Source organism: Camellia sinensis, chromosome 15 (assembly GCF_055761805.1).
Source record: "Camellia sinensis isolate YWXY chromosome 15, ASM5576180v1, whole genome shotgun sequence".
NCBI lineage: Eukaryota > Viridiplantae > Streptophyta > Magnoliopsida > Ericales > Theaceae > Camellia > Camellia sinensis.
The window spans coordinates 133,599,856-133,712,108 of NC_138975.1; the positions used below are offsets into that span (position 1 = coordinate 133,599,856).

General features: G+C 36.9%; 6 protein-coding genes, 1 long non-coding RNA gene and 1 other non-coding gene across 17 annotated transcripts; 2 read left to right on the forward strand and 6 right to left on the reverse strand.

Annotated features, from left to right (window-relative positions):
- Nucleotides 1-3,069: 3,069 nt before the first annotated feature.
- LOC145813499 (uncharacterized) lies at nucleotides 3,070-4,405 on the reverse strand. Its single transcript, XR_014356615.1, has 2 exons — nucleotides 4,356-4,405; nucleotides 3,070-3,659 (listed from the first exon to the last, which is right to left on the reverse strand). It is a non-coding gene; the product is annotated as an uncharacterized LOC145813499 (long non-coding RNA).
- A 68-nt stretch (nucleotides 4,406-4,473) lies between these two features.
- Nucleotides 4,474-15,965, reverse strand: LOC114305418 (protein DNA-DAMAGE INDUCIBLE 1). The gene is made up of 8 exons (XM_082908592.1): nucleotides 15,872-15,965; nucleotides 11,214-11,386; nucleotides 7,341-7,403; nucleotides 7,212-7,256; nucleotides 6,790-6,875; nucleotides 5,462-5,555; nucleotides 4,724-4,816; nucleotides 4,474-4,628 (listed from the first exon to the last, which is right to left on the reverse strand). Exons 1-8 carry the CDS (start codon nucleotides 15,963-15,965, stop codon nucleotides 4,485-4,487), a joined length of 792 nt encoding a protein of 263 aa, XP_082764718.1. The 3' UTR covers nucleotides 4,474-4,484.
- Nucleotides 15,966-19,756: 3,791 nt separating this feature from the next.
- LOC114272907 (uncharacterized) lies at nucleotides 19,757-20,831 on the reverse strand. Its single transcript, XM_028214626.2, has one exon. It carries the CDS (start codon nucleotides 20,722-20,724, stop codon nucleotides 20,005-20,007), a length of 720 nt encoding a protein of 239 aa, XP_028070427.1. The 5' UTR covers nucleotides 20,725-20,831; the 3' UTR covers nucleotides 19,757-20,004.
- Nucleotides 20,832-40,354: 19,523 nt separating this feature from the next.
- Nucleotides 40,355-49,136, reverse strand: LOC114273028 (uncharacterized). Of its 7 annotated transcripts, none has more exons than XM_082909687.1 (11): nucleotides 48,729-49,094; nucleotides 48,563-48,640; nucleotides 48,220-48,458; nucleotides 47,767-48,001; nucleotides 47,353-47,522; nucleotides 46,196-46,338; nucleotides 45,812-45,989; nucleotides 45,060-45,636; nucleotides 43,322-43,434; nucleotides 41,920-42,160; nucleotides 40,355-40,715 (listed from the first exon to the last, which is right to left on the reverse strand). In XM_082909687.1, the coding sequence occupies exons 3-11, from the start codon at nucleotides 48,408-48,410 to the stop codon at nucleotides 40,488-40,490; spliced, it is 2,076 nt and encodes a 691-aa protein (XP_082765813.1). In that variant the 5' UTR covers nucleotides 48,411-48,458; nucleotides 48,563-48,640; nucleotides 48,729-49,094; the 3' UTR covers nucleotides 40,355-40,487. The 7 variants fall into 7 exon arrangements, with proteins under 7 accessions (XP_082765813.1, XP_082765814.1, XP_028070589.1 ...); XM_082909688.1 differs by having other exon boundaries at nucleotides 48,563-48,634; nucleotides 48,729-49,066; XM_028214788.2 differs by lacking the exon at nucleotides 48,563-48,640 and having other exon boundaries at nucleotides 48,729-49,136.
- Nucleotides 49,137-63,134: 13,998 nt separating this feature from the next.
- On the reverse strand, nucleotides 63,135-64,344 carry LOC114305687 (glutamine synthetase nodule isozyme). The gene has a single exon (XM_028250814.2). It carries the CDS (start codon nucleotides 64,242-64,244, stop codon nucleotides 63,681-63,683), a length of 564 nt encoding a protein of 187 aa, XP_028106615.1. The 5' UTR covers nucleotides 64,245-64,344; the 3' UTR covers nucleotides 63,135-63,680.
- Nucleotides 64,345-71,663: 7,319 nt separating this feature from the next.
- On the reverse strand, nucleotides 71,664-74,057 carry LOC114272930 (transcription factor BEE 1-like). 2 transcript variants are annotated; one of them, XM_082908740.1, is made up of 6 exons: nucleotides 73,552-74,057; nucleotides 73,350-73,466; nucleotides 73,152-73,217; nucleotides 72,953-73,021; nucleotides 72,767-72,844; nucleotides 71,664-71,978 (listed from the first exon to the last, which is right to left on the reverse strand). In XM_082908740.1, the coding sequence occupies exons 1-6, from the start codon at nucleotides 73,933-73,935 to the stop codon at nucleotides 71,838-71,840; spliced, it is 855 nt and encodes a 284-aa protein (XP_082764866.1). In that variant the 5' UTR covers nucleotides 73,936-74,057; the 3' UTR covers nucleotides 71,664-71,837. The 2 variants fall into 2 exon arrangements, with proteins under 2 accessions (XP_082764866.1, XP_082764867.1); XM_082908741.1 differs by having other exon boundaries at nucleotides 72,767-72,829; nucleotides 73,552-74,037.
- A 4,693-nt stretch (nucleotides 74,058-78,750) lies between these two features.
- On the forward strand, nucleotides 78,751-78,824 carry TRNAN-GUU (transfer RNA asparagine (anticodon GUU)). The gene has a single exon. It is a non-coding gene; the product is annotated as a tRNA-Asn (tRNA).
- Nucleotides 78,825-81,184: 2,360 nt separating this feature from the next.
- Nucleotides 81,185-86,548, forward strand: LOC114273054 (tetratricopeptide repeat (TPR)-containing protein). 3 transcript variants are annotated; one of them, XR_014356104.1, is made up of 4 exons: nucleotides 81,198-81,493; nucleotides 82,067-84,960; nucleotides 85,569-85,638; nucleotides 86,237-86,548. XR_014356104.1 is itself a non-coding variant. In XM_082907615.1 (3 exons), the coding sequence occupies exon 2, from the start codon at nucleotides 82,169-82,171 to the stop codon at nucleotides 84,929-84,931; it is 2,763 nt and encodes a 920-aa protein (XP_082763741.1). In that variant the 5' UTR covers nucleotides 81,185-81,493; nucleotides 82,067-82,168; the 3' UTR covers nucleotides 84,932-84,960; nucleotides 85,569-86,024. The 3 variants fall into 3 exon arrangements, 1 of the variants encoding a protein (XP_082763741.1); XR_014356103.1 differs by having other exon boundaries at nucleotides 86,261-86,548; XM_082907615.1 differs by lacking the exon at nucleotides 86,237-86,548 and having other exon boundaries at nucleotides 81,185-81,493; nucleotides 85,569-86,024.
- The last annotated feature ends 25,705 nt before the right edge of the window (nucleotides 86,549-112,253 follow it).

Below are 112,253 nucleotides of genomic sequence, written 5' to 3' on the forward strand. Positions count from 1 at the left end.
CATTCAGTTTGTAAATTTACTCTCAAACCGCCCGAACCGCACCACGCACACCCCTAGTACCTAGTAATGGGGTCGGGGGACCTTAGGGCATCCACAATGAATGTGTTAAAATTGTGTGTTAAAGTATGCTATATGATAAAAAGTGTTAAAAGTGGAATTCAAAAATATGTGTTAAGAGTTTGTTAATTTAGTGAGTGAATAGTAAATGAATGGTGGTACAATAGATGTGTTAAGGTGTGTGTTAAATATATATATATATATATATATATGTGTGTGTGTGTGTGTATATATAATAAATAAAATAAATAAATAATTTAGTTTAATCAAAAATTTCAAGCCCAAAATTAAATTTCAAGTCCAAAAAAAAAAATCCCAACAAGTAAAAAAATAAAAAATAAAAAAAAATTGTCGTTGACTGGTCAACCGGCCGGACATCCGGCCGGTCAAACGGTAAGACCAAAAAAAGGTTCTCCTTCGCATGCTAAAACGCTCGCTGCAGATAACAAACAAGTTAACACAAGTTAACAACTGATAAGTTTAACACATCTACTAGCAGTTCCATTGTGAGAACAAAAACAAAAAATGACTAGCTAAAAAATAACAACTGATATTAACACATGTTCTAACAGTTCCACTGTGAATGCTCTTATGTGTATTTTTCCTAATAACCTTAATGTGTCCCAAAAGTCATTTACTGAAATGAAACTTTTTTGGATTTTTTTTTATTTTTTTATTTTTTGAGTAACACTTTCTAAAATTCAAACCCTTGTTAAAAAGTGAATCTCTTATGATAATCATTCTAGTTTTGAACTATATCTTTAATGCCTCAAAGTTGATTAAGATGGTCCTTAACTAAGAATTATATAGTTCTCAATTTTTATGAAGTACAAGATGCTTATTAATTAATAAAAAATTAATCTTCTCTTTGAAAATTCTAAAATTTCATACATTTAAGTATTGTACATTTCTAAGAAGTTATTGTTGGACAGATCTTATTGAAGTCTTAATAATTGACACTAAGATGGAGATTTGCGCCGAACGATTGGCCGAGCTATACCAATACTAAACATGGTGTTGGGCCTCAAAGGGAGAGCTTAGGGCGCTGAGACCAAATTGGATCCATGCTGAGTATGGCGAAACATCAAGTTAGGATTATCTGTGATATACTTGGCCGAGCTGAGACAGAACACGTTGTCAAACCGAGCTTGGCCCATGTGGATTTGGTATTAAGCCGAGCTTGGACGAGCAGGCCCACAGACCGGACTGCGGTTGTATTTGACCAAGTTATAGGTGGCTCGGACCGCGAATGTAAAGATAGGCGATGTGAGGCTGAGATGCCGGACGACGCGGTGTGATGCCGAGATGTCGAACGGCACATCTTGCTGCTTGTCGGCTTTGATAGATCGGTTTGATTTTGCTTGGCTGTAGCTGTCCATCATAATGTCTGTCTTTCCGAGTAATAGCCCGGTTGTGTACGCCACTTGGACCAATGGTAAAAAGAGGGAAATCCACTCCTAGTATGCATCAATACTATTTGGCGATTTGACAAACACTGTTTTGAGATTTTGGTCTCTACATGTGTAAGAAAGGTAGGGAGAAGCACAGCCATCTGCCCAGAGAAGGATAGCAAAGGTAGTGCGTTCACAATCTCTGAGACTGCATGGCCAGCCTTGAAAAGGAGAAGCATGCAAACGTTAGATGCAAGCAACCTGAAAGAATTTCCAATTCTCTCTCTTTCTACGGTGCTCCCTTCATTCTTCTTCTTCTCAAAGTGTACTAACGTGATCATCGGAGGGTTTATCCGGCAACACACCACCGTGCAGCTCACCGTCTTTCTATTCTCAGGTTAAGCAAGGCTAAGTGAAACTTAGATTGAAGGAGTACGAAGAACGGAAAATATTTTCTTCTCACACAGACACATATCTTTTTTTCTTTTCTTTTTTTTACATTTTTTATTTTGATTTTAACGAGATTGACTAACCAAGTATAACTCTGCAAGTCCACTTCATGCTTATATGGCCTTTTGTCTTTTACTCATTAATATTATTAGTTGTCCAAGTTGTGTATGTTGCTGAACAGATAGCCTTAGATCATCTAGAATGATTGTTGCTAAAATAGAAATGTTAATGCTAATTAAGTTTTGAACAACTATTGTTTTAAAATGCATAATTTAATAGTGTAAATATCATTTTTAAATTATAAAATGTCATGTGTAGGCTTTATTACAAAGTAGACATAAATAAGAATTCTTATTAAATTTTGATATTGTTGTAATTTGGCATGGAATGAAGCAATTCATTGTCATAATTTGAAATCAAGAATAACACACTATCAGAGATGCTCTCTCGATGCATGTCATCTTCCTGTACTTTTAATTTCTTGCTGTTAATGAAATTTTTCTTTGCTGATAAAAAAAAAGAGATGCTCTTGATTAGTGTAAATCCAAATTTTATCAAAATGTCACTGCAGGAAATTCGTTCTTTAGCGGCGTTTTAAAAACGCTGCGAAAAGCCTGAAAAACGCCGTAATATCTTACAGTGGCGTGTAAAACTTTCGCCGCTGATAGGGCCGCCGCAATAGCTACCCAACGTTTAAAAAACGTCGCTAAAAATATTAGACGGCGCCGTAAAATCTTTGACGACCGTCTTATCCTCCGTCCCAAATTAACGTGTGACGTCACAATGACGTCATTTAGTGGCGTTTTTTATTTTTTTAATTTGTGCTACTCCCAACAATGACGTCATTTTGTGGCGTTTTTTCACTTTTTTCCTTTTTCTTTTTTTGTTTTTTTGGGTGGGGGGTTCCTGCTGCTGATGCAAGAATATAAAATAAAATACCATTTTGGATGGTAAAATAAATCCATTCAAAATATATATAAAAAAGAGTAAATATAACGTGATGGTCATTGTGATTCAATCATTGATCATAAATTTTGTTGAAAATTGATATTACAGAGTTATGTGATTACTAAGACCAAGCAATCTGCGGGTATTGTTATTATTCCCTCTTTTTCTTTTGTTTGGTTCTTCATTTAAGAAAAATAAATATACAAAAATAGAAGTCACAAAGTGAAAATAAATCCACCAATTTCCAATCAAAACATAGCTGTCACTTTTGGTACTTCAAAGAACATCAAAACATCTTGCTCTTCTCAAGCCATTCTTTAGCGGGAGCCTCGTTCATTGAACCTACTTTAGCAGCAGTCTCTCCCACAGACAATAAGAACTCTACAAAAAAATATTTGAAGAGACCCAACTTACTGAGAATACTAAGAGATAGTTCTGTCACCATATCTTCAACCAGCAGGCAAAATTCCCCAAAACCTATTCAAAAGTTCAATGATACAAACATAGAAGATGCTCCGGCTTTTTCTCTGTTCTACACTCTGCATCTTCTCACCAAAGAGCTCCTCAAAAGATCAAACCACCTTCATTAACACATCATTATTCATTCTTCGTCACTGTCACCTCTGTTTTCAGCCACATTCACCCTCTCCATAGCATTGATATCTGGTTCATCTCCTAAATAGCAAATAGATGTATCTGAGGATGATCCAACAAATCCCATTTCATGCGGTGTCAGACCATGGGATGATGGGTGAGGAATTGATTGTAAGAAGTTGAAGTAAGCATATTTTACATCGAACTGCATATCATACCCTACAAGATAACATGTGCGTTAGATTCTTATACTCCTTTTTTTAAGTCAAAGCAAGAAAAAGGAAGAAGCGTCAAATTCGTAATTCCAATAGTTCACTGCGATGGTGCATGTCCTCTGCACCAACAACCATGAAAAAAGGGGAGCAACATGTCACAGTTGTCTAAATCCACCAAGCAAATGGTTGATATAACCGCAAAAAATGGGAAATGCCAATCACTTGTAACATCCTTCAATCTCCTGCACATATCTATGGAATGAATTGTACTATTCATGCCCATGTAATTCATTATAAGTTATCTTAATAATCTAAATCATTTTTTTTTTTTAGTCTACGATAGTATAATCAACGAACAAAATTTTGATACAGAGTTCCAATACAAAATGGGATCACGACAGTTAAATGGAAACAAAGATAATAACTAAGATTAAAGGCACACTACTTTTAGAATAGTAGTTTCTGACTGACAAAGATAATGAAAAAAAAATGTTAACATCATCAATAAAAACTTTAAGAGAAGTTTCTAACTGAATGCTATATACCCCTTAAAAATGAACTTCTCAACAAATTTTCCTTTGTTGTTTTCCCTGCCTGTTTTCCACATCATTTTTATGTATCTTCTCAACAAACCATCACACAGTGCAATTATCAGAGTATAATCCGTTTAGTGAAAGCACATGGTCAGGAATATCCCTACCTGTGCTCCAGAGCTTGAGGCTTGCTTTGCAACTTCATCCAGAAAATTAGTTGGAATGAAATTGTTTTGAAATAAATCCAAAATTTAAGCTTTTCAAAAAATCCAGAAATCACAGACAAACAAATCAATTCAATGGAAATTAACCACTAGTGAAAAATTAAATAACGCAAGTAGTGCAGATAGTGTGGGAAACACAAAACAACCTTGCAAAAAGGGTACTGAAACCTCTCCTCCACCAACTCTCAAGACATTCTCCTTCAAATCAATTACGCACTGCAACCAGTAGCTATTTAGAACTAACTATTTAACCACTCTAGATTTTGGAGAAAGTCATAAATTTAAACAGCTTGAAAGAATAACCATGTTACCTGGTGCTTACGAAGCATATCCAGCCCAAAAAGGAAATCCATATTAGGAGAATCCAAAACCACGAAGGAACAAGGGTAAAACACATTCCCAACCTAAAAATGTTTTTTTTTTAAAAAAAAAAAAAAAGAAGAAAGAAGAAAGAAACAAAGATAAAATGTTAGCATACAAGTTTACAATAATACAAAAAAGAGATACTAAACTTTCATCTCGCATAGTAAAGAATTTTTTTTAAAGAGAAATCAGATACATGTCATATATTCATCAACATATTTCAGACTAATAATAACCTGTAAGGCTAAGAGTGCACAAATGAGAGATGTGCTTCCCTGTAATTACAAGCTAAAGGTAAGCACAATATTTTTCCACACCTTGCTTACACACACACAACATACAAAGCATGGAGTAAGGAAAAAGAGGAGAACCTCCAACTACTGAAGATGACACATGAATTGCAGACAACAACAAAATATAGATTGTCACTAAACCAAGTACTCAAATATTTCCCAATCAGTAAATTATGAAACATTTGAATAACAAGAAGTCAATAGGTGTCAAACATGCTCTCCATTTTCACATTTAAATGTGCTTTGAGAGAAGTATAACAATAGAAAAGCAAAACACATCAGATTATCCATACACACAAGTAGGCGTGCATGCACATGCAGACATAGAGGCCTACTGATCAGAAAATCAAAGGCGACAAAGCAACTTCCCTAGAAAACTGGTATGGGCATTACCTTGGTTGGAGCAACATGAATCCGACCTAATATCTCCGATTGACCAACCCCATAAGCAATGCCTTTATAACGTTGATCCATAAGCCTCAACAATCTGCAAGAGGATGTATCAATGACAATAAGCCTTTCTTCACTTAGATCTTAAACATACTATAGTGTAGACAAAGTAGAAAACAATGATCATGACAAAATGAATAACATGTATCACTAACAATCTATGCCCACAGAAGTGCATAGGACAAAAGTTTCTATCAGTCATCAAGATCAAGAAAATTTAGAAGATTGTCTCTATTGGAGCTCTTGGATTCTTTAGCTTGTTTGCAGTTTTTAGGTAGAAAAGATGTGTGTTGAACCAGGGCTTGGCCCTTTTCCCCATTTACAAGGCTTGTTTGCACTGTACTGAATTCTTCAGCTAAAACATTATGTAATTTCCTACATGCTGTTTCATAATCTTGAAGCAAACAAAGTCTCAAGGTCTCTTATATAGTCAACTGTTTGTTAAGTATTCAAGTCGTTACTTTCCAAATTCCCACTCTCGAGTTGCAAGAATACCTTTCACCACATTATTGTATAAATAAATAAGGCCTTGGATTAAGTGAACACATGAAGATCCAAAACTCAAATACCAGGATGACAATCTTTACGAATGGAGGAAACAAAAAAATACAAGTAGTAGCTAGCTTAAGCCGGTTACCCAACTATAATGTATTAAAACACGAATGGCATTATTCAACTCCATCTTACCTAGTTACCAACTGAAAAATGTGTGCAATAGCCATAGAAAGATCTCTTCCAAACAAGTTACAACAATGAAAACTTCACTTCACATTTCCTCTGGGTCAACCATCTTTCGAATTATATCAATAAGACAACGGCACAGACTCACAGAAATCACATAAATTTGCACACCAGACACTACCTTAACTTGAGCAATCACATAAATAAGCTATAAGTTATAACCACTAATTTCAGAGAGGTTCATCTATGTAATGGACATGGGTAATGTCAATGATTCATATCCCTGCCACATTGTCATTCTACTCCATGATTCATATTCACACCACATTGCCATTTGGCCTACCCTAAAATAACGCAAAACAAACTAAGAACACATGGAAGAGATGCCAATTCGATAGGAATGAAATGGATTGGTTGCTCATTTAGAATTGTTCTACACAAGTACAAAAGTCAAATATTAATCAGGTGTTTGCATGCATCTACAGGTAGTTCAAGCACGCGCAGGTTTTTGTATGTTAATGTGCATTACTAATCTTTCTAAGGAAGCAAGGTATAATTGTTTAGAACTAAGTGCAATAAATAGAACTTACCCACAGTGCTCAGCGCAGCTTTTAGATATGATTGTTGACTGAGCACCACTATCAACGAACGCTTGAAAGGAAGTGAAGCAAAAAGTCTACAATCAATCAAAGCAACAAGGAAGAGGATTTTAAAATACAAAGTAACAAGCTACAATACTCAACATCACCGACTCAAACTTCTAAACTTGAACTGTAAGCTATCTGCAACAATTAATCATTGGATTGTGCAAGAAAAACAACATAGAGCACAGTACTTAACAACTGCATTAAAGACCAAGTAAGCATGTTCCAAGAGAGGGGGAAAAAAAAAATGTTTAGCAGGCAATACAAGAAACACAGGGCTGTTACTGCATGTAGAATTAAAAACAAGTGTAACGATAAAAAATATAGAAAAGCATGGAAGCAAACCATGCTATTTCCCTTGTTACTACCTTCAAAGGGACACCATTGACTTCCATGTCAACATATAACATGACCTGAAAAGTTCAAAAATAATTTAAAACTCATTTACCAAGAAAAAATAAGTACAGTTTTTACATGTGGCAGTCAATTACACATACCACCCTTGCAAAAGCTTCAGGATTGTGTTCAAGAGCAGCTGCCCAGTTCTCATCAATACCTTTCTGCAAACCATTTAAAAACAATGCAAAGAACCAAAGGGAAAGTAGTTATTTGAGAGAACAAATAGAAGGAAGGGGGAAAAAAACTAACAAGATAAGTAACACAATCAGTGGTAATTTCTTGTAAAATGTTTATATTACTGTCTGGGTTTCAGATACATATTTAAGGAAAGTACTCCTAGTCTGCCAAATACAATTTCTAGCACAAAAATGACAAGCTTATTTTTGAAATATAAAAAATAATAAATAAATAAGCACATATGTTGGCTCAGGGTATTCAATCCTGAGTAGCTTGATATTCGATTGAGCCAATATTTTGGGAAATATAAAATGAATGATGCTATAGTAAATGAGTTTCTCGCTACATTTTATTTATTTATTAATTTTTACCACTACACAAAGATAATAAGATCCAAATTACTGAATACGCGTGAAACTCAAACCTTTATGTCTACTAATAAGAAATTTAGTATGAGTTTTAAAATAAATTTTTACACCCCTGGTTACAATTTCATACTAAGTCGCAAACTCATACCTTGAGCTCTAACTCAAACTAAATTTAGTTATAAACTTGTATCTTCATCTGCTTTAAACCTCTGTTTACAATTTCATATTTCGGTTACGTTTGAACTTTGGGTTTATAAAATAAAATAAAGAAAAATGAAGTACAAGTTTTTTTTTTCACAAATTCAAAATTCGAGGTCCAAATAGGGCCTTAAAAATTTTCCTAAGCCATAAACCATGCCTTCTGCTGCCATTTAAGGTGGGGAGAGAGAGAGAGATAGAGAGAGACTTAGATGATTAAGCGCAATATTTCTTCTTTCATTCGGTAGAGCTTAAACTTCTGAATTTCAATGTATAACATATGTACTGGCTGACCTTCACACACCTTGTCCAGTCTAAATTCTAAGTTCCAAATTCAATCCTGAGTAGCTTGATAAAATGTATACATAGTTCAATGGATTTTATTAACTTTCATAGTAAAATTGTGATAAACATTAGAAATTCAAAATCATAATGTTACACATGCTTGGCATCAATCAATAATGTTGACTACTGTTATGTCACCCTATTTGATATTATAAATTATATCAAATTAGTGGTTCTTTAAACTTAAAACTATGTATGTATCACTATTAAAAGGAGTATTGATTTAATGATGAAATAATTAACATAGCTATTTAGAGTACACCGGCTAGTAAGATCAAACATAAACAAAATTGCTACTGCATCTTTGCAAGCAATAGGAATTTGATCAAGTGACCTATTGTCTCCTACATCCAAATTAAAATTACAAACAAACAAACATTTTAAGTAAATAGAATCCACTACAACTTCGGCAATTACAAACATTTTAAGTAAATAAAATCCAAATTTTTTAAACTAAAGAACGAAAAAATTACAGAGAAAGTATAATAGATCAGCAGATTTGACAATGAGAAAGTAGAGAATGAAAAATGTACCTGATATAAGAGCAAGAGAGATATGCTAGAACAGATCGATTTTGGCTTTTGGATCTGCGATTTGATGAAGAACATATCGATTTGATGAAGAACAGAATGGATCGATTTGATGAAGAACAGATCGAGTTCGAGTTCGATGAAGAACAGCTAGAGCAAAGCCCTCGAGCGATAGAGATCGATGAAGAATAGCTAGAGAGTTCGATTGCGAGCGACAGAGATCGATGAAGCGCAAACCATCGAGGGTTTTGGATCTGCAATCGAGCAAATCGAGGGTTGAGAATGAGAAATTGAGCGAGCGAGCGAGCGCGAGAGTGTGTTTGAAACTGAGCGAGAGAGAGTGAGAGCTTCAAATCGAGGGTTTTGAAAGAGAGGGAAACTGAGTTGTGGTAGAGACTGAGAAAGAGAGACTGAGTTCAAACAGACGGAGGTTTTTGACGGTCAATACATTGACCCAATACGGCGCCGTTTCACTGAGATCAGACACAACGTTTTTTCAAAACGTTGTGTTTCGTTAATTTATAGTGGCGTTTCCCTAAACGCCACAAAAAAAAACGTTGCTGTAGACCATTTTTCCTGTAGTGTGTCATTCTTTAGTGATCATGTTTCAATAGTGTAAATTTTTTTTTTTCACTCAACAACCATATGATCCAATTTCACCTAAGTATTTAATAATTTGACATTTAAAAAGTAGAAAAATTTGTAAATTTTAGACAAAAAAATCAATCAGCCAAAAAGGCATCCAGTATAGAAAAATATCACATTTTGGCAGACTGATTGAGTGCCTTTTTTGTACTACAATGCCATTTGTACTCTTCGATGGTAACTTATTTTTTTCAAAAATGAGGGTTATTTAATGTTAAATACCCTTAAAATGTCATTCTTATACAAAAGAAATTAATTTTTTTTTTAAATGATATTTAAAATATTTTAAGTATCTTCTTTGACGAATAACTATCAGATTTTGGGAAGAGACATAAAGTTGAGGGAGGCGTAAAGATATGTTCATTATTTTTCAAATCTTTTACTAGTTTCAAAGAAAGATCACAGCCCCAAAGGAAATTCCTAGTTAGGCATGCAAGTAACAAGTAATGGCAGCATAAAGTGGGGCAAGAAAGTTGAACCTCTCATAGATATTTTCAAGAAAGATTTGGATTTTATCAGGTTTAAATATAAATGTAAGAAAATTGTTTAGCTTCATGGGATTCATTATAGGTCTCGTTTTGAGAATTTAAATTATTTATTTTATATTATTTATTAAAAAAATTAGATTAATCCGATAATTGTAATTTTTTTTATTTTATTACATTTGTTTTTAAAAAAATGGATGATGAGTGTGTTTTTGAAAATAGATTCTCCATTTTTTTATAGGGAAATTACTTACAGGTCGTATTTGAAATATGTTGATACTATTTAATCCAACAACTTTTTGAGTAGACCCAAAAGTCTTACTTTCCCCTCTCTCTCTGCTTTTTGCCTCACTCTTACGCTTTCCTCTCTCTCTTTTTTTTCTACATTTTTCTCTCATCTTCTTTATCATGGACGACGACTGGTGATCACGTCTTTCTCCATTGATCGAGGTTCACCGGTAACCACCAACCATCGAAATCAACTCGTGACTTCACCCTCAACTCGTGACTTCACCCTCACCGTCTTTCTACATTTTTCTCTCATCTTCTTTAAATATGAGTAGATTTACTTAGATCTGATGTAGATCTATATCAGATTTGGCTAGATCTAAACAAAAAATAGTTATCGAAGTACAATCCTCTCTCTATATCCGTCTCTCTCCTTCGATCTCTTATTTTTTTCTACATTTTCTCTGTTTTACACTTCTTTTTTTCTGTTCTAATAGAGAAAATTTTCAAGTTCTGAATAATTAGTTTTCGAGTTTTAGTTACAGGCGGTGAAAACTGTAAAATTTTACAGTTTCAAATTTTTTTGGTGCTAGAATGAATCATAGTATAAAACTGTAAAATTTTACAGTTTCATAATATTCTTTAGAACTGTAAAATTTTACAATTTCATAACATATTTTTCAGTTTGATTAATAAGGATAAATGCTTAATAGATTTTTTCTTTGAAACTGTAACATTTTACAGTTTCAAAACTTACTTTTCAGTCTGATCAATATTGGAGATTATTTGCTTAAACGTTACAAAAATTAAAAAATAGCATATATTTTTTCCATTGTTGTTGTTTTTTGTCGTTTCATTTTTTTTTTCTTTTAGTTTATCAATATTTAACACATTTTGCTATGTTTTTTTTCTCTAATTTCTTCATTTATTTTTTTTTCGGCAATATTCTAGACATTTTGGTGAGTCTCCAGTGATGTTCTTAACGTCCAGTGAACGTTCTGAATATTCCGGCGACTTCCATTAACGTTCTTAACACTCCGGTGAACTTCCGGCGATACTCTGGCGACTTTCCGGCAATACTCCGACGACTTCCAGTGATGTTGAACATTCCGACGAGTCTCCGTTGACCGTTTGACGAAAGTCCAATGGTAATAAGATATAACAGTATCTGTAAATTTAAAAAAAAAAATAGGATTTTTTGGTAACAATTAAAAATGTGTAGGACTAATTGGTACAAGCGTTTTGTTTGAGAATTAGATGGCCCTTAAACTTTGTATATGTGACTTGTTGGTAAGTTTTCCTTTTTTTTTTTTATAACACAAGTGCAATAAAATGAAAAAGATTACGATTATCGGATCGACTAGATATATACAGAAGATACAATAAAATAAACTATTTAAATTATCGAAACAAAACCCGTAATGAATCACACATACTTAAACAATTCTTTCAAATTCAAACTTAACAGAAACGCTATTTGAATGTTTTGAACCTCCCCCCCAAAAAAAAAAAAAAAAATCTAGAAGAATAACAAAATTTCTTGTTTCCAAAACACATCAATATATTATCCTATGCTTAAAGTAACAGCAGCAAAACCGCATGCTGTATGCGCTACTTGGTACATTCTTCTTTTAAAAAAGTGATTTGCAATCCCTATAATAAATCTACAAACTATATCAATAGTTCGGGCTTTTGATTGACATTATTAGGTGGTCCTATATATATACACATCAATATATTATGCTATGCTTAAAGTAAGAGCAGCATAAACGCATGCTATATATGCTACTTGGTACATTCTTCTTTTATAAAAGTGATTTGCAATCCCTATAATAAATCTACAAACTATACCAATTGTTTTGGCTTTTGATTGACAGTATTAGGTGGTACTATATATATATTTTCGAGTATGTGTGGAATACCTTACACTTTTATGCTGTGTTTGGTTAAGGGATTTGAGTAGGAATTTGAAAAGGGAAAAAAAAAAGTGTGTGAAACTAGGTGAATTGCTGGTATATTTTATTTACATTTTACCTAATTTTTCACTTTCTCTTTCTAAATTCCTCTTTAAATCCTCCAAATAAACACAACGTTAAAAATTAAAAAAAATTAAAAAAAAGTACATATTCTATGTCCCCATCACAGGGCAGGACCATGTAGCCAATGAGTCACTGCCTCAATATGTGTCATCAACTAGATAATTGATCATTTTCCCTTTCTTTTTTATTTTTATTTTTATTTTTTTATATATAAACAAAAAAATTATACTGAATAATATGGTTCAATGTCAATGCTTTATTTAAAATAAAAACTCATGAAAATTGTCATATCATTTTTGTGATAATTTTTGTATAAATACAGTTTTCAAAATTTTTTCTTGCATTTCTTGCTAAACGGCTTTTTTGTCATTGACTTATAAATGAATTTATTTATAATAAGTTTAAAGAATTATTCTGTAATTTGTCACACATTAATTTTTTTTTAAAAATCTAAAATAAACCAAAAGACAAAATAGTTTATTTGGCCAAAAGCTGGCTTCCTTTGAGTCTAGCTCATAAGTTACTTTCTTTCTTTTTTCAACGTATTTTCATTTTTAGTGGACGTTTTTTAAATTATTCAAAAATTTTAGGATTGTTTAAGTTAGATGGTCATAAAAATAACAAAATAAAAATAAAAATAAAAAAACTCAAAAATTTAAAATTTTACTGAAATAAAAAATATGTATTTCAAAAAAAAAAAAAGAATCCCAAATTGGAGAGATAGCTAAATCCATAGTTATTCTAATCGTATCAAGCCATCTCTCGTGATGAAGTTTAGTCTCCGTTGTGGCTAAGGCCCAACAGGAATTGCTTTGCCTTGAGGTGCGACTTACTGAAGATTATTTTTATTATTCAAATAGTTGATTTTGTTTGACACGTCGACTAAATTATTTATAAAAAAAAAAAATTAATTAAATATCTATAATTACATAATTAAATATAAATTACAAATTTTGCATTGCCAGTGATTACCATTTACCACAATATTTTGAGAGAAAGCTTGCAGTGAGAGAAAGGCAAGAGAGACAAAATGAAAAGTTGATCAAATTCTTTTGGAATGGAGTAGTTAAAAAGACTATAAAAAAAAATAGATAAAAATAGGAAGGATGTAACACTTCATTTGTCTATAATATAAAAAATCTAATTCATACAATTTACTTTTTATGTCAATTGAACCTCTATAATTTGGACTATATCAATTTTATCCCTTAATTTTTTATATTATGTCAACTCAATGAAATTGGTAACATTGATTAAAAAATCAAAGGTATAATGATCCATTCAAAAGGAAATTGATGATTTGAAATTGGATGTGAACTTTTCAATCATTTTAAGAAAAATAAATGGACTATTTTAAGCCTCTGTTTGGCAAGAGCTAAACGGGGCTTTTTTGGCTATTTTAGCCACAAAAAACAAAATAGGCTATTTTAGCCACAAAAAACAAAATATCACATCCAACCCATAATCATTACATTCTTCTCTCACAAAAAAAGCCAAAAAAGCCAAAAAGCCAAAAAGCCCTTCCCAAACCAAACTTTTTAGCCCAGGCTAAAATAGCCAAAAAAGTCAAAAAGCCAAAAAGCCAACCCACTTCCCAAACGGAGTTTAATTTTTAATGAGGTGTTATCAATTGAATTGAATTAACACAATTTAAAAAATTCAAGAATAAAATTGACATAATTAAAAGGGCGAACCAACATTTTTTTTGTAGTTTGGGACACGTGTCACTTTTGTCTCTGATTTTTCAATTGTAACACATGACTCTAAATTTTAAATCTTGTTTCAAATAAGGACAATTAAAAATACTATTGCTCAATTTTAAGGACAAAGTCATTAGTTTGATAAACTATAAACTAATTTAACAAAAATAAATATTAAAAAAATATTTTTGAATTTTAAAAAATAATTTATACCCACCAAAGATAATATGTAAAATTAAAAAATCTTTTAGACATTTATTTATTTTATCAAATTAATTTTTATTATGTGTTTGGATGATGATCAAATAATGGATGATTGTTAAGATTTTAATATGTAATCGATATATTTAATATATAAAATGTTTTTAGTTTTAGACTTTTTGATTTAATGGATTGGTTTAATAATGATATCAAAGTTTTTGCCGTGTTTGACTTTTGAAAAAATAGAAACTAATTTAATGAAAATAAAAATAACCACCCATTACATGATTATCATCCAAACATATAATAAAAATTAATTTGATCAAATAAATAAATAAATAAATACCTAAAAAAATTATTAATTTCATATAATTTTATCTTTAGTGGGTAGAAATAATTTTTAAAAATTTAAAAATATTTTTTTGACATTTATTTTTGTCAAATTAGTTTATATTTTATCAAATTGACAACTTTACCCTTAAAATTGAGCAATAGTATCTCAATTGTTCTTATTTAAAATAAAATTTAAAATTTAAAATCAAATATATCACAATTAGAAAGTTAAGAATTAAAATGACACAAAATTTAAATTGTAGGGATGTTAGTGTGATTCACCCTAATTAAAACTACACAACTATAATTACAAGTGTCAAACTGATACAAGGGACAAACTACAGGATTATGGCCTCGTTTGTTTTCCTCTTTCATAGTCCAGAGTGGACTATGAATGATGAACAGTATATATACCTTCTGTTTGTTTTGGCAATGTACATCGGAGTCATAGTCCGAACGGACAATGAATCCCCTCAAACCAACGAATTAACAATTCCTCCTGAGACTTGGTATTGAAAAAAGAAGCCCTTGAGATTACAATGTAAATGATCATACTATTCACCATATCATCAAACAGAGAAAACAGATCCCTCCTCCAAATCTTTATCCACACTCAAAAAATTCAAAAAAGATCATGAAACAGAAATAAATTTTTTTGAAAAATTTCCAAAACAGATCATCAAACAAAAAAAAATTCAACTGCTTTAAATTTTTTTGAACAAATTTCCAAATTTACAAATATAAAAAAATAATAACAAAAAAGTTCAACAAATTCACAAAATCATCAAACAAGTTCTCAAAATCAACAAAATAATTGTTAATGTAAAATGTAAATTGTAAAATGTAAACTACCATCCACCTACTACCTCCACTACCACCCACTCCACCTACCACCTCCACTACCACCTACACCTACCACTACCACCTACTACCTTCTCTTCTATATATACAGTTGTAATATACACTACATAAATCAATCAATAATATCAATCATCAATACATATTTCATTCTCTCTATTTTTCCATACATCGAGTTTAACATGGTATCAGAGCAAGGTTGAGAAGCTAATAATTCTGCTTCACCGGCGGGCGGCAGCCTCGCCTTGGCCGCCCGCCGGACCTCTACCCATACCTTCACTCCGCTGCTCTCTCTCTCGGCAACTCTCTTTTCTAGGGCAAAACCCAGCTTGTTTTTTTTCTCCAACAAAGCTCCGCCACTGTACACTGTCCCTCATTTCACTCCTCGCGTCCGTCTTCTTTCTCGATTTCTAGAGAGAGAAGATCGATAGATATATCACCATAATCTCATCTACATGTTCGGCCAGGACCACAAGGATCTCCGACGCCGAATCGCCCCCAATTTCAACCCTGGCCGCTGACTGTCCTCATCACGTCGCTCCTCCAGCGATGCTGCCTTCCCTCCTGTACCACCAACCATCACCGTCGTGATTCGCCGTCGCTGGTGCATCGCCATCACCGGCGCCAACCTTTTCATCTCACCATCATCTTCTTCTCCATTTCACTCAAAGACAGCTCTACTGGTTGCGTTTATCCTGCTAGCGCTAGTTCCACTAGCACTAGTACATCTCCGGTGAGCCACACACCCTCATCCTGCCACCCCAGGCTCTTCGTCGCCGACCTCGCCCTTGGGGCTTCCCTCTGCCTTCAGGGACTCTGGGTGCTTCAGACCGGCCTCTCTCTCTCCGTCGCTGCCTTCATACCTGAAGGATGCCACAAGCTTCTCGACGTTGTCTGCGGCGTCGACGGTTCCACCAAGTGCGATTTGGACGACTCCAAGCTCAGGGCCGTCGCAATCCTCGATCTGATGTTTGTCCTCCACAATGGACAACAACCCCCATGCCTTCTCTCTGGCTAAACATATCATATCACCCACTCAAACATTTTTAATATTTTTACTCCACCCACTCTCTCTCTCTCTCTCATTCTTTTTTTGAAACACACTTTATTCCTCTCTCATCCATTCACGCTTTACACACCACACCACCCCCACTTTCTTTCTTTTTTATTTTATTTTAGCACACATAAAATAAAAAACCACCTAGGCCAATGGGGATAAAAATCGAGGTGACTTTGTAACTCGTGAAGGTAGCAGACCATGTGTATTGTGCTTTAGCTTAAAAGGTGTAATCACCGTGCGTGAGTGGTCACTTGGCATTATATTCATTTGTTAAAAAAAAAAAAAAAAGAAGAAGAAGAAGGCGGACTGCACACCAAACTCATTTTATTCATCTCGGGGCTCACCCCGATCACCATTTTACACACACAAAAAAAAAAAAAAAAAAAACAAACAAACAAACAAACCAAACAAAAACCACCACACCCACAGTGGGCTTTTTCTTTTCCCTTCTCTACTCTACTGCAGGTCTCTTCTTCTTACTTTTATCTTGGGTGTCCCGTGCCAGTCCGGTCTCAGTACTTCCTTGTCCACCAAGCCCGTTGCCTCCTCCCTGCTCCTCCACTACAGCATATGGTGGACCTCCAAATCGGAACATCACGGTGGCCTTCCGCTTCAGCTCCTTGTTTTCTGCCCTTAGCACGCTTATCTCTGCTCGCGCATCCTTATACATGCGTTGGAGCAGAGCCAGTTGGGCGTTTAATTGCTGCACCTCATTTGTCCTACTCTGCAGCCGGTGCGACAAGTTTGTGACCGCCGTCATGGACTCCACACATGCCTTCAAAGTATACTGATTAGCCTCCACATCCGTTTGCACTACCATTTTTTGCTCCACCGACTGCATCGGAAAGTTCAACGGAGCAAACCCAGTGGTGTTTGGTTGAGGTTCACGGGACACCGCACCAGTTATCTCTCTTGTGGACTCGTTGAGGTCGGGAAAGAGAGTAAGCAGAGGGCGGGACGAAGAGGCCATTTTCTGGGCAACAGAGTGTTACAGAATATTACAGAGTTTCTCTCTCAGAACACGAATCTCTCAGAACACGAAGAGTTTTTCAGATGTTTCTCTCAGTTTTTTTTTTTGTCTCAGTCTCTGCCTCTGCCTCAGCCTCTGCCTTCGTCTTGGTTATATAGCCAAGGCAGACACGCGCATCCTGCGCCGCTCGGCGCTCGCCGACAACCTGGCACGCCTTTTCATGGCACGCCTTTTGATGCATTTGGGCACGCCTTTTGATGGCACGCCTTTTGAGGGTGCGGGCACACCTTTTGAGGGCACGACTTTTGAGGGCTCGATATTTATATCCCTGTATATCTTTTGGGCAGCCTATATACACACTCATACAGTGTCTTCTACACCGGTCAGCTTTATCAATCCCTTTGTTTCAACCTCAAATAGGTTTCTATCTTCACACCTATTTGAGTTTGAGGGGGGGTTATACACAGTATCATGTATAAGTCGCCCATGGCGTACTCCCTAAGTCGCCCCCTTGGTGCACCACCACAACCTGCTACATCGATCCGGCATGACCCCATAAACTGTCCCGACATTGATTCCGGTCAGCTTCTACATCGGTCCGACATGACCCCGTAAACTGTCTTCTACAACGGTCCGACATAACCCCGTAAACTGTCTTCTACATCGGTCTGACACGACCACACAGTGTCTGCTACAACGGTCCGACATGACCCCGTAAACTGTCTTCTACATCGGTTTGACACGACCACACAGTGTCTGCTACATCGGTCCGGCATGACCTCGTAAACTGTCCTGCTACATCGGTCCGGCATGACCTCGTAAATTGTCCTTCTACACCGGTCCGGCATGACCCCGTAAACTGTCTTCTACATCGGTCTGACACGACCACACAGTGTCTGCTACATCGGTCCGGCATGACCTCGTAAACTGTCCTGCTACAACAGTCCGACATGACCCCGTAAACTGTGACCCCATAAACTGTCTTCTACATCGGTCTGACACGACCATACAGTGTCTTCACCAACGGTTCGACACGACCATACAGTGTCTCCTATCCCATTTTTAATTGTCAGCTTATTTTTCTGTTTTGTTACTCTCTCCAAACTCAAGTTGGCTAGTACCTATCCTCCTTGAGTTTGAGGGGGGCTGTTAATGTAAAATGTAAATTGTAAAATGTAAACTACCATCCACCTACCACCTCCACTACCACCCACTCCACCTACCACCTCCACTACCACCTACACCTACCACTACCACTTACTACCTTCTCTTCTATATATACAATTGTAATATACACTACATAAATCAATCAATAATATCAATCATCAATACATATTTCATTCTCTCTATTTTTCCATACATCGAGTTTAACAATAATAATCAGAAATCAACAAAATCACCAAGAGAGAAGAGAGAGAGAGACACGTGAGGTAGACAGAGACAAAGAAACCATTGGTGAACTCATGGCAAAGCTTGACGTTGTGATCATCAATCACCAACAGATTATCAATCAGCTTGAAGTTGTGATCATCAATGGCAAAGCTTGAGCAAGAGAGAGACACGTGAGGTAGAGAGAGAGAGGCAGAGAGCAGGATTTTTGCACAAGAAGGCCAAGTCCACAATGAGATTTTCCTGGGTGAACTCACAGAGGCAACACGTTTTGATAAATTGATAATGCTTTGAATAGTCAAAACCATGGGCTGGTTTTTCGAGAAACCATTGGTTGGTTTCTTTAATAATAATAATAATAATATTAAAAAATAGAAATAGATTAATTATATGATTTTAATTATAATAATAAAAATGGTTTCTTTAATAATGATAATAATAATAATAATAATAATAATAATAATAATAATAATAATAAATAGATTAATAGTTGAATTTTTTTTTATTTTTAATTATATGATTTTAATTATAATTTTTGAATAGTTTAATTAGGTAATGCATTTATTAGTTGGTATAAGTTTAAATTTAATAGTAATACAACAAGGGTATTTTTATAATTTTACATGATTAATCACATTTCTATCTCTCAAAACAAACATGAACTATTATTAGGCCACTGGTTATCAAACAAACACATTTTTTCTTAATCCCTTCACTAACAGTCCCCTTACTATTAATTCCCTCACTATGAATCCCCCCATTCTATCTTTGAAAACAAAGAGGGCCTATGGGTGTAATTGATCATCGTCACTTGGAAAACTTATTCAAACTAGGAAAAGGAGAAAAAATAAGGAAATAAAAGACATTTAACTCTCGTTTTGGCATGAGACTTTTTTTGAGGTTGAGAGCTAATGAACTTTTTAATCTCAGACTGAAATAACCAAAAAATCAAAAAGTTATAAACCCAACTCCCTTCCCAAACAAAGCATTAGTTTCATGAATAGCAATGTTATGTATTCAACTGTATCAATAAATCACATTTATTTGCAAGGTGACCCACGTCACAGCAACTTAAATCTATACCATATGCTTAACTTTTGTACCTAGCATTTTTCTTTCATGAAAACAAGTCAAAATTCTAGGATCAATTTTTTTTGAGAAAGATCAATCAAAACTGAACTTATCTTATTGGAAATTCAAAAAAAAAAAAAATTAAAAAAATCCATGATTGAATTATCAAAACTCACGAAACTCGTTCATGGCATCCAAGGTAGAAGTTGGTGAGATAGCGCTTCTCATATTAGGGATCAAAATCAAAGAGTCTGCATAATTGTTGTAAAATTGCTGAGATGGGCACAAGAAATCACTAGAATTCGGCGTAAACAATGGGATGTTGTTGAAACAAGGATTTGGCGGTTCAAAATTCGTCCTCCTTGTCGCTGTTGTCGTCGATTGAATCCCAAAACATGAATTTATTTGCAAATTACTAGTGCAATTATCGTCAGTAATTGCTGACGACGACTCGTTGTCGTCGTTGGCTGTCACCGATATCTTGTGATGATTTTCCCTTTTCAAAGAAGCGGCGGCCCCACTACCCGGGTCTTGTTTAGGACGAGGTGGTGGGTCATCATCGGAGCGAGAGAGACCGGTGAGTTTTTGAACCAATGCCATGAAGTCACGAGGGTTGGTGTGGATGATTTTGGGAGAATGGGTGTAGATGATCACCGGGTGGCGGTGTTGAGGTTTTGTGGTGGCAGCAAGGACGGCGGTGGCGAGAGATGAGGCGGATGAGGAGAAGGAGGAAGGTGGTGATGGGGATTTTTTGATGAAACGGGAGTCTTTGTTGATTTTGAGAGGAGATGGAGACATGGGATTGTTGATGTTTATTGTTGTTTCTCTCTTTGCATGGTGGTTGTGGATGTGGTGATGGTGATCATGGAATTGTGTAGGACTCATGGTGATCTTGAGTCTCTCTCTCTTCCTCTTTCTCTAGTTGCACCAACCCTAACAAGTTTATGTATGTTGGAGATATATATCAATCTGTGTTGTATGGGAATACAAGGGTGAATGTGAAAGAAGAGATAGGTGGGTGGTGAAAGATAAGGGGCTAGATATATATAGGGAGGGGGGCAATCATGTGCAAGTAGTCACAAAATATAAAATGATATGTTGATGTTTCGTGATTTATTATTTTATATTAAAAAGTTTATTTAAATAATTTATAAAAATGTCATTATCATATTATTTTTATGTATGAATAATATATATTTTTTTATATTGGAATTAGACTTTCTTTTAACTTAGGTCTCGTTTGGCAACCTTGTGTTTTAGTCAAAAAGTTACTATAAGTTGTCACATCAATCTTCTTATTTTTCTACACATCTTTTTATAAAAATTTAAAAAACTACTAAAATAGCGTGTTTCCCAACGAGTCCTCATTATTATTATTTTCACATCACTCTTCTTATTTTTCTACACATTTTTTTGTAAAAATTTAAAAAATTACTAAAATAGCCTATTTCCCAACGAGTCCTCATTATTATTTTCACATCACTTTTCTTATTTTTCTACACTTTTTTTGTAAAAATTTAAAAAATTACTAAAATAGCCTATTTCCCAACGAGTCCTCATTATTATTATTTTCAGTTTGTTGTTGTCTATAGTAAATATTTAAAAAAATTGTGTTAATTTTTTTTTTTTGTTTTTGTTTTTTTTGTTTGTTTTTTATATTTCAAGTTTACCTAAGACTAGATGACCATGAAAACATAAATTAAAAAAACCATTAAAAATAAAAATTTGTTAAATTTTACTATGAAAACTAGTCAAAGTTGGCTTCTTTTTTTATTTTTTTTTGGTTATTCTCAACTTTTAACAATATTTTTTAATCGTTAAAAAAAAAAAATAAGATGGTTCAAATGGTATAAAAAAAAAGTAACATATATCTTAACTAAAAATTAAAAAAGTTAAACTTAAAACAAAAATAGTCTAAAAATAACACAACTTATAGAGCAAGGATCCTCTAGAGTGATTTTTTCCTAAAATTTCTTAGAGTGCTACATTGTGTGGTTGAGATTTATTGGCAAGTCACATCAATTTTTCTGATGTGACTTGCCAGTAAATCTCAACCACACAATATAGTACTCTAGGAAATTTTAGAGAAATTTCACTCTAAAGGATCCATGGTGCAACTTATAAGTTGTATTGTAGTACAAATCAAAAGAGCCTCGTGTAGGTACGAATCTCATGTTGACGCGCAAGGCAAGAGGAAGGCAGTTTGGTCATTATTTAAAAAAATTTATTTCATAATTCAAATTTATTATACACATAAATCCCATATTATATAAATTAACTTTCTCCATATAATTATTCACCTAAAGATTTTTTTGAGTAAATTAATCGGGGTCAATAGCTCTTCTCTATGAATTTTCCAATGTGATAGGGTTACTGTCAGAGGAGAAGACGAGTCGAGTGACCAATGGGGGATGAGACGAGGGTATACGTGTTTGAATCTGAATGGTTATAGGAAAACTGTTTGGAGGTTGGGATCGGGTGTGTCCACCGCAGCATATTTCTAGGCTAATTTGGTGGGAAAACGAGGTTTCGGAGTTTCTGAGAAGAAAGAAGTGCTGTTTATGGTCACGCGAACTCCACGTGCCAGGCCTTAACGGTCACAACCAATTTTTGTTTGACATATGGGTTGGCATTTTTTCACGTTATGAGCAAATAATCACGGTTATTATTATTATTATTATTATTATTATTATTATTACAGAAAATATTACCCAAAAAAAAAATCTTATAATTATAATTTTGTCAATGTAAATTCTAATTTTTCTTTTAATTTTATTTTCAATCTAAACAATTTATTTACTTTTATTAGGTAAAATTGACAAAAAAAATATATATATATTTTTGCTAATTAACTTAATGAAAAATAATATTTTAGACATATTCTGCACACCTACATTAAATATAATGACTAAAATTTTATTTTTTTAGTTAGTTTTACTTAACGAAAATAAGTTAATAATGTAGATTGAAAACAAATTAAAATATTAGAATTTGAATTGATAAAATTAAAATTTTGTTTTATTATAAAGATTAAATTCTGATTTTTTTTTTTTTTGTAATTGTCTTTTATTTTTCTCATGCAGTTGAATGGTGTGTGGTATAGGTTTTTAATTATTTTTTATTTTTAAGATTATAGGATATTAATTTGTTAGTAAAGTTTGTGGGGGGTTCAAGGTTAAGAAAGTGATTAGAGAGGCAAAACTATGTTAAAGATTCAACAATGGTGAAATGACTGGAGATAAGCAGCAGCAACTATCTGGGAGGTTGGAGAGTGAGTAACTAGGTGAGGGTGAAACAAGTAACTTAAGAAGAAATGTATGATAATGCCAAAATGGGCAGCATCTTCTCTAAATCCCCTAAAAATCATCATCTCTTGGGCTGGGAAATGGGTCTTATTTATAGGCTTTTTCTTAGTACCAAAAGGATACCAAGTGGCCAAATAGAGAGAAAACATGTGTCCTAGAGGTTCACATGGAATATTCTGCCTTGAGCCACCAGGCTGAATGTGCCACATGTCCCTCTACATGTACTGTGTACTATCTGTTTGCCTCTGCAACTATCTTTTTGAGCCTCAGCAAGTGTAGTTGTGACGGGAGTGTTTGGCGCCGCAACTCCCTTTTGAGCCTCAACAAGTGCACTTGCGGCAGCAGTGTTTGCCACTGCGCTTGCTTTCTCAGCTTGAATCTCAGCAAGTGCACTTGCAGCGGTAAACCTTGCTGTTGCACTTGCTTTCTCAATTCAAACCTTAGCAAGTACACTTGCAGCAGCAAGCCTTACGGCTGCACTTGCCTTCTCAGTTCCATTTAGCCAGTACATGCATTCTCAGGACTTCATAGCCTACTATCAGCCATGTTTTTGTGTTCATGTCAGCAAAGCCTCCACCCTTAGCTACCTAACCACAAACTCTCCAGCTTCCCAAGGCGAAGGCCACAGCCAAGCCTGCAATCAGCCATGGTGTGCCTTAATACCAAACCCAAGGGAGCTTCCTTGGTCCTGCCTGTGCAACCAAGGCAGGTCCATGACCTAGGTAAATAAAAAGGGAGTCTCTTGCATTTGAGTTGCCTTGTTCCCATCTTCGTGGGGTTGCTGCAGTATACTGGTATCTTTGGGCCTGCTATCAGCTTCAACCAGTAAGCGTTAAGGTCTGCTATCAGCTCCAACCAGTAAGCGTTGAGGTCTGCTATCAGCACCAAGCTAGTGAGCTTCGAGGGCTATTATCAGCGTCGAAAAATGACTTTAGGGACCTACCATCAGCCTTAGGCTAGTAATGCCTTGGGGCCTACTATCAATGCCAAGTATTAGCCTCTACTTGTGGAGGGGAAGCTTTTCCCAAAAGCTGCTATCACCTTGGTGGGGTGTTCCCTCCGCAAGTTAGTTGTTACGGCTGTAGTTGCTATAATAGTCATTTCCCGCGGCAAGTTCAAATGGCAGAACCGACAATATTGGAGATGGGGGCACTGAGGCATAGTGCCTCCGTAACTTGGCCTCTGCAACTTGGTCATCGCAAGTGTCGCCTCTACAACTTAGTTGCGTCGGCTTCCTTTTTCCCTTAGCAACTTCAGATGGCGGCAGAACCGACAATGCTTGGAATGGTGACACTAGTGGCGCAGAGACAAAGTGCATTTGCAACTTGGCCGTCGCAAGTGTTACCTCTGCAACTTAATTGCGTCGGCTTTTTCTTTCCCTCAGTAACTTCAGATGGTAGCGGAACCGACAATACTTAGAATGGCGGTGCTGAGACAAAGTGTCTCTGCAACTTGGTCGTCGTAAGTGTTGCCTCTGCAACTTAGTTGCATCGGCTTTCTCTTTCCCTCAGCAACTTTAGATGGCGGCAGAACTGACAATATCGCAAATGGCGGCGCTGAGGCAAAGTGCCTCTACAACTTGGCTGTCGCAAGTGTTGCCTTTGTAACTTGACCGTTACAAGTGTTGCCTCTGTGACTTCACTTAGGCATTTTCCTTCGTGGAGTCTATTTGGACCCTTGGCGGGTTGGACCTGCTTTGGCCCACTATTGGCTCACTTTCCTTGGGCTTTAGCCAATGCTTTTTTAATCATTCCTAGTCACCTAACAGAGGCGACCTCCGCACTTAGGTCCATACTTAATTTGAACTTTAATTTCTGACCCTCTACATTTGCCCCTTGCGCTATTAGAAAATATGTGTTTTTCTGCGCGTGCATAATGTTAGGCTTTAAGTGAACCTTACCAGTAATGTTTCTTCACTTAGTATTCCTTTAACTTTGGTTACATAAATGTGTCTTTCTTTGTCTAGGGTTTGTTCATCTCAGAGAGGGACAATGTCTCTACTATTACTCCCATAGGCTCAGGTAGCTTATCTAGTATTGAGGGGCTTTCTTCAGACTTCAATGATGGTGATGATATACCTCTTGGCTTGCTACTTCATCGGTCCAAAACTCAAAGCATAATGATTTTTAGCACTGAAAGGGATAATAATACTGGTCATAAGGATCTTTCCTAATGAAGATGTAGAGGTAGTCAAAGGTGGTGGTGGAGACTTTGTTCTTAGGACCCATAGAGCTGATCATAGGCTGAACAAATCTCTTGGGTTGGAATCGCTCAATGTAGAGGTTGTTTATGGGTTCTTCTCTTGCCTAGTCTCCACTAGTTCCACATTCTGAGGTTGTTGGTACCTAAATTGCTGCAAAAGTTAAAAACATTGCTATTGAGATTAGTATTGCCAATCTAGGCTTGGCTCGCCTGGCAGAGTTGGCTATGAACTTAGAGGCTACCGCTACTACCGTTGAAACTTTTGATCCTATTACCTCTGCAACTTCTGTGTCGTATACTGGTGTCTCTGGGCCTATTATCAGCTCCAACCAGTGAACTTTAGGACCTGATATCAGTGCCAAACTAGTGAGCTTCGGGGCCTGCTATCAGTGTCGAACTAAATATGACTTTAGGGGTCTGCTATTAGCGCCAAGCATTAGCCTCTACTTGTGATGGGAAAACTTCTCCAAAGGCTGTCATCGCCTTGGTAGGGTGTTCCCTCCGCAAGTTAGTTGCAACGGCTGCAGTTGCTGTGACAGTCATTTCCCTTTTGTAACTTCTAAACAAGTTGTTGACTTGTACATTACTTACTTCCCTGAGTTATCCTCTTAACTTGTGTGTCAAAACTTTTTTGTTGGTCTGAATGTGGATGATCTTGTCTTGCACTACGAGGAGCTTGGTGATAGGCTTCTTTATTTCAGAAGGGGGCAATGTCTCTGCCATTCCTTCTTAAAGCTCAAGTGGTTCATCAATAATTGTTGGGCTTTTTCAAATTGTGAGGATTATAAGGACCTTATTGCCTCATTGATCCCTCGGCCAAAGACTTATAGGTTTATGCTTTTAGGCATTGAAGACGAACTAGTTGGCTAGGTCCAAGTCATGAAAGAAGACCGTGGCAACTTGCCCACTGAGGGTAATGGTAATGAGCAGCGCCAAGTTATAGTTGATGCCCAATTTGTAGGTGATGAGATAGCTGTTGAGGGTGTTCCAAACCCAGAAGTTCCGAACCTTATTAGTTTTTCCCTTATTCTAGATCTTTCTGTACACTCTAGCCGCTCCTCTATTGACGATAATGACTTTGTTCTTGAGACTCCTAAGGATAGCCATGGGGTGAATGTATCACTTGGCCTTGAGAACCTCCCTCTCAAATGAAGGTTGTCTCTGGGGGTTTATCTCATTCTGCTGAATCTCCGTTGGTCACGCAAACTGGAGTTGTTGAGGGTTGAAGACATGATAGTTGGCCTCAGATAGTTAGGCATTTTGCAAGTCTGCCCCATGTGACTCAGACTGGTGGTACTGTGGCAGAATCTTCTATGCCTTCTGGGAGGGTCCTCTTCTTGAACTAGTGGGTATTTTCTGAAGTTGCCTCCATACTTGTTCGCATTCAAACGCTACACCCAAAGACTTTTACTGTTTTTAATGTTCCAATCTCAATGATGCAAATGGCGTTGCTAGAGTCTTTCGCTGGTTTTGTCTGTGATCTTATCACCAAGAGAGTTCTAATGACTTTAGGCAAGTTTATTGAAGGTGATGAGGCAAACCTTAGCGGGTTTGAGGGAAATGGCCTAAACTTGTCCTGGATGAAGGCAAGGCTCCGGGTGGTTAATGGGTTCCTTGAGCACGCTAGCCATAAATGCTTCTTTGGAGGAGACCATCAGAGATTAAGAGAGCACTTTGGAACAACATCGCCAAAACCTCGCTCGATTCAGGGAGAAAGATTTTACTCTTATTGCTTAGCTGCCTCAGGATGTTGGTTTGACAGACTCCTTGATGAAGGGCCTGATATAATGTAGTTCTCTTTTCGCTTTTTCTTTTCTCTATCACAACTTCTTTTCAAACATCGTAATCATGTTTTGGAAGTTTGACTTTTATGAAAAGTATGGATGTTTGGTAGTTCTTTTGAGTTTCATTTCATCGCCTTCTTTACATTGCTTTTACATAGCTTCTAAAAATAAGTAATACTCTTGCGATGAACAAAACTTCATCATGACTAAGTCTTTACATGGATAAAATTTCACTAAGTATGGAAAACTTTCTTCACACTAAGTGTTGGGAAATATTAACAAAGATTTGAAACTATTAGTTATCAAAACTAAGGAAAATATTCCTTTACATACTTGGCATTTACAGAACCAGTTTTGAATCCATTATCTACCCTCGGCAACTTGTAATACCCCATGTTACTTGTCTCAACAACTTTGTAAGGGCCTTCCCATCTTGGTAAAAACTTGGGGATTGGTTGCCCCCGCATAATCGCATCCACAGTCTTCTACACTAAGTCCCCCTCTTTAAACACCATGTGCTGGACAGACTGATTGTAGGTGCGGGTTATGGACTGATGGTACTAAGGTTTCTAGATGCTTCAATCAAGGTTGAAAAGGTGGGTATATTATAGTTCACCAAGAAAAGTTTGTAGTCGCGTGTGGCACTCTCCACACATATACTGATTAAATGAGCCTCATCTACTGGTTCGTGGTAGTCAATGGCTTTATCCTGGAACCGTTTGACATAAGCCAGTATATCTTCACCTTCTTTCTAGACATCTCGCCCAAATGTGAGGATAGTGACTTTTTCTTAGACTTGGAAGAACTTCGTATGAAACTTGTTCACCATTTCCTCTCAACTCTTGATTGAGTTGGGGCCCAAATTCACATACCAATTGTAAGCCATTTTGGTGAGCGATTTGGAAAACTCCAGAAGACGTAGAGGGTGGTCACTACCATAGACACCAAGGGTTTCAATGAACCTCACCATATGTTCTTTGGCGTTACCTTGCTTCCTATCAAACTTCACGAACTTGGGTATCGTATACCCACTTGGATATGGCATGGCCAGTATTTCTTGGGAGTATGGAGGCTTCACATTTAGATATGGGAGAGATGGCAACTGCTTTTTGTTATGCTCTTGCTTGAGCATAGCTTGTACATCGGCTAGAGTAACAAAGTGAGTGGGCTGGAATAGGCCAGTTTGCTCCTGGGTAGCTAAACCAACAACCACACCATTTGCCTGAGGTATCGTTAGAGGCACCTGGAGCCTGGTTCTCAGGAAACGGATTATGCATTAGATTTGGGACTGCTACAGGCAGAGGCACTTGTGCTGGGGCTGGCCTGGACGCCATAGCCATGATAACTTCGGTGAGAGTTTGTAAAGCTATTAAGATCTCCATCTGCGTGTCCTGAAATGACTGGACTGCTTCAACTACAACACTATGGTCATGGTCCTCAGTATGTGCTATTCCAACATTAGAAGGACCTTGTTGCTGTGGTTGCTACTGAACTTCATCTTTCGCCATTTTTTTCGGTAAAGTGGGAAAGCCTCTGTGAGTATGAACCATCAACAAAGCAGCCTCCCAGTGGAGTCACCAGAAATATAGGACGGTTCAACATTAAGAAGGTAATTAAAGAGGCAAACCTATGTCAATGATCCAACAATGGTGGAATGACTGGAGAATGAGCAGTAGCAACTGTCTGAGAGGTTGGAGAGTGAGTAGCTACATGAGGGTGAAGCAAGTGACTCAAAAAGAAATGTATGACAGTGCCAAAATGGGCAGCGTCTCCTACAAATTCCCCCAAAATCATCATCTTTTGGGCTGGAAAATGGGTCATATTTATAGGATTTTCCTTGGTACCAAAAGGACACCAAGTAGCCAAACAGAGAGAAGACATATGTCCAAGAGGATTACATGAAATATTCTGTCCTGAGCCACCAGGCTGAATGTGCCACGTGTCCCTTTACATGTACTGTGTACTATCTGTTTGCCCCCACAACTATCTTTTTGAGCTTCAACAAGTGTAGTTGCGAATTGAGTGTTTGGTGTTGCAACTGTAACAACCCCGACCTGTGATTAACTAAGTAACCATGATTAATTATGCCTAATGACAAATTAAGAGGAAATTCTGAATTAATTGCATGTGCATGTGCATTATTTGTGTTTATATCTGTTGGCGGTTGGAATACCTGTTTCTGTTTTTTGATTTGTTCTGCGAATTGAAGGCATTACTGGCATCCGATCACAAAATTGAATTGGTATATGTGTTAGTTAGAATTTTTAGAACATTGTGGTAGGTTTAATTGAAATTCGATTCGGAGCGAAATAATTAGAATAATTAATGTTCAATTAAGCCTGATTAATGAATTCCTTAATCCAAGCCTATATAAGGCCAAAATAACCTCTAGAAGTCATTTTTGATCATCTTTGTACTCACCAAACTTGGGAGAAAGAGAGAAGAGGAGTTTGAGCTCAAATTAAGAAGATTGCTAGAGAACTTAGAGATTTTGGCTTGGAACTTCCAACAATTGATCATCAAGAGCATCATTGACAAGCCTAGGTAAGAATTTTACACTTAGATTGTACAATTATGGTGTGTAGGACATGAACTCTAGAGAATTAAGTTAGATAATACAAGAATTGAGTTAGAAATGAAGAGAATTGAACCATATCATGCATGCATGCTCATTCCACTACACGTTGAGGTTGTTTTCAAAGAATTTCCCTCTTGCATGTCTTTATTTTGATCTTCTTCGAAGAATTCATTATGTCCTTGAGTTGAACACCTCATTTGATCATGTTTTGAAGGCTTTGAAGTCAAGAATTACTTGCATGTTAAGTTCATGTGATGTTTTAACATTTCAAGTTTGATTTCATCCAATTGACATGCCTTTAGGCCTTAATTTTTGCGAAATGATTTCGAATTCATGATGTTTTCCAAGTTTACATATGTTTTCTTAAGTTTTGGGCCCAAAAGAATGTGAATTGTAGCTTTGAAGTTAAGTTTTGGGCTTGGGAGTGCAATTTGAAAATTTCATAATTATGTACCTTCGCTTGAGTGACAGATCCTCCGACAGATCCTGCGCTCGAGCGACCACCTTTGGTTTTGCACCTCTGCTCGAGCGACAAAAAGTTAGCGCGGGCGTGAAATATATGCTCCTAGAAGTTTACATGTTTTACAGATCGCTCGAGCGACAATAGTTGCGCTCGAGCGAGAACCTGAGTCTCACGCTCGAGCGACCATCGAGCGAAAAAATACACAACCAGTACTTTTGTAGAGTTTACAGACCGCTCGAGCGATTGAAGTTGCACTCAAGCGACCACTTACATTTTTGAACCTCTGCTCGAACGAGGACCCTATTTTCAGTAAATTTGCCTAAGTGTTGAACAACATAATTTGGCATCCTCATTACACCTTAAGCATTCCAAGACCATAATTAAAACATAATAATGAGGGTAAAACGTAGAAACATACTAAGAACAGAACATAATGAGTTAAGTATATTCCGAGCGTGTATTTCAAATGTGTATTTGTTATGTGTTGATGTAAGTTACGCGTCATAAACCTTTTGATTAGTCTGCTCTGTCTGTCTCCCCCCGGAGCCATCTGGGAATAATAACTTAGCAAATCTATATTCAACTTCATTTAATTTCTGTATGATAAAATAAGATCTGTTTTCTGAAATGCTATGTTCTGTACAATGAATGGTTGTCCAATTTCTAGCAATGTATTTGTGGCATCCTTAGCATCATGTGACATCTGTTAGCTGTTATTCGGTATCGGAGGTTCCATTATAGAACTCATAATGTTTGCACTCTGTTACCCGTATCGGAGGCTCCATCATGGTGCTCAGCATATCTGTCATCTGTTACTTGGATCCAGAGGTTCCTTTATGGAACTGGTTATTAATAACCACCAAATGTTCTACATCTGTTCTGTATTTGTTCTGTTAGCGCTAATGGATGTACCACGTACGATTAAGCATGAACTCTGATTTCTGTATATGATTTGAACAAGAATATGAATATGTATATGAATCTGTTTATGAATTTGAATTCTGATTTCTGAACTAGTATGGACATCATTCATTAAACCTTTTACTCTGTTATTATTCACTGGGCTCCCGTTCAGTATTTATATTATGTATATAGGTGAGCAAGCGCATGACCAGGCCTAAGCCGCTGCTTGGAAAGTTTTGGGATTAGCCATCCACCGTGCCTCTCGGGGAGGTTCCTGTGTCTAGAAGTCGAATTTTGTGGACCATGTCAAGAGTTATTTTGTGTATCATGTTAAGAACATTTATGTTTTGTCTTGTTTTGTTTATCTGTATACTGGGCTAAGTCCCTTTCGATGACGCTTGCACGGTGTTTCCAGACTTATATGGACATGACATCTTATGTGTATATTTTAAAAGGTTTCAAATTTCTATCCCATATATATCTGCACAGCTCTATGAACTATGTGTATTTTGTATATTTGCTTCTGCAGCCCCTAATTATATGGTATTCTGTTAAGAGGCCTTTGGTAATCCAAGGATTACTGGCCGGTTATGACGTTAAACCTATAGGGGTGGGTTTGGGTCGTGACAGAGTGGTATCAGAGCACATGTTATACCGCACACACGAGTCCATAAGAGCTATCAGATGTCCTAGAAAAGAATTAGGGATATTTCATCTGTATGTGTGAGTGTGTGATAATTTTTATAAATGTAAAAGCTGAATTTGAACCTGAACAATGAAATTGAAAAAAATGAACAAGATTATTCCTATCTTTATTATTACCTTGTCTCTTTATAGCATCATGGAAAATGCAAGAAGTCATGATACAAGTGAATCCTCAGAGGCTCGCATAAGTCGTATGGAACAAATACTTGCAGCCTTGACAGAAGCAATAATGCAACAACAGAGGCAACAACATTTGCCCCTACCGCCTCCACCAGCACAAAATGAGCCAGACTATAATGATATAATCAACTTGACTCAGAAATTCATGAAAATGAAATCGCCAATTTTCTTGGGAGGTATTAAACCATTAAAGGCTGAAACACAGTTGCTGGAAAATAGAGAAATTATTTGAAGTGTTTCCCTATTCTAAGATGTAGAAAGTTCTTTTGGCCACCTACACTCTGAAAGATGAAGTCCGGAGATGGTGGTTATTGATCCGAAATAGTAATGGGAATATGACATGGGCTTAATTTAATGCGATCTTCTATGACAAGTACTCCCCAGTGCTTTCAGGACTGGAAAGTTTCTGAATTCCAAGAACTCAAACAAGGCAAGATGTCAGTGGCTGAATATAAAGCCAAGTTTACTAAACTAGCTCGGTTTACTCCTCATATGGTAGATACGGACTATAAGAAAGCTCGAAAATTTGAGGTTGGATTGGATTTAGATATATTTGATCGGGTAGGTGTCCTAAAACTACCTACATATGTAGATGTGCTTGATAGGGCATTGATGGTAGAAGCCAATCTGGCAGCAAAGAAACAAGTTAAAGCGCCAATAACAGAATGAAAGGGTAAAAGGTCTGGGTACGGTTTCAAGAAGGGCCATTCTTTTGTAAGCAAGAAACAGAACACAAGGTCTACAAGTAGCTCAAGTCAAAGTAATGGGTCCATACCAGTTTGTCCTGATTGTGGAAGGAAACATCGGGGTGCATGTTACCGTGTGTAGAGGGTCAAAAATTAAGCCCCAAACTAAGCATGGGCCTAAGTACTGAGGTCGCTCCAAAGAGGCGACCAGGAATGAAAAATGAGCATGGGCCAAAACCCAAGGGAAGTGGGTCAACAATGGACCGAAGTAGGTTCGACCCGCCAAAGGTCTAAGGGGACTCCACGAAGGAAAATGCCTAAGTCGAGTTGCGGAGGCAACACCTGCAACGGTGAAGTTGCAAAAAGAACATGTGTAGCGGGAAAGTTGTTGAGGCACTTTGCCTCAGTGCCGCCATTCCTATTATCTTCAGTTCTACCGCCATCTGAAATTGTTGAGGGAAAGAGAAAGCCGATGCAACTAAGTTGTAGAGGCAATATTCGCGACGGCTAAGTTGTGAAGGCACTTTGTCTCAGCGCCGCCATTTCAAGTATTTTCGGTAGCGTCGCCATTCCAAGTATTTTCGGTTCCGCTGTCATTTGAAGTTGCTGAGGAAAAAATAAAACTGAAGCAACTAATTTGCAGAGGCAACACTTGCAGCGACGTTAAGGAGGCATTTTGTCGGCGCCGTCATCTCCAATATTGTTGGTTCTACCATTTGAACTTGCTGCGCGAAACGACTACCGCAGCAACTAAGTTGCAGAGGGAATATCCTGCCAAGGTGATAGCAGCCTTTGAGAGAGGCTTCCCTTTGCAAGTAGAGGCTAATGCTTGGCGCTGATAGTAGGCGCCATGGCATTACTAGCCCAGGGCTAATAGCAAGCCCTAAAGTCCATTTAACTTGGCACCAATAACAGGCCCCAAGGCTTACTGGTTGGAATTGATAGTAGGCCCAGAGATACTAGTATACTGCGGTGACCCTGCGAAGATGGGAGCAAGGTAGCCCGAGTGTGAGGGACTCCCTTTCCATTACCCAGGTCATGAACATGCCTTAGTTGCATAGGCAGGACTAAGGAAGCCCCCTTGGACTTAGTGCTAAGGCACAGCATGGCTGATAACAGGCTTAGCTGTGGCCTTTGTCCTAGAAAGTCGGGGAGTTTGTGGTTAGGTGGCTAAGGGTGAAGGTATCGCTGAAGTGAACACAAACATAGCCGATAGCAAGCTAATGGAGTCTTGAGAATGCATGCATTGGCCAAATAGAACTGAGAAGGCAAGTGCAGCGGCAAGGTTCACTGCTGCAAATGCACTTACTGAGGTTCAAGCTGAGAAGGCAAGTGCAGAAGGAAACACTCCCGCTGTAACTGCACTTGCTGAAGCTCAAAAAGGTAGTTGTCGAGGCAAACAGATAGTATACAGTACATGCAGAGGGACACGTGGCACCTTCAACCTAGTGGCTCAAGGCAGAATATTCCATGTGATCCTCTAGGACACATGTCTTCTCTCTATTTGGCCATTTGGTTTCTCCTTGGCACTAAGGAAAAGCCTATAAATAGGATCCATTTCCCAAGGTTCAAAGAGAAAAATTTTGGAAATTTGGGAGAGATGCTGCCCATTTTGGTACTGCCATACATTTCTTCTTGAGCCACTTGCTTTACCATCACCCAGCTACACACTCTCTAACTCCCAAATAGTTGCTGCTACTCATTCTCCAGCCACTTCCACCATTATTGGACCATTAACATAGTTTTGCGCCTCTAATCACCTTCCTAACCTCGAACCTCCCTACACCGTGCAACTGGTGCTTGTTTCCAATGTGGTAAGATGGGTCATGTAGTGAGAGATTGCCCACTTAGATCTGATAATGTCGACCGTTTTGCAGCAAGTTCAGCCGGATCCGCCTCTGCAGTCAGAACAAATACGAGAGCTAACACTGGGAGAGAAACCTTGAGACAAGGCTGAGTTTTTGCACTAGTGCTTGGTGACGTACAAACACCAAAGCTGTGGTGTCAGGTATACTCCCTATTTGTTCTCAAAATGCATGTGTACTGATAGATTCTGGTTCCACGCATTCTTTCGTATCGCATGCTTTCTCTCGAAAATTAACTAGACCACTAGAACCTATGAATTATTTGTTATCTATATCTATACCATTTGGAAGTCCTATGGTATGCACATATGTGTTTATCCGGCATGTGACATTGTGATTGGTGGCATGACATTATATGTTGACTGCATATTGGGTATGGACTGGTTAATGAAGTACTGTGCATCTATTGACCATGTGAATAAATCTGTTATATTTCGTCCACCCGGGTTACCAGAGTTTGTGTTTGTTAGGAATAGGGCAGTTCCTCCCTTATACTTGATTTCTGCCATGAAAGCTGTTAAATTGCTTAGGAAGGGAAGTAAGGGCTATGTGTGTTGTGTTTTGACTGAGACTTCTGTTAGTCCTAATGTGGAAACCATTCCTATTGTTTGTGAATTTTCTGATGTGCTTCCGAATGAATTGCCAGGGGACTTAATTGATAGAGAGATTGAACCATTGATGTAATACCCGGAACACAACCAATTTCTAAAACCCCATACCGAATGTCAACTTCTGAATTGAAAGAATTAAAAGCTCAGCTCCAAGAACTCTTAGACAAGAAATCCATCCGCCTGAGCACTTCACCATGGGGTGCCCCAGTTTTATTTGTCAAAAAAAAAAAGATGGATTTTTAAGGCTGTGCATAGACTACTGGGAATTGAACAAAGTGACTGTCAAGAACAAATACCCACTGCTCTGAATAAATGACCTATTTGACCAACTCTAAGGAGCCTAAGTGTTTTCTAAATTTGACCTTAGATCCAGGTATCACCAGTTAAAGGTCAAGGCAAAAGACATAGAGAAAACTGCATTCAGAACTAGATATGGACACTATGAATTTTTGGTAATGCCATTTGGGGTAACTAATGCACCTGCAGCGTTTATGGATTTAATAAATAGGGTGTTCAAACAATTTTTGGATAAATTTATTATTATTTTTATTGATGATATACTGATTTACTCCAAAAGCAGAGAAGAACATGAAAATCATTTGAGGATTGCCTAACAAACCCTGAGAGAAAAGAAATTGTATGCAAAACTTTCTAAATGTGAATTTTGGCTTAATAGTGTGGCATTTTTGGGGCATGTAATCAACAAAGACGGCATATCGGTGGATCCATAGAAAATTGAGGCCATTGTAGACTGGCCAAGACCAACTAATGTGTCAGAAATCCAAAGCTTTCTAGGACTTGCAGGTTATTATCGCAGATTCGTGAAAGACTTTTCAAAACTTGCTATGCCATTAACACAACTAACATGGAAAAATGTACCATTTGATTGGACCGATCAGCAGGAATCAACCTTTCAGGAACTGAAGACTAGACTAGTAACTACACCAATTTTGACATTGCCCAACGGAACCGATGGGTTCCAGATTTATAGTGATGCTTCCAGGAAAGACTTGGGGTGTGTGTTAATACAGAATGGGAAGGTAATTGCATATACTTCTCGGCAACTCCGATCGCATGAAAAGAACTATCCAACTCATGACCTTGAATAAGCCGCTGTGGTGTTTGCTCTAAAAATTGGGTGACAGTATCTGTATAGTGCGACTTGCGAGGCGTATACCGACCATAAAAGTTTGAAATATTTTTTTACGCAAAAAGAATTGAAAATGAGACAAAGACGACAACTTGAATTAATAAAAGACTATGATTTGTAGATTTAATATCATTCGGGAAAAGCTAATACAATTGCAAATGCTTTGAGCCGGAAATCCATTGCCAATCTGTCATGCTTTCTCACCGGTTAGAGAGAGTTATTATGTGTCTTGGAGAAGGATGAGATTGAAATTGTGTTATGTGAATAGGGCAAGATCTTGACCGCCATTTCTGCTCAGCCTGCAATCATTGAAGAGATTAGAGAGAAACAACTGGAAGATGCATTTTTTAAAAAGATTGTGAAAGAATTTGACTCAAAACCGAGGCTAGGATTTGTGTTTGAGAATAATGTGTTGAAGTTTCAGAATAGACTTTGTGTACCAAATTCTTCTGATTTGAGAAAGCGTGTTATGACTAAAGCTCACAATTCTAAGTTTCTCATGTATCTAGGGAATACGAAGATGTACCATGACTTAAAATAGAATTTTTGGTGGCCGAGAATGAAGAAAAGTATTGTTGACTTTGTGGCTAGATGCTTACATTGCCAACAAGTTAAAGCTGAACATCAACGACCTGCTGGATTACTTCAGCAGCTTCCAATACCGAAATAGAAGTGGGTTACTATGGATTTCATTGTCGAACTACCTCGTTCTTCTCGAGGTATGGATTCTATTTGGGTCATTGTTGATTGTTTAACTATATCTGCTCACTTTTTACCTGTCAAATCTTTGTATAATGCGGATAAGTTGGTAATTTGTATGTCAATGAGATTGTAAAATTACATGGAGTTCTAGTGTTCATAGTGTCTGACAGAGATCCCAAGTTTACTTCGAGATTCTAGCAGAGTTTATAACAAGCTTTGGGAACTGAACTGAGATTAAGCAGTGCTTATCACCCACAGACAGATGGCCAATCTGAACGGACCATTCAAACATTGGAGGACATGTTACGAATGTGTGTCTTAGACTTTCAAGGTAATTGGGAGACCTACTTACCATTGGTTGGCCGTCGCAAGTGTCACATCTACAACTTAGTTGCGTTGGCTTCCTCTTTCCCTCAGCAACTTCAGATGGCAGAGGAACCAATAATCCTTGGAATGACGGTGATGGCGGCATTGAGACAAAGTGCCTCCGTAACTTGGTCGTCGCAAGTGTTGCCTTTGCAACTTAGTTGCGCTAGCTTTCTCTTTCCTTCAGCAACTTTAGATGGCGGCGCTGAGACAAAGTGTCTCTGCAACTTGGTTGTCGGAAGTGTTGCCTTTGCAACTTAGTTGCATCAGCTTTCTCTTTCCCTCAGCAACTTCAGATGGCGGCGCAACCGACAATTTTGTGAATAGCGGCGCTGAGGCAAAATGCCTTTGCAACTTGGCCGTCGCAAGTGTTGCCTCTGCAACTTCACTTAGACATTTTCCTTCGTGGAGTCTATTTGGACCCTTGGCTTGTTGGACCTACTTTGGCCCACTATTGACCCACTTCCCTTGGACTTTAGCCCATGCTTTTTTAATCATTCCTAGTCACCTAACAAAGGCGACCTCCGCACTTAGGTCCATACTTAATTTGGACTTTAATTTCTGACCCTTTACAAAGTTATATTACAACTAAAGGAATCACCGCTGCTCCATCGGTTTGAACACCTGTCATTCTTCTTACCACACCTAAGATGTGACTATGTGGGTACTTGGAAAGTTGCTATTTCAATAGACTATTTTAGTTTTTGACTATTTTAGTAGGCTAAAATTTTTGTTTTTGGGAAGATGATTAGATTTTTTTATAGTTAGATGTGATCTTTATGAGAGAAAAAGTAAAATAATTATGGGTTTGATGTGACATTTTATCTTATTAATTATTTTAGCCTATTTTATCTTTTTATAAATTTTAGTCTAAATTAGGCTAAAATCTCACTTCCTAAATAGTAAAACCACTGGGCTAAACTGAAAATCTAGGTTCGGTGGTGAATTTTGTTACCAAATAAAGATCTTTTAGTGATTTGAAGTGATGCTCTATTTTAATGTAATTAATATGATTACCTATTTTTCTATGAAAATTGAGATTTTAATTAAAATTCTAACTATTTTTTCTATGTACTTGGAATTATTTATATAACAAAGGATATTTCTAGATAGTGTTGTTACTAAATCTCCTATAAGATTAGGATGATTAAATAGGTTGATTGGAGTTTGTGATCTATTGAATTGGCATGGCTACTGTAAAGTGAGTCAAGTAAATTCAAGCTTCATGGCTTATTTTGGTAAAAATAAAAATAAAAGCACATAAATCAACATATGATCACAATTTTTTTAGTCTAGGAATAAAGAAATAGATTAATTGGTGAAAAGTTCACATTGATGAAGTTATATATTATTTGGTCCAAAGTTTAATCCTTTTTTGGTGAAAAGAATACGCATTGAAAAATTGTCAATGCAATAAAAATCGCCAGTGAATGACGGTCGGCACAATAGCTGGTGCCAATATGATAAACAAATAAGTGACATTTGACAGATAGATGAATAAATAGGTAACAAGTGTACAAATAAATAATATTTGAACAGATAAATAAATAAACAAATTTTGAACAAGTAAATATTCTTTTGAATAGATTAATATCCTTTTAACCCAATAACATTTAAACTTGGAGCCATTTGAGCAAATAGCCTAACCCTAAAGGAATCTTGTATGTGACAAGTTCTTGATTCTTGCGACCAAATATTTTAGACTGAAATTAGTGGAAAATATTGTTTAATTTTGAAGAATTCCTCAATCAACCATTCATTTTGGATAGATCAAGTTTTTATAGAATTTCTTAGCATACAAATTTTTGAGTAATTGCTTGGTATATAATTTTGAAAAAATTAGTGAAACATTCCTCTTTAATTTTATATAGTAAGAGAGATCCAATATTTTTTTTTTATTAGTTAAGGCCCCTTAATGAAATTTTTCTATAAAAATTGAAATTTGTCTATGTCAAGACCAAAATTTATCTTAGTCGGATACAAATTTCTCTTAGTTAAATTTTCTCAGTGAAAATATTGAGAAACCCCAACTACTATAAAAATATTATATATTATTTATCTTATAAAATCTTAATATCAAGAATTTTAAAAAAATTCCCCTAAAATTTTTCATCTTCTCATAGCTTAAAATAAAATATTATTTGGTTCATTTAATTAAAATTAAATGGTTAGCACTTCCAAAAATTGAACCTCCCCACTCTATGTTAATTCCAATTCCTAGTTTGGGATGAATCTATAAAAATTGTAACACTTCCAAAACTTGTCGCAAAGATTTAAATTGTTATAGTGAAATTAGGGTTTCTCTAATGGTCCTTTTTTTTTTTTTTTAAATGTTATATTAAATTGAAAATCACTAGCCTTTGTCAAAAACCCAGACAAAATTCAAATTCAAACCATCATGAACTGGCTCAGGTGCACTCTACTTGAGCACCCTTCAAGAACCTCGAGAACACTTTCGTATGCAGAGCTAAACCGTTGCCAACGTGTTACTAAATCGATTCAAGTATAGTCAAGAGGAACTTCTGGTGATGTAGCGATTATTCTAGTCACACAAATCTCTCCTCAAACTCAAGATCTTAAACAATTTTGCAAATCTTCAATGACCTTGAGGATGAAAATGATATAGTTTCCAGAGCGAGATTTGTAAGGAAATTGTCAAAGCTAAAACATAAGGAAGTTATTCACCCAAAAAAAAAAACGTAAGGCAGTGGACACCATGGCTTTGAGTTGCATATGAAAATGATGCGGGTTTTGTTTTGTTTGTTGTTTCCAAACATAGCCTAGAATTATATTGATGGTTTTGTTGTCTCCTAGGTTCCATATATCTTGTTTTTAGGCCAGTCTCTCAAGCACATTACATGTTAGTGCAACTCAAAATTCAGAACCCAGATATGCAAGCATTCTAAAACCTACAAAAAACATCTGTACAAAATGAATACCCAAATTTTCTTCTCAATTTAACACGCTTACTAACAGAAAAGAGCGAGCAACAAAAAAATAATCGCATTGCAGGTATATGAAAGCCATTTCTTTTTTTGGGACTTTGTTGCTTTTCACCATATCGATTTGCACTTGTGAAAATGTCTAGAGGGTATATAGAACACAACTTTACATCGACTGTATGAATGTTAAAAAAAAAATATTTACATCACCTTGTCTTCTTGTCCTCTTTCGCTCTTTCAAGGAGAACAGGAGCTGCCGGTATGCTGAACCACCATTCTCTCATTCTCCTCGTCAAACGCTCTGTGCTTGGTTTCCTCAGAGGCGAGTACCTCGTAAATGCCTCCAAAAAACTGAGAAGGATTATGTATTTACTAGGTACAAAGGCAACAAACAAAGACACAGCCAAAAGAGCAACTGCGAATTTCTCACTTGCCTGAACATGAAAAGATGCCACAAGTACTGAATCAGACACATTAAGATATGCAAATTACAAGTAAATGACAAGCATACAGTGAATGCTTAACATTTGAGCCCAAGCACATTTGGAGCACTATTAACTGAAACTTCTTATTTAAAAAGGTGCATTTGCAAAGAACAGGTCTATGAAGCACACACAAACCTCCAACGATGCCATGTCCATGTGCAACACATCAGACGTGCACTGACAATACTTGAACGTGGAACAAAAGGTCCTGATATATCATTTTTATATATTTTATAAAACCGGACACATGTTGCCTAAACACATGAGACAACTGGGGTGGGGTCTTACTCATGGAATAGATAAAATGGGGGAGAATATACCCAATTTTTTTTTACAGATTTGAAAAATAAACAACAATCCAATAAAATGGTGCACCTCTTCCCCCTAAATCATGTTTGAAACAGCGGGAACAAATATGCAAGCAGTCAAGCCTGATGAGGAGACAACTCCAGCGGCCAGCTGAGTTGAGATAGACAACTCTATCCAATTTCTCTATTAAAAAAAAAAAAATTAAGATTTTTTATTTATACATATAGGCATATTTATTTGTTGCTCTTTCATTGCCAAGAACATGTAATGATTCTTTGAAAATTGCAATTGCCACACATCCTTATAGTATCTGCACCTTCTAGAAAAGTGCCATTTTCCATGCATCACATTACAATGTTTGGTTCCTCTTCAATGAAAGCCTATCAGAGTCATTTGGTGATTAATGAAAAGAAATCACCGTCTATATTTTCTGTAATTCCATCTTTTCCATTGTTTCAAAACAGAATTAAAAATAATAATAATGTGGTTACAAAAGGTAAAACATATCTACCCATAATGTGGTGCATCATGCATGGCACCTGACGATTTAAGGAGCTGCAACTCCTTATTAGACATCCAATTTAGATAAAGATAAGCCCTCCAAAACTAAATCAATGGCACTGTTTGTTGAGACTTGTAAAGTCAATTTGTATTTTCAATAGAGTAAAAAAAGCTTCTTCAAGAAAAAGTTTTTTTCCTTTAAAAAGCAGGATCTCTCAAAGATGCAAGAAAATGCGGAAGAGACGAAATATGCAAGCTAGAAAGGGAAAAAGTCCAACAAAACAACCCTGCTTCTCACACAGAAAACAACAACAATAATAATAATAAAAGAAGTAAATAAAACCTGAGGGAAAATGGACAACAGTAAGGCACGGAACTTCAGAAGAACAATGTTTCCATCCTGGATGAACTCTTCAGCTTGAGATATTGCATTCTGAACAGCCAAAAGTTGCTCCACTTTGTTCATTGCAGGAGGTGCTTCTACCTTTAGCTCATCAACACTTCCTTCGCTACAATACCGTGTAAGTACCATAAAGACCGCCATAAATATCAACATCAATGCAAAAGCATAGCACAGCCAGCCCCTGAAAAATCATATTTTTGAGTTTTTTAACAGCATAAATTTGCAAGTATATATAAAAAGGAAAAAAAAAGGTATCAATGTCCTTACAAAAAGCACAATATTCTAAGGGTTGACAATTTTTTTCATGTAAAGTCAATCCTCAACCAAGCTCACAAGAGAATGGCTTCAAATGATAGTATAAAACTGCACCTAAAGGACCTCAAGAGAGTTAGGCAATGTTATGTTTGAGTTCTAGCGGCACTTGCATTTAAGAGCAAGAATCAAAGAGAACAAGAGATATACATCCTACAAAGCAAAGTAAGGACTTCCAATAAGATAACTAAACAACGTATTATCTATATTTAACATTACTACATAACAGAGAGAGAGAGAGTGGGCATATCTGAAAAAAAATCTATCAACACTAAACTCTCCACTTGAGGGAGAATATAGACTCCTCCCATGACTCTCATCCTTTTAGACAGGGCTCCTATATTGCCAAAAATCGAACTACCACTTCTTTCTGCAAATAGAAAGGTCCTACAAAATTAATGAAAGGGCGACCTTTTCAATTAGTTTGGAATGTTGTTCAAGTTCTTCAATGACAGTCTTCTCGTACAGGACTGGAAAACTCCATCACAATATCCCTCTCAAATGGAACAATATCTTATCATCCAAAATCACGGACATTGGCTCCAAGTTCCAGTTTGGAGGTCAGCTCTCCTGGGAAAAAGCTTGCCATGTACCAAACTCTCCCTCCTAGTGTATTAAGACTCCCTGCCCAAAATTTCAACTTCCTCCGGACTGAGGAATGCTGAAATAAAAAGCAACATCCAGATAGAGTTCAAAAATCCTATGAAGACCCTTAAAATGCTTAAGAACAAGAATATGAGAATCTGAGGCAACATCTTCCCGCATGTTTCAAGTCAATCATGTGAAACATAGAAAGTTATTTTAACACCTTAATCTCAACCTTTTCTGTACAGCTACTTCACCTAAACACTGGAATTCTTTTGTATAGAAAATGTGAAGCACTTGAAACCTGGCTCAACTTTAGAACCAGTAAAAGTTGCACTAGGTCATTGTCAACTAGATAGAAAGAAAAATGACTACAAAGTGTGCATCACATGATGTGCAAAAAATTAGAGGTCAGAAAATAGCTGAACTAAAATAACCATCTCACCTGAAAATGACGTAAGTGAAAACCAAACAGAACACAAAAGACTTAAGAGAGTCTTCCCAATATGCCATAGAAAGAAGCCACTTCCCTACTTCTGTAACAGGATAGAATAACTCCTGCAAGTACATGTGATATCTAAAAGTCAACACCAAAGTAAAAGATCATGCAAATTTCAGCTGCATTTCAATAAAATGAAAGAATAGAATGAGAGAATTCATGTTTCCAACCCCAAATGCAACCATTTTCTCACTCACTGGCACACAAGCCTGTGGATAAAGGAGAGAACAATAGGGCAGAAACAAGTAAATTTCCAAAAACAGTAGATTTACGTCAAGGGTTAGCACTAACTCATTAGCTTTTGCACTAATTATGGATGAATTTCCTAGAAACATTCAAAAGGATATCCCCCTATGCTATAAAGCATGGACACTCCAAAATCGGTGCCGTGGCAGTGTCCAACACGCAGACAAGCCGGGGACACGAGGACTCATACGGGACATGCCAGATAGCGTGTCCCTTTAATTTAATTTAAATTTTTTTTTTTTTACCTCTTATTTAGTGCTTTTGTGAAGAATATTGTTGGATGTTGAATATTTTTCCCTTCTCGTCTTAGTTCTTATTATCGTTTATTATGATTTTTTTGTAAATGGATGATCTATTAATTAGTTTAAATGTAGTGGTTATATTTATTGAATTAATGTTACTTGTTAATTTTGATTTAAGATGAATGTAATATAAATCTACATAACACATAAAAATATATAAAATAAAATTCGCCGTGTCCGCCACCGTTTCTATGTCCCCATTTTTTGGAAATTGCCGTGTCCCGTGTCTGTGTCCGTGCTTCATAGCCCCTGTGTATGTTATTTGCAGGCGTTACAGTTTTGGACGATGAACAAGAGTAAATTTTAAGTTACAATTGTGGAGAATTACCTCAGAATCTAAAAGGTTTAAAACTTTTAAGTTAAGTGAAACTAAAGATAGAATATATGGACTATAACTTCAGAAAACTAGAAACAGGGATGAATATAAAGTTAAACTTGATGTGCATGAGATATCTAATAGTGAATATTTCCATATCTTGGAAGAATTATTCATAAATATTGTGAGATTAAGGAGAATGTGGCCCATATAATTAGGTTTGGACAGGATGGATGAAATGGATGAGTGCATTAGGAGTGTTGTGTGACCATAGGATTCCTACTAAGTTGAACAGAAAAATTTACAAGACTACCATAACACCTGCTATGATATATGGTAATAAATGTGGAGCTGTTAAGGAAAAAAACAAGTTCAAAAAATGAGTGTAACCAAAATAAGAATGTCGAGATGGATGAGCGGTGTTACAAGAAAAGATGAAAATAAGAAATAAAACCATGAGAAGTTAAAAGTAGAACCAATTGAAAATAAGATAAGAGAAAGCCGTTTGAGATGGTATGGTTGTTGGCCAATGAACAAGTTTTTAAGGGGTGATTTGATCCACAAGGAGGGTGGTGAGGAAGGCCTAGGAGAACATGAGTTGAGATGATTAAAAAGGATATGATTATCTTAAACTTTACTGAGGATATGACTACAAAAAACCCAATTGGAGGAAATGCATCCATTTAGCTGCCCTAAGTAATTGGGACAAACCTTGATTTGTTGAGTAAAATTATGCTCCCCTATTCTAATCAATCAAAATCTTCACCCAAATTGAAAGTAAAAACAAACAAATCAATGATAAGAGTAATATTAGCAAGACCTTCATCACTGCCAAATTGGTGTCAATGCCATCTACTTTAACCCCATCAACTGATGCTTGTGCAAGCACCACTTTTTTATAGTTGGTTCTAGATTCCTTAACTGCTCTTTCCAATGGAGTCATCTCTCCAACAGTGATCTCACCGACACAAAGTCCAGCCTCGTTGGCATTAGAACTTGTTCCAAACACAGACCCTAAGTTAGTAGCCATGGCCAGAGCTGATATTGAATACATTCCTCCTCCAACATTGGAATTGTTAGTCCGGTCTAATTCCCTCGAGGATGACATGTTTGCAAGTGCTTCTAGTACTAAATCCCCACCTGGACGTTGATCACATAGATTGAACATAAGAAGAGACTCGTAGCAAAGAGGGCTTGCAGAACTTATTTCTCTAAGGGCTTGTACTCGCAGAATTCCAAGTGTAGCCTTTAGAAGCGCTTCATCGTGTTCAACTCCTGTAATTTGGAACTTATGCATAAATCTATGGACATATAATATTTCTCGGATAATGGCTAGCCAAAAGTCACGGCGAGTATGCCCTTTGAGCTCCGGAAACTCCATTACGATTGGTTCTGATCTACACAAGAAACACCAAAACATTTAATAGCATTCTTAGGCATATGCAAAGTAGTTTAAGATAATAGCATGTTTCAAAAAAGGTAGGATTGTAAAACATAAACAAATTCAAATATTAATAAGTTTCAATACAATAATTATGACCAATTAAGATACATCTATGCGTCATGCCTTACAAGGAAACTGATTTGTAGAAGACTGCCTTGTCAAATAGTCTAGTTCCCCACGGTCCTGTCAACTCAGGTTTGACAACCTGCTTTAAATCTTCAGACAAGTCATATCTTTTGGCCTTATCATAAGACACGACCCGAAGAGCTTCAAAGTAAAGTGCATAATCTGTAAGAATTAATCGACCTGCAATTCACAAATATACGCTTGAACATGAACAAGAAAATTTAGTAAACACTGCAGAGTAGCCTATTCCAGTTAAAATATACCATAGGCACTTCAGTTAAAATAATTTTTTTCTGATAGCAAATTCTATCCACAGTTATGAGTGGTTTATATTTTAGTAGGATGTACAGTTAACATTAGACATTTTTAAATGTCCAAGAACCCACCAGGCCATGTAGAAATTCCCATGTGTTCAAGAACTGGCTGGCTAGTGACTGTCCCGTCCACTTCCAAGATCTTTTCTCCTTTTGCCGACCGAAAAGTGGAAAGGAGAGATGACTCGGACTGGGTCTTCAATTTCCTTATAGCCCTAGAGAAAAATAATTTTGCAGGTTAAAAACTTGATTTATCCCCCCAAAATTTAAAATTCAATATGAAATACAAACTTGAATCTTAAACCATGTTACCTGTAATGGATCATTCCGGTAAGTGGAACGAGAACGGAAACGTAGTATGCCATATACTCTATGATATAGTACGATAAGGGTCGACTTGTATATATTATACTTATAAGAAATTAAGATACTTTTAAAGTAATTTTCTAATAACTATTAGGCATCCAATAAAATGTGTATTTTTCCCCCAAAATAATCATGTAGCAAAACATTTTTATGAGCATTATGACCAATTTTTTATGTTTTGACCTGTCAAAACTTAAATCATATTAGGAACTATTATGACCCATTAGGATTCTCTGATAGTTTTTTACTGTGAAATTTTATTTGGAAACCCAATTCACCTTGGTACATTATAGTTAATCATCAGGTAGAGTTGAATATTTTTGAACCAATTTTTGGACTTTGTGGTCTTTTGAGTAAAGTTCAATGAATAGATGATATAGGTCTTTTGTTTCTCTCTCCCATAGTGTATATGGGTGGCACCTCCTTGGTGCCTTTTTTTATAGTACTTATCAATAAATAAATAAATGGATGGGTGGGTTTGAACACCTTTTCCATGTTACAATTACACACACAAACAAACAAAATTCTTATCAATGCCTACAATGATTGTGTTAATAACACACAATACGAAGGTTATGCAGGGCATAACCACAATTCCAGAAGCAAAGTCTACCCACCCATAATCTGATGAATATCTCTGTAGTTAAGCTAGTATAAAAAAGATCAAGATGTCAAACAACAAACTAGCAGGTCAATTTTCAAACTTTTTCACAACCTGTTCAAGAGATTCAAGAAAGCAATACACAATATGATTGCCTCAAAGACAGAAACCTATTAGAAAAGTAAATGCAGTCAAGTCACCACACAGCAAGAATAAAAAGGAATAGATAAATAAAAAAGTTAACAGAGTAACAAGTAGTGACCTTTCTAATCCACTGAGGTACTTCTCATAGACATAAAACTGAAGACGACCACCAGTTGATGATGCAAGCACCTCAAAAAGATTATCACTTATAATCACATTGGCAATTATGGGAACGGCTGGTGCAATTCGAGAAAAGGCCTCTATCCCAACTGTTACATCCTCATCCACCTGCAACATAGACAAGGGCCACAAGAACCCGGACCAATGCCAAAAAGCACAACAAAGTAAAAGCACCATCTTGAACTCTTGACTTCCTAGTGATGCAGGGGTTCACACATAATAAATAGAGAAAGAGAGAGGTAGATCTTATTCACAGTGACAAGAATGGATGGTCTTCAGCAGTTCGACTATTATGAAGGTATGGATCCCACCATAAAATTAAGATGTGCAATTGAACAATAAAAAAACATACATTGACAAATGGCTGGCTAGAAGCAGCTGGAAACTCCCATGCAATCATCATGTCAAATGTTAGACGTCGGAATGTTTTGTCTTCCAGATAACCTATCACTTGCGTAGACAGAGCAAGAGCCCTGAAACAACAGTATTCCAAAATATTTCTTGCAAACCGTGATGTATGCTTTATAGAATCAGAAGCCTCTGCAACAAAGTTTTCACGAAGTTCACTTGAAGAAATGCCAAGGATTCTGCATCATTTGTGGTATGTTCCACAAGTAGATCTATGAGAATGATTATAGAGAATAATCGACACACATAAATTAAGTAGTAAACTCGTTCCATTGTTGTGATTCAACATACAGATCAGCGTGCCTAGGATTTTATATTAAGAACCCAGTAACACATGAAGCTCAAATCACACAAAATGAACAAGCAGTAAAGTAGAATATGCATTGCAGCAACTTACTTTGAACATCTACGAACTACAATATTCGCCACCGGAGAAAGTTCTGGAATCCAATTCGTTCCAGCTGACGGAGAACTCCCCATCTCCTCAAACTCTTCAGCGAAAGAAGTCCGGTTTTTAATCAACCATTTGAATGATCCTTCTCTTACCAGACCCTCTAGCATATTTCTGGTTTTGCTCACCATAGCCATCTCCACTTTACCCTTCTTCAAAGAACAAATCTAAAAGAAACAACCTATCTACTCATCCATAAAAACCTTGATCAAATTTCCATGAAAACCCTTACACAATACTCAACAAACCCCTCTAATTCCCCCTCTAATTCAAAACCACAAATACCTACCAATTCAAATCCAACAATTAGTTTTGCAAATAAACACCAAGTACCATGTTTAGCTACTGATGCTCATAAACTCTGCAACTTTTCATGAAACCCATTACAGAGTATTAATCACCAACTTCTTGAAAGATAACCCAACTACTAAAATTTCAAAAGATTCACAATTTACCTGGAAACGTACGATTAGAATCTCTGAAATCAATTTTGCACACGAAATTCTCCGAATATCAGCAACACCTCGCGAAACCCACCTCAGATTACACGCAACGGACCATTCTAAACGAACCCAGTTCGCAAATCTTTGAAATTTGAAACTTTCAAGCGCCGAAGAGGTGAATAGACATGGAAATATGGGTCTCTGTAACAGATTGTGGAAAACGACAGTCAATTATTGTCGCGATTGGGGTTTTGGGGATAAAGATGGTGGCGGTGGTGTTAGATAAGAATATTGGGAGGTGTGAGCCGTGTGACGCAGTGAAAATGAGGCGCGATCAAGCCCTCAAGCAAGGAACTTTGGTTTCGTCATTTACCTCTTGCTGTTTGTTTCGCTTGGGGCAGTAGTAGTAGGTATGAAAATAATAATAATAATAATTATTATTATTATTATAAATTTGAAAAAAAAAAAAAATTAAACATGTTGGTGGAGATAGAAAAATTATTTAGAGCAGCATTTATTAATTATAATTTTGAATTTTTTTTCATAATAAATAATAATTTTTAAATTAATATTAAGCACAAAAATCAAAACGAGACGAGTCAAGTCTGAGAAGTAAGTTGTTCAAATTAACTTGAAAATCACTCTGTTTGATTTTGATTTTTTAAAAATATTTTTTTTTAATTTTTATTTCGTATATTTTTATATTTTAAGTGATTTTTTTTAAATATTGTAATTATTTTTATTTTTTTTAGATCTACTTAATCTTAATTTACTTAAAAGTTAAAGATTTGAACGAAAATCTTTAAAAATTAAATACAATAAAATACGAAAATATATTGAATTTTTATAATTTTTTATATTTGGTGAATTTTTTTAAGTTCTTTTCATTTTTTGGTGTATTTAAAAAAAAAATTAGTGTAAAATATTTTTAAAAAATTATTAAAAATACTAAAAAATCATTTTTCTGAAAAGTTGATTCAATTTTCTAGAACCAAATATGTTCAAACTTGTTTTTGTTTATATAAAAAATAAAAAATCCAAACAAGTTTTTAACGAACCGGATACAATTGGAGTTCGAGTAACTTATTTTTTATGGTGTATTTAAATTTATGGAGCGGATATGATCTATAGAATTATGGCGGAGTGGCTTAAGTGGAGGAGTATGCTTGAGGTACTGTGCGATAAATAAGTATTCATTAGACTAAAAAAGAAGTTCTATAGAACAGCTATTAGACTAGCGATATTATATGAGTCGGAATATTGGGCAACTAAGAAACAACACGTAAATAAGGTGAGTGTTGTTGAAATGCAGATGTTAAAGTAGATGTGTAGTAAGTTTAGAAAAAATAGAGTTAGGATTGAATATATTCAAGAATGGGCAAGAGTAGTATTGATGAAATATAACTTTAGAATGAATCAAAAAAAAAATGATAACTTCAGAGAAAATAGATTAAGATGATTTGATTATATACAACGGAGTCTAACAGAGGTAGTAGTGAAGAAATGCGATGCAGTGATGGTAGATGAAAATGTTAAGGAAAGAGACGGACTTAGATTGATGTAAGTTAGTGTAGTAAATAAATATATGAGCGTTCTTAATTTTACTAACGAAATAACCTTGAATAGCGTCAAGTGAATAAGAAGGATTCATGTAGCCGATTCTGTACGGGGAGCAAATATTCCGGCAAGCCCGTACTCCTTTCTTCCAAGCTCCGTTTCTGTCCGATCACCTGCGAGCACAATAGCGGTGAGCTACCCGGCGGTGTGTGGCCGGAAAACCCCTCCGACGATCAAGTTAGAACACACACAGGGGATAGATAGAGAGAAGGGAGAGTGTTTAGTGTTTAGTGTATGTCTCACCAAATGTTCATCTGTCTGCGTATGGGGGGCGCAGACGTGTTTATATACCTTCTGCGCCCCAAATCTACTCTCAGTGTCCTCTCAACACGTGGCACTACTATCCCATCTGTCAGCATAAACCTTGCTGAGCACCACCTAACCCAACTGCCTGCCCATTCTCCTAAGAGCTCGGCAGCCGGGCAGTACCATCTCGGCCATCGTCTGCCATGCTGCGCTTCAAGCCCAAGTACTCCAACAGCTAAGCTCAGATGAGGACCGGACTCGGCGGTATCTCGGCAAAGCCGAGCTCGGGACAACTCACGCTTGTCTGCGGTCGACCTTCCTGTCGAGCAAAAAGGTACCTCGGTCCAACCTTGCCTTTCCTAAAGCTGGACCTTTCACCTGACCGGCTTCGTAACCGCGGATCCTTGCAGCTCGGTCAATCCACGCGCTGCCTTAACCGAGCAGCTTCCTTCAAGGCTGGGCCACACAACTTGGCCCAACACCTGTTCGGCCCAAATCTGTCTGGCACAACTCTGTCCGGCCCAAATCTGTCCGGCCCAATTCCACGGCCCAATCCGGATCATAAATCTCTCTCTCAATTGCCCCTTAATTCCGTCCGCTCAAGCGTGACTGGGATTACCTATTTGACCGGGGTAACTCTTCCTCGGTTCTTAGTCTGCAAGACGGTGACCGCACTAAGAAGGCGAGCAACATCAGCTCGGCAAGGAACTCCAAGGAAGGCGAGCAAGGTCCATTCCGTGACTTCCTTCTTGGCGAGCAACATCAGCTCGGCAAGGAACTCCAAGGAAGGTGAGCAAGGTCCGCTCCGCGACTTCCTTCTCGGCGAGCTATATCTGCTCGGCAAGGAACTCCAAGGAAGGCGAGCAAGGTCCGCTCCGCGACTTCCTTCTCGGCGAGCAACATCAGCTCGGCAAGGAACTCTAAAGAAGGCGAGCAAGGTCCGCTCCGCGACCTCCTTCTCGGCCAGCAACATCAGCTCGGCAAGGAACTCCAAGGAAGGCGAGCAAGGTCCGCTCCATCACTTCTTTTTTGGCAGACAAGAACAGCTCGGCCAAGGAACTCCAAAGAAGGCGAGCAAGGTCCGCTCCGCGACTTCCTTCTTGGCAGACAAGAACAGCTCGGCCAAGGAACTCCAAAGAAGGCGAGCAAGGTCCGCTCCGCCACTTCTTTCTTGGCAGACAAGAGCAGCTCGGCCAAGGAACTCCAAAGAAGGCGAACAACATCCGCTCCGCGACTTCCTTCTTGGCGAACAACATTAGCTCGGCTGAAACTTCGGAGTTAAACAAATCATCAACTCTTCAGCCGGAGTAAGACATCTCGGCTGGAACCTCGCAGTTGAGCAAATCATCAACTCTTCAGCCGGAGCAAAAACATCAACTCTTCAGCCGGAGTAAAACATCTCGGCTGGAACCTCACAGTTGAGCAAATCATCAACTCTTCAGCCGGAGTAAAACATCTCGGCTGGAACCTCGCAGTTGAGCAAATCATCAACTCTTCAGCCGGAGTAAGACATCTCGGCTGGAACCTCGCAGTTGAGCAAATCATCAACTCTTCAGCCGGAGTAAGACATCTCGGCTGGAACCTCGCAGTTGAGCAAATCATCAACTCTTCAGCCGAAGTAAAACATCTCGACTGGAACCTCGCAGTTGAGCAAATCATCAACTCTTCAGCCGGAGTAAAACATCTCGGCTGGAACCTCCCAGTTGAGCAAATCATCAACTCTTCAGCCGGAGTAAAACATCTCGGCTGGAACCTCGCAGTTGAGCAAATCATCAACTCTTCAGCCGGAGTAAGACATCTCGGCTGGAACCTCGCAGTTGAGCAAATCATAAACTCTTCAGCCGGAGTAAGACATCTCGGCTGGAACCTCGCAGTTGAGCAAATCATCAACTCTTCAGCCGGAGTAAGACATCTCGGCTGGAACCTCGCAGTTGAGCAAATCATCAACTCTTCAGCCGGAGTAAAAGATCTCGGATGGGAATCCGAAGTTTGACAAAACGCCAACTCTTCCAACCGGAGTAAATCATCTCGGTTGGGAATCCGAAGATGGACAAAACACCAACTCTTCCAACCGGAGTAAACCATCTCGGTTGGGAATCCGAAGTTGGACAAAACACCAACTCTTCCAACCGGAGTAAACCATCTCGGTTGGGAATCCGAAGTTGGACAAAACACCAACTCTTCCAACCGGAGTAAACCATCTCGGTTGGGAATCCGAAGTTGGACAAAACACCAACTCTTCCAACCGGAGTAAACCATCTCGGTTGGGAATTCGAAGTTGGACAAAACACCAACTCTTCCAACCGGAGTAAACCATCTCGGTTGGGAATCCGAAGTTGGACAAAACGCCAACTCTTCCAACTGGAGTAAATCATCTCGGATGGGAATGCGAAGTTGGACAAAACGCCAACTCTTCCAACCGGAGTAAACCATCTCGGTTGGGAATGCGAAGTTGGACAAAACACCAACTCTTCCAACCGGAGTAAACCATCTCGGTTGGGAATGCGAAGTTGGACAAAACGCCAACTCTTCCAACCGGAGTAAACCATCTCGGTTGGGAATGCGAAGTTGGACAAAACGCCAACTCTTCCAACCGGAGTAAACCATCTCGGTTGGGAATTTGAAGTTGGACAAAACACCAACTCTTCCAACCGGAGTAAACCATCTCGGTTGGGAATCCGAAGTTGGACAAAACGCCAACTCTTCCAACCGGAGTAAACCATCTCGGTTGGGAATCCGAAGTTGGACAAAACACCAACTCTTCCAACCGGAGTAAAGCATCTCGGTTGGGAATCCGAAGTTGGACAAAACGCCAACTCTTCCAACCGGAGTAAAGCATCTCGGTTGGGAATCCGAAGTTGGACAAAACGCCAACTCTTCCAACCGGAGCAAACCATCTCGGCTGGAACAGAAGAGTAGGCCCCTCATCCACTATTATTTCGGACACAACAAAGCTCTTCAGCAAAAGTAATTCACTTCTATTACATTGACAAAAAGAGTATTTGCATTCAGAAGTGTAGGGGAAACAAGTCCCTCAAAAAATTACATAAGGCCGCATTCCATGGCCGGGGTACGCCTTTGCCATCCAAATCCTCTAAGTGGTATGCCCCTTGCCCGGTTATCTTGTAAGGCTTTTCCTAGTTTGCCCCTAGCTTGCCTTCACCCGGCACTAGTGCGTTGCCCATGACCTTCCTTAAAACCCAGTCGCCCACTTGCCCGTTGCCATCGAGGTTGTCTCCGCGGTGGACGTCGCTGCATCATCCTCTACTCGAATGTGCTCATTGATGCGCTGCATTAGGTGCCACACGGATGTCTGCTGGCTCATTGTAAGCGAATCCCTCAGCCTATGTCCGAGCGGGAGACCGCGCTTATATTGGGTGATTGCCAGGTTGACTGGGCAATCTAGGATCTCATTGTAGGTATCCCAGTACCTGGAGTTGTACGCCTTGAGAGTGTCGCTCGGTTCCATCCTGACACTGAGAAGGTGGTCAACTTCCTTTGGCGTTTTGGTGTTGGTTTTGAAACGCGTCACAAAGGCTTCGGCCAACTGATTCCACTGTTGTATACTCCCTTCTGGCAATCTCTCGAACCACTTCAAGCCCAGCTCGCCTAAACTCGACGGGAAGATCAGGCACATAAGAGCGTCATTTCGCCTACGTCCGGCCATGACCTGTCGGAAGTGGCTTACATGCATATACGGATCGGTCTTTCCGTCATAAAGCGTGAACTTTGGCTGGTGGAAGCCCGCGGGAAGCGGTGTTGTTTCTATCACCAGGGAGAAAGGGGTGGCGCTCAGCCTCGTCAAGTTTGTATCTACAAGGAGTGGCTCCGCTAGGCGGGGTGGGGGCATTCCGGCCTCCTCGCTGGCATGAACCCTGTAGGATAGCCGCTGGAACGCCGGCACCCTTTGAGCCTCCCGCCGGCGAGCCCGTTCCTTCAAGACTGCCCGCAAGTCCTCTGAACGAGCGGAATAGGAATATCTCGACGTCGTCACCGGACGTGAGGGCTGGTAAGTGCTATCTTACGCGCTGGACTTCTCTGAACGGCGGGATGGGATGCACTCTCTGTGGTCTACCACTCCATCCACACCCTTCCCCTTGACATGCCGCTTCAACTCCTCCATCTCTGCTGCCATTCGCCGGATGACAGCGTCTTGGTCCCTCAACTTGTGTTCCAGACGTCGGGCATGTGATTCTCTCCGCCGCCGATGTCCGTCTGGACTTCGTGAATGACCATAACTTCTTCCGCGCGTCTCCTGACTGTCCTCCAGTGAACGTATCCAAGTTCGCCATTGGAAGGATGACAGGATGTCCTTCTCTCCGTCGGGTGAACTCCGGGGTAGCTCCATCGATGGCGGACAACGGAATCTCGTCTTTGTTCACCATGGACGGCGATCAGATGAGCCTGGAAGACAAGGTTTTATCTGTCAAGCTTCCCACAGACGGCGCCAATTGTACGGGGAGCAAATATTCCGGCAAGCCCGTACTCCTTTCTTCCAAGCTCCGTTTCTGTCCGATCACCTACGAGCACAATAGCGGTGAGCTACCCGGCGGTGTGTGGCCGGAAAACCCCTCCGACGATCAAGTTAGAACACACACAGGGGATAGATAGAGAGAAGGGAGAGTGTTTAGTGTTTAGTGTATGTCTCACCAAATGTTCATCTGTTTGCGTATGGGGGGCGCAGACGTATTTATATACCTTCTGCGCCCCAAATCTACTCCCAGTGTCCTCTCAACACGTGGCACTACTATCCCATCTGTCAGCATAAACCTTGCTGAGCACCACTTAACCCAACTGCCTGCCCATTCTCCTAAGAGCTCGGCAGCCGGGCAGTACCATCTCGGCCATCGTCTGCCATGCTGCGCTTCAAGCCCAAGTACTCCAACAGCTAAGCTCAGATGAGGACCGGACTCGGCGGCATCTCGGCAAAGCCGAGCTCGGGACAACTCACGCTTGTCTGCGGTCGACCTTCCTGCCGAGCAAAAAGGTACCTCGGTCCAACCTTGCCTTTCCTAAAGCTGGACCTTTCACCTGACCGGCTTCGTAACCGCGGATCCTTGCAGCTCGGTCAATCCACGCGCTGCCTTAACCGAGCAGCTTCCTTCAAGGCTGGGCCACACAACTTGGCCCAACACCTGTTCGGCCCAAATCTGTCTGGCACAACTCTGTCCGGCCCAAATCTGTCCGGCCCAATTCCACGGCCCAATCCGGATCATAAATCTCCCTCTCAGATTCCATTTGATAAAATTTAAGACTTGATTTAGTTTCATTTATTAAACTTATAGAGTCAAGTACTAAGTTATTCAAGCTTGACTTTAAAATTTAACAAATTTTAATTTAACAAATTTTAAATTATGTTCACGAGTCAATCTTGAACAATTTTTTAACTAGCCATATACGAATCGAATTCAAGTAATTTAATTCGTTTAACAGTTGTAAACATGACCAGTCCCAATCTAATAAAATGTATTTGGGTTTCTCTACAAGGTTGGATTGAATTTGGAAGTCAAATTTTTAAAATTTTTTTTTTTTTATTGGTATTGACAATTGCCTATTTCAAGTCAAATCTTAACTTTTAACCCACTTCTTCTTCTTCTTCTTCTTCTCTCTCTCTCTCTCTCTCAAAAAAAAAAAAAAAAAAAAAGTCAAAAAGCCAAAAAAAAGTATATAAAAAAAAGAGTTTTAATTTAACCATCTTTCCAAAACATTGACTTAGCTAGATCTGATTATATCTATTATTAAAATAAATAAATAAATAAAAATATCATTTTTAAATACATTTTTCATTAGGTAAAAAAATAACAAGATTTATAAATAAATAAGTTTAATCAATATTATGAATCCAATTTTATGGCTTGATAAACAGTTTATAGTGTATTTAAGGCCTCGTTTGGCAACTACGGCCTATTTTGAGAAGGTAGTTAAAAGTTATTATTATTATTTTTTTTAATATGTTAAAATGTGAAATATAATGTGACCCAAGACGAGTTAAAAATTGACTTTTGGCTTTTAACTGGCTTCTTAAAAGAGGCCTCTATGTTTTAACTAAAAAATGAAAAAGTTACTATAAGTTGTTATATCACTTTTTTTTATTTTTTTTATATATCTTTTTATAAAAAATTTAAAAATTACTAAAATAATTTATTTTGAAAGGAGGCCTAACCTTCAGCCTCCATTGTACCACAAAAAAGGAAAAAATAAAACCGGTCCATAAATTATTCATTTTTATCATTTTTAAATCCAAGCCCAAATTCGGGCCCAACCCGACCTAATGTCCAACAAGTTCAGTAGAAGAATGGAAAGAATTCACACAATCCCATGGAGTGCTTGATTATAGCGACTTGTTGGGTAGGCCAGTTTGCAATTTGGGCCTCTTGGAATTAAAGCCAGGCTATTGTTGGGTAGACCAGTTCCCAATGTGGGCCTTCAGCGCAGTTTGGAGCTTGGAATCAAAACTAGGCTCTTGTTGGGTAGACCAGTTTCCAATGTGGGCCTTTAGCCCAGTTTGAAGATTGGAATCAAAACCAGGCTCTTGTAAATGAGCAGCAAGAACTCTGGCACACAAAAGAGCAAACTCGTTATGAGATTGTGCAGCTTATATGAAATGTTTACAACTTGTTTTTTTTGAAAATCTGTGTTAGCCTGTTTGTTATAATTTTTATTTATAGTTTATTAAATATAAATAGTTGAAATAAGTTGAAAAAAAATTAAATATCTAAAAATTGAGAGATAGATGCTTTTAACTTTTGCTTTTCTAATTATTTGCTTTTTAGCCTATAATAAGTTGTACCAATTAGACAGCTTCAACCAGGATTAGATTGCCTAGACAGCAGGCCCTATCGTGCTTTGAGGATGGAGCCTACTTACGTTGTGTTTAGTTGGGAGATTTATGGAAAGATTTGACAAGAGAAAAGGAAAATGTGCGTGAAATTAGATAAAATATAGGTATATTTTATTCACATTTCACCTACCTTTTTCATTTTTCTTTTTAAATCCCTCCTCAAATCTTCCAACCAAACACAATATTAGGGTTCATTGAGAAGATTAAACCATTCATTTTGTAGTGTTTGTCGTGCAAGTCATTCACGCAAAAAGTTAAATTGATTGAATATCTGATCATATTACATTTGTGTTAAAAAAATTAAAAGATTTATTTTTAAAATCACATTTGTTGTCTAATTGTTTTAAGACAAATGTAATTTAATCATGCAATTATCGATATCCGATTAATTTAATTTTTTTTATTAATAACCTATTCAACATATTCTGTAAAATAAATTATTTAAATAGACTCAAATACCCTTACCTACAGCAAGCACCTCAAATCCTCTCCAACATAGAACTAGATTGTGAACAACTATCGACTGGTGAAAAGACAAGTTGCCTATACATGAAAAAATGCTAGCAGAGAGCGGTAATATGCTATAGTATATATGTAAAAAAATATATTAAAATATATATATATATAAAGAAAGTTAATAAAAGTATATAAAAATTTATGAAAGTATGACAGGTGTATTGAAATTTTAATTTTCGTTGACAGTAACAAATATTGAATACGTCATTGTTAGTAAGGCCTGACATATTCAACAAAACAAAAAAAAAAAAATCCAATACACAATTTTTTATACACCTTTTTAGGAAAATTGCACTCACTAAACCTGAGAATTTTAACAAATACAGAAACCTCTCTTATAATTTAAATAATTACACAAACCTCCCCTGCTTTACCTGATATTGTTAAGATCTCCCCTTATGTGAACCTCCGTTACCCAGGTAACAGAACATGTTGATGTCATCACCAATAAAGCCAAAACTACCAATAATGCCCTCAAGGCAGTTGATCTCAGGTATATATACTAAGCACAATACAAAGCTCTATTGTGCAAAACTCAAAAATTCCAAGTCAAGAGAAAAACCAAAAAGGCAGCCGGAAGTGAAAGGAAAGAAGCAGTCAGAGCTCCAGAACCAAGCACAACATAGCTATTTAACTATTATGTAAACACCAGGAGCATCATGTCTGTCCAATTACAGCATTCCACTACACAAAATATAAATATAAACACCAAGTGAATATACTTCATATCCACTACAAAAAACAAAAGTGGATACATCATTGAGACTATTTGTTGTTATGCTTAGTATGTCATGTCCACTACAAAAATTCAAAAAGTGGAACATGATCTGAGACTAACTGTGCACTACATCAAAAATTCAAAAAGTGGAACATGATCTGAGACTAACTGTGCACTACATCAATAAGTGTTATATACCTTAAACTTGTGATAAGAACTTGTACCAAAACCATCATCATCTCAGCTTAGTCAACTGCAAGAAAAAATGAAAAAAAAAAAAAAAATCCCCATTTTTTCAGGATTCAGGCAATGAAAAAAAAGAAAAGGAGAAAAAAACTATAACTTCACAGAGCACAAGTAAGAAAAACTTACATGTGCATGCTTGGCCTTACTCTTGCCCTTGCCCGTGCCCTTGTCCTTGCCCCTGTCTCTTCTAGTTGAACTTCCTTTCCCACTTGACTGTTCTCTCCCAGTTGAATGTCCCCCCCAGTTGAAGTGCCCTTCCCAACTGAAGTGCCTTTTCAATTGAAGCGCCTCTCATCAAGGCCGGCCCTGAAATTTAGGGGGCTTAACGCGAATTTCAAAAATGGGGGCCCTCTTAAATTTTTTTTTTAAAAAAAAGTTCACAGATAAAACATAAGTTATAACAACTTTTTTATTTGTTTATAGTCACAAATAAAATTTACTTGTACATATAATCATTAAAATTATAAACAAAACAATTTAATGAAACAAAATTATGTCAAAAAAATTAGAAAAAAATTATTTAATTAAAACTGATAAAGACCCAAGTAAAAAAATTAGGACAAAATTATTTATTCCACTAAAATCTAATGGATAAATAAAGTAAAAAAAGATTTAGGCAAATTTATTATTCCACTAATTGATAAAGAAAGAATGTAGAAACAAATTAGGGCAACTTAATTTAATAAAATTTGATAGTGAGAGAGAGGGCATACTATGAGAGACGGAGAGAGTGTGTGTGAGAGAGAGTGAGGCGTCGAAGGAGTGTGTGAGAGAGAGAGAGAGTGAGTCACTCGCTCAGTGCTGTGCTGCATCTGCCTGCCCTGCTTTATGCTCATGCTCATGCTTCCTTCTTCCTTCGTCACTTCGTGAGAGAGAGTAAGAGAAAGAGATTGAATTGAAAGCACTGAGCAACACTTAGCCCATATATTGTATGTATTGTTTTTCTTGGGTCCAAACACTTTTATATATATATATATATATTTTCATTTTAATAAATATGGGCCAAACTACACTTCTAAATAAATTTGGGTTAAACCATACATGGATCCAATAAAATATTTTGAGCCCTTTAAATTGATCCTTAAAAAAAAAAAAAAAAGACATTGGGCCTATAACATTTTACTAAATTTGGGGGCCCTATTTTTGGGCCAAAATTTTGGGGCCTAAGGCACAGGCCTCACTGGCCTTAGGCCAGGGCTGGCCCTGCCTCTCATAAAATCTCTGCCCCTATCCATAGTTGTGCCACTGCCCCTACCACCACCTGTGCCACTGCCTCTACTAGCACTTGTGCCACTGCCACTAGCTCCACCCCTTACTGAACCTCTTTGGCAAGTTCTCTTATTGTGTCTAAATTACATGCACAATTTACATCTCAATGTACTAGACATCAAAATAAGGGAATACAACCATACTGTGATCACAATGAGTAACAATTACTCACCCAAATGTAACAAAATTCATAAGAAGAACTTAGGGGTGGTCGCAGTTCGTTTTTGATGGTTTACGGATCGGTTTGGACCTGCCTGCATGTATGCGGTTTGGAAAAAATTCAACCCACAACCGCCTGCGGTGCAAGTTGCAATTTGTGTGGATAGGGTTCGCGGGCAGTTGTGAGTGGTTTGCGGATTGGACTTTTTTCTTTAAAAATTTATTTTGGATCCTTTTTTTTCCCATTTTGTAAATATTTATTTTGGGCCCTTTTCCCCCTCATTTTAGAAAATGAGGAAACATTAATAATTAATGGATTAAAACTTATAAAATTAAAAACATAACAAAATCAATTCCTAACACAAACAAATCATTCAAAATTCTAAACGTTTAAATCAAATTATAAACTAACACAAGCACATCTTTCAAAATTCTAAACTAGATCATCAATCTCATTCACTATATACTACCCAACAATACAATTAAAGTAAAATCATTCAAAATCCTAAGCTCACCTAAAAGTAATTCTTCATTAACTTTTATATTCATCCAAAATGCAATAATAAAATAACAACGGTCTAGGGTTTTTTTTTTTATTAAAAAAAAAAGAGTCTAAGTGTGGGCGGGTTTTTGCAGGTGCGGGTTAAATCTACAACCCGCAATCATACCATATTCCAAGCTGCTTCTGCCCGCATTGTATCTACGAAACTGCCTATTTGTATGAGAATCGGTTCGGGTTGGGTGGATTGTGCAGTTTAGATAACCCTATGTCCAGCCCTAAGTAGAAGACATAAAAAAAAAATAATAAAAGCTCATATAATCATAATTGCATAACAAAAAGAATAAAAAAAAAAAAATCTTTAAATCATTACTCTAAGAAAATTAAGAAGAAAACTGTTTTTTTACAGTAAATTAACAAAACCAAATCCTCACTTTCATAACAAACATAAATAAAAGTTCATATAATACAATCATAATTGCATAAAATCAAAAATCATAACAAAAAGAAGATTAAAAAAAAAATGCCGAACATATTAAAAATAAAAATAAAAAAGGCTTGGCCGGTTGACTAGCCGGACATCCAACAGGACATCTCCACGGATGGCCGATCACCCTATATCTTCCTGTCCCAATTAAACTGCTCATTCATTCGTAAAGGCATATAAATCCGAAAGGGATTACGAATCCGAAGGGATTACAAATCCAGAGTTCCAAAATCAAAACAAACATGAGCTACATGGATTGCTGCTTTAGAAAACAAACAAGGATGAAGTATGAAAGAACTAGATTGCTACTCTAGAAAACAAACGAAGATGAAGTATAAAAGGTTTGAAATCTTACCTGGAAATCCTAAAACCTACTTCTCATCGATCAATCTCTTTCACATTTTGTACTAGCAACGATGATCGAACCAAAATCCCAAGCTTCTTCGTTGTTTGTTCACACCGATTGGTCTTCTCCAAAAATTTCCTCTCTCTCTCTCTCTCTCTCTCTCTCTCTCTTATTTCTCCCACAAATTCGATCGAAATCAAAATAGATAATGAATTAGGGATTTAAGGTACAAAGGTTATTATCGTCTTTTTGTGCTCCAACGCAAGGGTAATAAGGTCATTTAATATATGTAAGTAACATCGTTTGTGCCAATTTGACGGAATGAGAGAATCTTGACAATGGCAGGTAAAGTAGTGGAGGTTTGTGTAATTATTCAAACCACATGGGAGGTCTCTGTATTTGTTAGAAACCTTAAGGGAGGTGAGTGTAATTTATCCTATCTTTCTTTTTCTTCTTCTTTTTTTTTTTAATTCTTTTTTTTTTAAAAAAATTAAAATAAAAAGAAAGAAGCATAATTGACACAAACAGAGATGAAGCATAATTGCTCAAGTAATAAAGACAATGAAGGCCTTGGATTCGAATCCTATTCATTATACTATATAATTTTGTATTTTAAATAGGCTGGAAGAGTTTTTTCGAAAACGAAATCGTTTTATGTTAATACCATCCCAAGTCTACTAGAAACATTGGTTATATTTGAATTAGTTAGAAGCTTCAAGAGCGTCCAGGGGAAGAGAAAAGAGATCCAAAAATAGAAAGAATCAAATTTCAATAAACTAATACAACATCATGAATGGCTCTGTTTGGTATCATTTTTCATTTGAGGTATTTTCATATATTATTCTTATTGTTTTCTGTTTTTGAAAACAAAGTATTGGAAACTTTGAAAACACCCATCATCTTTTATACAATCTTTGAGAATTCAGAAAACAACTTAAAAGTAATTCCCAAGAAATAGAGTGCTTTCTTATAAATAATTTACAAAGACAAATTTTCAAATAATTTTTTTTCCCCTGTTTTTTAGAACAGAATACAAATGGAGTTCACAATATCAAATGGGCACTTAAAGATTTGACTTTGCTATTTTTAGTTGAATTCACATTATCATCATCTTGCCTGCCAAATACATGCATGTTCCCTCTCTGTTAACTGCTCATGAGTGGCACACATCATCTTATCATATAGCATCACAATTACTTTCCTACTTAGTCTTTGATGTGACTTCTTGATTGATTTAATGTTGCTGAACACTAACAGCCAAATTGTGAACATGTTTCTTTTTTATTCTCAACTATTTGAATTCTAAATATATTTTTCAAGATTAATTCGAATGATAAGTGTTAAACCCACTAAACCTAACCCACTACTACCTACCACACACACTCACCTCCTCACCTAACCTACCACTACCATCTCCACTTCATCCCCTACCACTTCACCTACTACCTTCTTCTCTTCTATAAATATTTGATCATTGTAAACATAACAGAATATCAATATATCAATCAATCAATACATAATTCATTCTCTCTATTTCTCTATACATCAATTTATCTAACATGGTATCAGAGCTAGGTTAAGAACCTAGTAATTTCGTTTCACCGGCGGGCGGCAATCTCGCCTTGGCCGCCCGCCGGGCAAACCCAAATTTCCTTAATTTTCTTCAATAGCATTGACATCTTCTCCATGCCCTCCCCTGGATCTCCACCACTGGCAGAAACCATCTCATGCAGAGCTATTGATTCTTGGGTGAGCTGGACCTTCAGACGCATCATTGTTGTAAAGGGACAAGAGATTCTCATGCAGCTCAACACCTTTTTTCCTCAAAATTGCCTCCAGAACACAGGTAGCCTTCACACGGACCTGCCACAAAGAAGAGAGGAGTTTTGATTCAAGGGCATGACTTAAAGCCAATGCATCCAACTTTGAGGCCTCCACAAGGAAAACCTGCAGTACATCTCTTGTAGATCGAAGAAGCTCGCAAATTTCCTCCATTTTGTAAACAGGCGTAACTTTATCTTCATCCGATGTCGCTCCATCGATCCTCTTCGATCGCCAGTCCACCAACAGAAGGTCCAACTTGAAACTCCCACTGGCCAGGCATCACTTCACCATTTATTCCACTTATGTTTACACCAGCATAGAGGCCAGCCTTGTAATGCGAATCCACGATATCGCGTCCATAAGCTTTGTCAACACCAATACCACAATAGTATGGTCCCTGAGGTTCTGGAAAACCTCCAAGCGGCCAGCCAAGCGACCACTTAACTTGTTTTTGGAGCAAGGTGTACTCTTGCTCAATACCATACCAAGGTTCTTCAGCTACAACATCAGGGTGGCTGAAAATCTTTGCAGCGTTGAACCTCTTGTTTGTTGGAATTGGCTCACCACCAGGAGCTTGTCCTGTGCTAGATCCGTCATAATTCCACTTTGGAAGCTTCTTGGGGTCACTCACAGGTCCAGAAAGAGTCCTTGCTTTGCTTCTGAGATCCATGCCAGAACCACCAACCCATATGTACTCAGCAATCACCTTCTCCGTAGTGTCCGAAAGGTTGAGGTTGATGAGATCTGATAGCAAAGACATGGCTCTCTCTGTCTCTCTCGCTCTACTTCTCTCTCTCTGTAACCTCCAATCTACTCACTCTGTTTCACAGGTCCACCACAATGGGCAAAGGGGGAGCACCTCCCCAGGAACAATGATCATTGCCCCACTTGCTCTTTCTTTTTTTTTTCTTTTCTTTCTTTTTTATTGCCCGCCGAACCTCACTTATCCATCAACTTTCATCATTCCATTCACGCTTTCCCCACCACACCACCCACCCACCTTTCTTTTTATTTTATTTTATATTTTGCTTCCTTTTCCTTTTCCCAGGACTCGCCCAAACTCACCATTTCCTTTTTTTATTTTTTATTACTTTAACATTCACATCCTTCTCTACAAAATTATTTTCTTTTATACTTTCTTTTCTCCCACTACCTCTCTGTTTATGTCAGTGCGCTACATAGCCTTCTCTTCGGCGAAACATGGGTATTCGTACAAAAAAAAAAAAAAAAAAAAAAAAACAAAAAAAAAAAAAAAAAAAAGAAGAAACAGAAGAACTGCGCACCAAACTCATTTTATTCCTATCGGGACTTCGCCCTGATCACAATTTTACACCACAAAAAAAAAAAAAAAAAAAAAAAACAAACAAACAAACAAACAAACACAAAAAAAAAAAAAAAAAAAAAAAAACACAAACAAACAAACAAACAATCAAATCCACAACCACCACCCACAGGCGGAACTTTTTTTTTTTCTCCCTTCTCTACTCTGCCGCCGGTCTCTTCTTCTTGCCTCCGTCCTGGGCGGCCCTTGACGGTGCTGCCTCCGTGTTTCCCACTCCACTGGGCACGATCACTACTCCCTGCTCCTCCCCTGCAGCATATGGCAGCCCTCCAAATCGGAACATCACGGTGGCCTTCCGCTTCAGCTCCTTGTTTTCTGCCCTTAGAACGCTTATCTCTGCTCGCGCATCCTTATACATGCGTTGGAGCAGAGCTAGTTGGGCGTTTAATTGCTGCACCTCATTTGTCCTACTCTGCAGCCGGTGCGACAAGTTTGTGACCGCCGTCATGGACTCCACACATGCCTTCAACGTATACTGATTGGCCTCCACATCCGACTGCACCGCCATTTTTTGCTCCACAGACCGCATCGGAAAGTTCAACGGAGCAAACACAGAGGTGTTTGGTTGAGGTTCACTGGTCTCCGCACCAGTTCTCTCTCTTGTTGACTCGTTCAGTTCGGGAAAGAGCGTCAGCAGACCACGGGAAGAAGAGGAAGAAGAGGCCATTGTCTGGGCAACTGAGTGTTACAGACTCTCTCTCTCAGCACAACGAAGAGTTTTTCAGACTCTCTCTCTCAGCACAACGAAGTTTTTTTTTTTTTCAGAGGTTTTTCGCAGCTTTTCTCTGCCTCAGCCTCCGCCTTCGTCTTATAGCCGAGGCAGCCACGCGCATCGCGCGCCTCTTCTCGCCGACAAACTGGCACGCCTTTTCATGGCACGCCTTTTGATGCATTCGGGCACGCCTTTTGATGACACGCCTTTTGAGGGTTCGGGCACACCTTTTGAGGGCACGACTTTTGAGGGCTCGATATCTATATCCATGTATATCTTTTGGGCAGCCTATATACACACTCATACAGTATCTTCTACACCGGTCAGCTTTATCAATCCCTTTGTTTCAACCTCAAATAGGTTTCTATCTTCACACCTATTTGAGTTTGAGGGGGGGTTATACACAGTATCATGTATAAGTCGCTCATGGCGCACTCCCTAAGTCGCCCCCTTGGTGCACCACCACAACTCATGCTACAACGGTCTGACACGACCACACAGTGTCTGCTACATCGGTCCGACATGACCCCGTAAACTGTCTTCTACAACGGTCCGACATGACCCCGTAAACTGTCCTACTACATCGGTCCGACATGACCCCGTAAACTGTCTTCTACAACGGTCCGACATGACCCCGTAAACTGTCTTTTACAACGGTCCGACATGACCCCGTAAACTGTCTGCTCCAACGGTCCGACATGACCCCATAAACTGTCTTCTACATCGGTCTGACACGACCACACAGTGTCTTCTACAACGGTCCGACATGACCCCATAAACTGTCCCGACATTGATTCCGGTCAGCTGCTACATCGGTCCGACATGACCCCGTAAACTGTCTTCTACAACGGTCCGACATGACCCCGTAAACTGTCCTGCTACAACGGTCCGACATGACCCCGTAAACTGTCCTGCTACAACGGTCCGACATGACCCCATAAACTGTCCTGCTACAACGGTCCGACATGACCCCGTAAACTGTCTTCTACATCTGACACGACCACACAGTGTCTGCTTCAACGGTCCGACATGACCCCGTAAACTGTCTGCTACAACGGTCTGACACGACCATACCGTGTCTCCTATCCTGTTTTATTTTATTTATCAGTTTATTTTTTTCTGTTTTGAAACTCTCTCCAAACTCAAGTTGGTTTGTGTCTAACCTCCTTGAGTTTGAGGGGGGCTGTTAAACCCACTAAACCTAACCCACTACTACCTACCACACACACTCACCTCCTCACCTAACCTACCACTACCATCTCCACTTCATCCCCTACCACTTCACCTACTACCTTCTTCTCTTCTATAAATATTTGATCATTGTAAACATAACAGAATATCAATATATCAATCAATCAATACATAATTCATTCTCTCTATTTCTCTATACATCAATTTATCTAACAATAAGTTATTTAGGTTTCATCTCGAAAGTTTTTTACTTTAAATTCTGATATCTTATTTTTGTTTAGATATGTGAAATTATAGAATGATTACATACATCCTAAGTTTACATTCAATTTTTTTTTTCCTAAAATCAATTCTTGATTTTTAAAAAAAGAAAGTAAAAATCTAAACTTCAAACATTCTTGATAAACAGAATTTGAAAGACAAATCACCAAATAGCAATATCTTAGCATCTATCCACCCAATCCCAAGAATGTTTTAAGCTCTAGATTTATACTCTATTAGTGATAAAAATGTTAGTTTGTTCGTGCAGATATTTTTTTTTTTGCTTTCGCGGTTTTAAGTCGGACAACTAGTATTGAATTATTTCATTATATTCGTACATCAACTGTCGAATTATTTCATTATATTCGGACATCAACTGTCGAAAGTTTTTTTTAAAATTTTTTTTTTTGAACAAATTTGTCAAACTAATCACTTTTATTCGGAAGTTAAGTTTCAAATTAAATGTGTAATTTCGGAAAACCAGTTCTGAAATCTCCAAACTGAAAAACATAAAATAAAATTTTAAAAAAAAGTGTGGAAAGGATGGTTGAGTAGTGTATGTACAATGATTATGAATGAAGGGTATAATTGTAATTTTTAATGTGTGGATTGAGAAAATTAATTAATAAATGTGCATACTGAGAGAAGATGTATACTGAGATAATTAAGTATGTGGAAATAAAATTTCCCAAATAACTGGGTATATTTTACAAACTGAAAAAAAGGAAATTACATTATTAATTACTTCTCTCAAATAAGGTCTTTTTAAAACAACATGTGTCTTAATTATCTCTAAATAAAAAACAATAAATTACAAATGTCACTAAACTACACCCAGTATCACATTCCTAACTTTTAAATAATGAGTATTTTCAATTTACTTTAATTATCTTTGATTCATAAATTGTAAATAAAAATTATACCAAACTAAATTAAAAATCAAAAAAATAAAATAAAAAGATCATTAGCCACTACAATAAACTACATTAACTTAGGAGTAGAACTTGGTGTTCAAGGTTTAAAATCAACAATTTTGTGAAGATGCAAGATGATATCCCCACTTTGTGGGAACAAGAAAAGAATGGTGTACTAAGACAGACTTATGACTAGCTAACAACTCCTACCACCACCACCAAAGCTTGATGATGAGCACTAGACTTGGGTCCTTGAACTTGCCCATAATTAGTTACTTGTTAGCTATCCAACTTCAACCAATATATGTGACCCTCAATCTACATTGGGCATATGAGTCTATCCATTTAGTTACTGTGGTGGGCCCAATCCACCCTCTTCCCTCTCCTCCTTGTTCATGCATGCTCCAAGAGACAAACAACACCAACAATTGGGTCAAAAGGGAGTCAAAGAGAAAGGTTTAGTGTGAAAGAGATACAAAAGTAGCTTTAAAGGTTCATAAGCTCTTATCATTTTGGAAAGATGGGTGATAGAACCCACATTGCCCCATCCTCTCTTGGTCATACCATGGCCCCCATTCAAGCTGTCATCTCTCTCTCTCTTTCACTCACTATCTTACTCTCTCTCATGGATGCATAATGCATTGAATCTTGCCTTCTTCTTCTTTCCTTACTATTTAAAAAATTGAAAAGAAACAAGAACCTAAAAGCTTTCATAATATTGTATATGCATATAACTTTCCCATGTTAATCATTCACTACATGAATTGGCAGCATCCTTTAGATTTTATGTATCCATCTATTTTGTGGGTTCCATGAGCTTTAGTCCACATGGATTCTACAAGTGCCTCCTTGCTTTACAATATTTTTTCCTTCTTAGAAAATTGATTCTTTTGGCATCTCCAAGGGCTTGCCAAATGAGGAGTCGTTTTCAAAATTTAGCAAGATTCCAAGAAAAAAAGCTCTCCGATGTATCAATGGAGCAGTTGTAATTTATTAATGTCAAACTTTATCTTATATTTAGCACAAAATTTAACAGAGCTATAAGAAAAAAGCTATCCAACAACATGTCAAAGGGGCAGTGATATAATTTATTGATGTCCATTTTTATGTTATATTTTATGTGACACAAAATTTAACAATTGCCAAATCGGCCAATTCACAGTTTCTTTTACTCTCACAATGGGACCTAAAGATTGCATCGGACATTATTGTGAGAGTAAAATAGAATAAAAGTCACTTACACTATTTGAGCAAAATTGACAAATCATAGCATTTTGAGTATGGTGACAGATAACATTGCAAGAAATGACAAAACGATACTCTTATAGATTCATGGGTTAACTAAAATAAAATGAAATGATGATTTCCTAATTTCTTTATATAATGATCTTATTTACAATAATAAAAATAAATTTATTATTATTTTTAATGATTTAAACATAAAAATTAATATTTTAATACAGACCATTTTTCCGTTACACTTTTATTCCTATTATTCCAATGAGGCAGTCCCTCATCAATCTATACATGGATGGTGCCAAAAGGAATTGCAGTCTCCTAGTTGTGCCGACAAATGGAATTTTTACTATTTTTTAAAAATTTTTAAAATAAAGTTTCACAGTAATTTGGTTGTTTATTGGCCCTACATAGTCAAGGATGAATTGGCCGACTAGTCTATTCCTCCTCACTGTTTTGTTGTACAAGTAAGTGATTGGTAAATATTGATATTTTCAAGCAACAAAAGGTTGTGTTTGATAATATATATATATATATATATTTTTTTTTTTTGGCAATAGAACATAAGAAACATTTTTTTTTTAAATTAAAAAAAGGAAAAATATTTGGTAAACATAATTTTTTTAAACAACTAGAAACAAAAAAATATTAGCCAAAGGCATAAGTTGAGCCCGAAATCACCCAACTTTTTTTCCCTTGTTAATTGTTTCTTCTAGTATTTTGCAACAGATTTATAAAGATGATTTTTTGGGGTTGAAAGATGCTATACATTTATTAATAATAGTGCTATACAAATAGAAAATTTGTATTGAACTTTTATCTGCAACGATTCAGCTACCTTGGGTCATATCATTTAAAAAAGGGAAAAATTACATTTCAGTGATGGGTTGAAAAAATATTTTCAAATTAGTGATAAACATTATAAATATTAAAAAGAAAATTTATAAACTTTTTTATGTTTTTGTAATTAATTTTTCAAAATTTCTCTAACAAGTAATTTGGCCTTTAAAAAACAAATCTCAGTCAATGTGACTTATATATTAAGAAAGCCATCATTACATGGTTTTGGTATAAAATTTTTTGTAAATTTTTGTTTGTAAATAACCACTACTTTCTATGTAAAATAATAAAATAAGGTGAGAAATAAGATGGAATGAACATTAGTATAAAATCATCTATTTTCAAAATTTGTATCACTTATCCTTACGGCATATTTTCAATCACGCAATTGATATGATAGGAATTTATTAATACAAAATTCTTGAGATAAGATCGCACAATTGGGGGGGCGGGATAACATTCCATTCAATCCCCCCAAAAAAAACAAGACATTCCATTTTAGAACATTAATCTTTTTTTTTTGGGGGGATAATATACAAATAAGAAATATATGCATAACGATTTGTCTGAATTGTAATATTATCGCGTTAATTTTACAAAGATATTTCTTAATATCAAAAATATCATGAACACATCGTTCTAGTGAATAATTTTATATGGAAATTTTTTTTTTTTTTGGGGGGGGAGGGATTTTTCTTGGGTTTTTAGTATATCATTTTGAAATCCCATTTCTTCACCAATTTTTATGGCTTATTTAAATGACATATATATCCTTTATAGGAAAACTTTGAAGCAACATAGAGCACAGATTAGTCTAATAGGGCTAATTTATGTCATGTCATTGGAAGTGGTTAGATTAGCCAAAGCTGAAGACATATAACATCGATCATTTATGTACTCTGATGAGATCCAAATCCATTTTCTTCATTATATTTCAAATCTCTCTCTTTCAATCACTATTTTCTAAGTGCACATATGCAACATATCAATTAAAGTCTAATCAAGTTAGATTATGTTTAATAGTTTTGCTTTGGACAATATGTTACACTGATATTTTTTAATGCACATACTGTTTGGTTCCACTGAGGGTAAGCTGTTGTGTTACCATTCTAGCTAAAATCCAAACACATATGTCAAATTTGAGTTTGATTTTATTGATATACTTTTATGATGGGTGAAGTTGGGTTTGACAATTATTTTTTTATTATATTTTTTTCCGGATAAAGTTATTACTAAAATAGTTGACGTGTTTAATAAAATTAATTTGTTTAGTCTTTTTAGATGTTTTAATTTTTAATTTTTATTTTTTTTTACTTTTTAGATCTTTCTAGACTAGAAGGACATGAAAATAAAGAGTAAAAAGACATTAATACTAAATTTAAAAATATCACCAACGAAAAAAAAGTTCATAAAAATATATGACTTTTTTAACAATTACATGAATCTTGTTAAAAAAGTTACATTTTTTCACAATTATCAATTAAAAGAATATAGCTAAATAATTTAGCCTTTTTAAGCCAAAAAGCGACTTAAAAAAGTCATAACCAAATAGGACTTGCATATAACCTATCCTCATGATTGATTATTAATTAGAATGATGAGTCATGTTCAACAATCATAACTTAAGCGAGTGAACAAAATTGTTTTCGCCAAATCTATAGAAAATTCATAGAAAATAAGAAGTAAAGAAAAGATTGTCTTGACAATCACCAGTCTCCCGCATATGTTTGAAGGTTAATACAAGTAGAATTTGCACATAATTTCTCATGTATGGCATTAAGTGGGGATAAATTAATTTTGATTTGAAAATCAGAAAAAATAAAAAAAAATAAAAAACAGAGGAAAAAAAAAGCATCTTCATGTGTTATATGGCAATGAGGAGGGATAGCTTCCAAAAGTAAGGTGGTCAAAAGAGGCAAGTTGAGTAGAAGCAAGCCCTTGATGATTTCCTTCTGTCGCAATACTCTGCACTTTCTGTGCCTCATATGCCTTTGCTCTCTGCAACATAAAACATTCAAGATCAATCATCAATCATCAATACACACTCAACAAATTACATAATACATACAAGAGCCAAATTCTATATTTGTATATTGGTGCATACAAGTTACAAGTGCAAATGTAATTCCAACATGTACATGCATATACATGTCATAATTTTATATTTAAACATAATTTTTTGTGTTTAGACTTTTTATTTTTTTGCCAAGAGTAAGGAAATAGGGAAAGAAAGTTGCATTTGTAGCGATAATATTTGAATCCAAGTATCATGCCTAGTAGAGGTGACTTAACCATTAGGTTATTTAGCCCATCGACTAAGGCCCACTAAGAAAATGTAAATAAATTATTATTCCAGAAAGTCCCAATTATTCAAAAGTAAGATGGAGGTCTCTTTTTGATGTTTAACCTGAGTTCTTAAAAAATCTTAAGTCGATATTGATGCCTAGTGAAGGAGGGCTTCATCCACTAGATAAATCTCTTGGTTTGTTGTTGGATATTAAAGTTTGAACTAATGGTTAGCCGTGAATGAAATTCCCCCTCAGAGGGTTTTATATCCGAGTTCAAATCTTGTTGATGAGTGATGCAGCTTTCCTTCCCCGATTGAGTAGGTTTTATGGATAGTTAATCCTTTATACCCACTTTCACAATTACAATTAAAATTAATTCAAATAAAAAATAATAATTGAGCAAACATTACTTATTAGTTGAATTTTCAATTAGAATAGTTATAAATTTTTTTTTTTTTTTTTTTATAGGAAGTGCTTTGAAAAGTTTTAAGCAAGCACCTGCAATGCTTCCATATCATCTGTCTCTGAGTTGAAGTCATAGAACCGGCTTGCTGCAGTAAGCTTCATTGAAAGAAACTGAATTCAAATCAGAAATAATGAAACATGTTAATGACAATCTTAGATTAGATATAAAAATAAAATAAAATAAAAAAGCAATTCTTTTTTTCATTTTTCCAAACTCACCTCAACTTGGTTTTGCAAGGACTGAACATAATTAATTATCTCATCCAACATTACTGCCATGCCCATTGTCTGCATTTTAACCCACATAAGAATACTAGAAAAAAAGACAATTTTTTCTTCAATCCTTGTTTTGTTTGTTTGTGTTTTTTTTTTTTAAAAAACAAAAATCGTAGAAAAGAAAAACAAAGCATGGCGTTACCTTGTAGCATCCTGGAACGATGCCTTGCAAGCATCTCAGCCTCTCATTAATTTTTCCTCTTCTAACCTGATTCATGACAAATACAACAAAACGCGTTCAAAAGACATTTTAATAATTTTTTTGTTGATAGTTTAATTTACACTAACTCGTGTTCACTATGAAACACGTATCAAGAATTGAATTTTTGTTTTATCATACCCTCTCTGCTAAACTGTGACTATCAGTAGCTTGGCCTCTTCTAGCTCTAACATGTACCACTTCATTCGGTTTCTCCTCTTCCTCGTTGCGCCTCCTTCTCTTTCCTCTTCCCGAGCTCTGTAATAGAACAAAAATAAATAAATAAATAAATTTACTAATGATAAAAAAATATAAAAAACCCAATTAATAATAATGTAATTACATTTTTTCTTGGAATCACATCTTCAGAAACCGGTGGCGATGAGTTTCCAGAACAACTTTCCGGTACATCCATTGCTTTTCTCTTCTTGTTTTCATTTCCTGCTGAGAAAATGGGCTCAGCTGCTGGCAACACATTCTTGTCTTCGTGATGGAAAATACTGGGAAAATTATCTGCTAAGTTTCCTGGGAATTCGGGTTGTTGATGCATGAAGAAATTATCAAGACTGGAAAACCCCATGAAGCTTTGGAAATTCAAGTTTGGATTCTCCATAGAAGTTGGGTTTAGCTCTGCAAAGTGGTTCATTAGTTCCGTGTTTGGATCAATATCCAAGAAAGAGAATGAAGGCTTTTGGGTCTGCAATATTTCTGGTGTGAATTCATCCATTGAACTATGTATAATTGTTTGGAGAACAAAGTGAGTGTTTGGACCATAGAGGTGAGTGCCTTGTGCTTGCAATATATATACCGAGTAGGATTATAAAGTGAAGAATAAGTATAGCAAGATATAAACAAATCACATAACCGGATAAATATATATGACTGAATAATTTATTTATTTATTTTTAAATGTGGATTCTATCAATAAATTTTATAAAATTTTATCCATTTATATAAATTTTATGTTTGATTTTGTAATTAGTTTTCGTATGCGTATTTAATATGTATTTAATATTCTAATAAATATTTTTGTACAATATTTTTATTTATTATCTAAATAGGATTGAACTTGTCTCTAGTTTGGATATTTAAATTAAATGTCTGGATATTTAAATTAAATGTCGAGTCTGTTGCTCAGATGCTTGCCATATTGCTATCTTTTGTAATTTAATAGTTTAAATTTTGTCCACCTACTTATAAACTCAATATTAGATCTAAGTAAGAAATTCCAACCAATATTTAATAGATATGTGAAATCTAAATCTTTGATTTACAAAAAAAAATTGTCCAAGTGAAACAATTTGGGAGTCTGAACTATTGTATTCAATTTATACCTGAACTAGAGAAGTCATTTTCATTTTAATAAAGAATAATGCTTGGGACCCCCTTTTGGGGGTCACCCCCTCACCCCTTTGCCATGTGGCAGGGGGTGATTGGAGGAGCAGGAAAAAAAAGAAAAAGAAAAAGAAAAGGTAACCAATGAGAGAGAGAGGGGGTCAAAGGGGGTGGGGGAAAAAGGGGGGATGAATCATTGTTGTTTAATAAAATAGAAAAATGAACCACTTTGAGGAGAACACGTGGCAAGTTCAGCTTCTTTGGTTGTGTTCCCTAGGTGGACCCTTATATTCAGCACCAAGGATCCTCTAGAGTGAAATTTCCCTAAAGTTTCCTAGAGTGTTATATTGTGTGGTTGAGATTTACTGGCAAGTCACATCAGAAAAATTGATGTGACTTGTCAGTAAATCTCAACCACACAATGTAGCACTCTAGGAAACTTTAGGGAAAAATCACTCTAGAGGATCCTTGCTCTATATTCAGGAAGGACTAGCCTTCTTTCCAGTCCACTATCGGACCGGAGAGTATTGTTAAATCTTTAGGGATCATTATAGGTTCTGTTTCGATAATTCTAACTGTGTAATATATAGAATTCGTCGAATATTACATGCCTGTAAAAATTCACGTTGATCGAATATTGATAGTTATCTCATTGAATCAGATTTATGTGGACTGTTTATTTTTTTACCGTCTATTTTTTTTAATATAAAACTGATTTGATCACGAAATTATCGATATCCGATCAATGTGAATTTTTACAAGCATATAGTACTCGACAAGTTATACATATTGAATGGTTCAAATTATTAAAATGGGACCCATGATAATCCTCACAGGCTCAATAATATTTTTCAATCCGCTTTACGAACTAGAAGGAAGTGAGCCGCATTCGGAAGACATCCAATACACCCATGGGACAATATTACCATTCAGTTTTCTGTACAATAAATAAACACATGAAAAAAATTGCAGATATGGTGCAACTTTTGGGACTATTTTTGTTTCCATCCTGGACCTCAGTAGAAATTATGGCAACAGTGAGGGTGAAAATGACATTATCGTCATTGTTGGCAAAGAGTAGTTGGTGTTATATTCAGTTTTATGGAGTGCCACTTACCAAACAATTTAATGGCATTATTAAGTTTAAAAATACATAAATGTCTATTCAGTTTTATGGAGTGCCACTTACCAAACAATTTAATGGCATTATTAAGTTTAAAAATACATAAATGAAACACAAAACGCGACATAAAAATATATTGATAGATAAAAAAAAAAATTAAAAGTGAATCTTATTCATTCCTTTTATTCTAATGTGTGATATGATTTTATAATTACTAATTTAATGGTGGTATATGTAAAAATGACCTCATTACAACGATGCTTATCACTATAAAATTTTCACCGCAGGTAGTCATTAGTGCCACTTTCATTTGTCTTTTTGGATAGTTGAGATGTATTGTGCAACAAATAATTTACTCATAATAACTTTTTATATTGTTGGTGATATAAAATACTTGGTCATGACTTTTACCTACCCATACTGATGATGCTTTTGGATATCCTTGCTTAAGACCTTACTCTTTCCTTTGCCAATTAGATTTTCTCAATTGACTCTATATACTCTTATTTAGAGGGTCATAACTTAATCTGTCAAAATGCAAAGCTTGATTTTTTTTAAACCCCCCTATTATGAGACTCGTTTATTGTATTGAATTGTTTATTTACTCCCATTAAACTTCTAAATACATAAGCCTGTTTGGTATAATTTTTGTAATTAAAAGGTAATAATTAGAAAGTAGAAAAAAAAAAAACCACTTCCCCTAACTCCGAATAATCAACTCTTTATTTTTCAATTTATTTAAGTATTTCTATCTCATCAATCATAACTGTGAGCAGAAATTACACAAAATATTTTGACGCATATTTAAAAAAATAAAAATAAAAATGAAGAAGTTATAAGCAGTCACAAAAGTTGCACCAAAACAATACTTGAATTATAATTGTCATGTTTGATGTAATTATTCTCATATATGTGATTGATTATCTCTTGAGTTACCCCCTTAAAAATAAATAAATAAATAAAACAGAAGATGGATGCTTTTGACAAAAAATATTTTGTTTTGCCAAGGGATGTGGCCTTGTGAACATTCTTTTCTTCATGAAGAAGCACCAATGGGAGTATTACTTCAAAAAACTGTAGAATAGGGAGCAATTCAAAGGGTTTATTAACCCTCCAACTCCAACTTCGTGGTATTGTCATGGATTTCTTCATATCTTCCATTGGATTTACTTTTGACTTCACAATTGGCTCATGACATGTGGGGTGTGTGTTTGGCACTTGACATGACTTTTAAATCTTTGATCACCAAGATTTCAAAACCTAAAAACTATTGATGGGTTTTCAAAACTAGGACACCATACCTTAAGTTAACTCCAAAAGATGTACAAGGTTTAAAATTTGTTGTAGGCTTTGGTTGCTCATTTTCTTGAACAACAATTAGTTCATTTGACACAAGTCTTCCAATTACAATAACTCCTTACTCCTTTCATATTTTAGTTTTTTTATGTTTTCTATTTTTTGTTTTGTCATTGGAAGTGGAAATATGGAGGCGAGTTGTTACATAGAATCGAAAAGATTCGAATCTATATATTGCATTTTGTTCACAACTTCAAAAAAATCCCTTAGTTGGAAAATTTATGTTTTGTTTAGATCTTTAATTTGCCAAGTGATTTGTATAGAAAGAAAGAAAGAAAAACAAATAAAAAATAATAATATTTCAATCACTTTTCCAAATATAGCCTGAACATGAGAGAATTATCCTCTCTCTCTCTCTCTCTTTAATAGTAACTTATCCACATGTAATAAGTTCCTTTCTTTTCCTTTTATTTTTGGTTTGGATTTTGTGATTGATTCAAACTTAGACATCACATCTTAATTTTTGTTTCATGTTCACAACTTCAATAAGTCCTTTGGTTGGCAAATTGAATTTGAGAAAAATTAACTCATTTGTAACTATTTTCAGATCAATGAGCTTTTTCATTAATTCCCTCAGTTCCATATTCATTCATGAGCCAAACTTTCACATGTGAGGATTATTTCTAATAAGAAGCTAAAGCCCTAATCATATGTGATTTAAGCTGTTAAAAGGTTATATTTACTAGTTTTAACCTTTTCCAAAAAGAACATGTCATGCCCACCATTAGGGGTGTGCGTTGTGCGATTTGAACGGTTTGAGAGTAAAATTATAGGTCAAATGATGGATTAATAAATTGGTAAATAACAATTTGGGCGATTTTGGACAGATTGAAGAATATTCTAACCAATTATCAAATATTTGTATAATATATAATTCTAATTTACATAATATTTTTCATATGTATAACACAAGCTAATTTTACTTAATATGTTTTATATATATAACTATTAATTTGTTACAAATTTCATATTTTAAATCTCTCTCACAGTTATTTTTACTTTGATATTTCATTAGAGATTAAAATATATATATATATATATTAATTATAGCGGAGCAGAGCAAAGTGATGCGATTTCGAAGGTGGATTATGAGTTTTACGTCGTGTTTGGTTTAGGGATTTGGAAATGGATTTGGAAAGGGAAATGGAAAAAGTGTGTGAAATTATGTGAAATGTAAGCATATTTTATTCAAATTTCACCACGTTTTCCTTTTCCCTCTCCAAATCTCTTCCCAAATTTCCCAACTAAACACAGCCCTATCCACCATATTTGATGCGAATCAGTGTGATTTTAACGGATTTTGTGGTATTTTGCACAGTCCTATCTATCATATTTGTGCCTATTTTTATTAAATGGAAAATGAACGATACATAGTGAACACAAATGTTGCTTTTTAATTACCTTTTCATAATTAACATTGGTTTTAAGATAACAAGGCTATGTTTGGGTTTTTAGTTTTTTATTTTCTATTTTCTTTTTTGGAAAACACAACAATCTTATTTGGTGCTATTTTTGAAAAACTATTAAAAAAAAAAAAAAAACTCAAACTTTTTAGGAAACACTAATAAATAAGTTACTTTTAAGATAATAAAAAAAAAAAAACCCGAAAAATGAAAATGATGTTTTCGACCTTGTCATTGTTTTTGTTTTTGAAAATACATAAATCAAAACTACAACCAAACATATTATATCTATATATATAAAACAAATGAAATTACAACCACTAAAGCTGGAATAGCTCAGTTGGCTAGAGCGTGTGGCTGTTAACCACAAGGTCGGAGGTTCAAGCCCTCCTTCTAGCGTTCAATAATTTTTGGACAATTACAAAGGTCAGATAGAGAGTTCTAGTAGAGAAATTGATCGGCTTGCTTGATTGTGTTTTTTCAGAAAATTATATTTTTTTATTTTTCATATTTTTTTGTTTTTACTCAATTTTTTAATATTTTAAGTAATTTTTTTATTTTTTAGATATATTTAACATAAATATACCTAAAAAGTAAAAAAATTGTGAAAAAATTCTTTTAAAAATTCACTAAATACCAAAAATATAAAAAAATACTAGAATTTAGTACATTTTTATTTTTATTTTTATTTTTATGTATTTATTAAATTTTTAAAATATTTTTTCACAAGTTTTTTACTTTTTAGATACATCCAAATAAGGTGCATCTAAAAAAGTAAAAAAAATATTTAAAATTTTAAAAATATTCACTAAAAACAAAAAAATACGAAAACCAAAAAACTGAATTTTCAAAAAACTTCAAAATAACCCCATCACTTTTATAACAAAATATAGTTTTTAATTTTATTGATTTGAATTTGAAATTTTTAATCTAAATTATTTATTTATTTATATTAATTAAAAAAGATAAAAAAATAACATTTTAATTATTAAACTTAATATAAGTATACATAATGTATTTAAATATCAATTATACCTTATTTTATTTTATTTTGTTTTGTATTTTTTTTCTTGTAATTTTCCTATTTTTTTTATTGGGTACTCCCTCGAAGTTTAAATAAAATATAATAAAACTCATAATTTTGACATAATTACATTAAACTCTTTGAATTTTTATTCATATAAGTCTCATTTTTTACATAATAATTTCACTTTTTTACTTTAATCTATTTTTGGTTACATCACTTCTCTATTTTTTTACACGTTTTTTCAAAAAAAAAAAATTTAAAAAAATCAAAAAGTTAGCAGCTACCAACTTATTAAAACAAGCCATAATAATTTCATTGCAAAAATGTTTTGGAGCTCTGATGGGGAGAGACCCACATATGACGTGATGTTTTAGTTTTTTTAGATAAATTATAAATACATCTTTTGAGATTTGTTTAAAATACAGATTATTCTCTGTGGTTTGAAAAAATTACAAATATCTCATTATTAGAATTTTTTATTTAACAGAATTAATTAAAAAAATAAAATTCATAGTTGATCTCCTATACAAAAATGAAATTACCTAAATTATTAATTAAAACATATTTTTAACATCATTAAAAAATTATTAATTGACTTGATAATTTATTAATAAAATGTGTGATTTGTTATGAAATTAGAAATCTTAGGGGATAGAATATTATTTTCAAAACTATATGGGGCGATTCGTATTTTAATCAGACCTCAAGGAATGTATTTATAATTTACCTTTTTTTTCTTTCTCAATGCCAGCTTAGTAGAAATCTATTTAAAACTCTACTTTTAGAACTCTCTATCACAGCCCATTTCATTGAACTCAGTTAACGTTTGAAAAAAAAAAAATTACAATAAAACTCATAATTTTGAAAAATTGCATTGAATTCTCTTGATATTTTTATTCATATGATACTTGATTCCATTTTTTACATAATTATATTTGGGAAGTTGGTTTTGGTGGGTTAGGGGATAAAATAGCCACAAAAAACAAAATAGGCTATTTTAACCACAAAAAACAAAACATCAAATCCAATCCATAATCATTACACTCCTCTCTCACAAAAAAAGTCAAAAAGTCAAAAAGCTCTTCCCAAATCAAGCTTTTTAGCCCCAGACTAAAATAGCAAAAAAAGTCAAAAAACTAAAAAACCAACCCACTTCTCAAACGGAGGCTAAGCTTGTTTAAGATTGTAATTCATATAATACTTGGTCCTACTTTTGACATAATTACATTAAACTCTCTTGAAATTTTAATTTATATAATACTTATTTAATCTAATTTTTATCATTAATTATGTTTTTTATTTTTGTGTTTTCCTATAATTGTATCAAAATTATGGGAGTTATTAGCTTGTTTAGTTTGGATTTTTAGAATTCATTTTTCAGAAAATTAAATTTTTTTGTTTTTCGTATTTTTTTATTTTTACTGAATTTTTTTAATATTCTAAGTATTTTTTTAATTTTTAAATACACCTAATATAAATATGCTTAAAAGGTATAATAATTATAAAAAAAATCTTTAAAAAATTCACTAAATACCAAAAATATAAAAAAAAATACAAGAATTCAATATATTTTTTGTATTCTTAAATATTTATTAAATTTTAAAAATATTATTTTATAATTTTTTATTTTTAAAATATATTCAAATAAGGTGTATTAAATAAAATTACTTAAAATTTAAAAAAATAAAAAATTTAATTTTCAAACAATTGAATAAAAAATTAAAAACTTCCCATTTTTTTCAAACCTAGGGAGTTCTCTCTCGCTCTCTGCTATCTTCTCTCTCTATCTCCACCAGATTATCCCAGCGTCTCTCTTCACTCTGTTTTCTCTCTCCCAAAACCCTAAACCCTTTCGATCTCTCTATCTTCGATCCATCTGAGAAACCCGAAACTCTTGAGATCGACTCCTTCAAATCGTCTTTCTGATGGAGAACATGAAGACGAAGCACAGACAAACCGTAAGACGAAGTAATCAGATGAACAAGATGAAGCTTGAGATTACTGAAATCGTTTGAAATCCATCACGCATCTTCAAGTCGAGGTATTTGTCTTTCTGAAAGAAATCGTCTTTATGATGATGGTGAATTGCTTAAAATTTGCTTAAAATTGCTTGAGATTAGTTGAGATTGCTTCAAATTTGTTTAAAAACTTTTTGAGATTGCTTGAAACCTCTTTGAAATCACAAGTGTAATGTGTGATTTAGAGTGACCTAATCTATGTGTGCACCAAACCAAGCTGCTATAGATTGACAAAATTGCTTTGTAGGCTGTTCATTAGAGTTTCTTGACAAGTGAGTAGGGCTAACTTCTTTTCTTTCTTTTTTTCAAAAAAAAAAAAAATCTTTTTCTCTTTTCTGCCTGCCCTTTTAAGCACAAAATCTATAATGTAGCTTTCGTGTCGGACATATCCTTCTGTTTGAAAATGCAATAAACTCTAAATTAGGAGCACCCGTGTTTACATATATTTGTTTACATATATTTACTGCAAAGACATTTCTTTGAGAAAAATGAGGTGTGGTTACCATGACAACTAATTTGTCACTCTGTAAGACAACATTTGTTTACATGGAGATGGAAACCTCTCACATACAATTAATTTTATTTTCTAAATGCAGAATGGTGGAGCTTATATAAAGTGACTATTCAACTCAAGTTAGCACCTTTTGATCGTCATAAGTTGATTCAGTAGTTTGGATTTGTCCAACTTCTATTTCCCAATGGAGGACGAAGGAAATAACAGTTGTAGTCATGAAGATGCTCAACTCTCTGCCGTAGTTGAAGGCATGGAAAGTGACACAGAGAAAGATGCTCACAGAGAAGAAGAGGAAGGACAAGAACAAGAACATAATAATGAAGATGGAGAGTTTGCTATGAGATTTGAAGGTGATATGAATCCTTTTGATTTCACAGAGAATGATGCTTTCGGAATCCAACCGTATCAGCGATTTGAGCGCATTGAGTATGAGTCTCTTGCTGAAAAGAAGCGAAAAATATTTATGGATCGTGAAGGGTTGCCAAAGAAAAGCAGACAAGATGATCTTTTTGGTGTGAACATTGATGAAATAATGGAAGCCATGAATTATGGTAGTCGGCGAAAATCAAGGAAGATAAAGAAAAGAGGCAGGCCGAAGGGATCTAGAAATAAACTTAGTCCTGAAGTGACACAAATGCTTGGTGAGGGCACTCTTCATTATGCACATGGCCGTTACGCAGAGGCCATAGGTGTATTGAATGAAGTTGTTAGGCTTGCACCTAACTTGCCCGAAACATATCATACACTCGGTCTTGTCTATAATGCAGTGGGTGACAAGCAAAAAGCCATGAGTTTCTACATGCTTGCTGCGGTAATGATGCCAAAGGATTCATCTCTGTGGAAATTGCTCGTAACATGGTCCTTAGAGCAAGGAAATACTGCTCAGGCACGGTACTGCCTTTCTAAAGCAGTAATGGCTGATCCTGATGATACTTCACTTAAACTTCATCTAGCTTCACTTTACATTGAGCTTGGGGATTGTGAGAAAGCTGCTAAATTGTATTCATTAATGTTGCAACTTTCTCCTGGGAATACCGAAGCATGTAAGGCAGCTGCAAAGTTATACAGTAGTTGTGGCCAGACCGAACGTTCCATCAGCGTTCTGGAGGACTATCTTAAACGTCATCGAAGCGAAGCTGATTTAAGCATTGTTCATATGCTAGCAGCCATATGCATGGGAAAAGGTGAATATGTCGATGCTCTTCAACATATTGAACTTGCACAATCCGTATACTGTTCTGGGAAAGAAATGCCCCTGCATTTAGCAACTAAGGCAGGAATTTGCCATCTTCATCTCGGAAATATGGAAAAGGCAGAGGCTCTTTTTGGGTTTTTTCAGTTGGAGAATGCACTTGACCATGCTGATCTACTTATTGAAGTTGCAGATACATTTAAGATTCTTGGTCACTATGAATCTGCATTGAAGTACTATCTGATGTTAGAAGGAAGTGCTAGAGATGACCATGGCATTTTGCATTTCAAAATAGGTGAATGCTATTTATCATTGGAGGAAACAGTCCAGGCAATCCAATTCTTCTACAAAGCCATAAATACAATTGAGGACAGTGTTGATGCTCGGTTAACTTTGGCTTCTCTTCTTCTTGAGAAAGGGAAAGCAGATGAAGCAATTTCATTGCTTTCTCCAAATAATCAAGATTTGACATTAGAAACCAGCAGTCAAACTAAACCATGGTGGCTTAATGAGAAAGTGAAGCTGAAGCTTGCAAATATTTATCAAGCTAAAGGGATGCTGGAGGAATTTGTTGATGTAATCTTTCCCTTGATTCGTGATTCGTTGATTATTGAAACTTCTAATACGGAGGTTAGAGCAAAGAAAAAGCTTTCAAAAACTGTTCTTGCTGAAAGAGCCAGAGTGCTGGATGATAATCAAACTGACCTTGTCTTTCACGGTTTTAGACCAACTGTTAGTGCGTCAGACTTATTAAAAGCTTCTAGAGCTAAAAAGATGCTTCAAAAGAAGTCAGATTTGAAGGAAGATTTGAAAGCTAAAGCATTGGCTGCTGGTTTGGATTGGCAAAGCGAAGATTCAGATGATGAGCCGCCACAGAAGGCACTGAAAAAGCCTCTCTTGCTCCAATTCCTGAAAGATGCAGAGCATCATCAGCTTATTATGGATTTATGCAAGGCATTGGCAACATTGCGAAGATACCGGGAAGCATTAGATATTATTAATCTTGTTATGCGGTTACTTTCCAATAAATTGGAAGTCGGCATCAAGGATGAACTTTTGACACTTGGGGCTCAAATGGCATATAATCTCATGGATCCAAAATATGGGTTTGACTTTGTACGGGACATTGTTCTACGGAATCCTTATAGCGGGGCTGCATGGAATTGCTACTACAAATTAATATTGAGACTGGATAATTACCACTCCAAGCACTCTAAATTTTTGCAGAGAATACGAGACAAGCACAAAGATTGCTTGCCACCTATAATTATTTCTGGGCACCAATTCACGATGATCAACCAACATCAAGCAGCTGCAAGAGAATATCTAGAAGCTTATAAACTTCTGCCTGGAAGTCCGTTGATCAATCTCTGTGTGGGCAGTGCTTTAATCAACTTAGCCTTTGATATAAGACTTCAGAACAAGCATCAATGTGTTGCACAAGGTCTAGCATTTCTACTCAACAACCTGAGGCTTTGTGATAATAGCCAGGAAAGCTTGTATAACTTAGCCCGGGCATTTCATCATGTTGGCCTCGTTTCTCTTGCAGCTTCGTATTATGAAAAGGTTCTTGCTACTCACCCTAAGGATTATCCCATTCCCAAGCTTCCATACGAGAATCTGGGTCTAGAAAATCAAAATGCTGGTTATTGTAATCTCCAGCGAGAAGCAGCTTACAATTTGCACCTGATTTACAAAACAAGTGGGGCATTTGATCTAGCTAGGCAGGTCTTGAGAGACCACTGCACTCTATGAGATTATATACTGGATGCCAACAGCAAATAGTACGTGCTTTCTTTTTATACGCACGTCTATAGTTCAATTATCCTTATATGATCTGTTTTTTGACTTGCTAGCATGGCAGTAAGCTCTCAGAACCCTTGTAATGATCAATCAATAAAGAAATTTGATTGTGAATGGAGAATTCAACTTTTCATTCTTGTATTAGCATTGTTGAATTTGCAACATTATTTTCATTCTTGTATGGCTTTGAAAATTACATTAGTTTTGAAGTCTCAAATTTAAATGGTTTGTATACTCGACATAACATTATTTTCATTCAATTTGTTTTTCTGTATAAAAGCTTCTGAGAAATTTAAAGGAATTTCTGTAGTTTGTTTGGTTTTGATCAACTCCATAATGGAAGTCGGATCAAAATTTTCCAACCTCAACTTCTTTTTTTCCACTCTCTGAATGTCCACAAATAATCAAGTGGATTTTCCAACCTTTACGTGGTACTCATCTGCAAAGTGATATTACTAATTCTTCCCTTACTCCTTTCCTAAAAACCTGTGTGCTTGCTTCAAGCAATGCAAGTTTGTTTGTTTGTTTGTTATTATTTTATTTTATTTTTATGTGATTCAATGTGATTCGAAATGATGATGATTTGCAGGATGCTGAAAAGCTGAATTCAAGGGACATCCAAGTTTAGTGGCTATCATGGCCACCAATTTTAATTCATGGTACTCTCTTGACATTAATGTCCTTTTTTTAATGGGAAAAAGGAAGTAATCCTACTTTGTTTTAATATCTTGGGACAGTAGTAACCTGTCATGATTTGAGGGTTGCATTTGTAAAGAGAGAACAGAATGACTAATTAATTTCAATGTGCATCGCGGTGAACTAAATGACCAATTCAGTTTGATGTTCATATTTTTCTGCAACTTGCATGCTCATACAGAAAACCCACCCCACTGGTGTGGAAGCTGCTGAACATGTGATTCGTGTTTGATTTTGTGTGATTTTCTCTTTTTTGGGAGGAAATAATCTCAAAAGATTTAAAATTATCTGTTTCAGTGTTTATTTAGGATGAAGCAGTTTCTAATTCTTTTAAAAAAATCAAAAACAAGTTCTGTAGAACTCAAGCAAACAAACTAATTTTGTTGCTGTCGGTAGTGAACTACTTTCTAGTTGGCTTTTAGTTGTTACTAGTTCTATGTGTTAAGAATCGGTGCATGGTTTTCTATTCAAATGAATTGGCATTATCTGCATCTGTTAGCTCTTTTCCCTATGATGTATTTGCTTCTATTATTATTTTTCCCGAGCCTTCATATGTTTCAGGTTAATAATCTTGCTCTGAAACAGGAAGAACTGACAAGATTTATAGAAGTTGAAAGCTGCCTTTCGACATGCAGCATTATGGTTTTGTACTTAATGTGGCCTTTTTGGTAGAGGTAAAAATGGAACATTATACCTGCTAATAGAAATGTATTAGTCAAATCGGATGGCTCTTCCACTCTCTCTCTTGGCCCTATTCGGTTACCCTGTTTGCTTTTGTTTTGTATAGGGCTGTCAAATTCAATTAACCTGTCCCTTTGGATTTCCTTCTTGAATTAATGATGATAGAAAATAAAAAGATTATATTCTTTCCCCTGTTTGCTTTTCTTTTGTCTAAGGTTGTCAAATTCAATTAACTTATTTCTTTCGGATTACCTTCTTGAATTAATGATGATATAAACTAAGAACAGAGTATATTCTTTCCCCCCATTTGCTTTTCTTTTGTCTACGACTGTCAAATTCAACTATTTCTTTGAATTTCCTTCTTGAATCAATAACGATAGATGCAAAGAACTGAGCACGTTCTTTCTTTGCTTTTCTTTTGTGAATTGATTGTCAGAATTCAATTAACTTGTTCCCCTTTGGATTTCCTTCTTGAATTAATGATGATAGATGCGAAAACAGAGTATATTGTTTTCTCTTCTTTACAATATATCTTAAGGTATGCATGTTTAGAAGTATGTTGTTGTTAGAGGGCTGATTGATGGGTTGGAGGAGTTTGTTTATTTTTTTATTATTATATTTATTTTTTGTACAGGTGGCATCTTAATAGCAATTGTAGCTATGGTAGGTAGTTTTATTTTCTTTTTTTTTGGGGTGGCGTAGGCTATTGGACCATCTTTGATTGCGTTTGGTATAATTTTAAAATTATGATTTGAGAATAGAGTTGTATTTTGAGTTTGTGAGTTTTGAAATTATGATTTGAGTGTGAAAAATTTATTTGGTTATGAGTTTTGAAAAGAATTTTGAATTGAGTTTAGAATAATTAATGTGACATATGATATTTGATTTAAAAACTTATAATTCATAACGAAACACGACTTTTTAAAATTCTATTTAAAATTCATAAAAATTTTAAAAAAATTTGGAAAATATTTTTTATTTAATATATAAAAAATAACAGGTGCCAATTGAACCTAAAAAAATTGGCATTATTTCAGTTGATCGGCTGGTTGGACGATTGGGTAGGTCAAATTTTAAAATTTAAATCCCGTCTAAAACAAATTTTCAAAAGTGATATGGAATTAATTTTTAAAAATTACAATCAAACACCATATTCAAATATGAGTGTGAATCATGATTATAACTCCTTTTCAAAAGTAATGTGTTTCTTGATTTCATATTTGGGCTCCCAAGCCCTAGATACTAGGACCAGAACAGGCTGGAAGTCTGTTATCAGTCAATATATACTTATCTACATTCAACTAAAGTGGCAAAGTCATCACAGCTGGTAAGGGAAAAAACAACCTTGTAGCTCGTGTTTGAACATTAAATTTGAGAAAAGATAAAAAAAAAAAAATTTAGAAGAGAATGGTAAACAAAATATAAACCAATATTTTTACAAATTCTGATTCAATTTTGTTGGTTAAGTGTTTGTAAATTTAGAAAGTAAAGTATTATGTTAGAGTGTGTTAACATTTCGCTTGTTTGGGTAGACAATATTGTTTAAAAAATATTTTTTCTTATCTTCTAGGATTTGGTATCATAAAAAATAAAAGTCAATAGAAAATATATATATTTTTTTATAGTAGATGGAAAATAAGTCTATTTAGATATAATTTTTTTTTTTCCGAAATAAACTTTTATTAATGTCACCATACTATAATCTAGAAAATGTTTTCGGTCCAAACATAAATGTAAAAAGACCTAATATTACATATTATATAATAGAAACTCATTTGGAAATTGATTATTATTATTATTATTTTTTTACGGAAAGACATGTAAAATAGTACAGAGAGTAATGTGATAACTTAGTTGGACTTTTTGACTATTTTAGTCAAAAAGTCACTTTCCAAACAAAACATTGGGTTATTTTGAGAAGTTGGTTAAAAATTGACTTTTTAATTTTATTATTATTATTATTTTTTTTTTGAAAAACCATGTAAAAAAAGTAGAAATGTGATATGATTCAAAATATGTTCAAAGTCAAAAATTGACTTTTAGCCAAGTTTTCAAATTAGGCCATTGTGTTTAATTCATATATTGGTAAGCTAATAAATTTTTGGGAGAATTACAACTCAATCCCTCTTTTCAAACCAGTGGTAAAGTTTATAAAGATTATTAATTCTATATTTGTGTAATTTTCCCTTACATTTTCTAATATTACTGAAACAGATTTAGGGCGACTTTATACCACCTTCTTCACATGGCACCAACGGGTCGATTATGAAAGGATTATGCTAATGATAGCTTCAATAAAAAAATACATAATGTTAAAAAATGGCTTCAATAAAAAAAAAATAATGTTAATATATTTTTAATGTGTTTCAAAATATTTACATATTTTTATATTTTTTTTACACATTTTAATACGCTTTTATATATTTTTTTAATTTTAATAATAATTTTAAAGATTGTTTTTAACATTTTTCATTATGAAATCTAGTTGATTTATTCTATTAATCCCAAACTCGTACCTCTTAACTGACGGGCTGTTTACCAAATGGAAAGTGTCACCTGTTTTATCTCTTCGTCGAATTAAATTGGTCACAATATATTTTGAGAAACATTTACCATCTGAAAAGAGAGAAAAAAAATGATAAATTATCAATATATCATAATAGTTAGACTTAATTCTTGAAAGTTAGTTCTAGTAAAATTATCGTTAAAAATAAATATTTGTGACATTTTTATATATGTCATTAAAAATTGACAATTAGTGATATTTTTCTATCATCATTTTTATAAATTGTTGCTAAAACTTATAATTAATAACGTTTTTTAATGACAAATTTTTTAAACTGTCGATCAAAGTTGAAAGTTGAAAGTTAGCGACTTTTTTGTAATGATTTTTTAAAATTGTCGTTAAAACTTATAATTAGTGATTTTTGGTGATAAATTTTTTAAATTGTCGCTAAATATTAATAATTAGTGATATTTTTTAATAGTGTCCGGTAAAAAATACAATTAATTATCACAAGACCCATTAAATTTTTTTTTTACTTATCATGAGACCTGGTTTGGGAATATATTTTTTTAGTAATTTTTTAATTTTTTGGTTAAAATATGATGTAAAAAAAAACTAGTATGTTTGGGATGATTTTTTGATTTTTTATGAAAAGATGTGTAAAAAGTAAAAAGAAAATGTAATTTTTGTCTTTTTTGTATAAATTATTAGCTTTTTAAATTTTTTTAATAATTTTTTTAATTAGACTAAAAAGTGATGTGATCAATTGAGACTTTACACGTAAGTCCACACACACAAAAAATAAAATAAATAAATAAATAAATAAAAAAAGATTTCATCTCCTTCCTTTTGTTTAGATTTGCTAGAAGTATTTGTTGGACCTATGAATTGGAATATTCCTGAAATTTACAAAATTGGCTATCATGACTCTCCAGTGTCACGGATTTCAATGCGCTATGTTCTAAGGCCCGTTTGTTTGGAGTTATAAGGAAGGGGTTGTAATTGATAGTGAGGTGGAACTATTAAATAGGGTATTTGTTTTGAGAGATGGGGAAGAGACTCCTAATCCCTTGGTATTCGTAAAGGCCTTGGAAGGGGGATTGGGAAGGAGGAGATAGAGATGGTATTAAAAAAATAGTGAGGGGATTAGAAATTTTTTTATTTTTTTTATTTTTTATATATTGAGAATTTTTTTTAAAATATTAATGTTTAATTTTTTATATTTTTTTATTTATTTTATTATTTTATATAAAAATAATTTAACAATTCCATACTATTAATCCCCCACTATCAATCCCTTCACCATTAATCCCCTCAATCTCAATCTCTTACTCTTATTTTTAACTCGCACAAATAGTCCAACGCTTTAGGATTTTAAAGACGAGTTATAGATTTGAAAGTTTTTAAGTAATTCTTCCTAGTAATGGACCCAAATATATCTGATAGCTGACAAGGATGGAGGCCTAAAGGCGAAAATTCTGTTTAAGGGAGCCAAACTACGTGTAGCAAAAAAAAAAAAAAAGAAAGATTGATGTTGTTTGGTTTAATTTTCAGAAACTGTTTTCAAATTTTTTTTAAAATTAAAAATTAATTTGATGAAAAGAATTAAAATAAAAAACATATTATTTTCATATAATTTTATCTTTTTACAGAGTAAGAATAATGTTTAAAATTTTAAAAATATCTTTTTAATATTTATTTTTATCAAAATAATTTCTATTTTTTAAAAAACAATTCAAAATTTTTTTTTCTTGAAACTCAAACCAAAAAGGCCTTTCTAATGCAATTAGCCAAAAAAGAAAAAAAAGAAAAAAAGAAAAACAATACATTTATATCAAATATTTCATACTAGGGCCTCTTTTGACAAGTAGTTTTTTTAGCCAAAAAGTCAATAAGTCACTAAAAAAATTAAAAAACCAACAATCTATACCAAAAAATCAAAAATTCATTTTTTTTTTTACTTTTTGCACATCTTTTCGTAAAAAATTAAAAAGTTATCCCAAACATATTATTTTTTTTTACATCATATTTTAGTCAAAAAGTTACTAAAAAAGTATGTTCCCAAACGAAGCCTAAGAATTCTGCTAGTTCTAGCTCTACTATCCTCTTGTAATTGCTCACTCACCTTTAAAATTATAAAATTTAACATCCAATCTTTTAATTTTAAATTCGTCTATCCAAACGAAGCATTACTTACAAAATTTCATTCCTTTTGACTTCATTACTTCATAATGCCATTTTCTCCCATTGAGTGTGTAGAGGGTTCGAAGTGAACAGTAATTAGAGAGGCAAAACTATATCAATGGTCCAACGAATCCGAGTTGGTTGGAGGATGAGTGGTTGGGTGAGGGTGAAACAAGTGGTTAAAGAAGAAAAGAATGAAAGTGCGCAAATGGGCAGTACCTCTCCAATTTCCAAGAAAATCCCCTATTGGACATTGGAAAATGGGTTCTATTTATAGGTTTTTCCTTGGTTCCAAATAATACCAAGTGGCCAAATAAGGGAGAACATGTGTCCTTAAGAATCACATAGAATATTCTACCTTAGACACCAAACTAAACGTGTTACATGTCCCTCTGCATGTACTATGTACTATCTGTTTGGCATGCCTCCGCAACTACTTTTTTGAACGTCAACAAGTGCACTTGCGGTGGTAGTGTTTGCCACTGCACTTGCCTTCTCAGTTTGGTTTAGCCAAGACATGCATTCTCAAGACTTCATAGTTTGCTATCAACTATGTTCAGGTTCACCTTAGCAATGCCTTCACCCTTAACCACTTAACTACAAACTCCCTAGCTTCCCAGGATAAAGGCCACAACCAAGTCTACTGTCAGTCATATTGTGCCGTAGTACCAAGCCCAAGGGGCCTTCTTTGGTTTTGCCTGTGCAATCAAGGCAGGTCCATGGCCTAGGTAAATGGGAAGGGAATCTTTTGCGCTCAGGCTACCCTACTTCTATCTTCGCAGACTCGTCGTGGTATACTAGTATCTCTAGACTTGCTATTAGCTCCAATCAGTAACCTTGGGGACTTGCTATCAGCGCTGAGCTAATAATGACTTTGGGGCTTGCTATCAGTCCTAGGCTGGTTGCCACAACCCAAACCTGCCCCTATAGGTTTAGCGTCGTAACCGGCCAATAATCCGCGATTACCAAAAGCCTTCATGTACCAATCAAATGATCGGGGCTAGTAGAAGCTAATATATCAGAAAATAAAAACATCCAATGAGTTGTGAAAACGTACATGAGATAAAATGCATTGCTATGTATATCTATATATATACACATTCATATTTGTACATCAAGATATAACAAGTTTGCCAAAATACAACCAAGAGAGAGAGTACATTCCCATTATCAACGTATGTGTAAGCAAAATGAAATAGTTCATAACATGTGAGTGACTGCCAAAAGGGTGATCACCGAGCCATCCAAAAGCTTCGACAAATGGAAACCTCATAGTAAGGCACAAAAGGGTAGCTTGACAAAACTGAGGCAAGGTCGATGCCACTATGTCCCTTCCTACACTAGATCACCTACATATACATATAAATATAAAATCATGAGCTAGAGCCCAGTAAATAACAACAGTGTAAAAAGGTTATGAATGATGTCCTTATTGTAATGCACATCATATACTTAACAGATCCATATCTCATACAGGAAGCATAAATGTTATACGTGGTACATCCAATAGCAAACGAGTACAGGCAGTCTTGACGACCGAACGGACAGTCATGAAGACCGGATAATTATGATGGCCATTAATACAGTAAACAGGAGTTTCGAGAATTGGAACTGACAGAGATCTCTGTAACAGTAATAGTAACCAGGTGCTAAGGATGCCACAATTACAGTGTAAGAAAATAGTATCATCATTCATTAAGCAGAAAAATCATTTCAAAACAGCGGATAGTATAAAGCAGAAAAGAAATACTTGTAGTTAAACATATCTTTATAATAGTGTTACTCACAGTTGGCTCCGCGAGACATGTGGCTGGGATACGACGGTTGACCTATACAAACATACAGAAGCATAACACGATTAATTCATTGTGCAACCAACTAGTTGTTATCATTACTTATTGATTGGTTAGCCTAATTGTTCCTTATTCTCTTTTAATGCTCGTGATACTCGTGTAATGCATATGAACATCAAATACATGTGAAAACCATGCTAACGAAGGTCCAAAAGAAGGAAAAATAAAGCAGAAAAATGAAATTGGGCTTGCCTGACAACCGCACGTGCGGGGTGCCTTGGCCGCACGTGCGGCACTCCCCACTGCACATGCGCTGGAACGTGCAATTTATGCAGAATGTGTAGCTCGCCTCCCCTATTTTTCGCACGTACGGGCCTCCCCGCCGCACGTGCGGCTCGGCTTCCCGTACGTACGGTCCTCCCTGTCACACGTGCGGTTCTGGGTGACTTTGGACCGAAAATCTGCTATGTTTTTAAGCTTTAACCCTTCCAAAAACCAAACCCAAAATTGTACAAATCAAAGCCTTAAACCCACTAAAACATAATGAATGAACAACTTCTAAGTTCAAACCAAAATCATAACTTACAATCCAATCCCAATTTGCCATTCATAAAATTAAAACTTGAAATGGAGGAGGACAAACAAGGGGTACGCATATGAGAACTCTATGTTCCAAATATCCATGACAATGACTTCATCAACTTCAAACTCATGCAAAGAAAAGTGAATAATTATGAGAAATGGCTTATATCTCAAGATTTCAAACAATTTCCTACAATTTCTTTTTTAGGGTTTACATCTTCAACATACACAACCCAACTTCCTAGTTCTACTCAATCTTATAATCATATGTGAGAATTACTTGATCTCATGGGTTTAGAGGAGAATTCCTTACCTCCTATTGTTGATTTAGTGAAGTTGTCTTAACCTCTCTCTTCTTTCCCTTTTCTTTCTTCTCTTCTCCTCCTTGTTCTCTAAAGCTCTAGAATTCTCTCACAACAAGGTGTTTCTCTCTTCTCTCTCTCAGATTTTGTTTCTCTCTCTCTCTCTCTCTCTCTCTCTCCCTCTCCCTCTTATTGTTGAGGTTTTAATAAACAAAATATCTAACTTTACTTTTCCTAACTTAATTTTAAGCTTAATTTAGTTTAAAGTTTAATTAAGGGTAATATATTTAACTTAGCCCAAATTGAATTTGATTATTAAGCTCTAACCACCTAAGCCAACATTTAATTTGTGACCTTTAAATTTTACGAATCAGACAGGTTTAGTTCCTATTTTCTCCTATATGTCAAACAAACATAGTTCAAATGGCACATGAACCACAATTAACCTACACATAGAAACATATAAGATAGATAAGTCACATGGAAACACAAAATTAAGGTAAGCCACAAAAGTAACAGTTAATTACGAAGACGGGTGTTACAGTCTCTCCCCCTTAGGATGTTTGGTCTCTCATACTTAATTACCTTTTTCCGTGAAGAATGTAGGGCCTAATGGGAAAAGCTCGGGGTATTTTTCTTGCATATCTTCTTCTCTTTCCCAAGTTGCATAGTTTCCACTGTGGTTTTGTCAATCCACTTTCACTAACAAAATTTCCTTATTTCTCAACTTCTTAATACGACGGTTCACAATCCGAATGGGTTGTTCATTATATGTACAGTCATTATTGACAAGCACCTGGGTAGGTTCAATGACATGCAGAGGATCCTGAAGGTATTCCCGTAACATAGAAACATGAAAAACATTATGCATGTGTTCCATATCAGGAGGTAAAGCTACCTGATACGCCACCGGATTAATTTTCTCAATGATCTCATATGGTCCGATATACCGGGTTGCTAATTTACCCTTGGCCCCAAAGCCAGTCTGTCCCTTTATCGGAGTGACTTTGATAAAAACATGGTTGCCTACTTCATATTCTCTCTTCCGTCTACGTACATTCGTGTAGTTTTGCTGTCGACTTTGTGCTTTTTTCAATCGTTGCTGGATCAATTTCACTTTCTCAGTGGTTTCTTGCACAATTTCAAGTCCCAATAAAGGTCTATCACCAACCTCAGCCTAACAAATCGATGATTGACATTTTTGGCCATATAGAGCCTCGTATAGTGCCATACTAATACTTGAATGGTAGTTGCTATTGTATGCAAATTCAACTAAAGACAAATGAGTCTTCTAACTCCCTTGAAAGTCCAGTACACACATATATAGCGTATCCTCCAACGTCTATATTGTTCTTTCTGATTGGCCATCTGTTTGCGGGTAGTATGCATTACTCAGTCTTAATTCAGTCCCCAATGCTCTTTGTAGACTTTGCCAAAATCTCGAAGTGAATTTTGGATCCCTATAAGATACAATTGATATAGGCACTCCATGTAGTTTCACAATTTCATTAATATACAATGTAACCAACTTATTCACACTATAAGTCGTTTTCATAAGTAAGAAATGAGTAGATTTTGTCAATCAGTCAACAATTACCCAAATTGAATCCGTACCTCTACTGGAGAAAGGCAATCTAACGACAAAATCCATTGTGATATATTCCCATTTTCACTCCGATATCGGTAACGGTTGAAGTAATTCCATGGGTCATTGATGTTCTGCTTTAACTTGTTGGCAGTGTAAACAGGTGGACACGAACTCAACAATTTCTCTTTTCGTTCCTGGCCACCAAAAATTCTGTTTTAAGTCTTGGTACATCTTTGTATTTCCTGGATGAATGGAGAATTTTGAATTATGCGCCTCTTGCAGAATCCATTTTTTCTAGTCACCATCATTCGGTACACACAGCCTTCCTTGAAATTTGAGCATATCATTTTAAAAAATGAAACCTGGTCTTGGTTTAGAATCCCGTTCATCCATATTCCTTTTCAGGAATGCATCTTGCAATTGTTTTTCTTTGACTTCTTTAAGGATTGCCAATTGTACAGAAATAGTAGCTAAAACCCCTCCTTGACCACGCAAGACAACATCAAGTTCAAATCTTTTCACTTCCTGTAGTAATGTCTTTTGTCTGGTAAGTAAGCAAGCCAAGCCTCCACTTGATTTCCAACTGAGGGCATCAACAACGGTGTTAGCCTTTCCCAGATGGTATAAGATTTGCAAATCATAGTCCTTGATCAATTCCAACCATCGGCGCTGTCTCAAATTCAGTTATTTTTGGATAAAAAAGTATTTGAGACTCTTATGATCCATATACACCTCACATGTTGCCCCGTACAAGTAGTGGTGCCAAATCTTCAAGGCAAAAACTATTGCAGCAAGTTCTAAATCATGAGTTGAGTAATTCTTCTCATGTGGTCTTAATTGACGGGAAGCATATGCAATTACCTTTCCATTCTGCATCAACACACTCCCCAAATCTTTATAAGAGGCATCACTGAAAATAGTAAAGCCATCCGTACTTGAAGGTAGGGAGAGAATCGGTGCAGTCACAAGTTGTGTTTTTAACTCCTGAAAAGATGACTCTCTCAGTTCCGTCCATTCAAATGAGACCCATTTATGTGTCAACTGAGTGAGTGACAAGGCGATTTTTGAAAAGTCTTTTACAAACCGGCGTAGTATCCAGGCAGGCCTAAGAAACTGCGGACTTCTATCACATTTGTCGATCTCGGCCAATTTACAACTGCCTCTATCTTTTGTCGATCAACGGAAATGTCATCTTTCCTTATCACATGTCCCAGAAATATCACACTATCCAGCCAGAACTCACACTTAGACAATTTAGCATATAGTTTCTTTTCCCTCAGCGATTATAAAGTAAGTTTCAAGTGTTGTTCATGTTCCTCCTTACTTTTGGAGTAAATTAAAATGTCATCAATAAACACCACGATGAACTCATCAAGAAATGGCTTGAAAACTCTGTTCATTAAATCCATAAAAGCAGCTGATGCATTAGTAATTCCAAATGGCATAACGTGGAATTCATAGTGGCCGTATCTTGTTCAAAAGACAATCTTTTCCACGTCTTCAGCTTTAACTTTTAACTGGTGATATCCGAATCGCAGATCAATTTTAGAAAACACTTGCGCCCCTTGCAATTGATCAAACAAGTCATCAATACGTGATAATGGGTACTTATTATTCACAGTCACCTTGATTAACTCTCGGTAATCCATACAAAGCCTTAAGGATCCATCTTTCTTTTTCACGAATAACACTGCGCCCTATGGTGATGTACTAGGCTTGATAAATTTCTTGTCCCACAATTCTTGTAACTGAGTTTTCAACTCTTTTAATTCGGTAGTCGACATTCGATATGGGGTCTTGGAAATTGGATGAGTACCTGGTACTATCTTAATAATTGTGACAACCGCCTTCTTAATTAAGTGAATTAATTATAATAATTGTGTGTTTAGTGTTAATAGTGTGATTATATGCTAATTGTGAAGTATGTGCCATTTGTGATATATGTATACGGTATTGTCATTGTAAACAGATAGGTGGAGTTATAGATTAAACCTATCTGAATCGCTAATTTTAGTGAGTTAGAATTAAATAATAAGATAGGAAATTAGAGCCTAATTCACATTAGTAAAAATAAATTTAGTTTGTTTTATGCCATAAAATGATGAGATTAATTTAATTTAAGTGAAGTTGATTTTAATTAAATTGAATTAATTGAAATATTGATAGAAAAATAAAAATTGAATATGATAAACCTATACAAGTGTCCTACTCATTTATGCATCCATGTAGTTCGAATATAGGGGGTTGTGCGTCATATGTTGGATGGCGTCAGCCACGTAGAGAGAGAAAGAAAGATTGTGAGAGTAAGCATTCAACAAGAAGAGGAAGAAAGAAAGAACTATGAGGAAGATAGAAAATTAGCTTGAATCCTCTTAAATCATCGAAGTAAGATATGCTTTTCTTTCCAAATTCTTGAACTTGAGACTCCTACACTGATCATTTCCTAAGATATAAGGTTAATTAGGATTGATTCATGGTTAATTGGGAGTTTTATTGTGGAAATGGACAAATTAGAACATGCAAGTTAAATTAGGAATGAATTGAAGGAAATTGACCTTAATTTCTTCATACATGGCATGAATTCATGACATTTTGGTTTATATGCATGTCCTCTTGCATGATCTTCATGGAGTATACAAGTTTCAAAGAGTTTTCTTCACAAAGTTTAAAATTAGAATTGTGGAGAAGTGGTTTGGAAATACTCTTCAGATCCTAGGAGACGCTAGTGATCCTCAACTAGTCACCTGAAAAGATACAAACACTCCGGTCGGGGGTGCCGGAATTAGCACTCCGACGGACAAGTCAGTTCAGATACTCAGGATAGCTTGTTTACTAAGTTAAGTGAAGTGATTCTTACATACCTTTCTAAATCTGTGGTTCTTGTATTTATACTTGCTTTTTGGGCCTCGGGGCCTGAGCCTACTTTTATCCCATTCTCTTTTTATTTATTCGAAGCTACTGATCTCCGACTATTCGGCCTTCCTAATGTTTTCGGCATCCTAGCCACGCAATATGAAGCCGAATAATATCTGATTTCTAGGGTACGCACCTTCCGACTCTTCTATAGATTTGGCTTCCACAATTGCCCCCTAAGCACTTTATCAACGACAGTTTGGCTAGAGTGCTTGGTTCCGAATTTCGAAAAGTCAGAGCCAAAATTCAGCGGTTGGCCTCATCCTCATGCGGATATCTTAGCGTACCCCTTTCGGTTGTCGTGTCGACTTCCCGCCCCCTCGTACGTGTCTATTTACTGCGATTTAAAATTTTGACATCCTTTCGAGTATGTATTTTATGACGCTCGTCGTTGGATTGCCTTTTGAATCGTCCCTGCAACTCTCTTCTCCGATATCCTCTTCGTCCTTTGTAAGTTCTCTCCTTCCTTGCTTTGAAGACTCTTTTTTGTTTATTCCTTCCATGGCATATTCTTATAAACTATAGGGTATGGCGAAACATTTAAAAGACCTTCTCTCGTCAGATCGAATTGTTGGCTTTAAACGCCATTTCTCCATTCCTAATGATGTCCCTCTGTCGTTTGTGGCAGACGGCACTCTTGATATGGAGAGGGAGGACAAAACCACGATTGTCTTTCCTCTTTTGTCAATCGCAGAGGGTGGAGTCCGTTTTTCCCTTCACCCGTTTCTTAGGGCTGTGCTTCGCCATTGGGGTTTAATCCCTTTCCAATTCAATGTGAATTTCTTTAGAATTATAATGGGGGTTATAGCGCTCAACCGTCGCCTTAGAATTAACCTTGGTATTCCAGCCATCCGGCATTGCTATGCCTTGGCTAAGTCTTCTGGTCGGCACGGGCATTTCTTCCTTAGGGCCAAGGATATCGACTATCAGCTAATTACTATGCTTTCCAATTCTAGGAAACGAGTTGATGATGTAATGGTTGTTGTCCAGGGTAACTGGGAATTTGGCGAAGGAGAGGATCACGTCAAGCCTATTCCTAGACGGAGGGGAGAGCCAGGTGGCCGATTGCCTTCTCGCTTTTATTATTTGTTTATTTTTGTTGTAAAGCATCTTCTTTGAAATGTTACGGCTTGGCTTGTGTAGGGAACAATTTGAAGAAAGTCCTGTCTTCGATTGACGACGCCGTTCTTTCGGATATCAAAGTTGTGCTCACGTATTTCGACCGTCGAAGTCTTCAGAAACAAGGGAGGGCGGCCTACATTCTGCTTCGTTACGAGCCGACATATACGACCTTCTCGGCGACAGAAAATATCCCGGTTCCGGAGGGTGAAGATTCTCTTATCGCTCTTATTTTGTCCGACTTCAAAAACTTGAGGCAGGTTGGTTTTGAAGGGTCTGATTCGGAGCGGGATGTAGCTAATGTTACCGAATCAAATCAGTACGAAAAAAAGTCTGACGAGGTATTGAATTTGGCCGATCCTCTATCCACTTCGGGCTGAGGGGATCTTTTACTTGACGGCGTTTTTCACGGCTTAGAGGATCTTCTTGCCGTAGGCCCCGAAGACATGGCCGGGTTAAGCCTGACAAAACTTGCCAAGAAGGCGAATACAGAAAGGTTAGCCGTGCAGTGAAGAGCGGAGGCCCTTCCGTCTGAAGTACTACCCGCCACCGAATCTCAACTCTCCCTGCCTGTTAGTGAATCAGAGTCCTTGCGCGTTATTAAGGTGGAGACGGCAAAAAATCAGAATGTCGAATCTACCTTGATTGTACAGGCCAGCCAAGAAGTTGAGGAAGAGGCAGAGAACTGCCCTGCCGAGTTTGAGGCCGGCTCAGAAGAACAAGGCGGCAAACATCCTCGATTAGAGGGATCGAATGTGATCGTTCCTTTTGTCATTCAGTCGATGATAAAAAAACATGCCGGTTTCTTCTGATGCTTCGGCGCTTAAAGATCCAGAAGTCTCATTCAGCTTGGCCACATTCGTGTCGTTGCCGTCTGATAGGGAGGCTTTCCGGATGGAACCAGATCTAAATGCGACAGCACTAGCTGCCCAATCGGCACTTTTGGTACATATTCAGACTTTGCTTCACTTAATCCAAATACTGTTGAAGTTATGGTTTTAAATTCTTGTTTTGCAGACCGTTGGAAGGATAGCCGATATGGGTCGTCGCCATCGCGACGCCGTCAAACAGATTGGTTGTTTACGAAAGAAAGTTGAGGGCCAGAGGAGAAGGGCCGAGGTCGAAGCTTTGGGGGCGAACAACGATACCTCAAGGGCCGACGCCGAGGTAGAGAGGGCTCGTAGCGCAGATCAATTGAGATCGGATGCAGAGAAGGAGGCGGACGCGAGGGAAGATGCGCTCAAATTGGCCCAGAAGACGGACTCTAAACTGGAGGCGGAGTTGGCTGAAATGAAGGCGGCGAAGGAAACAGCCGACTCAGAGGCTTCCAAAGTATTTGAGGCCGGGAAAAATGTTGGACTCGCCGAGTATTTGGACCAAGTCCCCAAGTTTGAAAATTGGAAATTCAAACATGGCTGGCACAAAGCCTTTGCTGCTGCTAAAGTTTCATTGATTATGCCAATACCATATGAGCAAGTGGATGTTGAGCCATTGGAGTCTGATTCCGATGACTAATCTGGGCGACTGACATAGTTTTTAGGATGTCGAATGTATTTTTATAGTTTTTAATTTGGTATTTTTCATGTGTTGCTACAGTCATAGTTTTTTGTTAGGCATTTTCATGCGGGCTTGTAGTTTTTTGTTTAGTAATTTGCGTATATATAAAATTCCATGAGTTGTGCTCAACTTGCTAAGGAAAATGTTGTTGATGAATGATATTGCTTTCGGTTATGGTTAGATCGGCTGCTTAGCTTAGGTATTTGACCGACCAGATTAGTAAATCTGCCCTTGCCTTAGCCAGGGCGCGAGCTTGCAAAGCCGAATGGGCCTAACTCGTGGGCTGGCTGAGGCACAGATTGATCGGCGCTTGCGCTTGAAAACATGGCCGACCAGATTAGTAAATCTGTCATTGCCTTAGCCAAGGCGCGAGCTTAGGAAGCCGAATGGGCCTAACTCGTGGGCTGGCTGAGGCACAGATTGATCGGCGCTTGCGCTTGAAAACATGGCCGACCAGATTAGTAAATTTGCCCTTGCCTTAGCCAGGGCACGAGCTTGGGAAGCCGAATCTTAGGAAGTCGAATGGGCCTAACTCGTGGGCTGGCTGAGGCACAGATTGATCGGCACTTACGCTTGAAAACATGGCCGACCAGATTAGTAAATCTGCCCTTGCCTTAGCCAGGGCGCGAGCTTGGGAAGCTGAATGGGCCTAACCCGTGGGCTGGCTGAGGCACAGATTGATCGGCGCTTGCGCTTGAAAACATAGCCGACCAGATTAGTAAATCTGCCCTTGCCTTAGCCAGGGCGCGAGCTTGGGAAGCCGAATGGGCCTAACTCGTGGGCCGGCTGAGGCACAGATTGATCGGCACTTGTGCTTGAAAACATGGCCGACCAGATTAGTAAATCTGTCCTTGCCTTAGCCAGGGCTTGTGAAGGCGAATGGGCCTAACTCGTGGGCTGGCTGAGGCACAAATTGATCGGCGCTTGCGCTTGAAAACATGGCCGACCAGATTAGTAAATCTGCCCTTGCCTTAGCTAGGGTGCGAGCTTGGGAAGCCGAATCTTGGGAAGCCGAATGGGCCTAACTCGTGGGTTGGCTGAGGCACAGATTGATCGGCGCTTGCGCTTGAAAACATGGCCGACTAGATTAGTAAATCTGCTCTTGCCTTAGCCAGGGCGCGAGCTTGGGAAGCCAAATCTTGGGAAGCCGAATGGGCCTAACTCGTGGGTTGGCTGAGGCGCAGATTGATCGGCGCTTGCGCTTGAAAACATGGCCGACCAGATTAGTAAATCTGTCATTACCTTAGCCAGGGCGCGAGCTTGCGAAGCCGAATGGGCCTAACTCGTGGGCTGGACAATTGTCATCCGTCTTTTGACGTTTGGGATTACTGACGTTGCCTCGGGAGAGCTGCATACATTGAAGGATAAATGGGGCGGGTGCACGCCAGAGGCCCTACTTATTTCTATTCAGGCAACTTGGGAGGAACGGAGATTGGCTGAATTAGACGCCGCAATGAGTCGCAGTAGCGAGCCTATGCGTACAGGAACAAAAACGTCCAAGGATCAGGAAACACAGCAGTCCCTTAGTCGTCGAAGCAGATTGTCCCGAAAGGACAGGCAACAACGGGGAAATTCTCCGCGCCCGCGACTGAGAATCGAGCCCGATGCGATACGATGACCGTTGAGTTTTGCGGTTTTTGTGAGGAATAGACCAATGACGGAGGTGGATTCTATCATTAAAGACCCAGGTGTGGCAGTCGAGTTCGCTGGACAGATCTTCCCACTGGAAGTCCAATAATCGATGGTCGGATGTCAAGATTTCGAAGTATTTCGAGACGGCATACATGGGGTCATGAAAGGACTATTTACTGCTTACAAAGTCGGCATGCGTTTGCGGGAAGCGCGATGTGAGAGGGAGAAAAATGACGAAAGGAATGGTAGTCTGGAGATTCGTGCGGAAAAGGCTGAGCGTGAGCTTCGGGAGCTGAAGAATGTTCAAACGAGCGCGTCGGTGGCGGCCGGTCAATCTAAATTGGTCGTTGAGGAGGGAGTGACCCAACGGACCTCGGGTTATGAAAAGGGGTTTCAAGACGGCCTGAGGGTCGGGATAGAGAAGACCAAACGAGACCTTGTCGAGGAGGTCTGCCGATGTGAAAATCGTGGATTCAAGCACGGCTGGATCAAGACCCTTAAAACCGAGAAAGCTCTCGAAGCTGTGGGGATTGATTCGGCTTCGCCCCTGTATCATCGTCACTACTTACCTTATTCCGATTTTGAAATTGAGAAGAGCGACGATGAGGGTGCCGAATAAATAGACTTTGGAACGCGAGAACAGACTTCGCGCCAAACAAATAGAATTTCTTTTATTTTCAACGTTCGTATTTGGTCTTGAAATGTTATGTGCTTAATTAAACGTATTATTTCAACTTACTGGCAAGTTTTGTGTTGCATGGTGCAAATGTTTAAACATGCATTGACCGGCTCGAATTAAGAACAATTCTTAGTGAATATTTATTCGGCCAGTGAAGTGGTCCGAATGCATCTCTCACAAAGGCTCCGAATCTAGAGACTATTTTGGCCAATCGTGATATCCACGAAGGGCACTCCGAATTCGAAGTCTTAATCGGCCTTAAGAGGCTTAATCGGCCCTAAGATGTTATGCGCCAAAAAGGGCTCCGAATCCGGAGACTTTATTTTGGCCAATCGTGATATCCACGAAGGGCGCTATGAATCCGGAGACTTAATCGGTCCTAAGGTGTCATGCACCAAAAGGGGCTCCGAATCCGGAGACTTTAATTTGGCCAATCGTGATATCCACGAAGGGCGCTCCGAATCCGGAGTCTTAATCGGTCCTAAGGTGTCATGCACCAAAAAGGGCTCCGAGTCCAGAGACTTTAATTTGGCCAATCGTGATATCCACGAAGGGCGCTCCGAATCCGGAGTCTTAATCGGCCCTAAGGTGTCGTGCACCAAAAGGGGCTCCGAATCCGGAGACTTTAATTTGGCCAATCGTGATATCCACGAAGGGCGCTCTGAATCCGGAGTCTTAATCGGCCCTAAGGTGTCATGCACCAAAAGGGGGCTCCGAATCCGGAGACTTTATTTTGGCCAATTGTGATATCCACGAAGGGCACTCCGAATCCGGAGACTTAATCGGCCCTAAGGTGTCATGCACAAAAAGGGACTCCGGATCCGGAGACTTTAATTTGGCCAATCGTGATATCCACGAAGGGCGTTCCGAATCTGGAGTCTTAATCGGCCCTAAGGTGTCATGCACCAAAAGGGGACTCCGAATCTGGAGACTTTATTTTGGCCTTAGAAGGCTTAATCGGCCCTTAAAGGCTTGGGAGCGAGCTTGAGAAAATGAAAAACTTTGTATTGCAACGGTGGAATATGTACAAGTATCAAACCCACTAGTCGGGTCAATGATAGAATTTACGTAAATGTGTTGAATTCCAAGGCCGTGGTAGGCTTCTTCCTGACATGTTTGAGAGTCGGTATGCCCATGTTCCTGCGATGGATTCTATCTGATAGGGGCCGTCCCAGTTTGGACCCAATTTTTTATCGGTCGGTCTCCGATCGGCTGGAAGTACCTTCTTTAGGACCAACTCTCCTGGCGTGTATCGGTGCAACTGAACTCGCTAATTATACGACTTGGCGAGCTGCTACTGGTACCGTGCCATGGATTCCAGGGCGCGGTCTCTTCGTTCTTCGATTAGAATCAGATCTAGGGCAAGCATCATGTCGTTTCGGCCCGTATCAAAAACTTGCGATTTCAGAGTTGGGAGGCCGATTTCCAGGGGTAAGATTATCTGGGTTCCAAAGCATAGAGCAAACGGCGTTTCTCCAATGGATCTCCTCGGCGTAGTACGATGAGCCCACAATACACTCGGCAATTCTTCGACCCATTTGCCTTTAGCTTTTTCCAGCCTCTTTTTGATGTCGTCCAAGATGGATTTGTTAGAGGCTTTGGCTTGACCATTGCTTTGGGGGTAAGCCGGTAGAGAAGTAAGGCCGAATGTCATATTTGCTGCATAACTCTCGATATACGCCACAATCGAACTGGGTGCCATTGTCTGAGATGAGAGCTCTTGGAATACCGAATCGTGTTATGATGTTTCTCCATACAAAGTCGGCATCTCGTATATGTGTTAAAACCTGCGCTTCGACCCATTTTGTGAAGTAATCTGTCGCGACGATTAAGAATCGCATGTTCCCTGGGGCCCTCGGCAATGGTCCTATGATATCAAGTCCCACTAAGCAAACGGCCAGGGGCTGGTGATAGAGTTCAACCCTTCGGCAGGCAGATGGGTTAATGGGGAGAACTTTTGGCACTGTTCACATTTTTTTACATAACTCTCCGCGTCAGCTCTCATTGTCAGCCAATAATACCCCTGTGTTATAGCTCGATGGACCAGGGAGCGTCCGCCAGAATGGGCACCACAACTGCCCTCATGTATCTCTGTCAGAAGCTCCTCCACTTTGTCGGGGTGCACGCATTCCAAATATGCACCAGAGAGGGACTTTTTATAAAGCCCTCCTTGCGGATCCAGATAGTATCGCAGGTTTTTATTTCGCAGCTTATGTGCTTCTTTTTTGTCCTCTGGAAGTTGTTCAGAAGAAAGGAATACAACAATGGGGTCCATCCAGCTTGGTGCGGATTTTATAACGTTGACATGGATTTCCTCCGAAGGGCCAATACTCGGCTCTGGGATGAAACCTACTTCGATGGTCCGTTTGATCTCAGAATTGATGGCGGAGGCTAGGCACGCCAAGGCATCCGCGTGTGTGTTCTGGTCACGTGTTATTTGGTTCACTTCGTGATGGTCAAATTTTGCCAGCAAGGAATTAGCCGTTTTCATGTAGGCCGCCATACGGTCGTTTCTTGCCGCGTACTCCCCCTTTAGCTGACTGATTACCAATTTTGAATCACAAAACACAAGTAGACACCGAGCACCGAGAATGTGCGTATTCCGCAGACCGGCTAGAAGGGCTTCGTATTCGGCTTCGTTATTTGATGCTTCCAAGCTAAGCTTGACGGCCTGCTCAATTACTGCGCCGTTTGGAGACATGATTACAACTCCGGCGCTGCTGCCCCTTTGGTTAGACGATCCATCACAGTATAATTGCCAAATATCCCCGACATAAATTCTCCAGTTCGGCTTTGGTCGAACTTCGTCAGGTTTGAGGTTGGCAAGCTCGCCGGTGAATTCAGCAACAAAGTTGGCCAACACCTGCCCCTTGATTGCGGTTTTAGGTAAAAACTGAATGTCGTATTGGCTGAGTTCAAGAGCCCATTTTGAAACACGTCCTGATGCTTCTGCACTCCGTAGTACTGATCGGAGGGGATAATCTGTTAGCACCCCAATGCTATGTCCCTGGAAGTAATGCATCAGTTTTCTTGCCGCCATGACTACGGCTAAGATGAGTTTTTCCAACGGAAAGTAGCGTGTTTCGGCGTCAACCATTGCCTTGCTCACATAATACATTGGTCTTTGCTCTCTTTCTTCCTCTTTTAGCAGTACGGCGCTGACGGCCCTATCGAAAACTGCCAGATATAGAATGAGCGGGTCACCAACGGCGGGTGTTGTCAAGAGAGGTACTGAGCGGAGGTAGGTCTTGAGTCCGTTGAAAGCTGTTTCGCATTCGGCGGACCATTCAAAAGCCTTACCCTACCGTAGTGTCTGAAAGAATTGTCGGCAGCGATCTGTAGACCGGCTGATGAACCTGTTGAGTGCAGCGGCCATCCGCATCAACTTTTGGACTTCTTTTACTGAACGAGGGGAGCCGAGTTCCAAGATTGCCATGACTTGCCTCGGGTTGGCTTCGATTCCTCGGTGATTGACGATGTAACCCAGGAATTTTCCAGAGCCGATTCTGAACGCACACTTGGAAGCGTTCAGTTTCATTCTGTATTTGCATAAGATTCTGAATGTCTTTTCTAGGTCGGCTATATGATTCTGTTCTTCTTTGGACTTGACCACCATATCGTCGATGTATACTTTCATAGTGTGGCCGAGTTGTTCTTTGAACATGGCGGTGACCAGTCTTTGGTAGCTTGCTCCTGCATTCTTCCGCCTAAAAGACATAACTTTGTAGCAGTAGGTTCCTCTTGGGGTGAGGAATGCGGTTTGGTCCTGGTCATCTTGATACATGGCGATTTGATGGTAGCCTCTGCAAGCATCGAGGAAGCTCATGCGTTGACGGCGTGCCGTCGCATCGACAAGCTGGTCGATTCTGGGTAGAGGAAAACAGTCTTTGGGACAAGCTTTGTTCAGATCCGTGAAATCGACGTACACTCGCCAAGTCCTATTTTTCTTCTTCACCACCACTGTATTGGAGAGTCACGTAGGGTAAGTGACTTCTTTAATTGCCCAGGCGTCAAGCAGTCTGTCTACCTCCTCAACAACGGCGGTAGTGTGCTCTGCGGCTGACCGCCGGCCTTTCTGAATGATCGGCTTACATTTGGGATCGACATTTAGATGGTGCTATGAAACTGACGGGTCTATTCCCGACATTTCGTACAGAGTCCACGCAAAGACGTCGAGGTTGTTGAGCAAAATAGAGATCAGCTGCTGCCTGTCGGCTGATTCAGAGAAGCGCCGATCATGAAGAACTTTTCTAGGCTTCCAACGATGTCAACTCGGTCTAAACCTTCTGTGGCCTTCTCGTTTGGATGCCGCCTAATGTCATCAAGGATCTCCCGATTCGGCATCTCAATGGAGTTTACTTGCAGTTCCTTTGGCATTTTGGCGGCAATGAGATAACATGCTTGTGCCGATTTCTAGGAGCCGCGGATTTGTTCAATGCCGTGTTCTGTTGGGAAACGTAGCAGTTGATGATAGGTGCTTGGGACGGCCTGCAAGGTATGCAACCACGATCGCCCCATGATGAGATTGTACGGCGATGGCAGCCTGACGACCAAGAATTCCACATCCACCGTTCTGGAACCTGCTCGAACAGGTAAGTTGATCTTTCCCAATGGGTACTCTGGATTGGCATTGAAGCCGAATAGTGGATAAGGAGCCGGAGTTAGGTCTGACTCGTTGAATCCGAGTTTGACGAAGGTTTTATAATACATAACCTCCGAAGTACTGCCCTGGTCGATAAGAACGCGTTCAACGGTGAACCGGTTTACGCGTAGCTCAACAACCAATGGATCGATGTGAGGGACTGTTAAGCCGATCAAATCAGAGTCGTCAAAGGTGATACTTGGCGTTTCTTGGAGCCGCTTTGCTGGCGTGAGTTGTTGTTGGGGGTCTAGATGTGATTGGATCGCATGCACGGCCGGGGCTGCTGGCAGGCTGTATATCATGTGGACGGTGTCAAGCGGAAACGCATCCTTCGGAAGGGCAGGTGTTTTGGTCGCACTCCTTCGGACGCATTGTTGGAGACGTTCGTCCTTTGCCAACTCCTCAAGATGATCTGTTGAGGCATAACGGCCGTCAGTTTCTTGTTGTCGGAGACATTCGTCCTTTGCCAACTCCTCAAGATGATCTGTTGAGGCATAACGACCGTTAGTTTCTTGTTGTCGGGCTCGAGATCGTCGATCATCTGCCCTCGGGGGTCGCTCAGAAGTCTGGCGCACTGTTTGTTTGGATTTTGCTATTTCCGAGGCCAGATCGCGACGAAGGCGTTCGTTCTCAGCGATGATATTGTCCAACCTCTGTTTGGTTTGCCTAGCTTGTGCCATGGTCGCTTGTATTGTCTTTTGCGTTGGGTTTGAAGATGAGCAGAGGTCCAAGGCAAGTCTTGCTGCGATGTTTTTGGTCCAAGCGAGTTTGCTGGAGTGAGGTCATCTCTCTGTGTGGTCTCGTCAGTGGCTATCGGAGGATCTTCAGTCACGCCTACCATGGATGTATTTGAGTATTCCCATAGACGGCACCAATTGTGGAGAAGTGGTTTGGAAATACTCTTCAGATCCTGGGAGACGCTAGTGATCCTCAGCTAGTCACCTGAAAAGATACAAACACTCCGGTCGGGGGTGCCGGAATTCGCACTCCGATGGGCAAGTCAGTTCAGACACTTAGGATAGCTTGTTTACTAAGTTAAGTGAAGTGAAGTGATTCTTACATACCTTTCTAAATCTGTGGTTCTTGTATTTATACTTGCTTTTTGGGCCTCAGGGCCTGAGCCTACTTTTATCCCATTTCCCTTTTATTTATTCAGAGCTACTGATCTCCAGCTATTCGGCCTTCCTAACGTATTCGGCATCCTAGTCACGCAATATGGAGCCGAATAATATCTGATTTCTGGGGTACGCACCTTCCGACTCTTCTATAGATTCGGCTCCCACAAGAATTATTGAAATACATGATTCATGCTTTTGTCACTCTTGGAAGCTTTGATCAACCAAATTGGAAAACTTAACTTAAATTGTGGATTTACACGATTTTATTATTGCTCCTACATGTCATTTCTTGTATGATCCTTTTGAATTCTAAAGTTTCCAAGGGAATTTATTCATGCACTTTGGGAATTGAAACTTTAAACCTCATGGTTTATATCTTTGTAATTTAATTAGAATCTATGCTCTTTCAAATTGGAAATTTGAAATTTATTTCCAAGTGTTGCTTTTATTTGATGTTTTCAACCCAAATTCTAACATGATTAATTGAGTTTTGGGAGTGGACTACATGTAAATGGAGTTGAAATTTGTAAAGAAGTGCATTGCCTAAGCAGGGCAATTTTCGGACTGTTTTGCAACAAGTGCCGCACGTGCGGCTTGGGGCCCCGCACGTGTGGAAAAAAGGGCAGTGTAAAGGTGTATTCTGCTTAAATTGCACATGCGAGAGTAGGTGTGGTGGTGGTCACCACATGTGTGGCTAGGACCTCCGTACGTGCGGCCCTTTTTGGCAAACCCGGTTTGTTTTTCGCTTCTCTTTTCCACTTTCTAGGCCTCTATTTGCATGGTCTTAAAGTGTTTTTATGATCATTTGCATCTCATAAGTGCATTAGATTGACTAAATAAAAAAACTGGAACTGAATTAATAAAGACGAGTAGTTATTGAATTAGTAACAACCGAATCGAATAGAATTGGCTAGCAATAGGAATGTTATTGAATTGTTATGCTTGAATTTGTTTGTTTAGGTCGAATGTCGAACCAATAGTACGTGTATCGAGAAGCCCACTGTGAGTAACGATGTTGTAAAGATATGTTCAAATTGTATTTATTTTCTGAATGATAAATTATATTGTTTCTAAACGGTTACCTTTTATCGATTGAATGATGATCCTCTTTTGAATTGTATTCGTGGCATCCATAGCGTATTGTTATTGTTATTGTTATTGATATCGCTATTGTTACAGAGATCTCTATCAGTTCCGAATCTTGGAACTATTGTTATTGTTTGATAGCCATCAATTGATTGTTCGGTCTTTGTAAGACCTATTGTATTGCTATTATCGGATGTACCACGTATGACCTATATGATTATGATTGATTGAATCGAACGATTGATTGACAAAAAGATATTGATTGAAAATATTCTATTGATAATTGATTGTTTCAAAGACTGTAAGGGCATCATTCTTAACCTCTTTACACATTTGTTATTCACTGGGCTTTAGTTCACAATTTATTTTATATATGTAGGTGATCGAGCATCGGACCAAAGCTAGTGGCGTCAACCCGATCTGTGACAACCCTCACCTTCAAACTAGTACATTATATAATTTAAATAAGTTTAATTGTATGATTATGTGCTTGATTGTGTGATTACATGTTTAATTCTATAATTATCTGTTGATATATGGAATATCTGTTTAAATCGATAACTTAGAGTCAGAAATTAGGAGCCTAAACAGCTTCAGAAACTGAAATTAACTAGCCCAATAGGCTAGTTAGAATATTTAGAATTTTATGGCAACTTTAATTGATGTTTGATTTGGATCAAAATAATTAAAATAAACTGATTGAATTAGTTAGAGTTAAGCCTAATTAATTAATCCTAACCATATTTGATTAGGCTAACTTAATCACATCCTATATAAGACCTAAATTAAGTTTATGAGCTCATTTCATATACACACTCAGCTGAGAATTGAGAGAGAGGATAGGAGAGTTCAACATTTAGAGAGGGAAAGAGGAGAATTATAGAGAATTAGTGGAAGATTCAAAGATTAGAGCCATAACACACTTGAACTCAACACTAGGTATGGCATTCATCATTAATTCATGTAGTTATGGCATATAGTAATTGAATTCCTCTCATTTTTGAACTCATTGGCATGTCATTGGAGAAAAAAAGCTATGAGTATCATGAAAATGGAAGGATAGAGTTGAATTGCTTATATAGATAATACAAATAATAATAATAATAATGGGTGTGGTACTAAAATAAATAAATAATTATTATGAATTTAGGGGTCAAAGTATAAATACGTAAACTAATCCAACCTTATCCAAATAAGCTTCAAGTCTTGAGTTATAATGGCACCTAATATAGAGAGGCCACGTGTGTGGCTACGTGTCACGTATGCTTGCTGGCCAAGCCTTACGTCTAATATAAAAGGAAGAGAAAACAAGAGAAGAAAAAGAAAAGAAAGAAGAGAAAAGAGAGGAAGAAAATAGAGAAAAAAATAGTGGAAGCTAAGAGGATCTTGGATAGTGGAAAGAAAGAGTAAGGTATTAAAGTTAAGGTGAGTTATATTATACCTTAAGTTACCAAAATGTATTTTACTTATGTTTTGACTTACCAAAATCTATTTTATACAAATTATGTTTTATTAGTATATTAATAAAGGCTATTTTTATAAAGATTTCAGTTAGGTGGTTTTATTTCTGAACCCTATTTGCTTAAAAGGAAATTCATGGATATGTTTGTTTTACTTTTAAAGAATATTTGACTATGACTTTATAAACAATTATTTTCTGTAAGTACCACCATGGGAGTCTCATGCCTTGGGAGACTTAAATAATCATAGGCCCCTGTTTGACCACTTTGTGGTCTCTTGTTTGTCATGGATCCATTGACCCCTGTAGTGATTGTCACTTTAGTGACTCCTGTTCTGTTCTGTTCTATACCGTGGTTATAGTGATTTATTTTAGTTTCAGCCACTTAATTAATTTGTGTATTCAACTCAAATTATGTTAATGTTTTAGCTTAAATAATTATCCATGGCCATTTTGTACCCTAATACTCACAGTATAATACTTCTCACTCTGCCATGTGCTTATAGTTGTTTACCAATTTTCAAGAAATAATGCAATTCAGAAATAGCTTTTGGAAGGTCTTAGATGCAAGGCTGCGGAATAGACACACACAACACTTTTATGATATTTTTCTATGTAAATATCGGTCTTTTTGGTCAGTATAATTTTATAATAAAAATAGAAGCTCCAATGATTATTTTGGTATCCTTATTTTCTTCCGCTTGTGTTTATTAATTTGTTTAAGAATTGGCCGGAGG

What these genes read in the sequence shown, in the direction of transcription:
- LOC114305418 (XM_082908592.1), bottom strand. Translation starts at nt 15,965, where the DNA reads ATGGCGATGCACCAGCGACGGCGAATCACGACGGTGATGGTTGGTGGT. An exon ending in GGAGCGACGTGATGAGGACA is followed by an intron (nt 11,387 to 15,871) that starts GTCAGCGGCCAG and finishes TTAAATTTACAG; the next exon opens with ATACTGTTATATCTTATTAC. An exon ending in CTGAAGCTTTTGCAAGGGTG is followed by an intron (nt 7,257 to 7,340) that starts GTATGTGTAATT and finishes TGAACTTTTCAG; the next exon opens with GTCATGTTATATGTTGACAT.
- LOC114272907 (XM_028214626.2), bottom strand. Translation starts at nt 20,724, where the DNA reads ATGAGTCCTACACAATTCCATGATCACCATCACCACATCCACAACCAC.
- LOC114273028 (XM_028214788.2), bottom strand. Translation starts at nt 48,410, where the DNA reads ATGGCTATGGTGAGCAAAACCAGAAATATGCTAGAGGGTCTGGTAAGA. An exon ending in GGGAATTTCTACATGGCCTG is followed by an intron (nt 45,990 to 46,195) that starts GTGGGTTCTTGG and finishes TGTGAATTGCAG; the next exon opens with GTCGATTAATTCTTACAGAT. An exon ending in TTCTACAAATCAGTTTCCTT is followed by an intron (nt 45,637 to 45,811) that starts GTAAGGCATGAC and finishes TTTCTTGTGTAG; the next exon opens with ATCAGAACCAATCGTAATGG.
- LOC114305687 (XM_028250814.2), bottom strand. Translation starts at nt 64,244, where the DNA reads ATGTCTTTGCTATCAGATCTCATCAACCTCAACCTTTCGGACACTACG.
- LOC114272930 (XM_082908740.1), bottom strand. Translation starts at nt 73,935, where the DNA reads ATGGATGAATTCACACCAGAAATATTGCAGACCCAAAAGCCTTCATTC. An exon ending in ATGTGATTCCAAGAAAAAAT is followed by an intron (nt 73,467 to 73,551) that starts GTAATTACATTA and finishes GTTCTATTACAG; the next exon opens with AGCTCGGGAAGAGGAAAGAG. An exon ending in ATGATATGGAAGCATTGCAG is followed by an intron (nt 71,979 to 72,766) that starts GTGCTTGCTTAA and finishes TTTATGTTGCAG; the next exon opens with AGAGCAAAGGCATATGAGGC.
- LOC114273054 (XM_082907615.1), top strand. Translation starts at nt 82,169, where the DNA reads ATGGAGGACGAAGGAAATAACAGTTGTAGTCATGAAGATGCTCAACTC.